Below are 124606 nucleotides of genomic sequence, written 5' to 3'. Positions count from 1 at the left end.
TCCCTTCCCTTCCCTTCCCTTCCCTTCCCTTCCCTTCCCTTCCCTTCCCTTCTATAGATAAAGTATAATGCTAATCCTGTAACATTTCTGGCAGCTGGAGACTGTGTGATTGCTATAAAGATGTAAACTCATCTTCACTGTATCTTGATCATTTCCCCTCCTTCTCTTTCTGCCATACCATTTTGATTGCTTAGCATAAGGTCTAATGTCAAGTAATAATAAAGCAATTACATGAAATACAATTCATTCTAAAGTGCATTAAGCAAGAACTAAATTAAGACACATAATTAACAACCAAAAAGAAAAAAAAAGGAAGATACATTAAGGACAAAATGTTTTAACCCCTGTATTTCTTCTAGCATTAACTACCTTGGCATTAACTCAAAAGTGGTAGAGAAAAAATATAGATTCTATGCAGACACAGTAGGGCTTTTACTGATTTATGAAGGGAGATTCACAGATCTGTCAGGCATGATCCTTTCTATATAGTAATAGACTCAGTTTAAACTGTCATGCTAATTTTTTTCCTTGTCCATCTGGTCCAATTATTAGAAAATTGTACTCAAGAAGGCTCCAATAACAAACATGAAACAGCTCAATATTTCAAGTTGCCAGTATTTTTCTCATATTTGTTCTTTTTAATTAGAGAGCATACCAAGTTCCAACCACAGGACCCAGGCATTTATTAAGTGATAGAGAAGCAGCACTATTTTATTGACTAATTCCCCAGGCTTTTATTATGTTTCCTAGCAAAATATGATTTATAGGAAAGTTAATAAAGGTATCCTCACCTACTGCACCTGGAGACAGGACATCTACAAGGGGCAGACATTCAGACTAATAAGTGAAATCACAAATCTGGAAGCTGAAATTGGATTTCATTTCTGTGAGTACAGCAAAGAACTGATGCAGGCTTGAGCATTCAACATCTCTATGCTTAACTGGCTTTGCCTATAAAATGAATGTAATAGTTTTCCTAGATTTTTAGAAACATTATGCTAACTAATTATAGTACTTAAATTTTTTAAAGTTTTAATGCCAAAAAAATCAATAAAGTTTTGATTACTTTATAACACAACCCATTTCTTCCTCACAAATGTTTGAGACTTTTTTTTTTAGTGACTGCATTCCTGAATTGAAAGTAACAACTTGAAAAGTGTTTTATTCCAAGGTTTGATTTTTTTCCCTTTTTATAGCATTTCCTGTATGATTTGTTCGCGAAGGGAGCATTGTGCCATGGGAGCATTCCGTGGGCTCTGCTGATGCCTGAAGGGTGGCATCAGGACAGAGGCACACTGGGAAGCTTGGCCCTGGTACATACATCCATTCCAAACCCAGCTACGAGAAAAAAATAATACAAATTGGACAAAGGCAATTTAAAATAAATGCATTGATTCTGATTCTTAATAAGGTTAGGCATGCAATTGTGTGATGACTAATTTGTGTGCCTAATTACCATGATTGTATGTGCAAATCAAGTAATTATGGAAGTAAATAACCATAATCATTTATTTTCATGGGTAATTATTCAATTTTATGCACAATGGCAATAATTGGGTGTGCAAATTAAGCATGCAATTGTGCATGCATATTCAACACACACTTGTGTGTCTAATCTTTCCATAAATCATTTTTTTTCTGATGATTTTTCTTGTTTCCTATCCTTTACTCTGGTGTAGCATTCCTGGGACACTCTTGCTTGAGGTAAGGATTTGAAAACTCTTCTATTCCAAGTCTTCCTGACTTTTTACTGGTTAATAGTTCTCCACTGCAAATGGACTGCTCTCTTGAAAGATGGCTTTTTATTCTTGGTCTTAGTGTACTCTTTTCCTAATTAGGCAGGGAATTTCTAAATGGGAGACTGAAATAGATACATTCTATAATTTCCCAAAATTTCAAATACATAATTTTGTAAGCTATTAAGGACATTTCATAGAAAAGGGTTTTTTTGCACACAAATACACAGTTACCTTGGGGGTTCAGATATAATAGTGCCTTTGTCCTGAAGGGGGATTTCATACTGCACTGCATTGGAGGAGATGTCCCAAAGCTGCCGTTAAAGGCAAGGAAAACATTGCACCTCTCTGCTTACCACACAGGTCTGATTTACAAAAGCACTTTGGCACTGACCTAATTCAGTTCCCACTTAAGACACGTAGAAAGAAATCCCATTGACCTCAATACAAGCGAAGTTTATCGCTGCTGAGCGCTTCTATAAATGTCACCCCACTTTTCTGCCTTCAGACCTGAATTTGTAGGCACATAATCATCTTTAAGCATATATGCTCAAATTCTTGTAGCTGCAGGAGCCCAAGGGACACTGCTGTCAGCAAGGTGCTGGTGCCCAGGCGTCAGGCTGGTTATTCCAGCGTGGTTATTCCTTCCAGGGAAGGTCTGTCCCAGACGGAGCTGCCGGGCTGTTCCCAAGTCGTGTCTGTGGCCAGGGTACAGCACATGCAGCTCAGCCCAGTCTGGGCAGCTGTGATGGGTCCTGCCTGTACAGTACCCCCTGCCACACGGGCTGTAGTTTGTCATTCTTTCCTCCCCACCTCTTCCTGCAGCAGAGAGGCAGGGGAAGCACCCTGGCTTCACTCTGCCTGGGGAGGAGTGGCTCATTGCTCTGTTTAACCAAGGGATTTCATTTCCATTGTTTGTCTTTTGTGTCCCTTTCCATTCAGATACATTTCCCCAGCCTCACTGATGCTAATCTCATTGTTCAGGAATCAGCAAAGGGTAATTAGTCTCTGCAATAATGATCTATCCATCACGAGATCATGGCCTTTCATCACACACCATCTCAGATGTTTCCTGACTAAGCCCAGGCAAAAAGGAGCAGAACTGTTCCATGATGTTCAGTGTCAGCTGGGGAGGTCTGCACGGTGCATGGGAGCAAGTCCCACCACCCAGACGGGGGCATCCAGCAAGCAAATCCTTCCAGCCCCAGCCCCACTTGTCAGCACACCAGAAAGGATTTCCTAATGGTCAGTACCTGACCTTCTGGATGGATTAAAAAAAAGTGAGAAGAACCAAACCTCCCATCCCCAACCCGTTTTGATAGTTCAGAGGAGAAATTAATTATCTTTTTAGCTATGAAGGTTTTTTCCTCAGTGTGGTATGGTTTCCTATGACAAGAGGTTATAAAGCTTGTTTTTATTGAGATAAACACCTTGCTCATGCTGCAAAGCATTTTTTCTCAGCTGTTTCATTTCATAGGGAATTTTTAAATTTTAGGGTTTAAAGCATTCTGAAGTGAAAAATATTAAAGATTCATAAGCAAAGCTTTGTATAAAACAAAGCTGTTTTTCTGGGTATTCTCCTGGCAGCAGTGTCAGACCTTTCTCACAACTGGGCTTCCCAGCTTGGGATGGGACCTGCAGAGGTGTCTCACATTGTGCCCCTGGCTCTGGGGCTGAGCCATCTCAGCTTGACAAGGTGTCACACTCTAACATACCTGTTTTTCCCAGAACCATGAGCACTCTCTGAGCTCCTTCTGGCTGCCAAAGAGGTCCAGATGTTTCATCATGTGTAGCCTTTATTTCCCAGACTAACTTGGCTTTCTACTGGAGCCCATCAGAAGGTTTCATGCTCAGTTCTGCATTTTACGTCACTGAGAAGCTATGTAATCTGTTCTTTAAAAATATAAAACACAAGAAACTTTTGTTCCAGGAAAAGTTTAGGTACACCTTTAGGAAATGGCTGTTATTGTTAAATTTTATATATCCTACTCTTAATATTGCCACCTTTAAGTATACATAGACACACATAAAGCCATTTTGAATTATAATGTCTAGGAGAAGATAGTTTTCAAAATATCCACAAATGAGGATAATTGAGCTGGTCTCCTACATAGTAATATGGCCACTGAAGTCGAAGTGGAGAGATAAGTCACTAATTATAAACAATAAACACTGAATGTTGTCGTGTTACAATTCTGCTGACTTCACAGGGCTGCAGCTGCCTTATGGAAAATCTCACTAAATGTTTCTTTGTGTAAGAACAATTGGGCTTATATAGCCTATATTTTCCATATTTCCCTATCCTTATTCTGAGTTACTGGAAACATTTGCATTAAAAAAGTATCTTTGTTTCTTAAGTGTTCATCTGCTTTCCTGCTTATCATGCACATGCCGAGAAAATGAGCTCAGCAACGACAAGAAATGCCTGTTTCCCCAGGTCAGAAATCCTTCTGCCATAATGAACGGGAGTCACTTGGACACAACACCTGATCTACTTTTTCAGACAGGTTCAGTGCCCTGCCTCCTCCTTTTTCAGACAGATTCAATCAGAGATACTGCTCCAACCTGACAGTATGTGACCTTGGAGAACTTTGGAGAATACAGGACAAACTGAAATTCCAGGTTATTTATCTGGAGTTAAAAAATTCCTCTGGCCATTCAAAGAAATATTCCTGGTGAAGAGGTATTGATGTCCAAAAATGGCAGAATAAACAGCTGAACAAGAATCCTAGAAAGCCAGTTGGTGGCTTGGCAGGGTTGAACACCAGAGCTCGAGGAACATCTGCAAAAAGGCTCAAAATAATGCAGTTGCATTAGTTATTTCCCTGTCTGGAACAAGTGCCTGAACAGAAGATGGCTTTGTGGTGAGCTGAACAGCAAAGGCAAGTGATTCCTCCTAGTGGGATTGGAACCTTTTGTTTCTTTGTAGCTTAACCAAGAGGAAACTAGGATTTGCTGGAGAATCAGGGATGTTTCCCTGCTTGTTTGGAAACAGAACACAAAATAGAACATTCACTAGGAAACAAAACTAATGTTAATGTAGTAAAAATATTTTTAAATGCTTTCTTATGAGAGGCAGCTAAATGCACTAACAGTCATTTGTCTTGAAAATTGCCACTAATCAAATCATGCCCTTCTCTTCCCCAGTAAAATGCTTTGTGCCCTGCTGTTTGTCACATTTGTCTTGTTACTCCTGATTATACCTGTTTGAAACTTATTCTTTGGCTTAAATAGAACAATGCTGTTGTCTCAGTGAGGCTGTTACTTGTTTCTTATGACCACTTAATGCCATCCTGCAGAGTAAAATCATTCCTTTGTTTGTACTTTGCTCATCTTGGCTTTTGTGGTAATGGAATTTAAATAATAAGTGATGATTTGGGCATCCTGTTTCATATCAGCCTTGTGCTGTGCTCCTGGCAACAGCAAGAGTATTCATAAGGTGAAGATAGGGCTTGTTTGATAACAGTATCAGGGGTATCAATGAGAAGGGTGACCACTGAGAGAACCCAGCTAAGATCAGAACCCAGCTACACTACAGACAAGTGGGTTTCTACTTCCATGTGCGTTTGAGAGGTTCCCCTCTGCCAGCAGCTAACTGTGTTACCTACTTCTTGTTTTGTGTAAATGAGCTCTCCTCTTGCAGCAGCTGTGTTTCAGTGTCTCCTGCACACTTGCAGTGATAGAGGCTGTGCAGCAGGGCTGCAGGGCTCACCAGGAGATGCCTCAAAAACAGCAATGAGAACAAGTACAGTGCAGGGGAGGACAGCTGCAGAATTCTGCTTCCCACTTTAGCAGACTCCTGTTTGTTTCCTCTGGGTACCTTGGAGAAGATCCTGGGTCTTTAGCAGGGAAAGCTAGAGCATCTTCCTCTTGTTTCTTACCTATACAATAAATTCAGAGCGCTGCTTGCACAGTAGTGTTGTGTTGGTGAGGCAGTGAGGAGACTGTGACCATTTGCTTGAGGGCAAGATTTGCATTTGTATTCGTCTTGCTATCATTTAGCTATAAAACACAGGAAGTAATCTTTTCCTATGTCATAGGCATGATATAGGCAGCTCAATTAAAGTTTATGAAGCATGATCTGAGATCTTTTTTAACTCAGAGCTTTACACATATGCAAACCAAGACTTTCACTTATTCATTACTGTTTACAATACTTTACACCTTATTTTTTTCAAGCAGAACAGTACCTTGATCAGGAAATAAGTGTGATTTCATGGACAAGAACATGATTGAGGAGGAGACAAATATGGTAATTATTAATTACATGTTATAGCTTCTCTAGCACATAATTTCATCCACATACATGGAATACACTACATGGACTGGATGTTAGGACTGGATGGCAGGACTTCATGCTACGATTTCTCTGCTTCAAAATAAATCATGTTCATGTATCCCAGACTGTGGAAATATGCTTTTAAGTATTTTGGGATGCAGCATCTGATTCTTCTGTTGATAGTGATCTGCTTGTGGTCATACAAAATATCTCCTAGCTTAGATCTGACAAGGAGCACTGAGGATTTGTTTGCAAATGGTTTAGAAAAGAAGATTTACTTTGCTTTGAGGGCAGCTGGGAAGACTCGTTTTATTGGATTACAGAAAGTGAGAGCAGTAAATAAAACCTGATCCCAAATATTTAATATACGACTGTCATGAAAGAAGTAAAGATTAACTGTCATGTCAAGATGCGGTAACTGTAAGTCTGCTGGTTAGCTATTTAACTGATAGAATTAAAGGAGGAGCAAACAGAACCCATCTGCCCACCCTTTGTTTTCAGAAGACTGAGAAATGGAAGCTTTGAATTTTAACAGGCAAAAGGTTTTCTGATCGTTTGCCAGCTCTTTCTCATCTCACTGATTTGAGTGATCCTGCCAAGTTACATGAAAACAGTATCTAAAATATCTCAAGACACTCTGTTAGATCATTGTAGCTCAAATATTTTAACAAAAGCATGTAATTTTCATCATCAGGGCACTGTTCTTCTTTATTTATGCTCACCATTAAACCAGGAAATCCTGATCTAACCAATTTGGTTGCATAGCACTCATGGCATTATTAGAAGCAGGTGAAATATCTCCAGTCCAACTCACACCCCCTAAATTGAATCTGAGGTTTTTTGTTCATACTTTGTACAGATTGAAATGCTAAAGCTTTTTTTCTAACTTCATTTAAGCCTCTATCACAGCTCTGAATCAGTCGTGGAGCTCCTGTATCAATGAATAAGGTAAATTATGTACTTGGACTAAAAATAACGGGGTGATACACTGTGACCTGCCACAGACTCTTTCTGCATTTATATGAACCAAAATACATTAGCAGTGAGTAACATCCTGCTATGGAATCCTTAGAAGTGATATAAAACCAGTTTTGTTGGCACATCACAATAAGAACTGGGGTCATGACAGCCTATTTGATGGAACAGCCGATACAGTGGAAAAGTTCAGCACTGTGTCTCAGAACCTGCTGTTGTTTTCCTGAGATAACCTAACAACTGTGGCTTGAAAAACCCTCAACACTTCAATCTGCCTTTGGCTTATATCAGTAAGTCCTGTCAATAAATGAATATTTGTTATTTTACTTAAATATCAGACATCTACAAAAAGCATGGGAGCACGGTCATAATTACATCATAACTACATTTTCTCTGTCATCTTTTCTTGGACTCTGTGTCAACAGTCTCCATACAAAAGAATTGCTAAAGGCACTTTGGTTGTAGGCTCAGTGCTGCCACTTCAGATTTCTGGCTTTTGAGCTAAGATTTAACCACAAAGCCTCAGCTGAACTTTGTGGCTATGTACTTAAAAGATGAGCTGGCACCTTTAAATCAGTTCAGCCCATGGGCCCAGAGGAGAGAAAAGTCAGCTCCAGAGTGCACACAGATGCACTGAAGCTTTTTCATCCACATGTGGGCAAACTTTTATGTTGAAGCTATATTAAATTGCTAAAGGCAAACAAAACTACTTTGCTAGGTAGTCTTAAAGTTTATTTTTACCTGATGATGACATTTGCATTGGGAGTGAGGTACAGCAGCAGAAAGCCCACAAGGGCAGCATCAATGGAACAGATATTGAAAAGAACAAAAAAAAACCCTGTTTCTTTTTAAGTCCTCCATACTTGTAAATGTGAGACCTATTGCTGTGATAAATGAAAGGGTCATGAGCCAATGCACTAGAGGAGGATGAAATAGCACAGCTGTATAGAATACAATACTGACTTTTCAAAGTTTCTTTAAAATCAAGGCAGCCGGTCCAGCCCAGTCTGGCTTTGCCCAGGGTTTGCCAAGGGGAAGGCGCACATCGCACTGCCCTGGGCAGCTCTGCAGGTTTTGCTGTCTGGGATGGTATTTTCATAATCAGCAATGTGTCACTAACCATGTATCTTCCAGCCTGCCCTTCCCTGGGGCCTGAAGCTCCCCATCCCTTCCCATCCTTTCCCACCAGGTCTGGCTGCCATGCAGATGGAGCAGGTTCACCTTCCCAGTCTGATGTTCCCAGCCCAGCGTGGAGCCCCAGAGTGGAGCCCAGTGCTCAGGGCTGCCCATGGGCTGAGCGGGTCTCTGCTGCTCCACTGCACTCCAGGGGCACCTCTGGACAGGGGGACTAGGAAAAAATGGGAGCAGCAATGGATGATTAGCTGCACCTACAGGGCTGCTGCCAAAGTATCTGAAAAGCTTGCTTTAAAAACCAATCTGATTGCAAGTAGGAGTAATTTCAGTGGTCTGCACTTCTTAGCTCTTATTTTGTGTATTGCGGTATGTGTCAGTGAGCAGAACTTAATAATACTTCACCCATGTGAACCTTGGTGATTGCATGCAGCTTCAGCAGAATAACAAAATTAATTCTCTGATGACTTCACAGTAGTTTTGGGGAATAATAAGCTGACCTTTTGCATTTATTTTGTACATAGAAAACACTACAAATTTGCTAAAACAGGGATCTGCAGATTAATGTTTTAAGTGTTATTGAAAACAACAAATTTTGTTATTTATAAAGATTTAAAATTCTACCTACTTGAATCTCTTTGAGCACATGATTTAAAACACAAGCATAAAAATGTCATATAAGATTCAAATATTATAGGCTTCTAAAATGTACATGCTCTGAATAGCAACTCCAAATAATGTCAGTGAAGAATACAGGTGAGGTAAACCTTCACTGGCTTCTATACTGACAATAAATCATACACCAGTCACTGTAGGTCTATTGCCTCATTTAAAAATCAGTTAGGTAGTTGAATCATGCTCACTTTCAGGTCATTCTTTTAATGAGTAATTTCACTGGTATATCACCATATGATGTCACAGTGTTACAATCAATTAAAATAAAAACAACTCAATTATTTAGTATCTAAACATTAAAAATGTGTATATCAAAACTTCATTTCCACCAGAACTACAGTAGAGCCTTAAGAGCCAGTATAATTTCTCATTTTCAATATTAAATAGTTGTTATAGCTTGAGAGAGAAATGTATAGAGATGTGAGTTCCATCACTTATTATAACCAATTGTACAGACTGATCCAGAGTGTTTTGGTCCTCAGAGTGGGGATTATGACCAATGCTTGTACTATGATCTACATTGCTTGAATTCTCTGGCCCACTCTTTCTCTTAGAAAAAGGTCTCAGTACACAAAAGAACAGTCTGTTTGTAACTCAGGAGTTACTCGTTGTCACGAGGTTTGCTGACAGCAAATTTCATTTAGCTAGTTTTACTATAAGCCACTTAGTCTACATGTGCATTTTGCATTCAAATTATTTTTTATCAAGATCTTTTCCTAATGATATTAAAATGTGTTTATAAAGCCTGTAAGTGGTTTATATAATAAGATTTTTAATGAGTTTGAATATTAAGTTGTGTAGAAGTGCTTCAGGTGGTGACATAACTAACTTACACACTGTACATCATTAACTTTATCATAAAGTTTAGCTTCTCTTCATGCAACAATATCCAGCTCTGCAGTAGTAACTAACAGCAAATTGTGTTTTGTTGACTGTTTAGCAGGATTTTCTGTGGCTAGGATACCTGAGCCCTGCTGCCAGAGCCATCCAGCTGCTCAGTCAGCAGGGTGGTCTCATTCTGGGCTGGTTCTCAGGCCCTTTGCTGCAAGACACAAATGAAAGCAGCCCAGTGGCACCACAGCCTGATGTGCTGAAGCCCAGCTGAGATCTGCTCTCTGGCCAGTGGAAGCTTGCAGAGTCACATTTTCATTCCTCTGCTCGTAGCTGAGATTCCTTGAAAGCAAAACTAGAAGTGAGCCCCCACTTTTTTGTGTGGATGGCCAGGGCACCATGCACCTTGTAAATCTTAACTTTGATTTCCCTTCTTTGTAAATCAGAATGAGATAGGGGATTACACAGAGAGCAGTAAGTCAGAGTTTTGCATTCTGTAGTTAATACTGAAGTGTCTGACATCACATGTGCACGTTAGATTGTCCTTTCATCGCCAAATACTGGTTTTATATGAAACTTATGCTCCTAACTTTTAAAAAGCAGGGGTTTCCCTGCTCAGGGGAAAGCTACCTCAGGGTTCTCCAGGGCAACTAAAATCTTCCTTGTGAGCCGCTGCTCTCTTTGCTGCTGGCAAAAAAGCCATGTGTTACTGCATGATGGTCTCACGCCTGGTCACATAACTAGGACTTTGAGTATGTCTTGTCGTATGACCAAATTATCTTCCCCATAATGGTGAAAATTTCTCTTTACCTGGTGGATGAGGGCAGAGGGAGTGCTCCAGTGTTCAGGTAACACTTGGATACACTTGGATAAGTAGATGAATGAAACAATCCTCATCATACTTAATTTGTCAGAAGTTGCCTAAAACAGATAAAACAGATACATAAGTATCTTTCTTAGAGGTCACCTAATTAATTTAAAAGTCTATGGTAGCATTCTCTTTGTTGTCTACATTTTGCTTCACTTTGTATACTCTTCATTTGCCTGCTTACATTTTGTTCTCCTGTTTGAGGTTTGTCATATCTCTAAGTGGCTGGTCACTGAAAAATCTCCCAGTGAGTTGGAAATATAACATGTTTTGTCTTGATTTTGACTTTGGCTTCGAGAAGCTTGAGATGGTATGAGAAGAGCTCCGTTTCTCCAACACCCTTTGCTGGGCCAGTCACAATAGTTTATCCTGTTTCAACTCCTTGAGCCACCAAATGATGTTAATGATATGTACCTCTATCAAGTGCTGGGAGAACAGTGGCATTATAAATAAAAACAAAGCAGTGTAGTGCTCCATTACACAGATTTAGCACCTGGCATTAGCTGAAGTTTCTTACCCTGGGGAACCGAGGAGCTGCTGGCTATGCAGGCTTGGAAGTGTAACATTATGTGTCAGTCACCCTGGCAAGATCTACATCCTACCCAGAGAATAAAATAGCTAGAAGGGATACTTTGTGCCATAGGGATGATAATGGCAATCTCACTCCAAACGAAAAAGAAAATAAAATATTTTTTTTTATTGATAATGTTTGGTTAAGGTATATGGTTATTGCCACTCACTCTTAATTAAAAGATATTAAATGGTGTCAGTGAATTGATAGTGCTGAGAAACACAGAGCCGCTGCTGAATACTCAGCAAGGTTAAGTGCAGCTATTGAGGCACCTACCATTGCAGCAAATGGGCTGCAACATCACATTTTAATATATAGGGCCAATGCTCTCAGTCTGTGGTGTAGCTCAGCTGTTCTGCCTCCCTTCATGAGATTGATGGGGATTCTGCTGTGCTTGCCACACTCCAGTGCAGAACACTGGAGGGCATTCAGCATGTTGAGAAAGGTCAAAACAAGACTACATCAGCTTCTGAACCTAAAAACTCTGAACTCTTTGCTACCTATTAGGATGAACGAACAAAAGCTGTGTTTTGATGTGTGACATCTCAAAGAATTGCTTCAGGCAGATGAGAAAGTTACTGCTACTTAAAGGACGGAGCAGTTGTCTGCAAGCTTCATCTCTCAATACAAGCACCGCAGCACAGCTCCAGCAAGCTTCAAACAAAGCTATGTCCTCAGTGAAATGGCTGTAGGTTTGGTAATGAAGTGCTCATCCCAACAGCCATTAAAATTTTAACATCCTTTAATTTGGTTAGCAGGAAAATATTAATTGGTTATTTTCTGGTATCATGGAAGCTGGGATAAACAATGCTTAAAGAAATGCACCATAGCCTGGCACGTGCTACCAGTAAATCACAGTTCCTGCATTTCCAAAACTTGTAATATGCCTTGTTCAAGCCTGTTGAGAAATATGGGAGTCTCTCTTGGCAGAACGCTGAAATAATCCTAAAAGAAGATGGCTCGGTGTGCAAACCCTCGGTGCCAGAGCAGGAACAGCAGCAGGAGGGAAGGCAGCGCCTCCCAGGCCCGGGCTGCCTCTCACAGCAGCTGCAGGGAGGTTCTTCTCTGTTTGGGGAAAATACTAATGAATGCTTGTTTACTCCTAGCCACACACCCTGTCCTCAGAGCCACCGCAGGGCTCCAGCCCGGCTGGTTCTGTCCTGAGGAGAGACTGAGCCCGGCTGCACACAGCACTGCCTCTGCAGGGTCAGCTCTGTCTCTGTGCAACGATGGCTGATATGCAGTCCTCACCTACGCTTATTTGTAAATATTTTAATTTTTTGCAGGTCACTAACTGCCCTGTTTGACTTTGAAATTTCTTCCTCAGATAAAAATTATGTTCTAGACCCTGACTTCTAGTATCCTGGCTACAGCACTGATGGATTTAAAACTCGGAATTAAAAAAGCAAAATAAATATTTAGCTTTTTGCCTATGTCCTCATCCATGCACACTTATAAATTCAAATATACAAGCTATTTTTTTCTATTTCTATTACAATAAATGAAGGTTGCTCAGATGAAAAGTAAGACCTGTGCTGGTCTGGGAGGAATGTGATGCACAACAAGCAAGGGACTGACCCTCTGAATGTCATGCTGCTATTGATGATGTGCTTAAGTACTGCTTCTTCCTTTATATGGATGTGGGCTGAGGCAGGGCAGGCAGGCCGTGTGACTCAGGGAGCAAGTATGTAACTAAAAGCTGCCTGCACCACTGTGGTCAGCATGACACCCGCCAGGAATTTCTTCTGGCAGCTCTACCACGTTGTGAAAGAAATACTGTGGAAAGTTTCTGTTCCTCAGCTCTTCCTCTCTTCAGATCAGAAATTCCATTGCATAAATGTAACAGATTCATAGAGAGGCTTCATAGCTGCTTTTCTTCTTGGTCTTTTCAAGAGTGCAGTTTTCTCATTTTCATTAAAATTTTAATCAAGGATGAATTAATATAGTGTTTAATGTTTTTCAGTTACAAGTTGTGTTAGAATTCCTCATCGATTAATTACATTTACATTAGGTAAAAACCTGGACGTAGGAGCAGCTCTCCCCATCTTCAGACTACATTTACTCTTGTGATGTTTAATAAAAGTCCTATAAATCCAGAATTAAAAACAGCTTACATTCTGCAGCCAGATCTGTGGAGTCAGTGCTGCTTTGCTGAAACTTCTACATCACTTCCAGCTCAATTAAAATCTGCCTGCTTTTATTAATTGACAATTGCAAATGTAGAGACTAGATGAGAGTATATTTTTTTTCTGGCACTCTTTCCTTTCTGCATGTTCTGCTGTCTACATAGTTCATTCAGGTCATCCCAGGGAACTTCTTGCATCACCATTGCCTAAATTGTGCAGCTAATACAATAGCAGATGCTTAATGCTTCCAATACCTAGAGAAATGGAGAGTGGGCATTCCAAAAGGGTTCCAGTAAACTGGATTTATGGATCATTACAGCTACAGACTTGGAATGGTGTGAATTTATCCACTAACCTTGAAATCTTGCCCTTAATGGAAACCATGTTCAAGTGAAGCATTTATTTATAAAATCCAAAATAGAACAAGTTATGACGGCAAATACAGAAAGAGAAGTACACTTGCCTGAAAATCAAATTTAATTGCTTATCCTTCCTCTCTGTATGCAGCTGACAGGCTGTGGGTGGCTAATGAATCCATGCTGTAAGGCAATGCCTTCCCTCAAACCTGGGGCTGCAGAGCCAGCAGCTGACACCCGCCAGCCAGCTTCCTTTCTGCCCTCTTCCCTCTCTGGTGGATTGCTCAGTGGGTCACTCACACCCACATCTTCTCTCTCTGCCTCATGTGTCATTGATTCTTAGCTAATTTAGGAGGCAATTTCAAAGTTGTTCTGGGTGATCAAAAGCCCCTACTTTTTTGGAGATGTCTACTTCCCTTTGGCAGACTTGGCACCAAAATCCCCTGTACTTAATGAGGCAACTTGAAACTCATTGGGCACTGAGAAGTGATTTACATTTGTGGTAAGACAGTGTCCAAATCTGCACTGAACCTATACATGTGTCGTACTTTATACAAACCTATAATGGAGATTAATGCTCGTGGCTTATTACTGACCCTTGATAAGCACCATGCATGATCAATTGATTTTTGTATCACTTTTGGATGATGATAGATTTGGGGTGTTTCATTTCATGTCCTCTGTTTTAGAGGTACTCTGATAGTCTCTAAATCAGTTAAAAATCTTGATACTTGTCTTGATCACTAAGTTGATGTTTGAGATCTGTTTAGTAAGCTGGCTCACACACCTTAGACAGCTTAATACATCAGACTGGCTGTACCTCCAGGACTGAAATGGTTTAAAAATTATCTTTCTGACCATGACCATTGAGATCATTATATTATTTACTGAAAACTGATCACATACTGATCACAAGGGAAGGAGCCTGTAGCTGATCAGAGTTTTCTTGAATACTTGGGAATTCAAAATGCAATCTTTTTAAGTCCCATAATTCATTTTTTGAATGGGGTATTTTATTGTTGCAGGCAAGAAATTCAAGTGCATGACTGTCCAGTTACCAAGGGCTTCCACTGTGTGTATTATGGTCTAGAAGGTAACATTGTGGTTATGTTGGCAGTTTTGGACTCAACCCTAAAGCTCTTTTTCTTCCTCAGCAACTGCACTGTTGTTCTCATGACTTGCAAGAATCAGTTTGTCCAACAATAAGAATATAAAATAATAATAATTATTATTATTATATGTCTTACAGAGGACAAGTTAAACTTAATTTATGCTGGTATGGTATTTGTGATCTTTGGATGAAAGGTTATGTGCTAATAAAACTTCACATCTTGTTGCAAACCTCTGCAAAATAGTGCTTCAGTCAAACCTGCTTGTTTGCTTGTGTCCTTAAAGGGAAAAATGGAGCAAAAAGAAAACAGGGACTGTGAAAATCAGTCCTGAAGTATTTGTTGGCTTTGCCTTTTTGTTAGTTTTAACCTGTACAATCTCAATGCACTGTCCAGCTGAGTATGGTTTCGACAGGGCACTGGGGAAATGATGCAAGTAGAAACAAGCTGAGGAGTAGACATATCTTGGATGCTATAATGACAGCTTGGTGCTTCATTTTTTACTGGTAATAAAAATATGTGGTGTCTGAATAAGGACTGTTGTGTACTACAATTTTTCCTTTAACTGAACAGGAGTGACTGCTGCCTCCCTACTATTAAGAACTTGCCTTTAGCAGTGTTAGACAATCAAAATCCAGAGTTTTTAGGGTTTAGGCCTGGTGGTCCCTGAGCTTGAAGTCTGAGATTATCTCAGCAACATTTTGAATGCAACTAGGGGTGAAAATCAGTGCAGGGCAATTCCTGCCTGAACTAAAATAATAAGACAGAGCTGAAGAAAGGAGTGTAGAAATAGGTAAGCAGAGTCTCTACAGCTTTTAGAACCATGTGTTGTGCAGAGACATGTTTTGTTCAGCAAGGCATGTCTTTAATCGAGTGAGCTGCATTGCCTCAGGTTGGGTTGGAGCTGGGAGATCTTTTGTGCCTCCAAATACCCCGTTCATCCTGACTAGCACTTGTATGTGTCAGTGGCCTTGATCCCTTCTCACTCCTGTCAGTGAGTTCCTGTGCCCTGAGGCCAAGGCTTAACTCTGCCTGCCCTTGTGCAGAAAACAGAAGGGATATGACTACCCTGACTCCAATCCCCTAGAAAACTTGCACCACCACTGCAGCAGTATTTTGATTACTTATCACAGTATGATGACTTTTACTTTACATACTCTGTACCTACAGCTGTTGTAAGCTATCAATTTTGCCCATCTAAAATAATATTTTACATTGCTAAGTCACTACATTAGACAGCAAGTACAATTTTGGACTGATAGTTGAACTAAGAAATGAGTAAAGAAATATAGACACGTAAATTTGACACAAAGATGATTGCTATAGTCCAAGCCATGAGGAATCAGTGTATCACTGGACTGCATCTCATACTGCTGATGGTATTTGTTAAAGTTGCTGCTATTCATGGTGGAAGTTGAGAAGATAGCTGCTGTTTATTCTGAAAATGCAGATATCTTTGTTGGGTTCAGATATTGCAAAAGGTTAATGAGATATTATGTCACAAGTGGCCAGAAATTCTCTGAAATTTGCAAGCAGACAGTTTGTAATGCAGTGTGACAAGCTGCTCTTGTTCTCCAGCTACATCAGCACTCCTAAAGGACAGTAGACTACACAGAAGATTACTCTCGAAATTATAAAGTAAATTAGTTTTGGGGATGAGAAACCAATTTTTTTATTTTTTTTTTAAATAATATCCATTCTGGATACATAATGAATGGAACAGAATTATTTCTGACTTCCATCTCATATCTGTTGCTCTTCTACTCAGCACCCATTTTCAAATTTACAGTGCGTTGATGTGCCTTTTACCACTTAATATTTCTGTAACTATTTATCCTACATATGAAAGAAAACTGTATCTGCTTCATATGGTTGATAGAGCAACTTACAATTTTTAAATGGAAAACATCATTTAATCTGGACAAAAATATTTGGAACCTCAGAAACATTGGGATTTTTCTATTCTTTCCAAATTAAAAAGACAAGAGTTAGGTTGACAAGGAAGATTACTGAGGTGCCTTGATCCGTTGCCCCTACTCCACAAGAGTCAGGTTTTTGTTTGCTGCAGCAGGTCAACTTTAAATTACAGCTAACATTTCATGAAGTTCCTGTGGAGCATGAGGAACAGAAAAAGAAACCTGCAAAACATTAATTTATGGATTGCTTTCTGGTACTTTTTCAACCTCTCAGCCTAAGGCATGACAGAAGTCACTAATTCTACTAGTGATAGTGATGTCTCAGTTTCTGATTATTCAGGCACTCATGTGCCACATCAGAGCTGCAGGGATATGCATCTCTCCAAAAATCTCATCTGGAGCATGGGAGTACATGTACCAGTCCCAGCTCGAGCAGAGCCTGGGAAGGGGCTGTGGTACTTTCTCAGGGATTGCTGTGAGGCTCTGGCTACACTGCTGGGAGAGTTTTAGCTGCAGAAAAGCTGACCAGTGCAGTTTAGGTGCCAGCCTAAGGCGGCTCTGGGGGCTGTGTGCTGGCTGCAGGGGTGGCAGAAGGCAGAACCCTGAGTGGCCCCAGCGTGGGCTGCTCTGCTTCAGTGCCCGCGGGGCTGGGCCCTGCGTCTGCTCCGCTTTGTGGCTGGCAGGGGATGCCTGCAGCCTGGCTCAGGACTTCTGGTTTTGAGAGGCAGTGCTACAGAAAGGTTTTTATGTCCAGCTCTTTGGGCAGATCGTGGTCTCACAAGGTATTTGTATCTTTTACTTAAATTCCCTGAGCAATGCCAGCTGCATTGACTGCTGTATTCAGTGAGTGAAAAGACTGTAATAGCAACTGAACATGGTAATTGGTCCTTGCAACCTGGATTTCTTTTCTGCTATAAGCAAAACCACTATTCACATCTATCTTTTAGCATGAAAGCAACTCCTACTTTTTGTGATCATCTTTTTATTTTTTTCTAAAATGCAAACCCACATCCCAGCTATAAGCTATTATTAAAGAACTTTGTTGTACAGGCTGTGTCAGTTGGGTCAAATTTGCCTCCTGTGTCACATATTGAACCTCCCAGTACTGCACACCACAGAAATCACAGGTCTGTGAAATTGATATGCTAAAAACTATTTCAGCTGAGTAGATCTGAGAGAGTAATGTTATCTCTAACATTTAATACAGAAAGATGCTTAAGTGATCTCAGTTAAATTTGCTGCTAGACAAACAGACCAGTGGGAAAAGTATGTACAGTAAAGCAATTAAAAAACAGTGTCACAATGCATCCCCTTAGCTACATTTTCCTAGGGGTGTTTATGGTACCCAAATCCTGAAGTGAGGAGTGTGTGAGGACAGCATGAAAAAATAATAAGGGAGAGTGGAGGAGACACTACGTTGTTGAGTGTTTTTGAGTGTAGGAACAGTATGAAGGTGGTGTTACTATTGTAGATTCATTCAACCAGGACTAGAAGATGACTAGAACATTGCTTCCATGAGTCTCGGGGGTAAGAGACAAAGTGGCCACTCAGGCAAGCAAATATGCATTTTATCTGCTAATTTCTGAATTTCTTAATTAAAAAAAGACTGTGTCACCCCAGGATGCTTTAAACTCCAGTGCCTTGCCCTGCAAATAATTCTGTCTTGCTGTTGGCTTTGGGTCAGCTGCAGCTCACTCACAGTCCGACAGCTTGTCTAGCGCCCCAGCAGTCAGCCTCTTTAAATGGCACTACAGATCCCCCTCCCTGACTGCTCAGGGAAACGCTTCAACAGCACTCATCTTCAAGGCTGTGACGTTCCAGTGTGGCAAAATGAACAAATTGTCTTTTCATTCTTTCCTTTCTAAGCTACATAGAGGCTACTTACTTCACTTGTCACAACTCTGCATCTATGGCACTTCCCTGTAAAGCTTTTGACCAGCAAGCACTCCATGGAATGTGCAAGTTGGGAAATATCTGAATATGGATTGCCGTCCAGTAGAAATAGTCCAGATTCCAAAAATCTTACAATTCTTAACTGGAAAAACATACTGCAAAGCTGCTACTTCTTGTCTTCTAAGAAAAAAAAGGGAATTCCATGGGAATATCATTCACAGAAATATTTCCAACAGGCTTCACTCCATGGACGTTCTTACATCTTCAAAAATGAAGAATTTATTTTTTAGCCAGCAACTGCCTGCCCAGTGATGAGAGTATGCTTCCACCAATACTATATATTTATTAAAATATTGTAATAATGTATTTTAATAACTTTGTGAATTTGATAAGGATTTTAAATAATACTTATTCCTCTTGTAAGAGAAGAAGCATTGATCACCTCTATAGTTAACAATGGTGCAGTTATTTCTCTCTTTGGGAACACCCCATACTCTCCCAAGGAAATACTGCTTTCAGTTTTAGGAATGTTTTATTGCTTTCAAAGTTTTCAGATAATTTAAGAGATTTCATTTTTCAAAGATTCTCACTCTGGAGGAATGTCCCTTTGAGGATTTCCTCACAGAAAGAGGTGTCTGCTTTGAAGATTTTCATTTCTTAAAAAACAGTCACATTTCTGGGGTGTCCTCTTTGAAGACATTTTCTGTATCACTTAAAAGGTTTCCATTTTAAATATCTTTTGCCACCACGGACAGCATCCACTTGAAAATTTTTTTCTTCTGCGATATTCTTTTTGATAATTTATACAGTCTTGTAGGAGTCCATAAAATAATCCCTATAAAAAAGCCCAGGAACATAATGCTGTTCCTACATAAGGTGCAAAAGCATGTGGAAGAACTTAGGATAGGATGTTATGAGAGCACAGTTTTGTAAAAATTGTACAAAAATAATTCCATTTTCTAACATCAAAGGGTAAAGTGGAAAGGTGAGCTCATCTGTCACTTATATGGCCTTTTAAAAATTACTGTGAGACACTTTTTACTCCTTTTAAATTATCTGAGTTCAGAGTTCAAGTTCTGGTATTCTTGAAATCAATAGCAAAAGTCCCATTTCAGTCCAGCTGTGCAAAGAATATTCTTTGAAATTGCTCTGAGTTTTAGTCCTTTGTTTGAGAAGGTATTGCTTTAATTTACTACCATATTATTGGAGAGTTGGAATATTTTCCTTGCTGGTGTTGATTTTTTTTTGAAAAAATGTGTTCTCAATTACTTTTTTGGTCACCATTTTAGTAATCTTAATTGTCATATCTGCAAAACTAAGCAACCTCAGAACTTGTAGAAGACTGGGCTCATTGTGTGTATTACATAAAGCCTTCTGTCCGATGCTGGTCTGTGAGTTAGAGGGCAAGTCAAACTTAATACACCCTTAAGTTTGCATCTAAGCCTAGTTTGGGGATATTTACTCAAGATGTGGCTGAAACCTCTGGCCTGTGCTTCTCCTGTCTGCAGGGCATAGAGCAGGAAAAGGTCCTGGGCTGCAAATGAGCAGCTGGAGGCAGGAGGGCTGAGGCCTTGGGGGTTTCCTCTGACAAAAATGACTCTGTGTCTGTCTAGATCTCTTCAAAGTCAAATCAGAAGAGTTTAGATCACCTGCAGCAGTGGATCTGCTTGATTTGGCAGAGGAGCAGAGGAAAGTTCCCCCCACCAAAGCAGGCTTATGGCATGCGTTAATGTTTAACCCACTGCTCAGACACCAGTCACCACATACTGGGACAGGCTGGGCTCCCATTTGCACAAAGCAACAGATTGCCAGGGCATCACTAGATTAAATACTTCAGCTCTGTTAAGTTAGTCATACCTTTATATGTGTATCAATAGCCAAAATTTAAGCAGCTTCACTTCAGAACAAAAGTAAAAATCATCCTGAAGTCTCTAAATTTATTGCTTGTCTGATCCTCCGATGGAGAACCTTTGTTACCTGAATACTGATTGGCAAAAGCTCTTGTAGTAATGAAGGACTCGCTAAGAACTAAAGCCAGGGTTTTTCTGATTGTGGGTCTTTTATGTAACCCACTCAGGAAAATAAACATTAAATATTGATTTTTGAAAGTACTGTGCTTAGAGATTTTTTCCTGGGCGTTGTGACTGCCTGGAAGGTGGGACAGTCCTGCTGCCTGCAATGTAAAGATCTAGGCTGGTAAAAGGACCACCATGAAGGGAGCAGTCCTCATCAGAACTGGGCAGCCACATTACACTCTGGGAAAAGCTAGGTTTCACTGCCCATTGACTAAATTACTTTACTAGTGTACTTGGAGAACAGTCATAGTTTTGGTGTTGGAATATTTCACCTGTGTTTTGTACAGGGCCAGGCCAGCACTTAGACAACTGCTTGTGACAATAGAACAATTATTACATTGTTTTAGATCAAGAAGAGAGAAGTTCTACCCTTTGTTTTACAAAATCAACAGACACTTCTGCATCAAAAAAAAAAAATAAAAAAGAGAAAAATATTCATTTCACTTCTTTTCCCTGACAGAAAAGAGCTGCAGCCATGGCTGTACATGACCCACAACATGATCTTTACTCCATCACTTCTCCAAGACAAAACCAAGGAAAGCCTATGGAATGAAAGACATTTGTAATCACCACTGGCATGTATTGTTTGTAGTAAAAGGTAAAACTCATCCCTAGTCCTGAAGCAAGTAAATGTACATGTTTTTAATCACAGTGATAGAAAAAATTTAAATTTGCTGTGGAAAATAAATTTCCAGGTGGATATACTAGAAGCAAGAGAGGGAGAATGGGCAGACAGATAATCTGGTTGTCATGAGCAGACTTTGGACCCATACATATGTTAAGTACAGAATGAGCTATGCCACATGTTTCAGTGTTTGAAATGGTAGAGAGCACACTGCCAGCCTACCCAGGAAAAGCTGTCTTTCTAGCTAGAAATAAAGTGCTGGAGAGCAGCCTGTGGGATTCAGGCCAGCAAGACAAGTTCTGACCTGAACTTGAGAAAAAAACATTTATTCAGGGCACTGTGCTTGTAAAAACTACACAATAGCTTTAAAACTTAGTTTAAGAAAACAAAGTAAATCAACATAGACTGCTGGGAAGAAATGTTGATTAAGGACATTGTTTACAGGAACACAAAAAGATGAATAGCTACTAATAAATGTTGGGACTTCGCTCAAAGGCACTGGGGAATTTATGAAGATGATAAGGACTGGCTTAAGATAGAATAATGCAGTTTAATATAACAAAGACTGGTAGACCAAATGATCAACCTTTCCCACAATATCCTGAGGATCTGTTGTTCTAAGCCACACCATTCAATGACATTACCATTAACAATTTGGGGAAACTGAAGGATGGGGCTGTTTGGAGATAAGGACAAACAAAGAGTTGTTACTGTGTAAGTGCCTTTAACATCAAGAAGCATCATATTCTTTGAAGAGTCACTGAATTTTAGCATAGTCTCATTGAAACAATATGATAAGGTTTTCTTAAAAAAACAAATTTGTTGAAATTCTCTGCCCGAAGCTCTTGAGAGAAACTAAGCTGACACAAGATTAACATGTACATTCTTTGATATATTAATAAATTGCTAATTATTAGTGATTAATACTTTATTAATAAAATATATTAAATGAAGGACAAAAAAATGCTCTATTTTGTTACAGTACAGGGAGGTCATTGGTAGTGTACCACAGGGACCTGTGTTGTTCAGCATATTCTTAAATGATCTGGAAAAAAGAGTGATTATCGAGGCGACCAAGTTTGCTGATGATGCTGAATTATTCATGGTAATAAAAACAAAAGCTGACCGTGAAGAATTGTGGAAAGCTCTCATGATACTGTGTGACTGAATGATAAAATGGAAAGTTAAATTCTGTGCTGAATAATGGAAGTAATATGTGAGAGAGAAAATAAGCCAAAATATACATGCAAAATACTGGAATCTAAATAAATGGCTTTCTCAAGCAAAGAGTGCTTGAGTTGTGGGGGGGTCTGTGAAAACACCAGCTCAAGGCTCAGTAGGATCCAAACATGCAAATGAGATTGCTGTTAGATGAAGGAAATATAATACAAAACCAGAAAGCATTTATTATGAACCTATATAAAGCCATTGAGTGTATAACTTGAATAATGAGAACCTTTATGGTCTTCTAGAATAGGATTATGAAAGGTATAAAAAAACCAAAACAAATCATTGAAAGCAGGGAATGACTTCTAATAGAGGAAACATGAAATTTGCTGGAACTCCAGAAAAAGAACTGAAGACAGTATAATGGAGGTATATACATTCAAGAACAGCAAGTATAGGTACACAGGAAAAATAATCCATCTATTTAAAAATAACCAACCCTGCACTAGTGGACATCAAAGGAAATTATCAGGCAGTGAGCTTGACACAATCAAAAGAAAATATTTTTCAGACAATGATTTCCTAAATCACAAGACCTGTTGCTCTACAATGCTGTGGTTGTCAAAAAGTGCTCAGGCAAATTCTTGGACAAGCTGTTCTCTGAGAGTGCAGATGCTGTTTTAGCTCCAGCAGCAGAGACTCGGTCTGGGACAATGTACAGCAGAAAATATCTTTGTGTGCTTTCTAATTCCTACAACTGTCCATGAAGCAAATGCTGGTAACTACTCATACTGCCACCGAACTACATAGATGGTTATTTATTAGCTGTTCTTGAAATAAAACAAAAACAACTAATCAAAGCAAAACATCTAATTGTATCAATGATCAAAAGAAATTGTTTAGGAAAACAAAATATTGTTGCAGCAGTAAGATTACTGTGATTTTAAGAGAATTTGAACAGCTGACAATAGTATCTGCACTTAAATTTTAAATAGAATAAAATGGATAGAGGATGTTAGCCTGTGTGCTTTATAATGCAACAGCTGAATATAGAGAGCTTTGCTCAAGGTATTTTGCTTAATGGTTGTCTCTTACTGGACGTTTCAGCTGCCTTCTGAAAAATCTGATGCAGGATTTCAGCAGAAAGTCGACAGTTCCCAAGGACAAGACTGTTTTTTCGGCAACAATTTTTTTTTCTGACTTTCTAAAACATAAGACAAAGCAAAACCACATTCTAGCAACAGAGAAAACAGATGACCAGATAAACAGATGATGCTATCACAGTATTCCAAATATGACAGACATTTTGCAAGGCATTCAAAAGTGTACTAAATAAGATCTAATAGTATAAAAAGGCAAAACTACATGAACAGGAAAGTGGAATACCACACTGTATGAACAACTGATCAAGAGGATACCATGGAATTTTATTAGAAATGCACTGAAAGCTCATACCTTTTTTATCCCTTCTGAAATTAAATGCTCTAGGTAAAATCTTGATTGATTATCACTTTTACTGCTGCTTTGTGGGAGATCAGAGTTTTGCTGTAAAATGTCACATCATTATTTCAACCAGATTTGCAGACTCAGTTCCAGTGTCTTTTCTGCTATACTCAACAGGTACTCCTCAGCCTCCTTTATATGGATGAGCTTCTAACTCAGAGGATAAACTGAATGAGTATTAGCTCACTTACTTAGATAGATTTTGGTAGGTGTCATGAAAGAAGGAGAAAAAAATAAATATTGCAGAACACAAAAATAGGTTTGAAGATGGCATTACTATAAAGGCAAAGAAGGTAAGCAAATTAGGCAGTTAGAGAAATGAGATGGAAAACAGATTTTCCACTGATTGCTAAGAAGTGGAAGGATTAGTATTTCTACCAATACAAAAATGCATAAGATGTATTTAGATTTATAAGGGGGAAGAAAAGACAAAAATATTCCCAGTACAATGTGGCAACAAACAGGACTGAAGGCAATGGAAAATGAGAGAAACCAGCTATTAACCCAACCTCCAGTGGTGCAAAGCCTACTAAGTATGCAAGAATATACAGGGATTATAGAGAGAGAGAGAGAGATAGAAAAAATATAAATATGCCCTGGAATTATGGAGATTGTTGTATGCACTTCTATGTCTCTGATGTCTTCAATGTTACTTTCAGTCATGGTTATAGTACTTTATTACGTGTAATCAGTAAAGAGTGCCACAACCACAGACTTAAAAAACAAACAAAGAAAATATAACAATGTAGAAGAAGGCAAAACCCTTAAAACATAGCATTTGGTATGATGAGCTTTATATACAATCTAAGCAAATCGAATATGTAAGGAGGATTTTCTAAGACAGTGAATAATAACTAACTTAGTCTAGTGGTCAGTGATGGGTACTGAAGACAATTTCTGCAAACATAAGTACTTGCAGGTATCCAAGTGATAATGGCATTTAGGAGAAGCATTATCAGTAAACTGCTTCAGAGAATCAAAGTGACTTTTCCAGAACAGAACAACAAAAAGTTGCAGAGTAGAACGAGAATTTCTACACAATCCCAATTGTTAATCCAGTTACTGAGCTATTTGTGGTGTCAGAGGACAAGGATAGTGAAGTATTAAAGCATACTGAAATTTTTTTAGTTATGGATGTAGGTGTAGTTTTATAGTTTTTTGGTTCCTAGATTCTTTATCAGGCTTCATTACAACAGTTTTGATGATGGACTCCAAGGAATTTACACTAACCTGAAAAAAATTAAAGTGCAATCAAGTAATTGTCTACCTGCTCTAACCATATTGTTACTAGATCAAAATACAGAAATTACAGAAGACTTTTTGAATACTTTTAAACATTCTTCTGGGTTTGGGATCTTCTGAAATTGGGATCTTTTGGATTGCAATATCAAATTTTCTTTAATAGGAATAAAATCTTTGGCTTGATTTTTTGTTTGAATGCAATCCAGGGTTTTCTCATGCACTGCTGAGTCTTCTAGAAAATTTTCTATCAAACATTTGAAGATTTGTGATGAAATACTGAGATCAGGCAAAAAATAATGAGATAATATATATTTCGTAATAGCCACGTACTTTGTACCCTGACGTGACAGTTTACAGAGAACCATGGTGTGAAAAACGAGGTTCACATAATTTTTATAGAATTTAAAAGTTTAATAAAAAAAACAATTAGGAGAGAAAAATAAAGTAAAGTATACAGATACGGCCGGGTGTTTCTGCATTCAGCTAAGAGAGCACACCTTACTAACAAAGGATTGTCCCTTAAAAACGGAAGTCTACTACATATCCATAAATTCTCATACATATTCATACATTCTTCTTAGGATCTTTGGTGTTCTTCTGTTTAGTTTTCTCTTGCCCCCTTCCCAATAGATCAATCCTCTTGGCGCCATTGAGATTTACATTCTCTGATACCAGGAACGCAATAAATTCCTCCCCCCCAGAGTTCTGGTCACTGATGTCTTCATCTGGATAAGATAGTTTACAAACGCAGGAGTTCTCCAGCTATTTTTTTTCCACAGTCTTTGGGTTATACAAACAAAGACAGTTTTTATTTTAATACTATGCCATAACCTAACATATATGTATTATACTACTATTTCTAAATTTCATCAATAACAACGGGGACACTGATTTCTGTGAAGAAACAACCCAATTCACTGCAGTAGTTCCTTTGTACGTTCCTCTTTACTATTTTTATGTAGCGTTAGCGATCATTTATACAGTCAACAGGTTATTTTCTGGGAAGTGATGCGCAGCGAGGGCAGCGAGCGCTGGGACACGGCTCCGTGCCGGGGCTGGATCCCGGGGCGGGCGGGGTGCGCAGGGGTGCCCGGGTCCCTTTGAACATCTCCCCAGAGAAGGGCCGGGCTGCCGGCGCCGGGACCAAGCGCGGAAACTCCCTCCCTTCAACAGGTGGGGTCTGGCGGCTCAGCCGCGGCCCGGGCGGGGCAACAGGGAATGCCCACGGGCTGAGGATGCCCCGCCGCCTCCAGCTGTCTCGGGCCTGTCCTGTGGCCGCCCCCAGCGTGCTTCCGAAGCGGCGCCGGGTCAGGAAGGTGCCGGGACCTGGGGTGGGGATGGCGCCGCCGCTCCCGGCTCCCGCCCCGGGCGGGGCAGCCTCGCACCGCCTCAGGGGCCGGCTCGGGCCGGGCAGCTGAGGGCAACCGCTTCACCGGGACTCACGGCGCATGCGCCTTCGGCCCGCGCCTGCGCGCTAGCGGAGGGGGACGCGGAGCGGAGCCCGGCACTCGGCAACGCTCGGCGGTTTCCGTGCAGGCCAGGCCGCCATTTTCTCTCAGCCTCCCCGTGCGCGGCTCCTGTCCCGCTGCCCGCGCTCTGTCCTGCTCGGCGATGGACGGGTGAGTGGGCACCGGGGCGCTGGGAGCGAGCGCACTGCCGCGCTTTGTGCTGCCGGTCGGTGGTGGGACCTGTCCCGGTGCCGGGTGCTCGCTGGCTGTCGGCGGGCGTCTCCGAGGGTGTGGGGAGCGATGAGCTTCCCGCCCCGGGACAGCTGAAGCCTGAGGCCCGACATAGGCTGGGAGCGGGGCAGGAAGGGGCTCAGTCTCTCCGTAACGCGGGCCCCTCTGTAGGGTCTCCTGTTTAAATTGCTGAGGGCCTTGGGCCGCCCCCTGTTTAAGTGTAGTGCCCGAGACGCCGCGTCTCGATGTAAAGAAGGAGCGCGATCTACTCCCATCCTTGTCCCCAGAGCCTCTCGCTCCCTCCATCTCCCCCGCCTTTGGCATCTCTCCCCTGGCCAGGGGGTGAGGAGGGGCCAGCTGCAGGGCTCGGGTTTGTTTTGGAGCTGGCTGGAGGGGAGGAGCGATGCCAGCAGGAGCCAGATGTCGAGCTCTTTTGTTTTCAGAAACTGCCTAATAAGCCCTTCGGCTTACCCCCCCTCCCCAGGTGGAAAGATTCCTTTGTATATGCAGTGGACTGGCTGTAAAAACCAAAGAAGGGAACATTGGAAGGAGTCGGCCGTATGTGACAGTAAGGGCTAGGATGGGCAGGCACTACACGCCAGGCCTGCTTTTTGTTGGTCCTGTAAAATGGGGCTGCTGGCTGTAGCCAGTGTAAATACAACAATTTTCAGCTTCCACATCTTCTATTGGATTGTTTACTCTGTTTCAAACAGAGAAGCCGTCTCTTTGGTATGCTTTAAGCATAGAACCTTTCAACTGTGCGAATTCCAAAGGCTTTTTATGGTTGTGATTATAATGGTAGGAGTTACAAATCCTGTCTGAGAACTACTGTCACTAATGAGTACTACACTGTGGAATGCTCTCCCATATTCTTTTGTGTGTGTGTGTGTGTGTGGACTAAGGTTTCTTTTAGGACTGTGGTATAGACTAAGTGACGATGTCACAACCTCTAAGGAAAAGATGCACCTTGACATACCTGTTGCAGCATTTTTCATAGGTGTACCTCATTAAATTTCATATAGGTGTAGCTGCCAATGCATTGAGGATTTTTTCCAAGCTAATTAAAAAAAAAAATAATTGCTTTCTTCTGTTCAAAGAGTAGGTCAAAGGTTCAGCTATTTTGCTGAACTAGCTGTTTAGTTAATAGAGGTGTGTGAGAAATTTTTTACTTTCCTTTGAATTACTCTCTTTCCACCCTATAATCTCAGTCCAGAAACATGAGTTTCATAAATAAATTGCCTGGTAGTGCTGCATTGTAGTGACATTTACTTGAAACTTTGTACTCTTTGGAAAGGCCTATAAGCTATGGGAGCTCAGTGGCTTTTTAGAGTTTATTTTGTATATCAAACCTCTATGTTCTTTGAACAAAGTTTCTTGCTTGGAGAAGTTGTTGCCTGCTAACTTTCTCATTATTTTGACGTTGCAATACATTGAAAATCTGGGTTTATGAGGATAAATTGGTTGACTTATGTTCTTACTTTTTTTTTTCTTTTTTTACAGCATTGTCACTGATGTTGCAGTTGGTGTGAAGGTAGGATGTACACTTAACAAATAAGGGGGTAGAATGCTGATAAAAAATGAGCTACTTTGCGCATCAGTAGTTGCATGTTGGAAGATTTTAACTGGTCATTGTGAGCTTATGTCTAGTCAGCCGTATATGCTTTATTAAACAAAAATCCCTAGAGGTAAATTGGAGCCTTTACACAAAAGACTTTCCTACACTGAACTCTAAACAGTGGTTCTGGATTAATGTAGTGGTGTCAGCTTCTTACTTTAAAACTTGATTTATCATACTTTTTTCGAAACAACACTCCTGCATTGTTGCATGGGGCCTGTAAAAGTCATACTTTCTTCTGTCCCTCCACCTCCTTTTTTCAAAGCAGTTCCCACTGAAGTTAGAAAAGGAGCGATTATCTGTAATAGGCCAAAATATGGGAGCTAGAATTTGTTATGTAGACACAGAAGTGGGTGTTTGCTTTGCTGTACTTTTTATTTCTCAAGTTCAGTTAAGAATTTATCATATTTTTATAACAAGGAAGGGCTTCCAAATAGATGTTAATTTACTATTTATTTTGCTTTTTTTATTCAAATCTGTCACAGGAATTAGATCGGTACCCTATAGCAGCAGAGTGGGAAATAATGTTAATGCAAAGGGATGTGGGACAAGAGAACTTTAATGAATGCGTGATTGCAATTGTATTTCAGTGGTAAAAACAGAAATTTTCTAGTGTGTACAGTTAACTCTTCACATTTGTTCAGGGACTTTGTAGCTTGTGCTATGTACCTGCTTTTTCACCTGAAGCTGATCAGTGTTAACTGCTAAGCCCAGCTGTGTCTAGTAAGGCCCAGTTGCTCATATTCAGTATTGGTCCTGCTGGATTTGGACTAGTTCTTATATAATACACCCAGCCTGTAGATACAGCAGCTGTTCTGTCAGATGTACCTGTATAATGTTTCTGGGTAAGCTTGCTTCTAGGGAGAGCTGTGAGAAGTCAGTCACATAGATTCTGGACCCATCCAGCTCCATATGTTCATGTAGTATTGGAGACAAGCTTAAAATCATTCTCTGAATCGTGAGTAAAGTGTAGTTATTAAGGTACTTTTGTGGGAGCAAATTACAATAGAAATGTGAACTGACATGATTATTTATCTGTTGCCTGGGAGGACAAAGTGTTAACTCATTAAAACTTAGCAATGTATTTAGTAGTTTGGAGGGATGCCTGACGACGTTCCAAGTCTTTCAGCAGCAAACTGTGCTCCATGTGCACAGCTTCAGGACAAAAAATATAAAATCACAAATTACCCTTAGTAATTTTTCTTCTTTCTAGTGAAGAAATAGTTACAGGTAGACCATGTTTTACCTGTATCTGAAATTCTGACATTTCTCACTTCAGAAGTAAATGGATTCAGAATCCCTTTCACTCTTTACTGTAAGCAACTTCAATCTATGAGAATTTGAGTGTTAAAAATATGTCCTTAGTGGGTAGTGCAGTTTTGGAACCAAATTTTAAGATACTAGCCAGACCATGAAATAGAGATGTGTCAGATGATGTAACTGCTTTCTTGTGTTGATTGTAGAAGTTATATTATAAATATAAGAAAGAAGACAAGACAGGTGTATTTGAGGCCGTGATTAAAAAATACAAGGAAAGGCTCAGAAGTATCAAAAAGTTGTGCTCCTTGCTTGTAAACATGGACTTGCTGTCTGGTTTTTAAAAGAAAACGGTCTGTGCATGGAAATAGTGCAAATAGATAAGGATGATGATGTCCTGAAGAAAGTTGTTAAATATGGGAGGAATAAACTGGATTGTATTCTGGAGATTCTTTAATTATCTCAATATACTGGTAAGAATGGAAAATGGGATTTCTGTCTAACTGAGGTATACAGTGCATAGTGATGTAATGCTAGCTTCACTCGTGTTTTGTGGAAGGGCATGTGAAACCTTTGTCCTTATGGTGACTGTTCATTGCTCTTGATGGACTGATGTTTTAAAGTTGAGGAATGCTTTGCCTATCCAGTATATATAAACAACTGGGATCAGTCATGTGGCCTTCCATTGGAAGTTTTCCTTTTCATGAGGTGCCATGGGAATGTGTAAGGAGTAAGTTTTGAATCCAAGGAGTTGCATTAGCAGTTTTAATACTCTTCCAACACTGCTTTTGTTGTGACTGGATAGTGGATATGGGCAGGGATTTACCTGTGAGAAGTCACCTTATCCAGGATATTTTTTTTACTTGATGCTTTCTGAGATTTTTCACTTAGAGTATATGTGCTGATCACCTGCAAAACATTTTTGTGATACATTCAATTAAACTTGGAGAAATAGATGATGACGTATGACTCTTCTGTTTGGAAAATTTGCTTCATTTTATCATCATCAGTCATGTCAATACAAATTTAAAGGTTATATTAACTGTTTTCTGACTGGTTGTTCTCTTAAACAGAAAAGTGGACATACTATATTTTTAAACCCATTCATAAAAAGAATAAGATAATTATTGTAGTCTGGGTGTTTTTCAATTAAAGGAGGGCTTTTTAGCTGTGGGGACTGCATGTGGTCAAGGAAAGTGTAAAGTAAAAGGAATCCTTCCTTATAATGCTTTATTAACAGTTTTATAATTGGAGTTCTCTACAAATGAGGGATACATTTGAAACTATTACCATTTATTTGTACTATATACTTGATTTAATTTAAAACATTTTTGTTCATCTGATGTTCAGTCATCATTTGATTTACATATTGAGTCACCAGAAATTAACACCAGAAGCCAATACAAAACATAAAACTTAAAATGGAGGTGGAAAAAAATTATGACTACAACTTGAAAACTTGGTTTACAAAGAGTAAATCTGGGGATTTGTACTACTCAAAATATGCAGTGGGAATATGCTTCCTAGCTCAAATCTGTCAGAAGAGCAGCATGCTTTAATTTCTGAAAGCATTAGAACATGTCACAACCCAGTCATCTTTTAAGTACAAATTAAATAACTCATACTTGATTTGGTCTGTAATGTCTTGTTTTGCTTATGTAGAACTCATGGAGGCAGGGAAATGTCACTGCACACAGTTCACCCCTTACATTACATTTTGCAAAATGCAAAAAGGAATTAGCTTTGGCTCTCTGCTGATTGGTGAACTTGGATTGTATATAAGCAGTTTGTGCAAAGTATACTTGAATAAAGGAGAGTTAAAGATTACAGTAATGGTAATATTTACATAGTTCATCGATGAAAAAAAACCAAAACAGTTCCTTGGAGAAAGTCTGTATATTTTATAGATTTCTTTGTGTGTAGTTTCAAAAAATTATCACGTTATATTAAATGTTCTCTTTTTCTTTTTAGAAAAGTACATTGGAGTTGCTCTGTTCTTACTACATCAGGTCCTTAGTTACTCTGTGGTTATATAGTTTTGAGTATCAGCATCTAATAACTGTACTTTGAATTGCTCTCTTGTGTTCTCTTTACATTATAATGCTTTAATCTTGACAACTAATTTGGCACTTGGTGTGAGAGCCTTTTTCAGCTCTTGGATGTATGAAGTATATAATGTGTCTTTCCTCTGGAGTAATGAAAAGGATCTTTGGAGGGATATAAAACATGGTGTAAGGAATATATGTCACACAGGTAGGTGTAGGGAGTAACTCAGGTGAACTTGGGTGCATATTGAGGGTGATCTGTTCTACTGTGTTGAATTCAGTGTGTGCCACTTCAGTCTAATGGATAATCTTTCTCCTAGATGGGATGGGTAGCTGTGCAGTAAATGGGGCTTGAACAATTGAGTGACTCATTTTGTGTATGTGCATTATGTGTTTCACAATGGCTGAGGTGTTCTTCTATCTGACAGGAGAAAGAACCAGTCATTTCTTTGGTACACAGCATTTGGGAATTTTTTGACCTTCTTGATGGTGCTTTGGATACTGGCCAAAAACCAAACTTCAGCTGCCAAGCATGGACAGCCCCAGTTATAGCTAGGAGGGAAAACTCATTCCTGTAAACAGTTTTGTAATGTTGAAAGATGTGGGGATGACCTCCTGCCCCCCAAAGTCAGCTTCAGCCTTTGCAGTGCACTTACGAGAAGAGGGAATTGGTGGTGTGTATTTAGTTGTTTATGTTTGGGATGGGTAGAAGATGCTAAGAAACACTGTCCTAGTACTTTCTAAGTTTCCCAAACAGGAAAGTATTGCCTAGTTCCCCTTTTTCCTGGTTGCTGAAACTTAACATGGAGGAATATAGTAGTATGGGAGGAGGACAATAGTTAAAAACTGACAGAGACAGGAGCTGGTGGAGAAAGGGGGGAGAGCACAAAGTAGCAATCTATAAGTACTCTTGAAGCATTGTCCCCTTTGGTTTTTTAACTCATGATCTGAAGTGTAGTCTTCTTTTACAAAATTATACTCTGAACCTTTTTTGCTAGTAATGACTGAGATTTTTTTCATGATGGAAACAAGTAGATACTGTAGATGTGATGTGACTTTTTGTTTCAACTGAACGCTGTATAATGAAAATAGGATTGAAAGAGTCTAGCAAGTTGTCAGAAGATAAATTTTCCCACTTCTAAAATTTAGTCTGAACTTATTTCACAAGCCTGTTCCTTTCTGTTTTTTACACTAATTTTTTTTTTGCCTTCACTGTTGTAATTCTGGCTACTTAAAAAGAAGGGAATAGTAGGATAAAAAATTTATTTTTTCGTACAGACAAATGCTGTGTGATGGTCTGTTGTATTTAAAATGTTAGAATTAGTTTTGGGCTAACCTTGTATGTCTAATACAATTGCTAGTAGATTAGACAAAGACAGTGATATGAGAAAAATGGGTTGTTTGTGAATTAGGTGTTTTAATCTTGTATTAGCTGTAATATTTTTAAACAACCTTTGTATTCAATAATACTTAGTTGTGCTAACAGCAGTAAGCAGCAAAAAAGATGTGTGGAGCATTATAGCAGTGAAGTAAGGCTGAAGTCTGACAATATGCAAAAGTTTAGAAATGGCATCTGGATTTGTCTTTCCAGCAGTGGTAAGGGGAACATGTCCATAGTTACAAAAAAAAATAAATCTTCTTAAGAATAAAAGATGTCTGTTAACAGTAAAGATATCTGATAACAGTAGCTTCTATAAATTGACCCTGTGTGAAATGCCTTTCATATTTATTCTCAGAACACCTGACTCCAGTTATTTTTTCTTTGTACTTTTGGATTTTTTTGTAACGCTCATTCTATCACTGTAATATATGTGAAAAAGCAAGGAAAGCTGAAAATGGAAAGAAAGGAAGCATGTTGAAACTTAATTTGTTCTCTGTAGTAAGTATGCAGCAGTATAAGGAAGCTTTGGTATACCTGTTTGATAGGTTTTGATATCTTTCACTAATTTGAAATCACATCGTTTTCATTGTAGCAGAACACTTAGGTTTGCATCTTCGTTGAGGGGGTTATACAAAGCGAAATGCAATCACCTGCACCATCTACGAAAACATGTATTAATACCAGTATGAAAATGCCCTTCCCATTTCCTAGAGCTTCTGGCCATGTTTTCACAAGCAAATCAAGCTGCATTCCATTTTTCTGTCACTGTAGTACTTGTGGTTTCACAAGCTGTTAATGGGACTGTGATGTTAGATTTAGGGGTTTGGGTGTTTTTTACAGCTGCGAGTGCACGTAGCCGTGTTTAGCTTTTCATAAAATCAGTTTTTCTGTGAATGCGTAACACAAGTATTGAATTCTAGACAAAATAGCGTTAACACTTTTAATTTATTAGTGAAAGGTAGGAGACAATTGAGTAGGAAATACCTTCCATGTGGATCACATTTTAAGGTGTTGAAACTGCTACTGAAGGACCATGTCTGTACATCCAGGTGCAGTGGTTATCTGTCTCAAAGGCAAAGGATGCATCCAGATGGCAGATCTAGTGAGTTGTTCTCACCTATTCTGATTTGCTACCAGTCATGTACAGCGATTTGAGAGTAGTACTTTCTTTCCTGCTAAAAGTGGAATTGAAAGTCTGAAATGCTGGAATATTTTTTGTTGGTGTACTTCTCTTGGATGTTTGAAGCATTGACTTATATTAGCAGAGATTCTTGCCTGCGGTCTTTCATTGCAATTGAGAGTTTGGAAGTTTCCGAATGAGGCTGTGTGACATGCTGTAAGTTGAGATTTAATTCTTTACCCTTTGGCTTTTTGGTTTAATAGTCCATCTTGATCTTCTGGTGCTTTGAGAAATTTGTTTCTTTTAGACACTGTGTTTTGGAAACCTCAAGGTTTTTCAAGGATGTTGAATTTTGTCTCCTGTCAATCTTAGACTTTTTTTAATTCCCTTGATTGCTCTCTCTCCATTTCTACAAAGTTTGTATTTTTATTAATGTTTTATTAATTTTCTCCTTGCTCCTTTCATATTGAAAAATTGAGAGTGTTAAAATTACATAGTTTTTAGGCTACAGAAACAATATATGCTTGGCTGAGGAGAATATGAAAATAATTGAAGGTAAAAAATAACATAGAGAGTAAGTCTGTTAAAATGGTCATATTGTATACAGTTAATACTGCATGAAAAGCAAGTGATGGTATAAGTGAGTTATCAAGCACCCATGGAGTTCACAACCTTAACTGATTTCATGCCAATATAGTTAAATGGTGTATTCTTTAAAATAATTCAAGTGGGTGAACTCCATGCATATAAGGTTCTGGTGAAGTAATAGCAAGATTATAGTTAAACTGTATGCTTTGTAAAATACTTACGAACCTGCATGAAGTTTCTTTTGAATATATAGACTTGGCTTGTCCTGTCCTGAATGGGCCTTCTGTGATCCTGTAGATATGAGAGGTGTAACAAATTCCTTAGGGTAGTTTGGATTATGTGTTTTGACAGTTGTGTGTGTAATCAGAGCATAAGGAAAATCAAGTGTTTTTTCTTCATGAAAGATTATGTGAGGGTATATTTATGCAGTGTTTCATATAAAGATTTATCATGTTAAAAATGAAGCATCCTTTGAATTCTAATCGATCACATGTAAACTAAACCAAATTTTATAAATACTATGTTTGGGGTTTAAAATGTGTTGTTCTGTTGTTTCAAACATCCAGTCCCCAAAGTTACTTCAGATATTGAAGCAGTGTATTTACAATGTGTAATTGTTAGAGGAGAGTAGTTTAATGTCTGTGTTCAAACTCATGTGGTTATTCCTGTCCCATACCATCAGGTTTCTGGCTCTTTTAAATTGTTCCCAGATGTTAGAAATAGTGTTTTACAATGCTGTTGGATTTCCTTAAATCATGAGATCTGTCTCCTGGCTTGTCATGCCCCTTGGGAAACTCATGCCTCTAGGCTGAGAATGACTGTGGTAAATGTGCAGTGCAGCTGAAGTTCTCTTACTCATCTTTCATTTGGGGGGGAGAGGGAAATGGGAAGGGCAGGAGCATCCTGTTTTTGAGAGACGTTTGTAATATCAACAAATATAAATACCACAAATTAGAGTATTAGTAAAAAATGTATTTTTCAATATCTTTGAGTGTCATCTTTGTTTTGTAGTGGGAGTTTGAGGGTTTTTTTTTTAGATGATACTGTTGACTTTTCAGCAAGTTAACTGTTTCTAGGACTCACCTGTTTACTGTTTCTAGGAGTACTGTAGTGCTTCTACACATGCTTCTAAAGAGCTCTCTGTAACACACTGTTAGGTTAGGTTTAGCCATAACTTCTGATCAGAATCTCCATAGCCCTGAATTATTGGGGAAAAAAGCTGATGTGTCTTTGATGTAAACAGTTGTCAAAAAGTATTTTGATGCATAAAAGACTAAACCCTTGGATGTAATAAAATCTGGGGAATGTGTGAAGTATTTAAAGCCTGATCTGGAATGTGAGGAAAATAGTAAACAAAGACTTCTAAATAGTATATTTTTGATTTCCTGAAATTACATAGCTACATAATATAACCTGTGATAGCATGAAGCTTTATAGCAGTCTTTTATGGAGGGAAAAATCTAAAATTCTGCTATGTAAATCCAGATTGTATGGTGAGGGATTTTGAGTTAGCTTTAACTTAAAGCAAGGACCTAGGACATTAATTTGCTGAGCTAGGGGCTTCTTTTTCTTTGTTTAATTGATTTTGTAAATTTTACAACTGGCAGTAGATGAAGTAAGTATTCACTTTAGGAAATTAGCTAAAATATCAAAATGTTGTCTTTACAGTATATAAAATAATTTTTGTATATATAATTTGAATTTTCACTTAAGTATTCACTAAAAGTCTGACTTGGTATATTTTTTGTCTTTTTTTTGGACAAAAATGTCAGGCCCTACATGTGAGTTTTACATAAATCCATTGATTGAAGCCATGCATTAAACATGATGTTTTCTGACCATGCATGGAAATGCTCTCATGGGGTCATGGGGGTGATAACATGGGCTTCAGTGAAAGGGCGGTATTGACCCTGACAAATTCAGGGTTCATTCATTGCACTATGTTAGCTTGGCAATTCACTTGTTTGTTTTGTATACTTGTATTTTGGTACATGTTGGTTTCATAAAGAAATGGTCTAGATAGCTATCTGAGCAGTTAATTTCTGTGGAAGATTAATGTAGATTAATGTCCTTGACATTGGTAGGAATACAAATATGGCATCGAAAACTTGTGCTGTTGAGGACTAGATGTCAGAAGATGACCTATTAATAGTAAAATAGCAGTTTGTACTTTCTTTGTTCTTAGTAATATCTCTGCCTCCTGCTAAATTGGATATTCAATTAGTCTCTACCATGTTGCTGTAACAGTAACTTTCTATGGTGAAATGTAGTAGTTGTTGTGGTTTTTTATTTGTTTGTTATTTTGACTTAGATGTAAACAGTTTTGCCATCTCTGTATTTGTGATCTTCAGTATTGTTATACAATCTCAAACTTGCTTTGATTCTTTAGAAGATAGCAGTTTGCACAGACAGGGAGGAGAGTTAAGTGAACGTTGCTCTTGGATCTTCCTTGAGTCTGGTTCTCTGTGCTTTTCAAAGATCTGAGTTTGGTTTCCTTAGCTCTGAAACACTTGACACAATTAGCCAATTTGGTTTAAAGGTTTTTATCTTTCAACTAGCAGAACTCGTGTGCTTGAGACTAATTAAATATTCAAGATGCTTGGAAAATTGGTTATGATTTTGAAATTCATGTGTGACATAGCAGAGTGATGAAGAGCTTTGCTTGTGGAGCATAGTGTTAGTCCTTTTTGGCTTAGCACCCTCTAAAAGAAAATGCACATAAGACCAAAACCAAGCATCCCAAACCACAAATTGAATAAAGCCTTATTTCTGCTGAATAAATATAAATAAAATAAATGTTTATGTCTATGTAATTCAGGAGGGATTGTGTTACACAGTAATGTCAGTCTAAGAGCACATACTGGCTTACTTGAGATGCTTACATGAAATTGTTTTAGTAGACAACCAAGATCTTCAGATAACCCTTTTGAAGTAAATCTCAATAACCAGGCAGGTACTGCTTTTGGTTTTGTAATTTAACCACTCGGTGTTCAAATCTATCAAGTCTGTTGCTGCAGAGCTGGTTTTAAAGTTATATATGGAATTGAAGTACAGAAGGGTCTAGGCTGCCTATGAACTAACTAGAAAAAATAACCATGTATATCTACTAAGATCACTACTCACACAGTAAGAGAGATCTTTGTCCTTGACCAGAAGCTTGGGAAATACGTATGGGAGTGAGTTAGCAGAGGTTTGCTATGCATTTGGGGTTTCATGGGGAAATTGGAAAAACGTTCCATGTATGAACCTGTACATCTGTGAATCAGACTTCTGAACACTAATTTATGCAGCTAAGGCAAATGTAGGCCTCATGATACAGGCCAGTGCAAGAAGTTCACATTTAATTGTTCTTCTGAAGCAAAAATGTTAAAACTTTCAAGTGCAATGACAAAATCTTGTGATCGACTGTGAAGATAATAATGAAATGTAAAATGATACGTTCGTAAATGAAGAGAGAACTGTTTATGAAACACAAGTACAGGAACTGAATATCCACTCTGTTGAGTAATTTGGTCTTCTTATGGATTTGTCTGCTGCGGATTAAGAAATTAACAGCTTTTATGAAAGCCTGATTTACGAGGAACCAGAAGTTTATATAATCATTCTTGCACTCTTTCATTCAGCAGTTTGTTGTGAGTAACTTCCTGAAGCTGAAGGCAACTCAAATTTGAGATATTTCAGAATTGTAAAGCTCCTACAGGTTTTGGGAAAAGCATTCGTTTGATACTGGGGTTGCTTCAGATATTTTTGAAGTAGTTGCTGTACCATTGCAAATTGATGCCTGTCATATTAAGGGGGGAAAAATGCTGGTGAATGATCTTAATCAGCTGAACTGTGAACAGAGTCAGTGTCTGCTGCTACTTCTGCCTATTCAACTGAGCTGGCCAGGCTGCAGACAGGGCTCCCAAGCAAAGCTAGATGGGTACTCCAAGTAGAGAAAACTGCACTTACCACTGAGTAACCTAATGCTGCTAGTAATCTTTGACTTTGCAGCATTCTACACTTGTCAATATTATGTTAGGAAAAATAGAACATGTAAGAGAAAGAATGGTTATGTTTCAAGTTATACCAAGTACCTCTGTATGACATCAGTAGAAAGCAATGTAGTTAGAATAACAGAGACTTTCTATAACTTAGCTATGCTGTTTCTCAGTTCTATCTAGCTAAATTTTTCTTAGTTATATCTGATTAGAAATGCTTCCTTACATTGAAAAGGATAAGACATGGTCCTTCTCATGGTTCTACCTGATCTTGGTATTAGGCATGATGCAATCTTAAGGGAACTCTTGCTGATTTGATAGACACAGCTTTATTGCCTGCTGTGTACCCTTACAAGCTTAGAGCATTCAGTAAACTGTACAGAGATTCTTCAGAACGGATGTTGAAAACCAAGTAAACTTTAATGGCTCTATTTGTGTGTACACGTATATGAATTTCAACATACTATTCTCTGTGTGGACACAGAGTGCAGTATGAGAAAAAGGTAAAGGTTTTTTTAAGTCTTTCAACTGTGCTGTCTGTGAAGATAATAGTCTCAGATTAGTTTATTATGAAGTGCCCTGTAAAACATATTCATTAACTATTCTTGATTTTCTTGTAGTGTCCACAACAGAATTAAACCTATTTATTTTAATAAGGATGAGTAGAAACTGTTTTTTTTTCCTCATTACCATTTTAGCAGTGACCTGGATTAGTCTTAAGAGTGCTGCAGAAATACTTTTGAAGTGGAAAAGAACCTATAAGAAATTGAAGATAGTATTCAAAGGACAGTTTAAATATTTTGTTTATTGAAAGAGCATATAAAGATTTTGTAGAGAAGAAGTCTTGAGGGTGAAGAGGGTTGGGGCATAAAAGAAAAAAAGAAAAAAGGTGTGAGAAGAAGCGCCTCTTCAGCTGTGTTAAATGCCCATCTTACAAACCATCTGTGGAAAGAGTTATCTTGTATGGTTTCAATATAAGCTCTCCTCTGATTTTTGCAGCCCACTTTTAAGTCATTCATTAATTGATATTTGTCATGTTTTAAGAACTACAATGAAGACATAATTCCCTGCCCTAAATTGTGTTTTGCTGAACAAATGGATGTCCCCAAAATTAAAACTGATTTCATTTCTTTCCTGTGAACATTAAATATTTTTTTTTTAAATAGGGGTGTTAAAATTGAGCTAAACTCATATTTCTATTTGCATAGATTTCCCTTGTAGTTTCAGCTAGATATAATAGTTTAATATATGTGTATTAAAATATTAAAACTTAAATTAATTTAAATGTTATTGAAGTAGAATAAATATACTTAATTATATTTTAATTTGAAATGCTGGACAAAATTATTGTTCAGCAGTTCTCATTGTTTCCAGATATGGCTTCATTTCAGTGGTGGGTTAAACAACTGTGCTTAAGCTGCTCTCATTTCAGATTGCCATGTAAATATTCCGCTTTACTTAGATTTCAAATTGTTGCACTTATCTGAAAAGAGGAAGTATCATCTTTAAAAATCACAAAATAGAGGAAAAAAATCTCTTACTGTCTCTTTCTTTTTAGAGAGGATCTGACGAACTTCTTTCAGGCAGTGTACTCAGTAGCCCGAACTCTAACATGAGCAGCATGGTAGTTACTGGTAAGTGATGCCCTTTCAAAGGAGAAACCTGTAATTTATACTTGGACTCATTTCCTGTTTACAAGGGGAGAACACCGAAACAAGAATCCGTTTTGCTATAGAGGGATAAACTGTTGGCTTGTATTAGAATATAGTGACTTTGTATTTCCTACAAATCTTGGGTGTCTGAGGAGAATAATCCCACAAAACGACAGGCAACTTTCAGATGTCTGCACACTAAATTGTTGGTGGGTGATGGGATGAAAAATTACAGTTGTCTTGTACAGCTACCTTTAAAGTAAGGAATCTCAACTGCCAGGCAAAGGTAAACAGCCCAATTCCCATGTGACTTCAGCTTCTTTACACATGGACATCTGTGAGTCTGGGCATTACAGGGAAGACCACAGTGCCAGTTTCATAATACAGTATGGATTAAAGAAAAGAGAGTTCTGATTCACTGCTAAAGCAGGAAGCTTCACTTTGCTCCTTCAGTTTGAGATCACCCTGGTAGAATCTCAGAATATCAGTGCAAAGTGGCTGTGTCTATTCTTGAATCAGTCTGGTGATGCTAGATAGAAAGGTTTTTTTCATTAATTGGCACACACTAAAATGCATTCTGTTGCAGTTGATGCTTCTGTATGTTGAATGTGCATTGAGTTCCCTTTGAAGGCTCATTTCAGAGGTGTTGCTTTTTCTCTTTTTTCTTTTCCTACCATACCATTAATTTTTTGTGGGTTTTTTTTTCTTTTTTTTTTTTTCTCTTTTGCCTTAGAGTTGTGAAGGAGTTGATTCATGGCATCAGAGGGTTGCTGCACTTTCCAGTCAGTTGCCTGGTTCACTGTTCTACTGTGCCTGATTTTCTGTATTCATGGGGTCAGCAGTGTAATCACTGATATTAATAGCAGACTCTTTCCATTGTAATTTATTAGTAAGAGATTGGGATTCAGGATACAATTTCATGTTACAATTAGGGTGCTGTGGTGACAGCTCTTGCCAGAATGGGTAGCTCTGTGCTTTCTTATCCTACATCTTTAGCACAAGAAGAAAAACCTCCAAATCCATGTTTCTACTACAGTCTCTTCTGTTGGAGTGCTCATTCACTTGCAGAATAACTTAATGCAGCATTAAAGTATTCTAACAAAATAGTTCTTCCTTGGAACAAATTACTGATCAGTCATGTGATTGCACAGTTGTATACAAGCGCAGTGTTGAGTGGAGGAGTGTGGCAGTAGAAGAAAACCACTTCCACTGGCAGTTCTGTAAACAGAAGTGAAGGGGTGGTCATACTTTGGAGTAAGTCAGAAATGCAGTGTAGTGCGTTCAGAGCCATTTTGGTCCCCCAGAACATTGGTCTCTCTTCCCTGTTTTTCTTACTTCCTTCTGGTTCTGAAAGAGGTCCCTCTTGTTTTCATTTTCTTGATGTCCTCTTTGATCCTGGAAATTAATTAGTGCTTCATCAGTTTACTTAAACAAGAAACTACTATGGAAAGGAGTTGTGTGCATGAGGGTTTGGGTGTGGGCAGTGGACATTAAGACAGGACCAAGTCCTAAATGTTACCAAATTTTCCATATATATTTTTAGATAAACTTCTAGTTCCAGGAAATTAAGTGCAAGTTAATTTATCGAAAAGAGGTAAAGAAAAAAAAATGAAATAAGAATTATAATTTTGAGGTTGCAGAAGATAAAGTACAGAACCTTGTCTAAGCAGTACTTACATAGAAATCCTTCCTGAAAAATTCTGAAAATGGAGAAGTGTGTTTTGATCCCATTAGGTTTATGTATGGGATGGAAGTTTGATGTATTTAACAGAATTGTTGCTTTCCATTTTGTTTTTATTTCCACCCTCTTAAAGCTTATTAGGGTTTGGGTTTTACTCTTGGGAGTTTTTTTGTTGTGTGTGGGAGGATTTTTAGTGTGGGTGGGGGTTTTCTGCTTGGTTTTTTTTGACATCCATAACCATAAATGACTGCTCAAGAAATGATCTCATTAGCAGCAGTAGTCAGACTAGTGGTTTGACTCCTGTAGTATCAGATGCCTGTTATCAAAAGTTTCACATAAATTCTGTAACATGTAAAGAAGGTTGGTGGAAAGATAATCCCAAGCAAACAAAAACATCCCAAAAACAATCTGCATCTGTAATTCAAGTCATTCTCTATAGAAGTCAGTGAAAAGGGAGCTAGTTTGTTTGGATATTCTATTTTTTAAACATTTTCTTGGTCTTGTATTCAAATTTCATTCTGCCTGCCTTGTTTAAGTAGCACAAAAACCGCCTGTAGAGTAGGATAAATCCACTGTTCAGCTTCTGAATATATCCTCCCATAGCTGTCTTGTTTACTGTGGACCCGGGATTATTTTTTCCAGACTTGCACAGTTCAAAAGTTTTGATTGTAAACTCAGAAGTAGTTACATGTGAAATGGAAACCTGTGTGTTAATTTTTCTGTAACCATCTCCTGAAGCCAGATGAGGTCAAGTTTTCTTTCTGTCTGATGTCCTTCTTTTGCTGCAGTTCTGCTATTACTTTTTCTCTCCAGAAGAATTTAAAAGTTTAGTAAATTAATTCTTCTTATTATTATTTTTTTATTATTTTGCTATAGCCAGGATTATGTAGTGATGAGTCTATCCCAAATTTTCTAGGGCTTCAGGGAACATGTGATCATTTATTAAGTCCCTTTTAAATGACACATGTTGTAAATATCTGCCTATGTAGAACTAATACTTGTTCTTGCCCTTTATTTAATCTTAGAGTTGGGAAGTGTCACGATATTATGAGACTTGGCCATTGTTTTCTGGACAATATAGAAACCTATTCTGGTTTTGACTGTGATATTTCCAGTATCTGCTTCTGTGATATTTTTCTGAGTAGATAGCTAGGAGAACAGAAGAATGAGATGGTTTGTTGTAATCCTCTGAGCCTTTTATTGGTGAAAGTGTACACAGTCAAAAAAACATTTGTCAATAGCAGTGCCTTAGCAGGCCGAAACTTTGAACAAAATCTTCTCAATCACAGCCTCATTTCTTTCTCTCCTATTGAAATAATAACCTAAACCAAAATGTGTAAGTGGTCAAAAAACCTGCCTTTTCTTGGAAGGGAGGGGTTTTGGTGGAACTAAGGGCTGTGTCATTATGGGTGAGACTGAACATGATTTTTTAAAAATGAACATCCTACCTTTTTATCATGAAAACTGTTCTATTAGTGGTTTGTGTTTTTTTTGTATTCAGCTGCCATTCAGTGAGAATACTGTAGTACTTTAATGCTTTTATGAATACTCTTGCTCTAATCTTCTCTCCTAGTGAAATGTATGAAAGAGGAATGGTTTCTCTGCCCTATAGGGCGTCTTGCAGATGAATCCTTTCCTATTCTTTTATTAAAGAAACTTGTGAAGTTGGTGAACAAATGTTTGATTTGCATTCTTACTGATAATTTTAGCCACTAGTAATTCTCTAAAAAAGACTACCATGTTGTTCATGGCTCAAAAGACAAGGCCTGATCCTTGGATTGTTTTCTAAACAGTTTTGTCATCTGTATCAATCCTCCAGACTGTGTGGATGATGGCATGTTACATTAACAGTCACTACAGCTGTAGTTATTGTTTTAGGTACTTTCTGTGTCTTTTGTAAAAGGGCAGTCTTAACAGAAATCTAGACTTGGATTACGATTTTTACCTCTTAATTCTGAACCATGTTTTGGAAAAAATTGATTACTGTCATTGTTGAGGAATTTAATTTCAGTTAAGCATTTAAATATGCAAGATTTACTTTTGTTCCTGAGCTAGGTTGGACAGTATGGCAGAACATTATTCTATATGCATTAAGGGAGGGATCCCATCCACTGGTTTAGAATTTGTAGCAAGGAAAAACAGCTTATAAAGTACATGATCAGCAAATATCTAAGTATCTAAAAGTATCAACTTTTTTAAGAAGTTGGTTTTTTATGTTACATGTGTAAGTTTCTGATGTTTTTAACACCAGCTGACATTAGTATATTGAAGTTGTGTTGTCAGGACCACAGGCCTTTTACTACTGCTTAAACTACTGGTAGTTTTCCTTTAGCTTTTTTGAAAATATTGTCCAAGTCTGTTCTTATTTTCTGCCATCATCTTGCTTGATTCCGATTTCTTTGGAGAGCATCTTCTCATTAGGGTCTGTGAGCTAATTTTTTTTTTTTTTTGTTGGTGCACAATGACTAGAAAGGCTCTTCAGGTAGGCTGAAATATGATTTGGTAACAAGATTCTGAGAAACCAGAGCTCAAACCAGGATCTTTAAATAAATATTGCTGATTCTGATATTGTTAATGTTTTTGAAGACATTAGAAAGGCAGATTGCAAATGATGATACATAAATATTTTTTTTACCTTTCAATGCTCTATGTTCAGTGAATATGTAGCTGCAATTGTTTATTCTGCAGATTTTAAATGCAAGAAAAAACTCCCTTATCTTTAAAAACTGGTACAAGTATTTCCTCTGTAAAGGGGTTACTCTGAACTTTGTGTGAAGCTTTTGCTGTTCAAGATGGAGGATTGCTTAATGGAAGTTATAGGACGAGTTGTCTGTATGGAGTTGCTCATGCTATGAACTCCATTGCTGAAATCCACACACAAAAAAGTAAAAGTTTTAAGGGATATAGATAAAAAGTGAAAGATGTTGATGAAAGTTTTATGAAAATTGGCTTGTCAAAGACAAGAAGAATTGGAAGGTTTTCTTGTTACAACTGCTGTCAATTTCATTATTCATATTTGTATGGTTAAAGTAGATCAGTAGAAGCATTCCAAAATCATTTTGCAGCTGAGCTCACCAAACTCCTGGAGCTTTGAATGATACTGTTGATCTTGTTTTTACTTAATTAGCAGGGAATGTTAGGAGTGACTTTGGTAGGTGATTCATTGTATTAACAGAGTAATTAGCACTGGCATGCAAGCTAGTAATATTTCAAGTGCTGTATTTAACTTGGGCAATAAATATATATGTGCCATAGATGTGCCATTTTTGCTAGTGCATTAAGTAAAATTGGTAATTAGTTAAAATTAATGATGCCTAACCATAGGTAATTTACTTCTGAAGTTTGAAAATTGATTACAATTAATAATAATTGGGAAGATTTTTAACAAGTACATTACATGTGATTGGAAAGTATAGTAATTTAATAATACTGTATACTTTACATACTTCTACAGATAGGCAGATTTAGAAACTTACAAAAATAAAAAAAATCTCGGGATGGGAGAAATATGTGGCTATTATTATACAGGTAAATTTTGTCTGCATTGCTATGCTGTGGTAACTCATTGTTCTGAAATCAGTTGGATTTCACTCTAGCCTGTGGTATTTTTACATATTTTTAAGGACTAAATTGAAGTACATTAGTTTTAGGATGCAGCACTGAAGAGGCACTATACCATACTGTAAATGTGTTACCACAGTTGATTAGAAAACTCAGTGCATTTTTAAACAGGTGCAGCCTATGTGCAGATAAACCTGTTAAAAGCTGTAGTTAAATTTTCTTTGCTTCACTGTGTTTTACCTATTTAAGGTCAAATTCCTCTTAAGCAATAGTCTTTGTATTGTATGGTAGTTTCAATATCGGTTGGTCAAGATTTTCATGTGCACCTGCCCATGTCTGGATAAACAGAAAAAAACCCTTATTAACAAAAATGTAATTAACACTGACCACATAATCCAACCTTCAAGGTTAACAAATGTGGGCTTCAGACAACTTCATATTCTATATATATATTGTATTTTTGAGTGTAGTATCTCCTTTCCTTGTTCCTTCAAACATTTTGAATTCCAGATTTTATCTTAAAATTGAACTTCTGAAGCTTTACATACTAAAGCAAATGTCCTGTTCATTTGCTTTCGGAAGCCTGGGAGAGGTCACTGGATCAGACAGCATCTCTCTTCCTGCGTTCCATCTTTTATCAGGGTAGGGTATATACAGGGAAACTTTCTCTAAGGTTAGAACTTTCCAGAAATGAAACCACAGTGGTCTCTGTTACACAATTTGTGATTGTCTGCAGTTTGTTGGTGGTTGGTTGAGGCAGCTGGTAGTGTTCAGTAGCCAGTGCAACATTTTAATATTTCTGTCTGGTCATAATCCACAACTGTAAACTAGATATCTTCAGTTGCATTGCCTTTCCCTTAGTCACTAATTTCCTGTCTGGATACACGTTCTACTAGCTGGTAGCATTAAATTACATATGTTTAGCCAAGGTAAAATGGTGGAAGTGCTTTCTGCATTGAACAGCGCTGAATACTGCAGCTCTCGAGCTTCTTGTCTTCAGTATGCACAAACTGAAAGTTGCCTTTTTTTTTTTTAGGTTGGTTGTTGGTATGTAGTGGCAGTTGTGAAACAGTGGTTTCTGCAGGAAGGATGTTTATTTATATATTATTTCACTACTGCAGATACGCAGGGATATATAGCTAGTGTCTTGTTGTCATTTTTACATTTTTCTTCCCTCTTCTTTTTAGGAACTAATGAGTGAAAGCAGTTTTATATTGTATCCAAAATTTTTTGCCTGTACCCACATATTTACATTTCTGTATTAAGCGATTGTGTGCTTATGAAAAAAGTTTATTGTACAGAAAAATTATGCATCTGAAATAAATGTCTCAGAACTCTTTGGTCATATTTATATATTTCTCAAAAAAAAAGTGCAGAAAAAAACTCCTCTAGGTTGAAATTTTATTAAAATATGTTTTCAAAACCATTTTTTATCAGGAAGTAAGCTGTTCATTCTTTGCTAGTAGTTATGCTGAACTTGAACAGTTTTTTTCTGCAAAAATTGCTTGGTTGCATTGAATATTCATAACTTGAATGATTGAATGGCTTGGACTTACAATATACCTTGTGTAAACAGCAGTTAATTTTGTTGCTTTTTTTGGTATATTTTTTTTCTATTTCTTTGTTTAATAAAATAGGAGTTTCTAACAGAAAATGCCAGGACTTGAGTTGTTCAGATTATGGCCATTTAAAGGCTTGGTCAACCTGTAAGCACTCAATTTCAACAAGTTGATTTATGCTGAATTGAAGGAATTCTGTGCAGCAGGGAAGTGGCTTATGTATCAATTATATTTAAATTGTAGTATCCTATTTGGATGTGAGAATAATGCTTTGAATAGCATTAATAAAGATGAGATCTCATTTAGAAATAGTTGCCTGATGTCACATGGAAACTGAATTTTTCATCTCCGTGGTGGAGAGATGCAGAGGACTTAGATCAGTGCTATGGGTTGCTATAGAACATGAGTTTTTATGGTAGTCTGAATTGAATATAACCATTCCTGTGTTCAGTGGAACTTGGAAGTGCAGGGTTAATGGTTGGACTCAGTCTTAAAGTTCTTCTCCAACTTAAATGTTTCTATGATTCAGGGCTAGGTTTCTAATTTTTGGGGGTTTATATATTTTTTTAAACTACATATTTGCAGCTATAACTTGATTTGCAAATGAACTAACACTGTGTTTTAGTCATTCTCCCAGTGATTTTTAAAATTTTTTCCCCCAAAGTAAATATTGTAGCCTGCTGTTTTCAGTGCATATTTCCATTTGTTAAAGCATTAGCAGCAAAATGTTTGAATTGCATCAGGATTTTCAAATCCAGTGAAGGTCAGCTCCCTCATGAAATAGTTACTTGCCAGTAAGTTTCAAGTTTAACAGGAGTTTCAGCAGTAGTTTATAGTCAGCTTGTGAGATCTCCTCCAACATCCCTTGGCCTCCCTGCCCCTCCAGTTTTCTGAAAAAAAAAAACCCTCAAAAATTTTAAGTGCTGTATAGGGAAGGATCTTTCAGGTTGTTGCTGCTTAGGCATAGACTCTATTTCTACCAAAAGACCTTGTTATTCCTCTAGTACTTTGCTTCCCTTGACTTAGCTTTTAACCTTTATGGACACTGATTCTGCTAATAAAATTGGTTAGAGAATGAGATTATTTTAACAGTAGTTAGATTCGCCTTTCAGTGGCTCTGGACAAGTTGTGTTCCTATGTTGTAAATGTGGTTTTCTATTCCCAAATGCAATTTAATGATGCGTCTTCAGCTGAGAAGTACCATATATAATGACAAATAAGAGACTGCAGTTAGAGGTTTCGTTCAGTGCTGGAATCTCTCAGTAACTCTCCTAAAAGCTAAATTTAATTTGTTCCACAAATGTCTCAAAGTTCACTTGTGTATGTGCATGCATATTTGGTGTATGAGGCACTGGAAGAGGAAATTACTGTTAGGCGATGCTGAATGGATAACCAAAAGTAGAAAAAGTACAAACTTTTTGCATTCAGCAGCTAATGTGTTCATTTCTTCTGTCTTCCAAAACCCATTTTTAAATCTTTGGGCAGAAATTTTACTTTAAGAAGCTGAGCTTCATTTTTTTAATGAATGGTACCAGTTCGGCTTTCCTTGTACAAGAGATGCTTTTGCCAATAACTAATAAACAGCTTTTGTTGTGGTTACTTGCTCTACTGATAAAAAATTCTTTTAGATAATTCCAGAGCATTGAGAATGCTTGTTGCCAGTCCCCCCATCCTTTCCCTCCACCTCCTCTTTTCTGATTGCCATATGTTCTTTCGTGCCTAATTCTTTATTTTTTGTATATATTACTGTAATATATTTATGTGATTTTTTACATAAATGTTTTTACATAGGCACTTGTCTATGTAGATTTTTTTACAGAAAGTAAGGTTGAAAATATAGTGTAGTTGAGGTTTTAAGACAGTGTAAAAAACAAAACTGTGTGTATATATGAATTAAGTTAAAGCTCTTAATTTCTGTATAGGTAAAGATACATGTATTTAGTACAGCAAAATACTTTTTTAAAGCTTGTTCTTTAAACTTACTGGAACAGAAGTTGAAAAACTGTAAAATGCCAGTATTAGGTAGCAGTGCTAATATATGCAAATCAACTGGGTTATACAGTAATTACTAAATTATTGTGTTAAATAATTATTAAAGGAAGATTTAAAATATACATATATATACACACACACACACGTATACTGGCCAGTGATACTTTTACTAGAAATGCTGGGATTACCTAAAGACTATTTTAAATAAGAGCTTTAGTGTAACAAAAAGTAAATTCTTGGACATTATGCTGTGGAAAGGTTAATATGTCAAAATCGTCTATTGAAAACCACACAAAATATAGAACAGCTCTGTCAGTACTGATCTGTGCAGTCATGTTGAATATTTTTCTGGTGATGTAAAATAACAAGAGGTTTCTTAATTTCAGAAAAACATTTAGTTTGAATACTTTTTCACATTCTCATTTTTGATTGGTAATGTTTCGTTTTTTTTGAAACTTGTAATGAATTGAAATGATTCAATTCATTGAATAATTGAAAAGTCAAAGTATGAAGGACAGTATGAAGAATTGAAAGTTGAAGGATTGGACATGTAGTTTCAGTATCACTGCAATTCTTTTGTCCTTTGCAAGTTTGTTTATAGCTTTTTGTTTGTAATGCATTGTCCAGCCTATCACACTTCATCTTGTTTCTTCTGGTTTTGGGGTTGTTTTTTTAAATTATTTTTGTAGAGATATAAATTGAGAGCTAGGGAAGACTGTTGTGCGATGAGCTGCAGGGGAAAAGTAAAAGTACTTTTTCACAAGCTTTGAGATAGTGTTATAATGTATAATTTTGAACAGGTGAAATCTGGCTACCTGGAAGCTCAATCTCACCATGTTTTCTGAAATGGTACAGGTTAGAGTCTTGTGTAGACTTCAGATGCTAGTTCAGTGTGTATTTTTCAAATTTTACTTTTCTGTGTTCCACCAAAATTTGTCTTTCTCTGCAGCAGACCAAAATAAAATACCTACTGTTGCATGGATTCTAGCATTGTCAGTTGGAGACAATGCTAGCTGAATTTTGACCAGTCTTGAATGTTGCTAGTTTTTTTGTTCTTCTGTTTGCTGTAGTAAGGTGGAAAACACTTAGTGTTCTTCAGCGCAAGAACTTTTTAAAAACGTAGTTGGGGAAATTTTTTTTAGAGGAGGGTTGATAGTGGTGGTACAGGGTGTGGGTATAGAGTTACTGCATGACGTGCCTCTAAGTCATCCTGATTTTAATTACTAGGTGATTTCAAATTTTATATTTAGATAAATCTATGTATCTTGCTTATTTGGTAGAAGAAAGGAAAGTCTTATCACTTATTTCACTAATATCTAAATGCATGCTGATTTCCATCACTGATTAATTCATTAATATCATATCTTATCACAGTGTTGTTCTTTAGCTCTTGACCCTGATGTTTACTCTACTGAAATATTTTTAACCAAAGTAAATAATTTTTTTCTGGCCTTCTTTCAAAGGCAAGATTTCTTCCATCCAACTGACTAGCTGCATATCAAGCAAAAGGAACTCAAGCTGGAATTTTGCTGTAATTCTTTACAAGAATTCTGGAGAATATTCTAAATAGTCTTTCTAGTGTTTTGTACAGTGATGCTAATGCTTCCCCAGTTCTATTAGGGAAGTTTATCTGGATCTTCCCCCAATCCCGGCTGTGTTGGCTACATTGTGTTTTAGTTGGTTTTTCCTTTTCTATGAGTGAGCTCATCATTCATACTGGACATTTTCCTACTTTCCTTTGTTGGTTTCAGCTTTTTGTGATGTCAGTCCCCTGGGTCCTCCCCTTTCTCTGCTCTGATCTTCCCCAATGTTAATGATGCTTCCTGTCTTGCTTTGTTACTTCTATATTTTTTGTGTCCAGTTCCTTGGTGCAAGCAGTTCTTAAAAAAAATTCAGGATCTGTTAATGGTTCACCACCATTTTATTTCTTTCAAAAAAATTCTTGGTAGCCACTAACTGTTTTTACTTTAATGTATGTTGGAGTTCTTATGTGAGCCCTTGCTAGACATAATTAATATGTTATTCCATGTTTTTATATGAGATGCTTCATTGAAAGTGAGGTGTAAAGGATTTTCTGTGGTCTTTGTCAGAGGACTAAGTCTTGAACACTGCTTTTCATGAAACTAGCGTTTGTCTGTGGAGAATTTGTTCTGAACTCTTGAATTTCACATAAACCAAATGAGGAGATGGATCACTTAAAATTAATTTCATGTTTATAATTAAAAGCATTTTTTAATAAAGCATTAATAATATCAGTAAACTTTTCAAATAGAGTCTGAATATGTCTTTCAGCCAATGGTAATGACAACAAGAAATTCAAAGGTGATGATAAAATGGATGGGGCTCCTTCTCGTGTTCTTCATATCAGGAAATTGCCTGGGGAAGTGACAGAAACAGAAGTTATTGCTTTAGGTTTACCTTTTGGTAAAGTAACCAACATCCTGATGCTGAAAGGGAAAAACCAGGTAATTAGTTGCTTTCCATTTTTTAATATACTTTGTCTGATTTCAAAATATATTGTTAAAATGCTATTGATGTAAGTCATAAAACAGTAAGTACTAAAGAAAAAAAGAGCTTACGTTCCTTTATTTTTTTTAATTAATTTAGGCAATCTTTTAGTAAATTTTTGGGGGAAATGGGAGAGGGTTGGCAGCTATGTAAAGCAAAAAGTTAGCTGGAAGATAAATATTTATTCCTGCATCTTCACAGATGAATTTTTGCAGCAGCTTAGCAAATAAGGTTGTGTAAAATGAAATTTTCTGAAGACTGTTATTTGTTAAAATGTGTTCTCAAATCCTTGGGTTTTTTATGTTCGGCTAATATGAAGTTTATCTGCTTTGTAAATACTGAAAATGACCTCTTATAATTACAGGCATTTTTGGAACTTGCCACAGAAGAAGCAGCTATCACTATGGTTAATTACTACTCTGCTGTGACACCTCATCTTCGTAACCAACCCATTTATATCCAGTATTCCAATCATAAAGAGCTAAAGACTGATAACACACTTAACCAGGTATATTTACTTTCAGTGGTATTACACATGCAGGTAGTAGAAGAGGCATGGCGTGTGTTCTTCACTCATTTGCTATATGTTTGAATCATTTGGTTTTGTCCACATTCTAATACTCCTGGAGTTTTACCTGTGATTCTTCCATTTTGTGACAAATAAAGGGATTTGCTTTCTGTGTCATCTTTCCTTTACGATAAATTTTCTTAATGTTTCCTTAACGTCAAAAGGCAAAGGTTCTGAAGTGTGTTTTTAATAGTTATTTAAAAGTTCTAAATAACTTTATGGTTTTTGTCGTAGTTTACAGACTGTAGGAGGGTAGAATTAATTTTCTTGTTCTGACACTGGAGATTCCAATGGCAGTTTGAATTCCCCTAGAGGTAATGGCTGATGCCAGTGCCCAAGTGTCAGCACTTTGGATGATCACTCCAGTAGCACTGGTAGCCTCAGCTTGTGATCTGCTTTTTCTGGAGAATAATACCATAATGATCACTCTAGAGACAAATGTATGTAATAACAAAACATCATTTTGCTCTCTATTTTGCTCCTGCCTCTCCAAGCAAGATTTATTTCACAATAAATACAGAACCATGTGTCTGTTTTAGTAGAATAGGAGAATTAGCAAAAGTTACGTGGTGATCAGTTCATAAAACTATAGAGATAAGAGACTCAAACCTACCAGAAGTCTGATGGTTATTTTAAGATTAATTTCGTAAGTTGCATTTTTGAATCTACAAAAACAGCATCAGTTCCAAATTAGTTACTATTAATTGTGTCCTCTGTTAGGACATGTAAATAATGAAGTTACAGCTGTCGCCTTTGAAAGCAATTTCAGGGTAATCTATTGAAACACATTTTGGTTTAGATCAAGTATAGTGTTGAATTTCCTGTTGGTCTTTCTAAATGGTCTTGTTCCTTAGAATATTTATTTTTTTTTTTTTTTTAAATAGAGATTTCCCACCCCCCCAAATATCAGTTACAAAGAAAAATAAATTCCTTAATTTACCTTTGATAGAGTAGGGGATGAATTCTGTCTTCACTTACAGTGGATGGACATACTTCCTTAAGAAATGTTGTCTTATGTTGTCCTCTGGTTTCTCTGCTGATATTCATCTGGTGTTTCATATGTCCATCTTTTCAATCTATAGGATGTGCTGACTTTTCAGCAGCTGTTATGCTACTGTGCATATTACTACCCCATCTTAGCCTATATTCCAAGTCTTCCAGAACTTAAGTTTTAATTAGAACTAAATAATAGAAATAGTTAGTTGGTAGTAAGCATTCTGGAACTACTATTTCATGAAGCATTCTATAAAATAAAGATGGTTGGATGTTATTTTTTCTGTAAGAAAAAATAAAGATAGTGCAAGGTATTGCTTGTAGTGTAGAATTTTTTTGGATACTCAATACTTAGTGTTCAAGTCAGATTAAAATATTTTCTCATTGACACAAATTCATTTGAAATTGTCTTCTTCTGGGTATTCAGGCAGGAAGATGTGAAGATGTTGGAATGTTAGTATGTGTAACTGGAAAGATAGAATAAAAAAAAGAAGAGAAATGTGCAATTATCGTAGTTAAAAAGAACACAGGAAAAAAGTTACTTAACAAAAGGCTACTTTAAGCACCCAGGCCTTGGCTGGAAAGTTCCATTAAGGTGTGTCACTGTGAACTGCTCAGTGATAGTAGCTTCAGAGGTTATTTTTGCTTATATGCTCAGAATGAGCTGGTTCTGAATAAACAGTTTGGAAAGGGACTATTTTTAATTTTCATTTCAGTTTTATAATTCTATGAAAATTCTTTTCCTTTGAGACATCAGAACATGGAGATGAGCATTTAAACTCTGATAGACAACAAGTATCTCTTACAACTACACTATCAAGACACAGGAGAATTGAGACTAGAATGACTTCTAACTGTGCTTCTTTTTAATCATTGGCCTGTCATAAATGCATGGGTTTAGTCTTTCTGCACAGATATTGCAACATTTAGAAATAAGTGTACTTTGGGTGGTGTATCTGATCTTTTGAAGTTAGTTTCAGTTTTTAAAAAATAAGAAAAAAGTGTTACAAACTACTTAAATATCTTCAAATTGGCTACTTACATATGATGCTAGATGTTATTTTGAACTTGTTTGACAAAATACTCTTGAGAATTTTAATATTTACCTTTGTTTAATCCTGTATTCCTTAATGTATCCACATTAATTTTAATGGAACGAAGTATGATGTATAAGTCTAGATAGTGCTGACAAGGGTCATACATTAAAATTGACTTCACAAGTTGTAGTTCATTGGGTTATACAGTTTAAACTTTTCCAGTCACTGTAAGGACTGATGTTTAGTTGATATGTGCTTATAGAAAGAGTAGGAAATGATTATGCAACTCAGCCAAGTATCTAGCCATCTTTGAAAGTTGTGTGTTTTATACATTAGGCAAAAGAAGTGTAATCAAAAGACATTTTTACACAATTACAGTAATTAATGTTAAATGTAGTGGTAAATTTTGTTTTCCCAACTGATGTTCACCAGGTCTTTCCTGCCCCGCCCCCGCCCCCCCTTGCTTGTGTTTAAAAACAACAAAAAAACTCCCCATATATGCAGAGGATTTTGTTTTTCTTTATGGAACAGAGGGTGGATAAGAGACACCAGTTTGTTTACCTCTCTGGATACTAGTTGCTGACATCTGTTAGTCTTGTGTATTATTTCATTGTGTTAAAACTGAGAAGTTTGGAGGTGTTTAAAATTTTCCCTTCCTATTAAAGTCTTCTACATAATTAAAGTAGCAGTGAAATATTAGCTGAGATAAAACCTTTTGAACATAGGATTAGTACCTCTGCTTTCTGTAGGATTGGGGCTTTTCCTTGGTGGTGGTTTGTGAGTTTTAGTTTTATTTCCTGTAAAGGAAAGAATCTTGAAACCTACAAAATCCTCACTTTCTTTATCCTTATTAGTAGAACAATAAGCTTTCTACTAGTAAGATTGATATTGAAGCCCCTCATTAATGTGACATAAGCATTGATATTTTCATTTTTGTTGGCTCTTCCACAGAGTCAGACTGCATTGCACTTAATGCTGTGTTATGTTTGTAGCTCTGAGTTTTAAATAAGTGGACTGTTCTGTGCTTTTGGAGTTTATTAATATTTCTAATTAATTTCAAGCTATTATTTTGAAATGTTAAGAAAATCTTTCCTGTGTCATATTTTTTTGAAGCGGGCCCAAGCTGTTCTTCAGGCAGTGACGGCTGTGCAGGCATCAAACGCTCCCATCAGTGGGACCACTGTTAGTGAGAGTGCAGTGACTCCAGCTCAGAGTCCAGTACTCAGAATAATTATTGACAACATGTACTATCCAGTAACCCTGGATGTTCTTCATCAGGTAAGTGAAATTTCACTTTAGCTTGTGCTATGATTGGGAGAAACAGCTGTGTAAAACTGTACCATGTTTTTGACAGATATTCTCTAAATTTGGTGCTGTATTGAAGATAATCACATTCACAAAGAATAACCAGTTTCAAGCTTTACTTCAGTTTGGTGATCCAGTAAACGCACAGCAAGCAAAACAAGTAAGTATAGTTCTTTTTTAATGCTAGAGATCTTCCTGTACTCTCAACATTTGTAAAATGCTGATCTGACAGAGTACTGCCATAATAATGCATCATACTCCTCCACCATGTGTGAATTTTTTGAGATCAAAAAAAATAAGTGGAAGTTAACTATATAGTATGTTTTTATACCATGTGAAACCAGTGTTTAATGATAGTACTTATGGATACTGTGTCTAAGCTATTTTAGACATTTGTACGAACAAATATTTTTAGTAAGACTGCACAGAGATGAAATAATATGCGAGACTTCAATAGTGAAAATGTCAACCAGAAGTGAGAATGTAGGATGTCAAGGTGATGCATAATTAATTCACTGTAAGCAGTAAATTTAGTAACCCCATTGGATTGTTGCTGGCAGGTTCTTTTAAGCATCCATACAAAGATGTGATTTGTGGATTAGTTACAGATTTGTGAAAGTATTTAGGTAAAATATCCTTAAAAAAGAAAATATAAACTTATTGGTAATCATAAATGCCCAGAAGAGAGAGTGCAATTTTCTCATGTGACCAGAAGCTTTACAGCAGCAGTGATGGGTGAGCAGGATTTTGCTTTTTTTTTATAGGAAACTCTCCTATCCTGGGTAGGAGAGGCAAGAGCAGGTAGCTGGTTTTATTCATTATAGCAGGAGAGAGCCTGTGGATAAATTATGGCAAAGATCAACAGCATGTCATCTAGACCAGATGGTTTGAATTAATTGAAAGGGATATGTTCACATTTGTGGCAGTAGAAAAGTTGAACCAAAGGGGAAGGTGAGATTTCTATTATTATTATTATTATAATTTTCAAGAGATTAATGGAATAAGTTTATATTTTCAAACCTTCACATGCAGTCTTGAGTCTGAGGAAGGCTGATTAAAATTGATGTGCTGGTTAAGTGTTGCTTGGCAGCATAGCAAGTGCTTATTGCCTGTAGATGACAGACTAGCTGAGAACTTCACAAAAGTGAAAAGCTCACACCTCAGGCTAAGTTGGAAAATTTTCCTCTTAGTAGAGGAAAGATAAAAATGGGCTTAATTTTCTGTTGTAAGGAATGAGGACTGTATTGAAATAAAGACTTTTTTAAATGGTGGAGGGTGATCATTTTTGTCCCTATCACCAAATGAAATACCGGGCATTGAGTAAAGAACTGCAAGATGGTCAAGACAGGGAATCACAAAAAATTAAGCATCTTTTCAAAAAGCAGAGTGTAAGCTTTTATGCTAATGAGAAAAACAAGAGAGAAGAGACTATTTGCAGCTTGATTTATGGTGGTCCACTTTAAGATAATCTACTCCTAAAAAGCAGTCTGGAAATATATGTAGATATGGAACACAATTTAAATTAAGGATGTCCTTTCCAGAGTTGAAACAGTATCAAATATTGGATTGTGCTTCAGACTAGAGAGAGATGCACATATATCACTGTACTACCTAAGAATTTGTGTGGATGGTATGGACCCTGCAAGTTTAAAACAGTGGTACAGAAACTAGATCTTAACCTACAAGTTCTGTAGAAATCAATTGTAGATATTTTGATTTATATTTGAACTATTTGATAAATAGTTGGATGCTATAAGTGTTTGTTACAGAAGGTTGTAATTGTTTGACCTGTCTATGGAAAGACATTTTTCAGTAGTAGATGTTACTGCTGCTTTCAAAGTGCTTTTCTGATGCAAAGTATGACATCAAGTGTTAAATCTTTTGACCTAGCTTTTTGAATCATGTATATTATCAGGCAATTTAATGGAAGAATGATGTCTGCAAAATGGGCTGTAGTGATATGAAAGTTATCAGTATAATTCTAGGAATATATTATAAAAAAGTTAAAAATGAAAGGATGAAGTATGTAGAAGTGTGAAAGAAGTCTAAGAATTTCTTGCTGTTATTAACTTCAGATAAACTTTTGGGATTCTATTGGTATTAAAAAAATCCCAGCATATATTTGTTTCTCTAGTTTCGCATGTTTTGAGTAGGGTACCTGTTCACTTGTAGTATCTTGTGTGTGAATGACTAAACTTCATTGAACAAGTGTCTCTTGTATGTACAGTCATTGTCAGAGTGTTGTTACGGCCTTATTGTCAAATTGAAATGGTCTTACGTTTATAGTTTCATATTTTAACCAATCTGTGTGTAAATACAGAAAATGTTAAGAGTGGTACCAACTGCAGTTGTTGAGGGACGCTAAATTGGGAGAAAGGTTTGATTTCCCCACTGCCCTCTTGAACTAGAGTAAAATACAGTTCTTATGGTTACGCCACTGTGATAAAAAGTGAAGTGCCACCAGAACAAAAACATTTGAAGAAGCAGTCAGGTGATAGGAAAAAAAAATCCCTTCAGTTTAAATATGTTTGGAAGTAGAAGCAGGATGATAGGTGGCTACAGTTAAGTTGCATTGGAGTCAAGATCAAACACATGGTAAAAGAGTAAAAGTTTTCAATTTGTTTTCCATCCAAGTTACTGTAGAAGATAATGGGGAAATTTAATTTTCTGGCCGCCCTCTTCACAGGAAATCAGAATGTGGCCTTAATAGAAATTGAAGACTTATTAAGGAAGTTAAAGAGCAATTTGAAAAACTCAAGTGATGTAAGTACCAAGGAGAGATGCTGTGCATTTCAGAGTTCTGAGAAAACAGTGACACTGACAAGAATGCGCAATATGAAGCCGCTATCCCTGTGGGATCTCTTGCAATTTGAATGAGCAACTAGTGAAAAACCCCATTTTTACTCCACTTGTTTTGTAAGAAATTAATTTCCTGTAAAAGTAGATAGTGGCTCCACCAATACTTTTTTCATCATCACCCTCAGGCTGGATGATTACAGGTTCTTTTGGTGAAGATTGGGAACTTCAGGTTCTGTATGGTGCAGCAGTCTAGTCAGGGGTGGAGACCATAACTGAGGCTGGGCAAGAGTAGAGCACATTGAAGTGCTGTGCTTCTGCTAATAAAGGTTTTGTCTGGAGATACCTGTATGCATATGGAGATCTTCTAAGCATTAAAAATAGCCCATTTTCATCATAAATGGTGAGTACTCTTAGCATAAGCAGCAGACTTAAATATTGGAACACCAGTGGTTTGGTGTACCATGGAGAGATTAGAGTGCTGGTGTTTCTGCCTGAGAAGATGGCCAATTCAGAGCATTGCCTTTGTGCAAATGTACTGAAAGTATTCTTGTCAAATCTTGGATATTAAAATTATTAATGACTCATCTATAGAAAATTAACTGAGGCTCATGTGTAGAGCATGCCAGTCATCTTGACCTAGCATGGGTTAAAAATATAACTAGAGGTTATGTTAACAGTTGGCCAATTGATCCTTCCTTGGCCCACAGGTGATTCAAGGATTCCAGTGAGGTTTGACTGTACATGTCAACTTTCCAGTTGTTTTCCTCGTAACTCCAGGGTAGCTCTGTGCTGGTAGCAGTCTGCAGTCTACTAATCTGCATTGCCCTAAAATATGTAATAGGAACTTCAGGGAGTCATTGCAGAATGGAAGAAAGGACATCTCCAGATAGGAGCTGCAGGGCTATTATCCACTATTACTGTATTAGGCTTTTTGGGACATATATAGTTCTAAGGAGCACAACTTATGCTCAGAAATGAAAAGTATTGCTCAGGTAAACAGGAGAGTGCTGGATTGCATTGTATCAGAAAGCCCAGGAAGTGCAGCAACAGTTCCTTTTCACATAAAATATGTTAATCTTCGAGAACAGAATGTATTTACATACACTTTTTAGCCACAGAAACTTCTTGTATCTAAGAAACTTGTCTCAAAAGAAATTACATTCATTCAGATGCCTATCTGTAGGATACATTTGGGACACATCTCTCCCAAGAGGTACTTACCATATGACCTTCAGTTACTTTGAGGTACTTATTTGAGCTGAAGTATGTTTTGTTAGTGTTGCTACCTCGGGTTTGGAGGTTTTTTATGCCTTTAGCTCTTATGTCCTTCTAAAAATCTTTGGGTTTGTTTTTTGGGTTTTCTGACACAGACAAGATGAAGAATGGTACTCACATTTATAGAAGGTCTCATGATTCTTGATCTCCTTGGTTTGACCTATGTGTGATGTGATATGGTATCACATGTGAAATAAATACTCAAAAGAGAAGTTTCTTAGCAGTAACTACAGTTCTTGGAGATGATGCTTGTATGTACATTAACTAGCAGTGAATGGCTGGTGTCTTTTATTTCAGGATGTCTGAGAGGAACAGTGTTTGAGGGTTTGTTACACATTCCTTTGCTATACAAGTAAGAACTCAGGACACACATTCACATTTGTGACTTCAGATCTGAGCAATTAATCTTGAAAAAAATGCTGGTTGGTGAGAATCTTATTTGCATTGTTAGAGATGGTTGGGGTGAGGGGTTTTTTTGGTTCTGGTGCTTGAATGCTTCCCTAAAGTTTGACTACAGTGCAGATTAACACTACATTTACTAAGAGTGCATCTCCTTCCTTTCTGGTTTGGGATGTTCTTTCAGGCCATCTGTGTCCCAGCTACAAGGAATTTCTCTTGTGCAGTACCTTTTGTATGTACTTTTGTTTGGCAGAAAGAGGAGATTTTGCTGTTTCAGTAGAAATTTTAGTTACTTATATAGCTCCCTTTAAACATTAACTACTCCAGAAACTACAAATACAGATATATCTTGGTTTGCTACATTTTAAGTCTAAAATATTTCTGTTAACTTAGCTACTTTCTGCCAACCACAAGTCAGTATTTCTGCAGATTCCACATAGAGGTGAAGTATGAATCTTGATGGGTGCTGTGATTCTGACAAAGCTAAAGAATACAGCCTTTCTGTCTTGTTCACATCTGTTTTCTTCGTTATGGGAATGGGTGTGCCCTTGCTGGGCAGTAGCATTGTATTTGACAGTAAGTAAACTCTGGTTAGATAATTTGGACCTTCCTCTAATCCATATTTTAATGGATTTTAGAAAGTAGGAAGTCTTCTAAAAGTGATGGCAGATTCTCAATATAAAAACTTTTTTAGGTGTGTTCAAGCGATATTCTTTTCCCAAGTACCAACAGAAGTCTTGGATTCTGTTTTGTCATCATGTATAAAAGAGCTACCAAATGGTGTATGCTGTAATGGTGGTGCCCACTACCACCCCAGCAATACAGAATTAATTAATTAAGCTTGTGTTCTATGAATAAGGACAGTAAATTTTGCTTCTGCAGTATTGTATAAAGCATTTTATAAGCTGAATTTCAAGCTTAGGAGTTTCTCTTTAATTGCTATTTGTTGATGCAATGCTTAGATTTTCTAGTTTCTGTAGGTTTCTTGTCCTATATGTTTTTAGCACTTCCAAGCTATGGCAAAATAATTATATTTATTTAAAAATTCTTTTACATTGACTGCTAATGGTGGTAGTTCTTTTAAGCGAGCCCTGGAGATGTCAGGTGTGATAATATTTTGTGGGGACAGCCTTGCTGGCCCAGGCCTAGCAGAGGGGTTTCTGCAGAATGTTCAGTTTCCAGATGCATGACTGTATGAAAATAGCAGGCACACGAGGTTTGTGCAGTGCTTAGCTCAGAATAGTAAGCCATGCCAGAAACCTGAATGTGTCGACAAGTTCACTGCAGCTAACCCAGCTAACTGCAAGAGCTAGCTCGGGTCCAGAGGTGGTACATTTCAGTCCAACATGGAGTCCAAACATTATTTGTTTTTTCTAGCATATATCTGTATCTATATCTAGTACCTTTATATTTAACATAATGATTTGATTGACTGCTAATTTTTAAGATGAGCTGCATCTTTACTTCCTAGCATTCCCTAAGAAGTTGACTTTGTAACAAAAGTTTCACTATTCTTAAGTCTCTCATATTTAACTGGTAGTGCTTCCAGTGAAAGGAAGATATGTCCGAAATGTAAGTGGACTCAAATCCAGGAATTGACTTGCCTGGTGGATAATGGAGATGGAGAAAACATATACATATATATATGTGTGTGTGTGTGTATGTATATGTTAGATTTTTTTAAAAGTGTTTCTGTGGAGTACTACATGTCATGTTAGTAGGCATTCTTTCAGAAGTACCAATTAATTGTGAAAATGGGATTTCTAAAAAAGAGTATTGGTAACATCAGGTTACCACTTAAAGTTGGTTTTCTCTCAGTTTTGGCACTAATTACCTTTAAGGGGAGAAGGAAAACATGCAGGAATAATGTATATATTATGCCTTAACAGATGGCTGTCTAACATAGTAGTTAAGTCTAGATTTTTCTTTTTTCCTCCGTCGATTTTCCATGTAAGAATCTTGATTTTTTTTTTTCTTTGAGAAATCCATTTGGCAGTATGTCTGAATTTAAGAATTTAAGCTGTGCTGTGGAATGCAGGTTAATTAGTTATATTCAACAGACAAAATTTAAGTTTGACAGTGTTAAAATGTCCCTTGCCACTTTGGTGCATAAAAACAGTTCTAGGTAAGAAGGGAACATTGAGCTTCCTGAAATCATGTTGAGAGATTAGTGCATTTTAATTGGTTTTAAGCTAGACAGTAAGGCAGATCTATACACTGACCTTGTAAAAAATAAAACAATCAAAAACCCCAACCTTGTGCAACCAACTGGTATTGTGTCTTTTAAATAAATTGTGATTTTTTTTATTTTTTTTTTTCAGGCCTTAGATGGTCAAAATATCTATAATGCTTGCTGTACCCTAAGAATTGATTTTTCCAAATTGGTGAATTTGAATGTCAAGTACAACAACGATAAGAGCAGGGACTACACTCGTCCTGACCTTCCATCTGGCGATGGACAGCCAACGCTGGACCCAGCTATTGCGGCAGCATTTGCAAAGGAGACCTCTCTTCTAGGTATGATGTTGACATTCTTCTGTATTGCAAAGGCACTTCATGAAAATACTCATTAATCCTGCTAACAACTTCAATTACAGTAGCGTCCAAAGGCCCATTAAGAGTTCATTCTATATTTTGGTCTGAATTGTAGTGACTTAATTATATTGTCTTTAGAAGTGCAAAAAAAGAATGAAAGCTTGCATGACAAAATGACAAATGCACGAAGTATTAGAAAAAGTCAAGTTAGTTCAGCTTGTATCCCAGAATCTGTCCTTCCCTCTTTCATGTGTTCCTGTCTGTGGCCACCTTGCCCACCTTCCCACCTAGTTTGTAGGAGAGATTTAACACGATTTGCAGGATTTCTTTATGCTAATGGTTATTTGTAATATCAGATTACGAAACTAATATTTTGCTGGTTTCCTTCAAAGAGGAAAGATTATGCTCTTTGCTTAAAATACCCAAACCCTGTGATGCTACCTGAAGTTTCTGTGGATAAAAGAAAAAAAATCTGTAGTTGTACTTCTAGTGCTATGTTATGAATTCTATATATCCTGAACTCAAGCCTTTGAGTTCATCAGAAGTTGATTAAATGCTCTGAGAAAGGTACAGATACATCTGTCTTCTGACTATTACCAAAATAATCAATGCATACTCCTACTCCTGTCAAATTGTTTTTTGGTGAGAACACCTTTCACTCTTTAAAATGTAATAGCACTCAGATATAGAATCATTACTTTTATAAAAGCTGATTTATTATGTTGTGATCATTGTTCTTTCCACTTAGTCTTTTTCTTATGTTTTTTTCTTTCATGATTTCCCATTTTTATTCTGAAGAAAACACAAGAACAACATAGATTTCATAGTTTCTTGTACAGTCTGGGTCAAACTGAAATAAGTTTGAGTTAATGTAGGAAAGAGAGGCCTCTGCTCAGTGTTACAAAAGATAGAAGGCACTTAGTGAATGATGTGAGCCCAGGAAGAGGTAAATATTGTAGCTAGGGCTACTGAATGTTGCACTGTATTTGCTCCTTTTCTGAAATCAGATTACTTGAAGGATACATTTCATATCTAGTTGTAAAGTACACACAAAGCCAATTCCCCCAAATTCCAGAGCACTTGACTTTATATTTCCATTATCATGTGCAGCTACAGCAAAAGTTTTGGGAAGTAAAAAATGCTGTAAGAATCTAAAATCTCAGAAAAAAACTAGCTGAAGTATATTTTCTTTTTTCTCCTTTAACTCCCCATAATTTAAAAATTGAAATCTCTCATTTCATGCTTCGATTGGGAAGGTGGATGAGTGTTCATGTAAAAGTTTGACACCACAGAGATGAGTGCTGTAGGAACACCCTTGAGGCAATTAGTAATTCTTTTGTCAGCCTGTAATGACTAGAAAGTAGACATTGGGGCTGCAGTATGAGTAGTAAGTAGACAAAAGCAAAGTAAAGCTGCTTATTAACGAGACCCACAATATTAGGCACTTAGGAGAGGAGAGAGTAAAGATTCATGAGTTATGAAACAGTGCCAAATGCAGTTACTTCAGTAACACTAGTTCTGACATTTTCCTGAATCCTGAGAAGTTGATTTCTAGTCTCAGGCTTACTAATGTATTTCCTTGTATATAATATTTACAGTGTGCATCAAATTAATAGGTTTAATTTGCTTGGCATGATGAAATCACACTCTGTGGATGCTTGGATGATTGCATTAGTGTGGATATATTTAACCGTGTTTACTGTACTTTCTGCAGTTATCCAAGTGACTTTAGTGGACTTTATGATCTGCTACTTTAGACCTGAAAGTCATTTAGATAATTTTGGTTTTTCTCTGCAAAACTACAGCTTTCTAGCATTTTGATTTTAATTACTCATTATTTCATGTATATTAAAAATAATTTCTAAAAAAACTTACGAATATGATGGTCACAATAACTAGTTAAATATTTTAATTTATACTCCTTGGGTGGACCTCCATATATGCACTTCTTTTCCAAGCCATAGGAAAATAAAAGGTACACAAGCCAAGTGACTTTCATTGCAGCTGTGAAACATTTTCAGAGCATCGGTGAAGTCAGTCATGTTTATTTTGATGAGCAGTGAAGATTTTATATCATGTTGGTTTTTCTTGTGTAAAAACAATCATTGTTTCAAAAGAGACTTAAGGGAGCTGGGTACATTTTCTAACTCTGCTCATGGTCAGTGGGGTGAGCTTGGTATATTGTTAACTCTTCATCCTCTGTCAAATGGGGAGAGTTAGTACAGGGATTTTTTTTTTTTGCTGTTATTGTTCATTTTTTTTCTAGTTGACTTTTTGATTTTTACAGAATTTGAGTTCTACAGCTGAAAAATTTTGCAAAAAGACCCCATGGTACTGTTGGTACCTTAGTCATTAGGATAATTGTCAGAATGGGAATGGTGGTTGTTAGAATATGGAAGAATAGGATTCTCATTCTGGGCTGCTGACTGTGTAAAAACACACAAAATATAAATGATGTAAATGAGATGACAAAGGATAGAAAAATACCAAAAACCAGAATGGATGCTTGTGCATACAATTTATAGCTGCATTTATTCAGGTACTCAAAAGGAGGAGTGTGGGAAGACTTAAAAGTTCAGAGAGTCATGGAGGTTGGCAAACTGATGTTGTTAAATATGGCAGAATGATAACAACAACTTCCTTCCTAATTTTTTCAGTCTTAATGTTTATTTCTTTCTGATTGATACAGAATTTCTTTTTGTAATGTTGATAAAGATGTCTTCATCATATGCTGAGTGTCTGCTGTGCCTAATTCACATGTGATTCTCAGAGGGCATATTTCCCCATGAAAGAGTGGAGCTCCCTTTTGAGTTTAGTGTGCTGTTCTTCCAGTTCTTTTGCATGCTCAAAAGAGTACCATGAGATGGACCATTGGCATTTTTGTAAAAATTCTTGCTGTAGCTGATCTTTTACGTGTATATCATGAGATTGCTGACAGAAAATGAAGTAAGGACTCACTTCTTCCTTTTGCTTAAGTTACACTTCTGTATGCTGCAAACTTGTACAAAACTTGGGTGCAATTTTTGTTGTTGGCTTTCTAAGAGTATCCTGTAATCCATATGTCAAAAGTGAGATTTAGGTTCAACACAATTTTGTGGTGTGAGTTTTAGTGACAGGATGTAAGTCTTTGTCAGTCTTGGCGGTTAAATCTGCACTAATTCTAAACCAGACATATCTCAGTTTCCTTTTGGATGAAGTTAACGCTCCACTTCAGTTGAGGTAACTTTATGATTTACCTCTTGTAGCTTTTTAAGCTGTTAAGCAGAGACGTTAAACTGCTGACTTCCCCAAAACTGTAGGAAGCAGGATGGGAACTAGTCAGTACAAGTAGATGGTGATTACTTGACACAGAGCCACGAAAAGGGTTCATAACGGGTTCATAAACCCAGTTCTCGGTCAGTTTTGCTTACCTGCGTTAAGATGATTATTAGTGCCTGTGGTTTTCATAGAAGTTCATAATATATTTTTAGTATTGCTTCAATTTGCCTACTAAGAAAATGGCATTAGCAATTTGTATTTTGGAAGTCACACAAAAGAATAAGCTGGGAAGAAATAAATAATGTGACATGTTGTATTATAACCTCATTGAGGGAAAGGCCTCAAAAGCCTAGAAAGAAGGTATATAATATTTGTATGTTTTTATTAATAAAAACAAGAACCTGTTATCTGTAGTTGTTGAAAGCTAGAATAAAGCTAGTGACAAAGACTTCTAATACTCGTTGATCATGTTGACAAAGTAGCTAACATTTCTAAATAGTTTCATACAAGTCCTAAACAGTGTGTTACATGGTAACTTATTTATAATAGAAGATCTTATTTTTGTTTATTAGAAAACTTTTAATTGCTTTAATTAGAATGGCAAATCAAAGTGCAGTGGAGACTGTAGACCAAGAGTTCTGTTCCACAGGTATTTGCTGTGGCTTTGTAATTGTCTGACCTTTCCAAAAAATAAGATCTGTGTGTGCTAAGTAATCAGTTAAAAACATATCAATCAAATAGATGATCTAGCCTGCATGCATTGTCAGTCATTCATCTATTACATCCTCACCTGTGATAAAATAAGGTTTTGGAAATCTTTGAGACTATAAACTGGGCAGTATTCAATGAGTGTTAATGTTTTTTGAAAGAAGGAGAAAATTACTAGTGTGTGAAATGAGCTGGTTTCAAATGAATTATTAGAGGCAATTTTTTTTTCTTGTTTTTTACCTCACATATGAAACAGTAGATATAATCTCCCTCCTCTTCCGACCCCAAAAAAGCTACAGATGTCACAGGAAAAAAAACTTTGGATAAGCAACAGCTGTATTTTTCTGAACCACAACAATCTTATGATTTTATATGATTTTATATGAAAACTACTTAAAATAGCAAACACTGATACATGTTACTCACAATTTAGATATTTGTTTAATGTTACAGCTGGAAATGCATTGTTCTGCTTAGGGCTTGCACAGCTTTATCCCTTGCTGTCATTGCTGGCATTCTTTGTTAGCACTTTCTGCTAATGCCCCTTTTTGAGACTCTTGCTGACAATTTAGAAGGATAATAATTGAAAAGACTTTATAGGAATGGTGTTAATTAATCATTGTTTTTTAACTTCTTCAGTGGGACCAATGAATGGCCCTGGGAGAGTCCGATGCTATGAAGAATTTTGCCTTTTAAAATATGAGTTTCTTGGCTGAGCTCTGCTTACTTATGGAAAGAACTATAAAAACTTCATTAGTCTACTTTAGATTCCCTTATTCCAAAGAATGCTGGACTGGCTTAAAGTTTCTAAGGTTAGGGAGAGATGTCTAGTGATACTAGAGGACTGTATATGCTCTAATAAGACCTGGTAGCTTGACATTTTCTAAAACTTAAGTGATTGCTGTTGACCTAGTATAAAATAAGTTGTATTTCATTCAGGTGGGGATCTGTCATGCTGTACTGCCCTTGAAAAGTATTTTGATGTATCAGTGCTCTTTTACTGAACCCTGCATGATGTGCAAATACAGTGTTGATCAAATAAAAAAAAATAAAGCTGTTCCTATATAAACTATGGATAGTGCATATGTATCACAAGAACCTTTCATGAATCCTGGGAGTAGCACACTCAACTCATACCCCACTGACCTGAGCAGACAAAACCAATGTTTCACTGCAGGGTCTGAGTTTCCTTCAAGAAGAAAACATGAAAGCACAGCTGAAGCTTTAGCTGAGGGTAACATGCTTCTTCAGAGAACTGGATTGCTAAAGCCACAGAGCATGTTGAATCTTGAATTTAGAGATTGCCTTCCCACCTCATGCTAAGGTGTGAGAGATGCGTAAACCTCTTCTCGTGGCCTGCTGCACTGTTGGGTATTTAGTCAAGCACCAAGTTGAAATGAGGAATATCTGAAATGATGATGGGAAATAACGATGTAATTATGCAGAGAGCACAATTAGTGTTTATTCTTACTGATTTAATCAACATTTACTTTAGACCATCTTGATAAGCTAGACACTTTTAAGCATTTTGGAGTGCAGTGGAAACAGTTCTACTGCACAATAATGGTTATTTGAATAGAAAGTACTTTTTACACCTCATAACTTTGCAGACTTGATCTGAAAAAAAAATTCCACGTTTCTTTTACTTTAATTTACCAACCCATTTCACAACCCTTTGGATGACTTTCCAGTGGGATTGTCTGCCGTGTAGAGTGGTGTATGCAGCACTAGTACTGATATAGGAACTTTTAAACGACTTGTGTGTGTTTCGTAAAATATGCTTTATTTTAAAATTAGGGCTTCCTGTTGCAGCTGTTCCAGGAGCTCTGAGTCCTTTGGCTATTCCAAATGCTGCTGCTGCAGCTGCAGCTGCTGCTGCTGGCCGTGTGGGAATGCCTGGAGTTTCAGCTGGTGGCAATACAGTCCTCCTGGTTAGCAATTTAAATGAAGAGGTAAGTGAAACAGTTTTACTTTTTTTCCCCCCCCCTCTTTAGTCACACTTCATTTGTTAGTATTTTATAATTTCTTTGCATTTGGCCTCTTATATTTGGATTTTAAGCTCAAAGTATTTTTGCTGTTTTTTTAATAATCCCCAAAGCTTATTTTAAAGCCATTGTTAAATACATTTTTTTTCCTAGGTAGCTAACAACTTAAAATATCCTTTGACAGTCAGCTACCTATTTTTTCTAAGAAAAATTTGGTAACTACTACATGTTTGAATACCAATTATTCTTTCATTTGTAACTGTACTCATGTAAGCTAGAATTTCTGTTTTGTTTCTAATTGTTTGCTGTTTCATTTCATGCTTGTATCTCACATTTTTGAGTCTTAATTTATGTGAACTACTCTAACACATTTTTCTTTGAAGGTTCTCCCAAAGATCTTGACGAGGCACTCTTCCAGTCTCTCTTAGTAATTTTTTTTCTTTGCAGTTACTCATTTGTCTTAAAAAAAAAGTGGTGGCAAAGCATTTTCACCTTAACTGTATCTTTCTTGCTAACTCTGAAATCTAAAGGGATTAATTTAGTTCTTCATTTTTACTGTCCTTTACATTTATTTTGATGGCTGTGAAAGCTGGTATGAAATGTGGGAAGTTTGTATCAGTCTAGCTGTTCCATTTTTAACTGGCCTCTGTCACTGTAAATCATTAAGCTTTTTTTTATCATCTAGTAGTATTTTGTTATCCACAGTCCTGCATGTTAAAATGTTTTAGACCAGAGTGCCATTTTGAAAGATATTTTGCCTGCATTTCATAACCAGCCATGCTTACGCAGTTAAAGTTTAAATTTTAAAATTTCTATTGCATGCTTTTTTTAATTTATTTTCATGTTGAGATGAAATTATGTAGTTTACTCTCGATATGAATGTACTTTACCCATATTTGTCTTGGGTGACTACATTTTACTCAGTTTTTCTCGTACAGTACATAAACCAACCATTTTCTGACCAAATTCCTGCATTTCCTATGTACTGACCTATATTTTATTTTTTTTTGTTCCCCACTTCCTTATTTTTTTTTTCTTCTGCATTGCTGTATTCCCTCCCCCATTTCATCCTTTTCCCTGTGTGTTCAACTTCCCTTTCCTTGTCTTTACCCAAATTCCCATGCCCTTCCCTGTCTTGCCCTTCTCCTCGTCTTTGTCTACGTTCCCTGTCTTCATTCCCTATGTTCATGCTTCTGTGCTTGAACAAAATGTTCCTCGGACCAACTTGCCCCAATTAACCGCCTTGAAACCATGATCCATGACCACCTCACCATTCTGCGGGAACCACCCTTCGTTATGGATGATCTGTTCATCTCCGCTCTTCCTCGACTCTTCTCTCTTCTTGTCTTACGCTGCTTGCTCTTCTCTCCTTCTAAAGATGGTTACGCCCCAAAGTCTGTTTACCCTCTTCGGTATGTTATTGTTAGCACTATACTTTTATTATTGATTTGATTTTGTTTTTATGGTTTTTGTTTGGTTGGTTTTTTTTATTGTTTCACCTTAATTCTTATTTGTAGCTAGCACTTTGGCTTAAAGTTGAATAGTAAATCTTTTGCTATTTTTCTTTTGCTGTTTAAATCTCTCCATGGACACAGATTTTCTTTTAATGCATGCTAATATATTTTGCATGATCTTTAATTTTATATCATTCACATAGCTTTGAGGGTTTATCAGAAATTATTCTTTTCAAAATTCACTATTCAAAATCTTTATCTCCTTTATTCATTTGTGAGTGTGTTGAGTTTGAGTGAGTGATCTTGTTGCTGTCTGAATGTTCCATTGATATGTCAAAATATTTCACTTAGGTGCCTGGCTTTAAAATGAACTTTTTCTTTTGGGTTACTTTTGACTTTAAAAAGGTGTTTATGGTGATGTGCAGCGTGTGAAGATTTTATACAATAAGAAAGATAGTGCTCTTATACAGATGGCTGATGGAAACCAGTCACAGCTGGGTAAGATTAGTTTTCTGTTTATATTCCCATTAGTCCAAGTACTTTGAAATTAGGCTGTGTAAGATCAGGTGAAATAAATGTCTTTTATTTGTCAGTCTGTCTCTTATCCCGGTTATCTACCACATCCAGAATCTTTTTGCACGCATTTGTGTTCCAGAAGGTCTGCACCTAAATGAATGCCCTAAATGAATTCAACAGCTGAATCAAACATGATGATCCCTAAATAAAATTAAATATTGACAAAGAGTCTGCAGACCTAGTTCTTGATTCCGGTCCTTTAGCACACTGCCCCTTTGATTTGCTGAGTGTTTTTCTTCCATGCCTGTGTGATGTACCACAAGCTATTGCAAAGTAGCACTCAATTGAGTAAACTTGTCTTTTTCAGCCATGAGCCATCTTAATGGACAAAAAATGTATGGAAAGATTATTCGGGTTACCCTTTCTAAACATCAGACAGTTCAACTACCTCGAGAGGGACTTGATGACCAAGGGCTGACTAAAGATTTTGGTAATTCACCTTTGCACCGCTTCAAGAAACCTGGTTCAAAAAACTTTCAAAATATATTCCCTCCTTCTGCAACACTTCATCTGTCCAATATTCCGTAAGTGTTCACTGCCAGTAAGCTGATAATAACTATGTGAGTCACAGCACACTGAACTGACTAATGATTTCCTGCTTATGCTTATTTTCTTCCTGTCTGTAGGCCATCAGTAGCAGAAGAGGATCTACGCACATTGTTTGCTAACACTGGAGGCACTGTGAAAGCATTTAAATTTTTTCAGTAAGTAGCTTTTCTGCACATAGCTCTAAACAAAGAGTTTTGCAGCACATGTTAAGAAAAAGTACATATCAGATAGCAAACATCAGGAGCAACCCCGTAGTGTTCAAGTTCCTAATTCCATTATTTTGTTTCAGAAGAGATCACAAGATGGCACTTCTTCAGATGTCAACAGTAGAAGAAGCTATTCAGGCTTTGATTGATCTTCACAATTACAATCTGGGAGAAAGTCACCATCTGAGAGTTTCTTTCTCTAAGTCAACTATTTAAAAAGGCAGATAGAGAATGAAGGTGTATTGCATTGTTTGGTGTTGTCACCTTTTGACTGATCAGGAAAGTGGGGACCAGAGTTTGTCTTCTGTTTTTTTTTTTATTTTTTTCATGCTGTTATCATTCCTTGATTGTTCTAAAAAAGAATAATAAAAAAAGGAAAAAAAAAAGAAAAATAAAAAAGGCAGTGATAATAACTGCTTTTCAACTGTTCAACCATTGTTTAGATAAACCATTGTTTTGTTTAAAAGATTTCAAGTTATTACCACATTTTTTCAACTTAGTTGACGTACGTGCCTTAAAAAGGAAAATTAGTACTGCTGGAATTGCATAAGTAGTAAAAAGCAAATTTGGTTGTCTGGGGCACATTGTTACATGATAATTTAAATATGTTTAGGCAGGGGTGTGTAAAAAGGTTAAGTTTTTGTTTTCTCCTGCTTGATAGATTTCTTTACCTGCTGGCTTGTCACTTATTTTTCTTTTTAATTGGATAAGATGCATTATGCTGAAAGAGTAAAATGATTTTATTTGATTTTTGCTACTTTTTTTGTGTTCTTTTCTAAAAAGGGCCTTTTGTTTTTCATTGTTCTGGTCTAGATTCAGTTATGAATGTAGGCATTAGTTAAAATTAACAAGGTACAGAATATTAATTTCTTAAAGGACAAAAAGTGACTTCTGTGACTTTGAGCCCTATGTGAAAAGCATTGTGGAATCTTAACCTTTTATACACACTCTTGTGGGATGTATCATATAAATGTCAGCACTAAGTAATGTCTTGTTTGTGGCTGAATATTTTTCGTAGATGTTTTTGAAGTTGACATGACTTACGTGCATTTCAATATATATTGCCATCTTTAGTTTGTAATTAAGATATGGAATATGGTTGTGGATTTCTGAGCATGTACAGACTGGTCAAGCTAGTTCAGGAAATGGTGCATGTATTTTTCAATGATGAAGAAAGTTTGCTGCAAATGCTTGCAGGAAATTTTGTGGCAGTTTTCTAAAACTGACAACCAGGTGGGACCAAAGTTTATGTGCCTTTAGTCTTAATTTACCTTGCATTGTAATATTCAGTTTTAATAAATCTCTTCAAAATATTTTGTATTTAAAAATTGATCTGACTTTACTATAAACATGGCTCAGAATCTGCAGATCCAGTTAATTTGAAAGCAGTTCATTGACAGTCTGAACTGTTACCTTGATTCTGTTTAAATGACCAATACTTTTTGAAATTGATGTACTTAGTTTCAAGATTCATAGATTCTGTTATCTATGTAGAAAAAAAAGGTCATGTATATTTTCTATTAGTTGAGTTTTTACATCTCTAGAATTGTAAAATTCAGTATAGTTTGGAAGTGGCACAATTAAAAATTAATTTTCTAACAAAGATGGGAGGTTTGATGGTTGTTTAATTTCATTTTGTGTGTACTCTGCTTACCTCTGTAGCATGCTCAATAAACACTTCTGTAGCTCTGTATTCACCTTTTCTGTCTTTCTCTGCTGCTTTCTATCTCTCCTCTTCTTTGTTTTTCACTTCTACTGTGCTTCCAAATTCATGTTTATTCTCTGCCAGGGTGGGAAAAGCATAATATTAAAAACTACTATGTATGGCTTTTTACCATAAATTTGATCCTGTGAAAAATACCAACTCTTATTTTCAGATAGAAACCCCTTTGCAGGCATATGTGCAAATTAAACATTTCCCACCCTGTTATAACTTACTGCTTTAAAGACATAACTTTTATTGTAGTTTGTTAGCTCTCTCTTTCTATCTTTTTAGTTTTTAAGCAGATTTATGCACTAATAGATCTCTCAGGTTTGCCATGCTCTCTTGCTGCAAGTTTCATCTTTCATTTTTTTGTGTCTGCTAAAGATTTTCTACTAATCATACAGTACACTCATGGGTGAAAGTAACAAAGGATTTCACATGAGATCCACGGACCAAACATGTTTGAGAACAGGATACTTCCCCTTTTCAGAGTCATGGGTTCAAATGAATATTAGAACAGTTTGGGCACTTCAGTAGTTTTCTTTTACATTACTTGGAACTGATTGTTGTGGGGTTTTTTTCCCTTTTGATTAGAAATAGTTGCCATTTAAGAGTAACTGAATGATACTGGAGAATGTGGTAGAAGCTGTCAGCATTCAAATCAAAGAATTTTTCAATGATGTTGAAAGTCAAGTACAGCCACTGTAGATACATTGATGTCAGAATACTTTGTGAACTGATGTCTTCCTTTGGGTGGCTTTCAAATCAGTAAATAGCTTATCAGCTTTTGGAGGTCATGGTATAATGTAGGGGCTTGCATTAGTCTCAATACATCAAGTAAAATGCATTTTATCAGAATTACACCCAATATACAATTTAAGTTATACTCCAGGTATTGCAGTGATCACCCAATCTGAAGTGCTGGTAGAATCCTATTCATCCATACTCAAAACTGGTGAATCAGCATCTTTTCACACCTCAAGCACCCAAACTCACAGATGTGACTATTTCCAATGATTTAAGCAGTAGTTAAGGGTCTGACTGAGCTGATCTGTTACGTTTTTCATCTGTACAATATGATGTCCCATATTTTTCTAAAATAAAAGTGTGTCAGATTTCCTTTTGTGTATCAGAATGTGCTTGTGTGTTTCAGCTAGAAATGTGACTTGAAATTTACCATTCTGTGTGTTCAGCTTGTGCTGAATTATTTCCACTCTAAAACGTGTATCAGATAGCATACAGTAACTGCCATATGTGTAATTTTGAAATAACTGTTAACATCTGCACTGTCTGATTGTGTACAAATATAGGGGTTTATAAAAGGGTAACTTAATTCTTGCCAGGCTTATTTCCTTAAAAAGAAGTTTCTATACTTTTCTCATTTTGAAAATTTCTGTGGCAAAAACCTCAAGGGAAAGAATATATATTGGGTTTGACTTGTTATAAGTTCAGCAGCTTTTATTATGAGGTTATATTTATATCAGCCAAAATTAAAAGTAATGACAGTCATAATTGTCATGAAAGCATTTTTTATTAATCTGAAGAAAATCTCCGTTCAGTTACAGATACTTAGTCTTTAAAGTGATTTAGTCATGTCCTAACTCCTAGAACTTTCAAAAAACTTGTTTTTCATGACATGGTACTGCATTTTGTATAGTAATTTGTACATTTTTGTTGTTATAAAATGTAAATAAGTTTCTGTATTTTTAGCTCTTCAGAATGTGAAAAGCATCACTTTTATTAAAATTTTACTAAAAATAAGATTCATGAATAACTTCTTACACTCCATGGAATGTGAGTTTTCAGATTGTTAGTAAAACTTTACCATGGGCACAGTGATTCTCCAAACTCAGTTTCAGATTTTTAAAATAATTCTGGTATTTTGTCAGAGGGCAGTTGCTGGGTTTTTTTTCTTTGTAAATTGTTACATTTTTCTCTGGTGGATCAGTGTTGGAGAAGTCTGGTTGGAGAAGCACAAAATGATTCTTTGATCAGATAATATCCAGTGGCAAATACAGTATCTAAATGAAATAAACCAAAGCCTTATAGCATTCTAACTTGAAATTGGGGGAAAATCTCAAAGCTAGGTGAATACACTTAGAAGTATTTCTGTATATTGTGATTTAACTTGTTACAAAAGGCTCCTTTGCCCTGCAGGAATTAGAATTCATACAACTATTTGTAGCTTGCCATTTTTAATGTTTTACATTCAGAATTAGTTTTATAAGCCATCTTACAAAAACAGTTTCTTCAATTCATAAGTTTCCTTATGTTTTCCAGTGTCAAGATTAATCAGATCCTACTATCTGCAGGATTTAAGGCACTGTGATTTCAAACTCTAGTTTACTCCAGATAATTGGCCTAATTCTGTGCTTCTGTCAAAACTCTAGAAAAAAGAATTGTGGTTTTTTTTCTGCCACCAGGAATATAAATCCACCAGTCCCATCTCAAGAAATGGTTTTCCCAGTATCAAGTGTGTTACAGTGAACAAAACTGCTCAAAAGGTTTGGTTGTGTTTGGTAGGGATAAGGCAGAAGTCCTTGTTCTGTTCCAGATGCTGAGACAACGTGAAATTCAGTTTTGCTGAGGTGAACAAATTTACTTTTAAATTATTAGGCAGAATGCCCCATGTCTTGTAGTCCAAGTATGTGTAGAAAAGGATATGCACACACATATATCTATATATTATGACATCTGCAATATTTTTTATCGTCCTGGTTTCTTCTTCTGGGGAGCTGAGCAGCTGCAGCCTGCTAGTGTGGTTCCAGCCACAGAGGATAAGAAAGAACTGTTTTTCTGAAACTATAGGATTTAGCATGATATTTTCTGATTAATGGACCTTGGTAAAGTTAGTCAGTCGGTAGACTGCAGTAATCTTAACTATAGAGAACGATAAACCATTAATTATTCTGTTAATGGATTGGCTTGCTAGAGCCAGTGACAAAGTTCCTGCCTTACGGTGCAATTACGGGCCATAATACTACAGCTTTAAAGAATTTCTTCACCTTGTTTTTTCCTTTAATGTATGAATTTGTGATACTAATATCACATAATCTGAGTATTTTGAGGTTTTTGAAATTTTCTGCTGTGCATGTGTTTGGTCTTCAGGATGAGATTGGTGAGTTCCTGCTTCACCTTAAAAAAATTTAGAGCTTGCTGTATCTGTTGCTGTTCTCAGAGTTGAGTGAATTTTCTTCTGATCAACAAACTAAATTTGGAAGAGCGTTGCATTGCTTTGTTTTCTTCCTTTTCAAAGTTTACAGCATGTGATGTTTAAAATCTATTCTTTCTTGATTAATTCTGCAGGCAGGCAGCAAAGGAAAAGTGAAGAACTTTTCTTCCTTGGGAAAAATGTGAATTAAATACAGATTGACTTGAATGTCTCAAAAAACTTAGCTGAAAATAGCACTCCTGTTATGGAAACGAGTTCTGCATGTTTTATGAGTTTTAGCCCAGTTTCATTAGGAAATGAGGCGTGTGTAATTGCAGCATCTCTGTGTGAATGTGCTGTTCCCGATAACTCCTGTCTGTTCCTTGTCACTCCTGTACCCTTTGGTTGGCTTCCTGTCAGGCAGAGGGGATGAAGGTCTCCAGAAGTAAGGCATTTCTGTTTCTATCCTCGTGATTAGTTGGCTTGGTAGGTCAAAGTCCTTACTTTCAGTGCTATGGGCAAAGGAAGGAGATGACCTGGTGCCTTGTCTTTTGCTGGGAGTTCTCAAGCAGGCACAGACACAGTTCTCTCAATGGGCAGCAGCTTGTGAGGTAGCAAATGTGGTGGGGCCTGGGGATACTGGCTACAGGACATGAGAAGTGAAAGGGAAGGGATATTTTGCAGGAGGAGCAGAGTATTGTTTTCAGTTGTTTCATGCATAAGCATGTGAAAAATTAACAAGGTGAGATATGTTCATGAGACATATTCATGGCTGAATAATTCTGTTAGGGGTATTTTACAAACTAGTCTGAAGAAAAATAGTGCAGCCTGTGAGGTAAATGTGATGTATTTTCAGCTCAACAGGTGCAGGGCTGTCAGAGCTTAGCACTTGCATGCAGACTGCTGTGGAAGCTGGTTTTCCTAGGATGAGTACTTACCATCCCTGGAAGTCAGCAAGACTGAGAGCCTGAAGCCTCTAGCCCTAGGTTAGGCTACATGTCAGCGTAGTTTAGGATGATTGACACTGATGGCTGGCCAAAGATCTAGCTAAGGGGAGCTAGTGGGATCCAGGAAGAGATTAGTTAGAGCAGTCATCAAGTGACACGGGAGACTGGCATTTTTTGATGAAAAATATAAACTGTGAAATTCCTGACTGTCTGTACTCCATGGCAGGGTACAGCAGTGTCCTTTGGGCTAACCCAGTTCCCCCTAGTTCTTAAAGCCTGGGGCTTATCTCTGACAGCATCACCACTCTTTGAAGGTCCAGTTCTGCAGCTGAAATCATACTGGACGAGTCTGTTCTTTTCTGAAGCAAGAAAGGTTTCTTGGCAGCTGCATCTGACAAGCACCAGTGATTTGTTTTGTGTGGTGGGACATTGGCCTTTCCACTTTAAAACACTGCCAATCCTCGGCTAGTAAAGGGTCCTGGCGCTATGTCAACAAAATACTCCTTTCATCGTGCTGTTCTTTGTTGTCTAAACATTAACCTTCAGGTATTAGATAATTGGAGTAAACTTTCTGTGAACAACATTTATCTTTCAAAATGAGGGAGCTTTTCCTTTTTTCCCTCTTTTTAGAGAGAGGGAGATTTTCCTGTTGATTATAGAAAATAAACTAGAGGTTGCCATTTTCCAGTTCTTAAACAAATTTTTGGTGGCCTTAAACCATTTTGATCAGAAGCGTGTCTAACTGGTTTAAAATGATGGCAGAAGTCCCACAACTTCCTTAGTCTGTATCCCTGCTTTGCCATGCTGACTCCTAGACTTCAGGGAAAAAATAATCTTGACCTAGATATTTTGCTGCGATTTAAAAGTCTGCTTTGGTTTTTAGAAAGTGGTCATTTTCAAGTTCCTCTTAGATGGAGCTAAACCTCATCTTCTTTCAAGTGTAGTTAGATCAAAATACATGGTTAATAGTACATAACCTTTTCCTATTGGCTCTTCACTCAAAATAATTCTTGTGTTTGTGGTGCCATCCTGTTACAATTGAAAAAGTTCTTTTAATTAGAGGATGGGAACACTAAGCACTTCTGCATTGCTGTAGGTGGACTCAGAATAGTTTTTTTTCCTGCAGGTGGCATATACCTTGTTTGAGTACGTTTACAGTAAGTTTTGGTGCAACAGGGGATGTGCTGTCAGTTGTGGCAATAGAAGAATTGCCACATCACCACCCATTATCATTGGCAAGTGACTGGAGTTGTTCAGCAAAACTGAAGTCTACAGAGTGCAAGTGATCTTGCTAACATATCAATATTAACATTTATTTGCAATTTTTTTAAGGATACCTGGAGATCTTTAAAAGTAGTTCACTTTTCAAAGCAAACAGGTAAAGTATGTGAACTTTTTTCAGAGGACTGCAGACTGTTGGTTTGTACATGCTATGATCTATAAATTTTACACAGATCTTCTGAATAAGTTGCCCTAAGGAAGGGATTCCACATTTCATTTCATTTCTAATTCCAGCTTTTGTAGGTTTTGAGCCAGTTGAAGACTTGGATTTTTGCTGATCTGAAATAATACACCCTTTCTTTTTCAGTCCACAGCAGCCTCCTCAATTTCTAAAGATGGGAATTCTGTAAAACATAGCTTTTTTCCAGGGTGATTTTAAACAATGTGCATAATGTATTCCTGCATAGCTAAACAAAGGTCCAAAGATTCTTCCTATGCTGGGAGCAGTTATCCAGATGCCTTCTGGGCTTAGAACTGCTTGATAAGCTTCCAGACATATTTACTATAAAGGAAATATGTTGTACTGGTGTACCAGGACAGTAGTACAAACCCTAAACTTCCCTCAGTGAACCATCACACTTGAAGCAAAACCTGGTTATCTGCTGCAGCTGTTAGGTTCCTGGGAATTCAGGCCTTGCAGATCCAGTGTTTGTAGGACTCTTCAGCACTTCTGAGATCTTTAGGTAACACTAGCAGGTTGCATCCATGATTTCAGAACTTTTGGGGTGAGTAGTGTAGAGTGAGATAAGGGCTATCTGCACTTCAGGCTCTTGGATTAAGACACAATATCCCTAGAAAAATCTGGAAACCCTTCATCTGTTTTGAGAAAATTCTGTCATAAGAAAGTTACATTAATTTCAACTTCACTTAGTATTTAGCAACCTGCTTGAACCCTGAGTAACCAACATCCTTGTAACACTCAGAGAGAAGCTCTTAAAATGCTTCATTTTTTCAAAAAATATTTTTTGAACTTAATGTTATGCTCTGAATAATGCTTTTGTAATTAAAAAGTTACATTTTTCAGACCCCTACTTTGTATTTCTGTAGTAAATGATACTTACATTTATGTTAGTAGAATTTAACAATAGTCAATGTAGCAGTTGTTGAACTTGCAGAAGGATTACCACTTGGAACAATAGGCATTAGTTTTCTGTGCTGGAAAAAACGAGTCCAGGCTTCTAGCATTTAGAAGGTGGTATCTAGGCAACTGCTACTGAATGCCAAGATCCTCTCTAGTGCAGACATCTGCCCTGCCAAAACCATGTTCCTTAGGGAGAAGAGAAAGTTCATCCAGATGTAGTGACTGAGTATGCAAAGAAAATGAAATTGAGAACAAATCCTGTAAATACTGAATTGCTACACAAGAACTTCAACTCCCTAGAGATGAGACAAGTAGCCAAAGCTTCCTCTGCACACCATGGGAAAGGTGGCTACTTAAAGGCATGTGGCCTGAAGTTGTACTCTCTCAGTTTCAGCCTATATCCTTGCACTCCTTTATATAAAACTGCTTTTTTCTTCCTTTTCCAATTCCAAAAATGAATTTGCAAGTTTTTGAGTTGCAATGTTTTAAGGTTATTTTGAATCTGTCAAGCAGCACTGTGCAGATGAGCTGTGTGTCACTGTGGCACCAGGTGTGATTCACTTAAAACTGGAAATCATGTAAGACACTGAAAGTAGTTGAGACTTCATTTTTATGGATTAATTGCCACAAATAGAGCTCTGATCTTTGGGCTGCCTTAATCTGTAGTACGAAACTTCCTGTTGAGTAAGTATGTTGCCTTTCTCTGTCAGGGAACAGAATATACCTGTTTGCCACCACTTTATTGTTCAGAGAGATTAACAACTCCTTCTACTGATAAAGAGCTGGTGTTTTAAACTGGTTGATTTATATGAGTTATCAGTTTTGTTACAGACTTCCTTACTCTTCTGTGTTTGGCAATTTTGGAAGTGTTAAAGTGTCAGAATATCTTACACTTGTTAGCATTTAAGCACCTTCTTTTGCAATCATTTCAAGCAGTAAGGAAGATGGAACAGTTACCAGTTTCAAATATTTTGGATGTCAGCTTTGTTCCAAGTTTGATTTTAAGATACTTAATGCTTGTAAAATTGCAGCTGGATTTTTAAAGTCTAACATGTACAGCTGCCTCATTCCTTGTACAGAATGCGATGAAAGATTTAACTACATACAATAGACACAAAAACTTTAAATATATTGCTACTAATAATGTAACCTATTTCTCTCTCCTATCCCTTTGTTAACATGGCTGTCAAGGATGGGAGTTGTTCCAAATGCTCCTCTTGCACTGCAAGAAGTAGCCAGGAATTGTTCAGGAGGTGCTTTCACTTTACAGTTGGGCTGTTCTTAAGGCTTGCTGCTATTCAAGAGATTAGTTCTGCTCCTGCCATTCTTGTTTGGGATCTTCTGCCAGCTCTGATGCCTGTCTTCTTGCCCTTCATCTGCGTGATTCAGCCTGCTAAACTGACAGCATCCCTACCAAAAAAGTCAAACTTCTGACTTGTCTTCTCCCTCTCCCCTTTTTGGTAATAGTTTTTGCCCTTTGGTGGACTGAACCTGGTCACTCAATGGTTACAGAAATACTGAAGGATATGGAGAATACTCTTGGAAGGAGGGAGGAAAAAAACCTCTGCCTGCTTCAACAGAAGTCAAATATCAGCTAAAATGTAACAAAATCTCATATTTAGAACGCTTTATGTTGATACAGTTAAAGTCCTAAAGGCTGGAACCATCACAGATTTTAGATAGAGGTGGAAATACTGAGTTACTCTAGGACTTACTAGGAATCTCACCATGCCCATATGAATCTCTTTAGTTTCTAGACATTAATAATTACTAAAATGCTCTATATTACACAGACTTGTAACATAAATTAACATAATAAACACATCACTTTAAAATGGCATCTTATGAAATGCTCTGCCACACACTGCCAAGTAAGTGGATTGCATCAGCTTCATGGGCTATGTGAAATGTTTTGCTTAAGTAATGTCATTTAACTTCTTAGTGTTTTTCCTTCAGTAAAAAAGTAAAAAAAATACTTGTGATTATGGATTTATGATCTCTGGGATGCTGCTTATTTTGCCTGGGGTTTTTGGGGGGTTGTGATTTTTTCCCCTACTTTTGCCTATCATGCCTCTTTTGTTGTGTTTCTGTCATTGCTGCTTTAGGTCCAAGCAAGATTCATTGGGTGTAGTGCTTTTGAAGTCTCTGGTTATTATCTGGGTGGGATTTTCCTGCTCTGTTTCTTCTCTTTTGAAACAGTGTGTTAGTTCCTTCTTAATCGTGCTAAGAATTATGTTAGCTTCTAAATGATGGAAGGGGACTGACATTTGTGCCCTAAGTTTCTTAAAGCAAAGCTTCTCTTTGACTTGGAGGTGTCAGAAATGTTGTAAGGGCTGTAAGAATTATCAAATAAACACTTCTGATTGTTGCCCCATCACTGTAGTGTAAGAGGAGAAAGACAAAAAAAAATGGTGCTTCATGAGCCAGGGTTTTACTGCTTTATGGTGACAGATAATGGTAATATTTACTACTTATGAGCCATGCACATAAATCTACATATTTATGTAGTAATGAATACAGTAAAATATTGTGGCATTTCTACTTAGAACATAATTGCCATGTATATTAACACAGATCTGGATGTCATAGAAAGTGAGCCAAAAATAAAGCTGTTTTACCAAATTGATTCAGTACTATAGGAATATTTTAAGAAGCTGTAATAAAGGAGGTACTTGAGAAATAGACTGAAATATTTCTGTTTATATGTAATGACAATGTAAAGGTGATAAGCAGTGTCATTCTTACAGCTGATTACATGCTGCAAAGGTAGCTGTAGATTAGTTCCTGTACTAAATTTCTGAAGTGTATTAATAGCTCTGTTCTTATAGTCAAAGCAGATTGAAAACTGAATTAAAAAAAGAAAAAGTTCTGCTAGACTTGGCTTACTATTTTCTAAAACTTTGCACCACTTTTCCCCCTTGCTCTATCCTGTCTTCTTTTCCACTTTCCACTTATCTCAGCCTAGACAGGTCTCAGACCAGACCTTAAATTAAATTAACAGTTTTCTGTTCTGTACCTTAACACCTGCCTGTCATCACACCACCTGCCCCATGTTTGGAGCATTTGCATTTTTACATTGATTGGTTATGAAAGCTGCTCTCCTGATCTGTTCTTCATCCAGTATTGCATGTTTGTACCTTATTCCTCTGATGTTGCTGCCTCTTTGTCCTCTGTGCACCACCTTTCCCCTGTGAATGATCCCCATGCTCTTGCTTTGGGCACCATTTGCTTGTTGGAGGTGTAATTGTGGCAAACCTAGCACCCAAATAAATGCTGTTGTTGGCCCTCTGCAGGTGTGAGCACGCTGGCAACTTGAGTCTGGGAGCAGTTTCAGGAACTCCTTGTCTTCTCCAGCCACAGCTGACCTTGGGAGGATTTAATGATTCTTAACCTGAGCAAGAGAGCACTGCCTTGGGATGTACCATCTTCATCTTTTACACCCTGTGTGTGGAGCATTGGCCCATGGGACCTCATCTGCAAGTGCATCAGGAACTGTGCAGTGGGGGGCTTGAGCAAGACCTGTTGTCTGTTCAGAACATCACAAGATTTACCAGCAAGATGTCCAGGTAATGGTGACAGTCTTCATGCTGAAATGAGCGGTGGGAATGTTGAGGATGTGTTTTCTATGGAGGTATATACAGGCTGAAATCAGACTTGAAATCTTGCTGGATAGTTACAATGGTGATAGCGGTGCTCCTAAACACATGCCAGAGTTTTCAATTTTATTAATGTGGAAAGCCAAATGAGGGGTTTTTTTAGGGTTCTGGCCCAGTCCCATCTGAATGGGCCTGTTTTTCAGGCAAGATATCTATGGGATGTGGCAGAATTGCTGGCTAGTTTGGGTTTTTTAGATCACAAAATCTACTGCTATACTAAAGCAAGGGCTAGTAATGAGAAAGGATCAATTGACAGGAGAAGGGGTGATTGCTAGTGTTGAGCAGGGAAAATGTTCGTGCTGCTCTTGGGGTTTTCTTAAAACAGTTTCTTTCAGCATGTTCTTTAATGACCTTGAAGGTGAGGTTAATTTGATATTGATCAGATTAACAAATGTAAAATCTGGTAAATAAAAGCAATTAATTGAAAATAGTGAAGAGGTTGAATAAAAGTAAGGAGAGCTTTAACATTTGGAAGAACAAGAAGCTACAGAACTGCTGATGTTCCTGAAGTTATGCACGAACTTGTGACCCCTTGTTACTTGCTAGAGAGAACTTTGATTTGAGGGGCACCTTGTGCTTCAGCATTTGATGCTGTTCACATGGAACCAACCACTGAAGCTTAGCAGAAAATAAGGTCTTGTCTCTGAAGATTTCTAGTCTGATTGCAAGCACCCAGACTTTCTTCAGAGGCTTATATTTAATTAGTCCTAATATGGCCCAGGGAAGATTTTAAGCTTGCTGTCCATGAAGTACTGCGCTACTGAGTCATGTTTATGTTATTGAAAGAGGTAGGAGGATGTTGAGATTTAACGTTTCTGAGCCTTGGCTATGGACTTGGGGGTCAGGCACATGAGTATCCCTGTATTTAGTATTAGTGTTGGTCCTTGTCTCTGACCTTCATGGCAAATATTCTGCCTTCTTGCTGAAGGTGTGCAGTGTGAGTACAAGATATGGGACACCTGCACATCCTCATTTCCTTGATTCATGCAAATCCTGATTCATTCCTGATGAGCACATCTTTCCACAGATGCTGACAGGTCGTGAGAGTACCTAGCAGCACACCCCGTGTGCTCAGAATTCATGATCCTCGTCTCTTCCAAAGCAAACCCTGCAGTCTGTTCTTTAGAGCACCTTGTGTTCCGGGAGGTGCTGGGCTTTATGGAAAGTTTCACAGTCCTGGCAGGGAGGCTCCAGTTTGCATTGTGCACTAATATCTTTTGTAGAGGCTTTAGGCAGATGCTTTTTCCTGCCGTTGCTACTTATTCTGTCCTCTACATATAAATGAGAAGACGTGAGAAAATCAGCAAATGAGCCCAGGCCGTTGCTTTCATGCAGTGGGCAGAGAGAGAAAATGAAGTATTGTTAACTGCCTACCTCACTGCCTCCTCCAGCCCATTCTCATCCCATGAGTCCACTGAAAAAGCCTTTCACATTTCTGTACTAGAAATAACATTAGCAGGGAAAAAAACCCAGCCACACTACACTCCACACACTGCAGCTGTATCATCTTTTCCCAGGTGCCCGTGTTGCTTTTAAGAAAAATAATAGAAACACTAGTGGGGAAAGACAGAGCACAAACAATTCCCACTCTTCCCCTTGAAGTGAGCAGTTTAAAAATGGGCTTGTTTTGTTAGAATTCAGGGTAAATGCTTTTCAATAGATGAGAGATACTTTTGCTCTGTTCCAATGGACTCCACCAAATCAACCTCCCACTCAATTCAATTAATTCCCTTCCCCCTGTGTGTAAGGAACAAGGTTTGGATATAAAAACGCTAAATGTAAGATTAAAACGTCTACAGAGATGATCAGAAGGGAGTCTATTTTAATAACCCTCTCAGATTGCTGTGCATGAGATGTGGAAGTAAGAGGCTTAATCTCAGTGCAGTGCCTTTACAATTATAATCAGAATTGAGCTGAGTATTGGTCAATAGGAAATTTGCTCCTCAGGGTAGGGAGAGGACTGTAACAAGAATTAAGTCTCAGGATGTTAGTGAAGGAAACCATCTGAAAAGAATAATCAACTGCAATGGTATGGATCTCAGGTTCACAGAAAGAATTGTTCAAAATTAAACAAAAACTCAAAGCAAGAAACAGCAGAAAATTCACAGAGGCTTAGATGATCATTGTGCAAGCAGGAAAGAAACACAGGTTCCAAGTGTTTGATGCTTTCCTTTGGTGATTTTTTGCTTTAAGATATTTACAGCTGGTGTCAGTGTAAAAAGGAAGAAGTTATTCACTCTTTCCTTATGCTTATGTCTAAGATTGGTTCCTATAAATCAGTGCAGAGTATATGAAAATTGTCATTCCTTTAGGCAGGTCATGAGCTGGGAAACATAAAAGATGCCACTTGAAAACACCATTCTGTGGGTGCCTACCTCTTTATTTACTAAGATGTAAATTTAATTTCTTGGGGTTTTTGCTGCCCTCTCAGTAGGCTCTATACCCAAAGAAAAGAAAATATGTTAATGATACAATTAGGAGTTTTACCAAAAGACATTTGGGTTTATTCTTTGTTCTTGGGGTTTCTCAGGACTCTTTTCTCAGCCCCATGCTCTTCAACCTCTCAATTTATGACTTGGACACAGGGCTGGAAGGCAGGGACAGAGAGCACACAGATGTGTTCACAGATACAAAACTGGGAGGAGCTGTTGACTCCCTGGAAGGCAGGAAGCCCTGCAGAGAGAGGGCTGGGCAATCACCAGCTCTAGGGAGTTCCACAAGGGAAAGTGCAGGGTTCGGCACCTGGGATGGGCCAACCCTGGATGTACAGACAGACTGGGGAATGAGAGGCTGGAGAGCAGTGCTGCAGAAAGGGACCTGGGCTCCTGGTCAGGGGAAAGGTGAAGGTGAGACAGCCCTGGCAGCCAGGAGGGACATCCCTGTCCTGGGGGCACCAGGCCCAGCATCGCCAGCTGGGCGAGGGAGGGGATGGTCCCGCTCTGCTCTGCACCGGGGCGGCCTCACCTCCAGGGCTGGGCCAGTTTTGGGTGCCACAATATAAAACTGACACTGAGCTGTTGGAGAGGGTCCAAAGGAGGGGAACAAGGATGGTGAAGGGTCTGGAAGGGAAGCTGTGTGAGGAGTGCCTGGAGGAGACTGAGGGGAGACCTCACTGCAGTTACAGCTTCCAGTGAGGGGAAGAGGAGGGGCAGGCACTGATCTCTGCTCTGGGGTGACAGTGACAGGACCCAGGGAATGGCCTGAAGTCATACCAGGGAAGGTTTCAGTTGGATATCAGGAAAAGGTTCTTCCCCCAGAGGGTGTTTGGGCACTGGAACAGGCTCCCCAGGGCAGTGGTCACTTCACCAGCCTGGCAGAGGTCAAGAAGCTGTTGGATAACACTCTCAGGCACTCTTGGGGATGGTGCTGTGCTGGGCCAGGAGTTGGACTTGATCTTGTGCATCCCTTCCAACTCAGCACATTCTATAATTCATACCATGGTTTTAGCAAAAGGCACTTGGCAAAAAAAAAGAAAATCTGAAATTACAGTATATTCATGAGAATGTTTGCATTTTTTCAGGTTCTGACCATCTATAGTAATTTAGCATTTCAAATTTTCTTGTCAGTGTGTAAATATTAACAAGTCAGGATGCTTTTTGTGCCAAGGCAGTTTTCTGTGAGGGTAAGCTATTGCCTCAATCCTTTTTAAATCTGAAGATTTTCTAATACCAGTCACTAATCACAATTGTTAGTCCTCTGTTATTTAAATAGTGCAGTAGAGGTGTCCATTTCTTATCCAGAAGAAGTAGAATGTACAGTGTGGAGTTTCCTTCAGTCAAATCTTAGTCACATGATATGATACTTGAAATTACCACTTCAATTTAAAAGTGAATCTTGTTTCAAAGAGCTGACAGTTATTATGTCTTTTCAATATATTTATCACTGCTTCTGAATAATGAAGTTACAGGACTCAAAGAAGTGGGATCAGGCCTCATCTTTGAAAACTGTCCCTGTTGGGGAGCAGTCTGGCAAGGCCAACAGCAGCCAGGTAACCCTGTCAGTCATACCACATCAGGCTGGGATTGCCTAGGAAAATATGTCAGAAATACCAGCCTGGGGCACAGAAATCAGCAAAACTGGCACCAATGGGGAAAAAAAGTCATTGGAGGCAGGTTGTTTATTTTGTGGGAGGGTAAGACAGACAAAACAGGTCAAATAATTGGTACAGGTATGGGGAGGTATGGCAAGGTATGCAAAACTGTCTATTTTACAGCAAACTGCAGGAATCACCTCCATATATAAGAGCTGCAAGTTATAGCAAAAAAACTTGTAAAGCTGAATATGAAATAAATATTCTGGAGTGAATGTAATCTAATTATTTGGGAGTTCAGATGAGGGTGATGCTAGTTCTTCTTAAAAATAGCACTGATGCTCTGGAAATCTTGAACACACTATTAAGGAATTACCAGATTACAGGCAAATATTTTTTAAAAAAATTTGCTTCCAGTGAAAAGGCATATGGTGCCACTATGTCTGAAGCCATAAATAAGCAGATGTCAGAAATGTAGCCTGTGTTTGACACTGCTTCAGCTGCCTCCCCAGAGCCTGAAGCTGCAGCACATTTCATGGTGCCTACCATATTCATATTTCACTTCATATTTCATGGTGCCTACCAGAGTCAGAGCACCAGCTTGAAATACCACTGAGAGTCTGGGGAGTGTCACTGTGCCATCAGCCTCGCCCATGTGTCCACCAGAGCTTATCTCCCTTCTTGGTAATCTCCCTTCTTCAGACAAGAGATCAGACCTGGGCAGTGCTCCTGAGAGGGAGGAAGGGCCTGAGCTATACTTTCAGTCATTCTGACTGTCCCAGGTGGATTATTTGGATGATTGCAGGATCATTTGGTGGCTTTCTCTCATAAGGCATCTTTGAACCTAGCCTGCCTTAATCTGGTCCTGAATAGAAGTTAATTTAGAGCTATACAGAAGCTAATTTAGGGAAGTTTACAGAGCTCTCTTCAAGAGAGCAGCCTTTTAGGATTCCATTTCTAAATCATGATTTTTCTTTTTACTGTGGTTTCCAGGCTCTGCATCAGGGGAAAATATCTTGGTTACTATTGCAGGACATGAGGTGGTGGTTAATGGTGGTTCCTCTAAGAAGTGCTGAATTCTTCTTGAAACACTGATTATACCTTTACACAGCACATGTGGCACATCTGTGTGGCTCTTAACCCCACTATTACAGACAGAGATACCAACAGCAGCTTGCAGTGACCCCTGGATTGCAGCAAACACTCAGTTTTCTGTATTTTTCCCCAGGAATCTCACTGTTGTCATTCTCATTACACACATCCTACCAACTGTTTGTTATCCTGCCACCAAACAAGCTCCTGAGGCTCAGTGATGCTGTCCAGATGAATTCCTGGCTACCTTGCAGCTGGTCCTGCCTTCTCCTGAAGGCTGGGTATGAAAACCTGTCCTAGGAGGATAGCAGGAGAGGGTTTACCTAGAGAGGTAACCACATACTGTTTAAAACCACAATATTTCCAATAACAAACCTAGAGCAGCTGGCGCTGGGTTTTCTGGAACACTTCCTATGCATTTTAATTACTAGGTGTCTGAAGACTTTGCATGAACCTCATTCTGAACTTCAGGCTCTTTTGTCTTGAGGCCATCAGATGTACCAGATGCTGAAGATTGAGCAGCGAACACATTTGAGGCCATGCAAGCACCACAGAGTGGCACCTGGTCTGTATGTTGTCCATCTGGCCTAGGATTTCTTTTGTGAGGTTAGGGCCTTTGGCCAAATTATTGTATCTCTGATGAGTTCAGAACAAGGACTGTACTGCATGAATTGTGGGGCAGTGTAGAAACAGGCAGAGATGAGTGTCTCCTGTTGCTAAATTATTACCAGAAAAACTCTTGGCACATTGGGAAGACTCCTGCTCTGGAGGATTAATTTTTTTCTTGGTGGTGCATCAGTGTTTTCTGACTGAAATGACTCTAAACAATAATTCTTTAGGTATTTCAGGGTAAGGATACAGGTGAACCTGGAGGAGGTGAGCTTTAGGGCTTCCTCCCTAAATCTGAAATGTGGCATCAAGGCACCCAGGTGAGCACTCACCAGGCTGTTTCACTTGCAAGAGAAACACACAGCTTAGCCCAGGGCAGCGCCCTTGCTCAGAGCTCTTTTCCACTTCAGCTGGATTGTATCCACTGCCTGATCCCACCCGTGCAAGTGTGGCATGACTTCTCGATGGCATGGTTTGCACTGACCTTAAACTGCAATGTTTTAATTCATAGTTAGTGTGAGGAAGACATAAGACCTTTAGTGTTCACATGAAACACCTTTCTGTGCCCACGCAACCCAGTCTAAGGTCTGCCCCTAAATTCCAGCTGATTGCAGGAGCTCAGGATTTTCCTGGAGTGTCAGGTTGGGAGTATGAGTCTTGTTTTCAGAGAGAACTTCTGAAAAAATTGTGGTTGGTGGAGAAGTGAACTCGGGCTGAGATGTTTTCTTTTTCTCTTACTCCTTCCAGTCAGATAACTAAATTGATTAAAAAGCTGTTTTTAAAACAGAGGATTACTCAGTCTTTTGTAGTTCCTTTTACAAGAAAAACGTGCTCAATAGAAAGGAGCCTAAGGTTTGCGGTAGAGAGAGGTAGCCCTGTAATCTTTGTGTCTGTGTGTGGGAAGTACTTGAAAATTGCCTCCTACGGACAGATTAGTGAATTGTTGGTGGAGGAAAGTTTCTTAAAAATTACGCTTTGCATAAACTTTAAATTGCAGAAAATATCTACTTTCTTGTTATCTCCATTACTTATGTACTATCTGAAACAAATGTCACGCTGACACCTCACAAATTGTTTGGTACTCATTCTGTTATTCCTTTACAGATGTTCCAAAAGTTTTCACACCAGCTTCTCATAAAATATCTAAAGAGGGCAGGTTTCATTCTGTAGCATCATTGTTTTGGCAGGTATGAAGAAAGTTGAGTGGGCTGATCACATGCTTCCCATCTGTCAGCTCATCACTGTTAATAGGTACTTGAAGGAAAATTGCAGTTATTTCACACAGCACTGGAAGCTGAAAGTTCATATGTCAAGAAAAGATGGACATGGAAATAACAGACTCTTTTATCTACAAAAGACATCCCTGTGCTGCCCTGTTGGGGGTAGTTATCTTGTGTGCACTTGTGATCTTGCTCTAATTTGGATTTGCTGATGCTCACTGAAAAGGACATTACCCTCAGTCTGGGCCTGTCTTCCTCCAGACATTGAAATGTAGAGCAGGATTTTTTCCAGTAGCGCTGAAGTCCCGCTAAAAGCTGGCAGAGAACTCCAGTGCACAGGTTTTGTGGTTCCTGGAACTGCAGCTCACTCCTGAGCAGCAGCTACTGACACCTCTGTCTCAGCTGCTGTGGGTATTGCTGGTTCTTAGCCACAGAGGTAAGGGTACAGCAGTTTCACAGGAGCAGGTCCATATATCCACCATGGATAAAAGTTCCTCCAAATGCATGTTGGACTTCAGTCACCTCTAGTGGTTTAGACACCTTTAGTGGTTTTAGTGACTAAACCATAAAATTTCCTTCTCTTGCTTATCTGAAACCCATTCTAACAACCCAGTCAAACTGCCACATCTGTGGCTTCCTGGGCTGCAATTTATCTCAGATGATAAATGCAGAAAGCTGTGCTTAACCCGGATTAGAGGCATCCTGCAGTGCTGGCAGCAGCTCAGTGCTTGCAGGTTTGGGTACAGCATGTTACAGCATGGCAGTGGCGTGGCTGAGTTGTTAAAATGGCCAGTTTGCCATTCGCAGTGCACCAGTCAAATAAAGCTTGTCTTGCTATTGATGGTTAGCAGCAGCTAAGCAATCTCTTCAGTGTGATTCATCACCCCTAAATTTGGCTGCCTAAACATTAGACATCTCATCTGAACCAGTCATCTACCGTAGCCTCAAAATTAGTCATCAGAGATAAGCAGCTCAACACTACCTGTGTCAAGAGAGGTTTCTGGCAGAGATAGGGGGTTAAATCATCTCTAAAGGTAACTGTTTTTCTCCACTCTTTCTGACTTAATTCAGTGACTTTTGACAGGAAGGCAAGGGAAGCTCTATTCTTTGCTCTGTTTTCCTAAAGTATTCTTTTCTATTTCAGATACCAATATCCTTCTTTTTAATTATGAAAAAATGTCTTTGTCTGTGAAGCACCACCTGGATTTTCTGCCCTGATTTTAAGTTATTGCCTCTTATTTTCTTATTGTTTCTTCTGATTGTGAATTAGAATAATTTCCAAGGTTGGGTGAAAAATAAATGTTCCTTATTCTTTATTTAAACGCATTTTTTTCCAGTGATCAATAGAATAACTGGAACTCTGGGTTTCATTGCTTTCTCTTTAAAAACATAGATCAGAGTATTGTGAAGCTATACATCTTCCCTGTCAAACATTTAATTTATTGCACTGTTCATTTATAGCTTGAGACTAGAAAACTATTGGTTGACAAAAGAGGATGGATGACTCTTTTATTGAGTCCTTATACAGCTGGCAGAAGATAGCAAATGGAGGAAGGGGATGTGCAACACTCATTTCCAAACTTCTAATAAATCGTGGATGGATCACAAGGAATTTATGCTAACTTAAATAACTTTCCAAAGGATCAGGAATTGACAGTCATTTGTCTCCTTCACTGTGGTTAAACTTTAGCATCAGCAGGCAGGTTAAGAAGAAACTTCTGTAGTGGTACACGGCAGTGAACGTGGATATAGACAAATAAACAGCATGATCCATTTCTAACTCAGTTATGGCTATTGCTCTATCTCTCTGAAGTTAAAGCAATACTAGCATTGGAACAGTTCTTATTTAGTGTTATTTATGTCAGTGCTCCTTTTCAAGTCAGGATTTCATGGTGGTGGCCGAGTGATTTGAGTTGCTCTCTGGGGCTCACTGTCGGTGTGTGCTCAGCACGCTCCTGCTGCGGGACTGCTTTGGAGCCCCAGCGCTGCTGCTGCCACCTCAGAACTTCTTGGTTATGAGGCACTGGGCATCCCTCAGCCTCCACTCCTGCAGTTCTCTTCCTTTGATCATTCTGATATACACAGAAATCTTACCAGGGTAGAAAAAATACAGAAGCTTATTGGTTTGAACTAATAATTTCCTGCGTTTAATATCTTTCTGGTTTTTTGCAGTATCGAGTTATAGGTTTTATCTTCGGCTTTGAGGACCTTTGTCACTCTGCTCCTTTTTATTTTCTTACCATATCTGAACCCATCTTTCTCTGGATCTCTAATGATGTTCCAGAAGAATTCTTTATTATTTCTTAACTGTGATATTTTCTTCTTGAGGGATGTTCTGCTATAACATTTAAAATGCATCTCCTTTTTTTTTTAATGATCTCTTGACTGCATATTATCAGGGGGTATGAGCCATACAATCTGAACTTCAATCTGCTTTGTTATCTAGTAGCAGTAGAAGTCTTATATCCTCCCTCTCAATCACTAGAGGGAAATGAATCCTATTTAGCCATAGCAATTATGGTTGTGATTGGTTTCAAGTTAGAAATCCTAATGGGTTGGTTGGAATAAAGAGCTGCATCCTACAATTCTCTAACTCTGTCAAATTCCTTGTGTTTGCTTTTCTTCAATTAATCTTTTATTTATGTGTTTTAAAGGTAGCATTACAGTTGATGCACATGTGTGTAGAGTGTGTAAACCACTGGGTAACTACTGACAAAGAGGATTGCAGAAGCCACTATGCTCATAGGAGCTAGACAGAGGTGGATGAGTGCATTCTATAATAATTCCCTTCAGAAGTTCAAGGGATGAAATATGAAGTAAATGTAAGGAAAGTGTTCTCTGAGCTTTTTAAAATGAAGGAGATTCCTTCTTGCAACATCTTAATAAACAGAAACAGGCTAAGACACATTTCTTTAAGCTGCACAAAAATGAATGGCATTTCAATCAATAAACACAATACCGAAGAGTAGCTGGTTGTAAGTATGTAGCTACAAATGTCAAATATAGTAAGTATTTAGAAATAAATTGAAAAACTGGGATTAATGCATTTTTTTCATTTTTTAGAAAATATACTTACATAGTTATCAACACTGACCATCAAATTAACATGCAAAATTAATAATGTGTGATTTATTTTTGAAATGAAGAATGCATTTATATCACAACCTCCTGATGAAAGAGTCAGCCTGGTAAAATCATACAAAAAGGCACATAAATGGGACAGCACAAATCAAAATCATTACCTCTACTCCTATTATATTCAGAAAGGTTCCTGTGTAGGATAGGTAGGAGAAAGGAAGAGGAATGCACGGATGTGATAAGATGTAACAGAACTCCCCAGACTTCCATTCTACCTGCACATCTGTCTGCCTTTCAGGAAAACTACAGGGCCAGACTTTGCTATTTAAAAGCTTTTAAATACCTTGTATTAAAAATATTATGCACAAAAGGAGAAAGCTGTGGCACTTTTAAGAATTAACACTTCAAAATTTCTGCCTGTATACATCCCTGTGTGGAACACTTTTTCCACCATAAAAAGGTAGAAAGCCTTCCGCTTTTTTACAGAAACGGTTTTCCAGCACAGATTTCTATCTTCCAAGCTTCATGAAACCTTACATATAAATACATTTGTGGAAACACAGTTCCACCCTATTATATCCAGAGATAACCTTTGAGTTTGTGGAAATGCTCTCTGAAAAATATTTTCACCCTTATTCCTGGGTCAGAAAACCTTACCCTGCTAGTCTGTTCTCCACAGCTTTCTCAACAAAACAGCTTATGAAGCCATTTACGTCCAGTAGTAATCCAGATCCAAACTAGCAGTTTTCAGCTTCCAGTGAAGCGAAGTTTGAGGTGTGGACTCAAACTGGCCCCTTCTGGGGCTGTGCTGTTTGTGCACCACACTTGTGGCAGCGTTGGCCGAATTGTCGGAGAGGGCTTTGCTGGTGTAGCCAAAGGGGAGTTCTGGCAGCCCTGGGCACACGGAGCGCTCAGCAGTGCCCAGTTCCACTCCTGCATGGCAACAGCCACCACTCCTTTATGGTTTGATTGTAGAATGTGGCCTGCCTTGAGCAAGTGCAGCAAAGAGCTGGTGCCCTGATTCTTCACCAGACCTTGGCCAACCCACGGAGCTGCCGGCAGCGCTTATCGCAGTGCTCATGAGCATTCCCGGTAATTAACGTGCCATTAATTAGTCCTGTAGGTAAGAAGTCTCTAAAGGGGTGGGATGGTCTGCACTAACTCCTTATGAGGACTAGGGTTGCACACTGTGAATTCATTGATAGGCATCATTGTAATAGATCGTCCTGGACCTACCAGGACAGTCTGAGGCTTGTACTATTCTGCATTTTATGAAACTTGGTGCATTCAATGTCTTCACAAGGAAATAAAAAAACCCAAAAAACAGGAAAGCAGACCCAGTTACTTCATAGAAACATGTTTGCACCTTTTTTTCCCATTTTTGAAGAACTGTGTTGAGATAAAAATATATGGTTGGGAGAAGATCCGTTAGAATTAAACTGCAATCATTGTAAACAACAGTAAAACTTCCAGTATTTCTACTTTCCCTTTTCTGTTCCTTTTATTTTCTCAATAAATAACAGACTTGTTCAATAAGTGAAATAGACTGTTTCAGTAGACCATCATGGATTTTATTTTGGTTGTGCTTTTTATATCATGCTACTTTAAAAAATCCATTTTGCCAGGCTGTTTTTCATTTAAGCTTATTGCAAATTATTTGTTTGTCCCAAGTACATCTTGCATTTAGTGCAATAGCTACCACCGAGTTCTTGATGGCATGGGGAGATAAAGCATAGGATGGCTAGATACTCAACATTAGTTCCTGAAATTCCTGTTACATCCTCCCCCACACTGCCTCCCTTTTAGCCAGGTTTACATGCATTCTCATACTTCTTTCCTTAAGGTAAAGTAAAAAAACACTTCCCCTCCTAAATTTCCAAGATGCATGCCAGGGAAAACACAGTAGGAGGTTTTGTTTAAAATAGCCTCAGCAGCATTGAAGCAACTGATGTTTTATTATGTTTCTTGGTGAACTCACTATTTATCAAATGTATCCTAACTGCAGAAATATGCCTAAAGAAATAAGTGTTCAGTGATTTACACAGAGAAAACTGATAAGGTGTTTATTACCTTTTCGTAGAGTTTCCTTGCTTGTCTTAACGAGGAGGGAAAAAACCTAATGCTATTTTTCTACCTATCTCAGTATTTCATAGGCACGCCTGCTGTACCCTTGCTGGTTTGATTTCCAGTCTCCAGTTAGCACACAGAGCCAGGTTTTTATGAGGTTTAAGAACTTACATGTAGCTCTGGTGTTACAGCTATTTCTCTGAGTGGGTGATAAAGCTTGTCCATACAGCAGATATTGCACCCAGCATTGGAATTTTAGAATGTTGTTCTATTGAGTCTCAAGTACAAGAAACAAAATAACTCCCCTTCAATACACTTTATCACCAGCCCTTATCACACAAAACAATCTTTTCATTATAACAGCTTTTTTTGTTATTAATGTCTTACTTTCCCACCAAATATCCACTGTGATCTTTTTTGATAAGTCAACGTATTTGTCCCACCCCCAGCAACACAAAATAGCAAGGAAATAATATTTTCTGAAGGTAAGAGAAGTACTGAAGTTTGCTACACGTGTTTTAAGCTTGACTTAAATTTAAAGGCTTTGTTGAATACATTTAGAATATTCACTTTTTGTTTAAATGGTTTTAAAGGGTGAGATGGATAGCGCTTTTTTCCATTGCTGTCTTTTTGGTGCATCTTCACATAGGGATGTATTTGCCTTTTGGGAAGTTGACAGTGTAAGTGGCTGACAAACTAGCTAATAAATCTGAGGTTAATAGGGTTGTAGACAGCCAAGTACATTGGCGTAGGAAGGATCACCAGCCACAGAATGCTGCACATCTAGAAGCTGTCAATACAGAGTATGAAAAATGCAAAGGACAAAGCAAAAGTAGAAGTTCCAGCTCATTTTTCTGCTTGCTGAAGCAATCTCTCACATCAGCATATCCTGGTCCTCTGGGGAAGGCATGTATTTAGGATTTGATCTCGCTTCTACTCATGCCAGAAAAAGGTATCTTTTTTAACCCTAAGTGGAGAGGATCAGATTGCTAATGACTGTCCCCCCAAAAAATAAAATCATAAAAAGTAAAAAGGCTTCAGGTTATACCAACATGGCATGTCTCTGTAAGAAACAGTACTCTCTACTGCTTGTGTGGAAATTAGTTTGAATTAATTTAGAGGTATTTAGAGATGGGTATTAGAGCTTTAAAGCTGATTATTCTAGTTCTCTTAATTAGTGGACCAAATGTTTGATACAGCTGCTGTGCACTCATGATATTGAGGGCATGTTTCCATCCAGAGCGAAAAAAAAATCTTTTGAAGAAATTTTCTGTGCAGTAAATGAAATCCCTTGAAGAAGCTTGTGGCCAGACATTTGAGTAAGTCAGCATGGGGCTCTTGGATTCAGCAGAGCCTCACTGATGGCTGTCACCTGTGATTGTCATTGAATTATGCAATGGAATTCTCATAATGCCTGAACACAAGTATAAAACAGGAAAGGGTGAAAAAATGTTACCTTTCCACCAAAACTCTTCAAAGAAATGGCAATTGCTAAAGCACTGCATCTTCAATATACTCTCCACTTGTCTGAAGCCACCATAAAAATAGCTGTCTGGAGACTCAAAGGTGTGCACATCACAGAACTGCCAGGGAAACCCTCCCTGCACGAGGCAGACTGCCAGGCTGCTCAGCTGGGTTCTTTGAAGGCATGATGCCTGAAGGCTCCGTTTTCCCCCTCTTCTTCCCTGTGAGATGTCTCAGATGTTTTTTGATCACGGAAAGACCTTGCCAAGGGGTTATCATTTCAAAGGGAGCCGGGATGCCACACACCAGCTGGTCTGGAGTAGCCGCCTGCCTCTGTTCTCAGAGGTGCTGTGGACACCATCCCATCTCACGGCCTCCCACCTGTGGCAGAGCGGCAGCAGATCTGCTGGCAGCTGCTTACAGCTGGGGAATGCTTCCCACATGGCACAGAGAAACAGGCAGTGGGATCTGAACTTGCCAGAAGGGGAGAGCTGGCTGGGAGCTGCAGCAGGGTGTTTCTCACGGTGTGGCCACCTGGCCGTGGCTGAGCCACCATGGAGCCCATCCTCTGTGACTTTGTGCTGCAAGGTCGAGCTAGTGCCCTGAGCTGGGATTTCAACTTTTTAAAGTAACTTTTTAAAAATACTTATTAGCCACATAAGACCACGAGTTCTTATACAAAAATCTTGGTCATTTAGAAGGGTGCTGTGCAGGAAGGTGCTGGTGGGAGGTGCCAGGGAAACACATGTAAGAACAAGTGTGGGGTTGGGGGGCACTGGGAATGACAGCAAATCTCAATTCACAGTGTTACCTGAAACAACACCCTTGCCCAAAGTGCTTGGATGTGCCATTGACTGTGGGAGGAGTTTTAGAAACCATCCAAGATCAACTTATAGATGAATAAAATCAGGTGAAATTAAAGTTGGGCAAACAGAAATGTGCTTGGAAGTGTTTCTCTCTGACCCACAGGAAAAGGCATGTTAATAAGCACAATGGTTGTATTTTCAATGAAACTTGGTTTGATGCATGAAGGGGAGATGGATAATTAAGACTTCATCTTCCAAAATATTAAATATTGATTTGTAGACATTTAGCAGCAGGCATAAAGCTCTTCTGAGAACTGGCTGTAACTGTCTAAAAGATTATAAAAGATTTTACTTCTCCATGTAGAATTTAGCTTTTTTTTATTATTATTTATTTAAAATTTATGAAATGAGAGTAAAATAAATCAGGAGATAAACTTCTAGCTCTCCAAGTGTGAGAGATTGCTTTATGTGGCCTTGCAGAGTCAAAATGGATATATGATTTTTTTTAAGGTTTGTATTGGCTTTTGGTTTATTGAAGTGTCAGGAGGTTTATAAGCTCCTCAACTCCAATTTTGATTGTTTTAGCCAACTACTGTCACTTCTTATCAGTATTAAAGGCAGAAATCAAAAGCATGGGACCCGTGGGAAGTAGTGCTTCAAATGTACACTGCTGCTCTTTTTTGTCACTGTTCTGAACTGTGCCCCTCTGCTCCCGACAGCAAACCCACAGTGAGATAAGGAGGTGATTTTCATACCTCATTAATTCATTTGTGAATTAAACAAAGGTGTTTTTAGCCCAAGTGTGTATATCTTTCTACCTGCCTTGTCCTTTCTTTATGACTCATGAAAATTGCTAAGTCCAGCATGTCACACAGGGCAGCTTTGCTCTAGGAGCCCATTTGTCTCCAGCCTTTCACTAACTGTACTCTGGGAATCAAGACAATGTGTTTAAACAGGTGAAAAAAGAGTATTCTAGCTCAGCTACGTCTTGCAGATGGTTCCCCTGAAGAGAAAGTAACCCAGATTCATTACCTGGGTTTGAGAGCTCAGCCCTGAGGGTGGCACTTGCTGCTCTGAGCAAAGTTAACCAGATGTTGAGCTCCCTGGAGGTGCTGGGCAAAAGGTTTTAGGGACCACAGGATGCTGCTGTAGTCCCAAGGAGGCAGGTGTAAGGTGGTTTGAAAAACCATCTCTCTGCAGAAAGAAAACACCCCCCAGGAAAGGGGAAGGAAGAGTTCATTCTAACTGGGCAGTGTCTGGGTGGGGCCATTCCTTTGTCACAGCTCCTCTACAAAAATATGTTCACAGAGTAAAACTGGAGTATTTTTTATATGCTCACAGCTCCACCTTCAATCTGTGTAGTAATAGGCAGTCTTGTAAATCAAGGGCTTTATTCATGGTAAAGCATTTGTATAGTAACTTCTCTCTCTCTGTCTCTCTTCTTTTTCTTTTTCTTTTTTTTTTCTTTGAAATGTGTGTGCATTCATTAGAAACTGACATGAATTTTCACAGTCATTTTGTTTGGGTTAACAAGTGTATTGAATTCAAGAAACTACATTTTCTATGCTTTATTTGCGGTAGTTTCAAGTTGATCAAATCTATTTCAGAATGTTCTCTATTTTATGCAAACTCACTTTAAATAAGTGTAAGCAAAATACCTTCATTTCACCACTGGATCAATTTATTAGGTTTTAAAAGTGCATTTCCACTCTACCATCGACAGCAGTAAAGGGAAAAAGGGAGGAGCAATGACAGAAAATCTATTTGACAGAATAAATAGTTTCTTTGCACATGTGTATATTTGGTGTGTGGGTTTATATGGGTAAAGTAACGGGGATGGCACTGATGAAGCAGACATGTTTTAGCATTACAATGACAAATTGTAAAAGATGACACGTGTTAAAAAAAAAGATGATGTTTATTGGAGACTTGATTATTTCCTACCTTCACCAAAGAGAAAATTGACTGAGACAATAGAATCCAGCAAGTTAGAGTCCAAATTGAAACACTAAGTCATGTCTACATGGCAAGTAAAAAGTAATTAAAAAAGAATCACCAGTTTTAGAAGAGGGAAAAGAGAAAAAACACAATTAGAAGTCAATACTTAAATCTTACTTAAACACTGCAATTACAAAAAGCGGGTATTTCATAAATAAGATTTTGCAGTGGCACAAGCCAGGGGAAAGACACTAGGGCAAAGCAGGCAAATTGTACATTTGCACATTTCTGAGTAAGCATGCAGACAGGATATTTTTGTGTCCTTGGGTGTTTATTACATTCCTTACCTTCTTTGACCATTCCAGCTGGGCTATAGACCCAGGAGGGACATACAATTTATGTTATTTTCATTTTGACATTTTTATGGTTAAATGTTGTGCAGACTTAAATTTTTTTTGTGCTTGACTTTATCTACTTGAATCCTGAAATCCTTTTATTTATCCTGTCATCTGTCATTGATGTAACTGACTTCTGTGACAGTGTTGACAGAATTTATCTAAGAGTTTGCTGGATGGCACATTTCACAGAATCAAATATAAATAAAAGGGTCCATCACCTGGGGGATATAGGATTGGAAGTCAATGGGTGTTGAAGGTGCTTAGTTTCACAAAGACCTATTCAAGCACACACAGTCCCATCTTACAGATTTATCTCTTTATATATGACCATGTTCCTATTCCCTTCAGGTCAGGTAGCAATATGTTGTTCTTTTTTTTTTTTTTTTTTGCTTTCCTAAGACCTGGCAGATAATCAAATATGTACCTGGATTTCTTTCTGACATTTCAGAAATGCTAAATATTGTATTCTGGCGATAATGCTTTCTGAAGAAGGAAGGAATGGCCCATTTAATAATGTATACTTCATTTACAGTTTGGAGTGTTATCCAACTACTTGTGATGATACTTCTTCCAGTCATAATACTGATATATGCAGAGTTCTAACTACATTTTTAAATAGAAAAACAACTGAATGATACATTCAAAATAATTCATGGAGAGGAAATAGATGTATTTCAGCATGGGAGAATATTTATGCATTATTTAACAGCAATAATGTTTGAATTCATACATTATGCAAATGCCATTATAATCAGGAAAATGAAAGAACTTGGACTGCTGCAACATCTTTAAATCTACCATTAGGTACTTATTTGTGCATATCATTTAATACTGCACAATGTTACAGTATGTCACTTGAAGAGAGAAGTTATCAGAGACTAACAGGTTATAAAAAAGTAAAGCTGATGAATCCTGATTGCTACCTTGATGCTAATGTCTATAAATTTATCAGCAAACAAGGTAAAGGCTTTAATGGTAATTTACATAAACTTCTCTTCTGGAGATGAGTTACTGTGGTTTTACACACGGTTCCCATTTTGTGTTGTGATCCTTATCCATCCCCACCCCCACATGACAGACCGGCACACAGCGTGGGCTGACACTGCCAAATTGTATTTTCTAAATGTATCAGCAGCTATGTTCCAAAACTATCAAAAGCAGCAAGCCTGACCATATAAAACCAAAGCTGCTTCTGCTTCCTTTTATCTTCAAGACAAAACAATAAAAAAAAAAGAGAACAGGAAAAAGAAAAAAAGAAAAGCATGTGATTTGGAGAAGAGTATTAGTAGACCTTTCCTCTTAGTATTTAGTTCTGTTTACACCTCTGCTTAACTAGATCCATAACCCCAGATGTTTGCTTATGTGTAAGTACCTGTGCACTCCTCTGCAGTGTTTTTGTGCCCCATTTCCAGGCAGTGGGAGCAGGAGCCATCCCCAGGCTGGGAGCAGCCCAGCCCTGCTGGACCTGCCCGGGCTCTGGCTGCCCCATGCCGGGGTGTGAGGGGTGCTCAGGGTGAGCTGCCCTGCCAGAACCAGCCTGGGCTGCCAGAGGAGCAGCTGTCTGCCCGGTGCTGGGTGTCTCCTGGTGTCCCCTAGCACTCCTGCTTTTGTTTCCTTAGTCTTTCTGCTCTCACCAGTGGTTTCTTTTCCTCCTGCTTTTAAATAGCTCCACCCTTTCTTTCTTTCTCTCTATTCGGACTGGCTTTCCCAGCCACATGGTCCTTACTGCCTGTCCTCTTCAGGACTTCACTGGTTAATGAATTCCTCCTCCAAATGATATGTCAAACACCTGTGGCACATAGTACTCCCGAAGCAGAAACACAGCTAGGCAGTCTTCTGTCCTCAAAAGTGTCTGGTGCATTTTCTGCCAGTCTGAGCCTAAGAAACTGAGGGTTCAGCTGTGTTCAAGTCACTCTTTGGAGCAGTAACCTCATGCTATGCTTGCAAGAATGTTCCCTCACAGTCAAAGGGGTGCACGGGGATGGAGGGAGAGCTAGACTTTCCTAGTTGATGATTGAACAACATTTCTTCAGAATTACTCATATTGCAAAACTCTTCATTTGTAATAACTAATATTTCTGTTAATCTTAAAAATGAGAGCAAATAGAACTACTGGGAGAGCGATCTATTTTCTTAACTCATTAAATAAAGCTGACCCATTACTTGTTCAGGAGATATTTACAGAAAGGGACAGCAGAGGGAAATTTTCATTCTGATCTCCATGTGTATTTGTTGTGTGGCAAGCAAAAAAGAATTTACATGCAGATGCCATCAATCTGGCATGTCTCATAAACACTGTATTCCCTTAATAGCTCAGGAATTCAGAGCACATCTCGCAACTGGGTGGCATTTGGGCACATTTTAGGTCCCCACCAGTTTGAATCCAGTCAACAGCCTGGAATTTTCACTGTGATAGTCTTCCAGAAATGATTACTTTTTATGTCAGAGTGGATGCAGTAGTGTTTGCTCCTCCATCATAAAGACTGCCAGGGCCTCTGCTATAAAATCTCTATTGCTAACAAGAAATCACAATTCAACCAATATATTGTGCTCCTGGCTAAGAAGTGCCTTGAAAGAATCCATCCTGGAAATGTTTATTTGGAGAGAATGATACTAATTTCTCAGAATGCAAAATAGTGCATGAACTTCCATTGAAGCATGAAGTTGAATGTTAACTGCTTTTTAATTTTGGGGGTTTTTGTTTTTTGTTTGTTTGTTTTTGTTTTGTGTTTTTTTTAATGGTACTGTAGCAGTCAGTTTCTGTAAAGCTGGTTGGGACAAGAAAGGGATGTAGGGTGCAGCAGTCACCATGGGTGCAATAGCATGTGCCCACTCCAGTGCCAAATGGAGATCACCAGCTGATGGGGAGGAAAAGAGGACTGCACAAGCTGGAGTCAATAGGTCATGCAGTGGCAAATCAGTTAATGAGATATTAACTGTGGAATGGTTAATGCAGACCTCCCTGTTGTACATGGTTTTGACAGTGCCAGCTGTCAAAATGCAAGAAGAGAGTGGGAGATGGTTAGCAGTGCAATTATTTTATGGCACTGTTGGGTGCTTGTTGTGTTTGTGGATAGGTGAACTGAAGTTTTAAGTTCACCTCAGGTGGATTTCTGTGTCCACAGTGCCTGAACACAGTGACAAAGCCCAGCCTTAGACAGGACAAGGTTTGCACCACTTCAGTGCTTCCTCCTGGCTGGTGTGCTGCCTTTGGCTAAGAAGATGGTGCAGCAGTTTGCAGAAGCTGTCCAGCGTGTCTGTGTCATTACAGTTCCTGAGATGAAATTTCAGAAATTGCCAAATCCAGCCAGACATCTGTATGAATAACAAGGATGCCATCCCCACCAAGAGGAGTGTAAGAACTGTGGCAACCCCTCAGCAGAGGAGCTTGGAGAGAGCAAGGCAGGCAGTGGCATGGTTAATCCTGAACCTGTCATGCCGTAGAAATCATCTCTTCTGCCTTAGGCTGCCCTGTTAGACAAACTGCAGCTGGAGGAAGTGCCTGCTTGGCTAAGACAATGCAGCCACCTGCTGCAAAGTTACCAGAAAGTAACATCAGAGCTTCACATTTCTGTAGACTTAGAAGAAGGTCTTCTAAATGATGACCATAAACTCCATCCTACCAAAAAAATTACAAAGTAACTTTTTTGGCATGTGGAAAAGCATCTCGGGGTTATCTCCTTTTCCCAGCATTTATTGTTGGAGTAGGATTATTGCTGCCATTACTTCTAATAGTTTCTGATTGCACTGAGGACATGCTCCAAACATCACTGAATTCAACAGAAAAATTTCCTGAGAGCCCAAATTACAAATTTATGTGGTTTTCTCAATTCAGGATCATCCACTGTCTGGCACCAGTGTGCCATTACAGGTCCAGAATACTTGTTCTTCAGAACAGAAAAATTAACTTCAACATGAAACTTGGCACTGACTTCAAAAGGATTATCCCAGTCATCTATGTTCTGGCAATCCTTGCTTACAGCACATATTTTAACATATGTTAAATTTTTTTCTGATAGTTTGCATATCCTTATACTAAATAAATATGTACATTTATATACACTGTGATGTAACAGTGATTTACATCTCATATGACCATCTGACATTGTTTCTCCTAGGAATGTCTGTAGCTCCTCAGCATGATGAGGAAAATGCTATTTCAACCTAACAGAATATTTTAATTTCAGATAGTCAAAATGGTGTATCTTTAACATAAGGTTGTCTGCAGCTTGTGGCATGGCTTTCATAACTTCTCTAATTCCTTTGAGTTTTAATTACAAATATCTACATTTCCCTAAAACATGAGAATGCTGGGACCCCATAAACAGTATTATTAAGATAGTTTCTTAATTGATTTTTCTTTGTGAGGAATTTGGTTCACTCCCATTTTATTGTGGCAAACACTGGCATTTGTCGCTTCTTCCAGTAAGGGATGCTTTCTACTTTAATAAATGCACATGTTAGATGCTGTTCTCTTTCTCTCTTTGATAGGTGTGTAGTGTCAGGAAGAAGAAGGTCACAATGATGTTAAGTTTTCTGCTAAGCAAAGGATCAGAGTGTAAATGAAATCTTGAAAGCTGGGAAATGAGAATGTGCAAGTGTAAATAATGTATTAATTATTGACAGCTAAGGGAGCGAAGAGTCCTGTTTAGTAGTGACATCTTCATTGTCACACTGCCTGACACTATCTCAGGTATTTTTTTTTAATAACAGGTTTTCCCCCCAAGATAGAAAGTATTTCAATTTACCAGTGTAACTATTTGTATTTTTCATTTTCTTTGGCTTCTCTTACTGCAGTCTAGGTGCTTGGTGCAGGAGTGGATGGGGGAGAAGCTAATCCTTGTCTTTTATCGTGGCAAATTATTATGGTACAAAATAGATTGTTGTTTTTTTCTGTAATGAAAGAACAAAATACTGAGGTTCAAAAGGAGATTCCACTTCATTGGTTATTTATGGAAGTTAAGATATAGGTTAGGAAAAGACATATGATAGCTAAGGGCTCAGTTTTGCCAACACACCTTCCCAGCAATGACTAGTGCTTAATATATGCCAGAAGCAGAATTGGTTTCACCATGGCTTTTTGAGTGAGACATTAGTTATATTAAGGAAAGGTGTTTCTGAGGTGAAAGGCTTTTAATACTCTGTACTTTCCAGGCATTGCATAAAGTCTAAGAGTGGTAGTGAATTCCTTAATATTTAAATTATTTTTGTTACAAATTAGAGCAGAAAAAATTCCCATGATCCCAAAAAGGTCTTCATATATTAGCTGTTTGCATAAGGCTGCTAGATGTAAATAGCTAGGAGCTTCCAAATACTGAGATTTAAACTGGAAAGGAAAAAACCCACCACAAGTCACCAAAAACACCAACAAAACATCACCACCACCACCACCAAAAATACCTCTTGATCCTTCTTTAGCAAATGACCCGTGAACTTTTCTCCCCTCAGCCCCCAGGCAAGGGGCTGCATTGCCCTCTGGCAACCCTGTGCCACCCCCACACCTCTGCTGATCCCTGACTCCTGCTTTAGCCCCCCTTAGCTTTGCCCATGATGGGATTTTCTTCCTTCTGGGGGTGGAACGCACACTGGACTGAGGAGCTTGCGGGGCTCGGGCAGGTGCTGAGGAAAGCCACGGATCCTGGCTGGATCCCCACCTGCAACATCCCTGGGGGGCACAAGGTGCTACTGAGGGCTGCGGGTTACAGAAAAAGAAGAGGCAACTACTGCAGGTGCTCTCCCCACCGTGATATTGTCTTTGCGTTCCCCTCACTGAAGGGAACTGGGAGGCAGCTCCCAGTCAAATCCTCCTGGAAAGTGCAGGTTCCAATCTATGGAATTGCTTAGCAAATTTCTGTCAGCCCTAGTGAATCGATAGGGTTGAGAAATCCTGGTATGCAGAGAACTGGAAAAAGTGGAAATATTTCACTGTTTTCAAAGCGCTGTTTTATCACAATGAAAAAGTCTTTTGTTTTAAAATGTTTGATTTCTTTGTTTAAGAAATATTAATATTTTTACATAAGTTAAAATTAACGAACCATTTCACCTGCAATTTCCCAGTTTTCAGCTGAATCAAGCCCCGCTGCTTTTGGCCATTGTCCATGTGGGCAGAGATGTCCGTGTGGGTCGGTGTGAGCTCGGGAGTGCCGCCCCCTGCCCCGGAGCTCTGTGTGCGGGGCAGTGCCGGGATGTGTGCAGGGATGTGCCCACCTGCACCTCCCGCTCCAACGGGATATCTCCAGCTGCTGGCAACAGGAGGGAAAATCCAATTCGCCCTTCAAGTCTGTTGTTGTTTACAGAACATGTGTCTCAAACATTAAAAAAATGCCATATGTGATGCTGAATATAGAGCCTTCTTCCTCTGCCCAAGAATAGAACTTTATCAAAATGAAATTTCCTGCTCATTTGAGCCTATCTCCATAGCAACAGTACTGTACACCTGTGATGTACAGGCAGGAGCTGTTACAACCTCTGAACCAGGCAGAATGAGCCGTGTGCTGCATCCATCCCCCCGTGGAAGGCAGAAGTACATCTCTGATGTATCCGTGGCACATTTTGCTATATGCCACCTATGTGTGGTCCCTATGTACAATCATTTTATTCAGGATTACCCTACTTACATTTGGTAAATAAATACAAATATGCTACTTACATGAAGTTGTACACTTGCAAAAATTCAATCTATTCTTGTCCCGAGGGAAGACTTTACAATGCAAACGTTACACAAAATGAAAGCTTGTGCTCACATTTGCTTCCGTAAGAATTTCCTAATTCAAAAATTCATAAAATGCCTCACTCTTGCAAATCTGCCCACCTGTTAATAGTACATCATTAAAAGAAAAAAGCTGCATGCTGAATTATTTAAATATTATTTTAATGGTAAACTGGAAATAATTATGCACCTTTGGCTATCCAATATTGCAAATTGCTGCTCACTCCATAACTTTTAGTGAAATTGAACTTACCAATAAGAAACAAATGGTTGCATTTTAAAGCAACCTGAAATTATTTCCCCAGGTCATTCATAAGGTAGATCATTACAGAGAAATGTTTTCTTATGCAAATAAAAAATAACCTGTTAATGCAATGTAAATTATATTTTAAGCTTCCTACATTTATTAGCTTATTTAAGATGAGGCAAACTTCAAAGAAGGATTTTATTTTAAATACATGCAGAGTGAAAATCTCCATAATGATGGCTATTGCTCTCAGATATACTGTATAACATATAGATGAGCTGTCTGTTTGTGTTTTATGACATTTGCATGTTCTTGTCTTTGCTTTCAGACCTGCCCTCTCTTCCCCTCTTAGCTCAGCATTTCCTATTACTGAGTGCAGGGCAAGCTGCAAGCAAAAGGAGTGAAATATGATAGATGATATGTGCATCTTGGCAAAGTTCATTGCATCAGGTTGCCTGAATTTTTAATGCCACTCCTCGATACAGTGGGCTTGACTTTTTCCCCTGTGTTATTATAACCCTCACTTCTGTGCTAGCAAAAATGGGGCTTCTGTTCTCAGAGCAAAATTTCTCATCCTTTTCCAGCAAATGGCTGGACAAGGTTTATCTTTTGCAGGGCACAGAGAAGCCAGGGCGTGGGGACTCCCCCTCGAGCAGGCTGCAGCCAGCACAGTGCTTTGGTGCAGCTGGTGACTGGATGAAAAGGGAACTGATCTTTTATCCACACCTTAAGGACAGGAGGCAATAATTCCAAATTTTTTGTGGTATTTGTAACAGCAATTTATTTTCTTTTTCTCAGCTGTGGTTGTTTTCAGATTTTCTACTAGGAAATATCTGTCTTATATAAGCTGCTAATACTCTGCTCTAGGCAGAACATGGTGCTTGGAGCTTATGTAGGCTGATTTCAGGGAAACTAGCAGCATTATTGATTTTCATTGGGCTTATTAGGATCAGTGTAACATGCACTTTTGCTATACTAGATTGTATTTGGCTTTCATCATGAAATCTCATTACACTAAAAAGAAATGGAAACAAGTTATGCAAATAAAAGATTTTGCAGGGTACTCTAATGAAATTACTCTGTATCTGCAAAAACACACTTTGTATGTAGGTCATTCAAACTCTGAATGCTGCTGGTCAGACTGTTCTCATTTGCTTTTAAAAATTAAGAATAGATTCTCCAGCCTTAGCAGAATTATTTCGGATTTATGCTAACATAACTGAAGTTATAGCTTGATCCTTGAAGTAGTTGTGCTGTCTGAATTCTGATGTTGAGTCAGTGATTTACTAGGAAAAGGAACTTCCAGCTTGTCTGCTTGCAGCCTGTATGGATGATGTTACCACACTATAAAGGTGTGAAATCCAGGTGGCTGTGGGCACACTCCTGAACCCCCAGCCAGGATGAGGAATGAGCAACGAGTTTCTTTTCACCCACTTTGCTCTGTGGGACATCATCTCCTGATTTGCCTGTTGACATCCGTGGAGGCAACACGAGCTGGCAGCACAGCAGATCTTCTCAGTGCAGCATCAGAGGCATAAAGTCCTCCCTCCTGAAGCTCAGAGGAGATTTGCTTACCACCTCAGCTGTGTTCTTCCAAGACCAATTCACTACCAAAGCTCATATGTCCAAACCCAGACTCTTCACCAGTATTCCCGTAGCTGCAGACAGTGCTTAGACTTTCTCATGTTCTGCTGGCAGGGAGAAGGTAAAGTTGTTTGTGTGGCTGCCACCCTGTGAGCACCTGGATGTTGGAGAGAGCAGAACTCCTCTGCTGTGGTGTCCTGATGTCCCTTCAATGGCTGCTCAGGGCTGTGCAGGCTGAGGATGGCAGCAATGCCCTCTTGCCCACAGTGGGGTGGCAGAAGCCTGGGCCATTGACCCCTCCATGGGGCCACACCTCCTCTGGTGGCTGGTCAGCCTGCAGGCTTGAGGAAGGGGGAGTGTGCTTTGGGTTTGTGTTTTACTGTCTCATTTTCTCATCGCTTACAATTGGCAGTCAGGAAAACATTCCTCCGAGGTCTCTACTTCACTCTGTGAGAATGGATCAAGACTTTTGAGCTGTCAGGAAAAAACACCCTCCTTTGACAAGTTCTGATGGTGGCTCTAAGAATAGCACATTTCCTAATGGTCAGGATGCTTTTCTTTTCATAGATGTTCTACCTCTGGAGAAAGCAACGTTCTTTTGAGAAAGAGAAAATTAATTTTGAAGAACTCTGAGAAGCGATTCTCTGGCTTCCTTTCCTAATTCATCAGTGTATTTCTGATCCAGGAGGGTGAGCTCTGTGAGGTACCAACATTAGCAGAAAGCACCCAGTTAAAAACCAACCTATAGGATAGATGCTAAGAAGAGCAAATTAAAGATACAAAGCTGCAATTGCAAAGTTACTTGGGGAGTACAGATTTTGCATTATTGACAGTCTGTGATTTAACAACATTGCACAGTCAGCTCTTTGGCAGTCCTGAGTCATTCCCCGCTGATCCAATGAAACTGTACTCTTCTGCTTGGAATTGCCTTTTGTTTTTGTGGGGTTTTATGGAGAAATTTTGGTATGGACTAGACATGAAGGGTTTTTTTCAGAATTTTTCAAACTCAGCAGCAAAATCTATACACATCTAGATGTGTGGTATGGACTAGACATGAAGGGTTTTTTTCAGAATTTTTCAAACTCAGCAGCAAAATCCTAAAGGGGAAGCTCTCCTTATATACATGTGACAGTCTTATTTATTTGTGAAAAGGAGTCTCAAACTGCTGAGCACACAGGTTTATGGAAAAGGGCTCTCCTGTGTTGCTGACAATTAGTATATTTTTCACTTGCAAAATGGTGCTTTCTGCTAATGCTACGGTATAGTAATCAAAAGCACCTAATCCAGCTGATTAAAAATTCCCTGTTGGGCTTTGCTTGACCAAATGAATACAATTAATAAGACATTTCAAGTAGGGAATTTCCTGCAAATACTGATATTTGTAGACCTTAAATTAAAACTATGCTATGTAAAATTACATATCAAATGAAGAGAGATTTTATTCCTTGGTGCATCTAACTGAGACCCATTGTTGATGTGTGGCAGGAGAGATTTTATTCTACAAGTACAGGTAAGCTTTTCACTCAGACCTCAGCTTTAGAATCAAATTAATTGTGTGATCAAAGCATTTCTCTTTTGCATCCTCCCAAAGAAACCTAGCTAAAAATAAGTCCCTTAAGTAAGTTAGCTCATGTAGGCAATGGTAACAGGTGCTATGGGTTGTTGTTGAGATGTTGTTTGTTTAATATTAATCTAAAATAATTTAAATGGCATCATAATAGCCTTATTTTATGTCTCTTATTTTGATTTTAAAAATCAGCGCATTCCCCTTAGTGCAGTTAATAGGGTCAGCCTGTGAGCCTGTGCTGGTTACCATGCCTTCAGTCATGTGGAATCCAAACAGCCATTATAATTTGTTTCTAAACAGATCAAGAGCTATTTACCATCTCAATGTTTTGTGCACAGCTGGGTGTCTGGCAAACATCCAATATCCATTAACATTTAAAAATTAGTCCCATAATGCATCTTTTCCGTGGCTTGAGGAGTATACACACTGACACATGTTGGGAACCAATTATATTTGCACGACCATTAGTCTGGCTGCATTCAACTTCCCAGTAAATGAGGGCTAATTTAGTTTCCAGAATGGTGTATCTTAAATTCATGCAATGACCTTAGCAAAAGCAGAGTATCTGAAGATATAAAGAGGAAGGAAATGTTGAGAAAGAATAATGCTTCCTTTTTTTCTGTCTAAACCATAAGAGTAGATTATTATATGACTGTTTCCAGTATCCATGCCTGGCCTTAAAGCCAGATTCCTTTAATTCAATACTGCTACAATTCATGAGCAGGCTTTGGTTTGGAAGAAATCACACTAATCTGGTAAGCTAGCACACCCTCCTTGCTCAGATCAAACCTGCTAATGGACTTTTTATAATAGCAATTTAGACCTGCCTGTAGCAGGTCTAACTCCTCAGGTTCCCAACTGATTTTAAGTGTTCTATTTTCCTACCAGCAGGAAAATAAGAAATACACATTTCACAGTAAGTGCTGTCTACACTGCTTGTGAAATATATTCTAACAATGCCATGGAAGTGAAATGACCCTCACAATTGGAAGTTTGGCATAGAATTTTAATGAAAATGGAGAAACACAAAAATATTTTGAGAAGTATATTTGCCAAACCTCTGCTGCCATGAGAAATTCCTTCCGTAACATCAGAGGTGAAATGGGATGTCTGGCTTGGGGGATGAGTGTGTAACACCCTTCCTTGCAGTGTGCCAGCTCAGCTCTCAGTAATCAGGTTCTAGACTGATTGACTTCTGCTGCTGTAGCACACTGCACAAAGCTCCTCTGAGCTCACCCAGTCCGTGGCAGGCTGCTTAATAAAGCTAAATTGCTCCTACAAACACAGTACTATTCAGCAGCCTTTTAGAATTAAGAGCTGGTTTTAAAATAGTGGTTTTTCTTAACACTTATGTGAACCAGTTAGAAACTCAAGAAGGCAGGAATTTTCTAAATGGCTGTGCAGCAATACAGTGCAGCCAGCCTCCAGGTGAGGGGTCTGTTTCCTCCTCCAGCTGTGCACATCTGCATTAACTCTGTCCTCTTGGCACTGTTGTTTGAATGGAGTTAGCTGTGGGAATCTGTCTGGAGTGAGGCTGCAGGTTTATAAACAGCTCTGAAGTTTAATGTATAGAAATAGTTATTTACGTATGTTTAAAATGCAGTATTTAATATATAAAACTTATTATTCTGTTACATCCATATAGTTCAGAGTTAGCCTTTGTCAAGTATTTATTTTTTGTATCAGCACTTTTTCCTTTTACTTTTTTGTGCAAGAAAGTATCTTTCAGTGAAAGAGCCTGTTCTTGAAACTGCCCTTTTGGAAAAGTTCATTGTACAGTCAATATTTACAGGTGCCGTTTCTACTGTCTTCCTCTCAGATGACATTGCTTTTTATTTTATTGCTTTCAGTGAAACCCATGCTTGTAGTCCCTCAAAATAATACATTTTCATGCATCATTGGCAATACAAGACTTCATTTAGACTATTGATTTACGTTCTTATTGTATTAGGACTTGTTAGTGTTTCATACCTTCTTATTGTTTGGTGATTGACCTTTGCAGATTTACAGTACATAAGCAATTAGCCAGTAATAGGTTAAATTACTAAAGAAGATTCCTATCAGATTTGGGGGATTCACAAATCTATCATGGTGTGGTACTGTCCATTTCTTTATTTATATTCCACACAGCTGTAGTTATAAGCTGAATTCCAAGCACAGTAAATCCTGCTGAAGACTCCTGAATTCCATGCGGGAAGAAGATGATGCGTGGCGTGGGTACAATTTGCTGGGTAAGTGCGTAGGGATGGGAACTGGCAGAAAGGTTGAACCTTTCTCCCTTTCTGTCTTGACAGTCTCTTGTTTTTCACCTGTGGATTTAACAAAACAAAACTAGAGCTAATTTTAATTTTTAATTAAAGTCAATAGCTTATGTTCATTCTGATGTATTTGGTATAAAGAAGAATAGAAGAAAATGCAGAAAGTTGAAAGAGAATTGCATTTCTTCGGCTTAATTATTTAGTTTCCAACTAAGAAACAGCTCTGCAGACGTCGATTATCCTTCAGGGATATCTCAGAAGAAGTGAGCAATTAGCTTGATTTTCTGTTGAATATGTAGCTTGTGACTCAGTATGTGATCTATTAAAAAGATGATCATTCCTTTTAAGCTGTGTCCTGATATACATGGAGCGTGTTGCTGAGGATAGAAGTCGGTGCAGTAATCCAGTCCATCACCATGTGAGACACAGCTTTTCTGTCTTGCTGCACAACAGACAGTGAAAATTTTAGGTGTTCTAAGGACTGTAAGAGAAGAGTGGAAGAGGAGGGTAATGCTCTCCTGTTAGAAGGTAACCTGGCATACTGCTTAACAGTTTTTACAGCTGTGAGCATGCTTTCCCCTAGAAGCAGAGTCTAAAAAAAGAGCAACATTTCTCTGGTGGAAAAAAAAGTCTCTTTGCACCCGTTTCTGTAGGAAAGCAGTGACTGTTCTGCCCCCACCAGCCCGGAGTCATGGATGGGGCTGTGAATGGAGATCAGCAGCTTGGGGAACTCAGGCAAGGCTGTGTGGGAAGGGCTGTGGAGAGGGGCAGCAGAGGGTGTGTTGCATCCTGCTGCCATCCAGCCTTCCCAGGGAGCTCAGGGCCTCACAGGCTCTGCTGGGTCACCACCCACACCCAGCACCATGGCCCTGCCACAGACTGCACCAGGCACTGGTAAGAGGAAAGCAGGAAGTGGAAGGGATATTTGAGAGTTGCATGATAAGCACATTTTCTAAATTCCATCAGTGGTGCAGACTTATCCGTGAGAGCATGGACTTTGCTGCCACTGCCCTGCTTCCAGATTGCTGCTGCTGGATTGAGAATGCCCAGACTGGAGCTGGGGGTTATATGTCTGTTGGCACTTCTGTTGCACAGCTGGCTGGAACATATAAACTCACAAAGTGCCCAGATTTCACACAGAGAGAGCAGAATGCACGTTTTTGCAGTTCATGTGTTCAGAGTTTTTTGGTTGTAGTTTTTTGTTTGTTTGTTTTGTTTGGTTTGGTTTATTTAGTTTGGTTTGTGTGTCTTTTATTATGACATTCAAATTTTACTACAGGGAGATACTGGAGGATTTGAGCTTAAAATGAACTTTAAGTGACTTGCACGAGGATGAAGTTTGTAGATGTAGTGGATGTACTGCCAGATTTCCTGTACACCTCAGTCCCACTTTGAGCACCTCCACCTGTCAAACTGTGCTCCTCCAAATGCACACTGAGCAGATGCTCAGCCCTTGATGGGCCTAAATTAGTAGGCACCTGTATTTCTGACATTGAAGCTTCCATGGTATCTGAAATCTTGCTTCTGGTCATGTTTAAAAGTGCCACAGTCCTGTCAGGACTGAGCAATGTGGTACCTAACTTGTACCTTCATCTGCAGCAGGAGCTCAATGCTTTAATGTTCCATGACAGGAAAACCTGTGTCTCATCCCTTCAAGGCCAGACCGCTCTGAATCCTTTCTGCATCTTCCCAGCATACTAATGGAAGGGAGGAGCAAACCTGAACTGTCCTCTCTTTCCCAGAATTGTGGAAGGATGTTGAATTTGCCTTTTGCCTTTCTGCAGCTAATATCAAGGTCAGATGAAAGAGGGCCCTGTGCACTGGTGTGACTGTCACTGGTGTGGGCACTGGTGACACACACTGTGGCACAGCCCCTGTGCTCCTGGCATGGGTTTCTCCAGCCTACACGTGGTACACAGCAGCCACCCTGGTCCTGAGGAGCATCCTGTGCTCCTCCACTCCAGCCTGGGATGGGCAGTCCAGCCTGGGGAGCCACGGCATGCAGCTGTTTGTCAGACTGGACACAGATCTTTTTGCATGGTTACAGTTCAAGTTACAGCTCATCTATGTAAGAATACATATAAGAAATGCCCACCTTTATTTATCTGCACTGATTATGCATCATGAAAGCTACTGGTGCAAAACAGCCTGTTCTGATTAAAGATATATGTGTGTGTATATATATATATATATATATATATATATATATAAATAAAAAACAGCAGATAATCAAGATGACACCTACTCACTGTTTATATGTTGCACAGCAAAAACCTCCTGTGTGGTTTCCAGGGCTAGCTGCAGTCCAGAAGCAAATTAGGTACTTTCTTTGTGGCCAGGAGCCCAGACTAATAAACTCTGCAGACCTAACTTTTCATGCAGATGGGTTGTGGCTTCCTGCATTATGTTTCCATTTGTATTGAAAATTACCCTGGATCTGGCATCACCGGATCCCTGCCAAGGCTAATGGGCCTATCCAGGCACACACTGACTCCTGAAGAGCTCCTTAACTCCTTCTTGCATTGCCATCCCAGTGCTGAGGAGCAGCCCAACCCAGCAACCTGAGCTTTTTTTTTAATAGTTTTATTTGTTTTTGGTTTTTTATTTTAGAACCTTTGTGGCTCTGCTGGCTTTGGGAAGGTGCTGTGCTCCACCAATGCAGTGAATGTGGGGTGATGCAAACATGATAGCTTTAACCAGCTGAGCAGAGACTCAGGGAAAAGGCTGTGCACTGCCCAGGAAGTCTTTCCATCCAGCCATCCTGGTAACAGAGAAAGCTGAAGGGATTACCTGTGTCCTTGCTTCCCTGATATTGGGAATACAAGGCATCTCTCAGGCAGTGTCTGACCAGAGAATGTGGTTCCTGGGTAAGGTGTGGTGAGGAGTCAGAGAGCAGCACAGATCTTTTGTGAGTGCCAAGCTCCAGGCTCTGAGCTGGCTGCTCTGGCAGAGGGTGTCATGGCTGGAGTGGGAGCTTCAGAAAAAGTGGATTTAGAGAAGCCCTCCTGTTGAGCCACAAGGTGCAGGAATGACTCCCTTGCTTTCTAATCTCCTTCTCACAGAGGAGACTGGGAGTGGCTGGATCCAATCTTAGCCCAAGACTTTGCCAACAGTCTAAGGAATTAGAGAGGTATGATTCTTCTACAACTTTTTCCCACAGGATTAAGGATGGTAAACCAGATATATTTATATAAAAATTAATTACTTATTATGATTAATGGTTAGACAAAAAGATCTTAATCTGAATTATTTACTACACAGAATTGAAGATAAATTTACCAGTATAGATATTGTGTAGTATGCTATATCAAAGCAATTATATTTAAGCTAGCAAACCCCAATTATTGAGTGCTGTTACTCACCCACACCAATGACTGTGGGCAAATCTCTTCCTCTCATCCTGTAGGACTAACCTTGAAGGGCAAACGCACCCAAGGGAGGAATCTCCACACACAGCCCAAGAGGGGGTGTGTTAGAAGAGCCTGCTGATAAAAGTGGGACTGGACTTGTATAGTATAAAAGTGATTGACTGTCAGTCATATGTCTCCAGGCAAGCTATGGCAGCTTAGAATTTTTAGATAAGGATACTTTACCATACGTGCCACATCTTCACCTCACTATCAGGATGTCCAGCATTGAAGCTGATGAAGTTCTACCAAAAAGCCACCCCCTCTCAGTTCACCACTGACAGCTTTGTGAAGTAGGGCACTATTGGAGTTGTGTTACCCCATTCCAGGCAGAACATGCTGCTACAGAGGACAGGACAGCCCAGAGCCATGTGGGCAAGGGCTGGCCACAATCAGGAAAATGCCAGGAGACAGCTGGGTGCATGAGATGTCTGTGAAAGGCAGACACTGCAAAAAGCCCCACTGAGCAGAGGCAGGGTCTGCCACAGCAGTGGGTTGCTGGCAGGGCAGGAAGAGCCAGTTGGGAGCGTCCAGCCCTGGGCAGCAGCAGGGAGAGGCCTTCCCATGGAGAACACACCAAAGAGCCATGGCCAAGGCAGGCAGTGCCGGGCTTCACTGGGGGTTTGAAGCTCTCTAAGTGCACTGCTTCTGCAAGTCTTGCTTTTACATCTTAAACAAGGAACTAAATTAGTATGTAAGCCATTACTCTGTGTTTATGCTGAAGTGTTACAGTGGAAATGTTCTGACCCAGAGAACCTAGACTATTCATTTTTCTTGAATGCTTTTGTAGGGAAATAAAACTATAGGTTATTTCTTATTGTATGTCTGAGAGGCTATACAAGAGAGTTAAAATTGAAGGGCAGGAAGAATTTAAAGCAATAGGACATCTGTCTGTTCAGAATGATTGCAGCTTAAAGATAGGACACTACATTTTTACTTCAAGCATCACTTCATTGGTATTTCTGACATTTTGGAGGAAAAACCCCAGAGATCTTTTCAATCCATTGGAAAATATCTTCCTGCTGTTTTACCACTGTGCTGAAAGACATTTCATAGAAATATGTATATGTGCAAACACATAAATAAATATTAATCTTTATTAATGACAAAATGGGCAAAACAATATGGCAAACACAACTACTGTAAATGGTACAAATCCATTTGAGACAGTGAATACCAGGGGGCTGCTTTTGTGTTGAATGGAAGTTCACCCAGCTTAAAGTTGCCTCCAAATACATAACTAACCCAAGAGTTTGGATTTAACACTGACTGGACAAATCATATTTCTCCTTAATGAGGCTCAGCTGTGAAGAAGAGGAAAAGAAAAGGGTCAGTGTGATAAGCTGTGCAATGCAGTAATTGGATCAAGCCAAGACAGTGGTGGCCTTTAGGAGCAGCAGAAGAGACATGTAAGCAGGTTGGCATCTGCAAATTTTTTTCTGTATAGAATTGCCTCAAAACAGTTTTTAGTTTTTTTCAAAATAGGACAGGCAGAAAAACTGGTTAGTGGCTTCTGAAAAATTGTCATATTTTACTTCTCAGCCTAGTAGGATGTGGGAAGATTTTTACTCAGACAGAATTTTCATGCTTAAAAATTTATCATGAAATTTTGGGAGCCATCTTCAGTGTTACTTAGTAGCTTAAGGAGGTTTGGAGGCTCTAAGTTTTGAAGTTAAATACCTACAAGAAGAGCCAGGTGACAGCTGCACAGGTTAGGTAAATCCAGAGCAGATGATGGGGTCAGTGCAATATTTGAAACACAAATATCCTCTGTGGGTCTTTTCCAGCTCTTATCCAGAATTTGTGGAGAATATCTTCAGGTGTGACAGAAGTCTATAATCCTTGTGGAAATATGAATTTTTTTTTAGTGGTAGTGGGGCACAGGGGTGGCTTCTGTGAGAAGTTTCTAGAACCTTCCTCCATGTCCGACAGAGCCAGTCTCTGATGGCTCTGAAGATGGACATGCTGCTGGCCCAATTAGAGAGGTTGGTAATGCCTCTGTGATGACATATTTAGGAAGAAATTCAAAGCAGCACACACGCAGGGTTTTTTCAGGGGTGGCAAAGTGTCTCTGCTGGGGCCATCCCCGGTGCAGCGCGTGGCAATGCACCACTGCCACCATCTCGGCATTGCCTTCCCTGCCTGGCCACCCCAGCCAGCCTCACTGCAGGTGACAGGGACACGTGGCAGCTTCTCCTCCCCTGTGCCCTGCAGGAGGAGAGGTGTTAAACAGCACCTGCACCGCGGTGGCGGCAGCAGAAACATGGCAAACGCTTCCCCAACAAAGAACCTGGACGGGATCGACCTCCAGGCACTGCAGAATCCTGCGGGAATCCTTGGATTGGTGGAAATCATTGGCAATGGTGCTTACAAGAAGCAGTTTCTCTTCTAGTCAGAGAAGAGGATGAAGTGAGGACGTGATGTAAAACAACGTGACGACACCAAGGTCAGTGGAAAAGAAAGAGAGGGAAGAGCTGCTTCAAGTGTTGGAGCCGAGATTCCTCTGCAGGCTGTGGTGAAATCATGGTGAATGAGGGATGCAGAGATCCACTCACAGCCCACGGGAGAAGTGCTCATGCTGGAGCAGGAGGTGTTAGAGAGAGCTCTGATCCAGTAGGAAACCCAAATAAAGAGAGATCTCTGCTTCCAGAGATAGAGAGGGGCCTTGTTTCCAAACTAGAGCAGCCTGTGCACGACTGACCCACACCACAACAGTTTTGGGAGGACTTTGTGTGTGGGAGGGACCCCATGGCATAGCAGAGAAAAAACTCCTTTTTTGCTGGCCCTGAGTGAACAGAAGATCTTGAATGATGAAGTGACCAAAACCCTGCACACTGTCTTCCTGCACTGTCAGTGAGGAGGAGGGGTGGAAAAAGGCTTATTTTTACTTCTCAGTATCCTCCTCTGACTCTGTTAATAATAAATTTACTTTATACCTTTAAATTTGAACCTGTTTTGCCCTCAGAGTGTTTTTTCCTCCAAATCCTTATCTCACTCATGAGCCCTTTGTTAATCATTTTTTCCATCTCCTCCTGTAGCAGGAGAGAGTAAGCAAAGAACTCTCGTGGGTGCCTGGTGTTTGGGCAGTGTCAAACCATGACACTGATGGTCTTTTTTCCCCCCCCTTGATTACATATCAATTGGATTTCAGTAATAAACTTCATTGTGAAAACAGGATAAATTTAGTTTATAAACAAAAGTGTTTGGGATAGACAGCTCTAATGCAGGTGAGATAGTGCAACTCTTTCCTATGTTAACTTCAGTTCAGACCAGATACAAACCAGTAAAAGTTTGGAATATAAGTGTCCCATCCTGTTCATTTCATGTTATAGATGAAAAACCTTGACACCCATTTTTCTACTTGCAGTATACTTCTAAAACTATATCCTGCCTCTTGACCATTCTTTTATAGCTCAGCCCCCAAAAGGCTAGAACTGGCCAAGGCAGAGTAACTTCTAACAACGTTGGAAAATCAAAAAAGTGATCAGATTTTAGATTGGCAATTATTGGCAATTATTTACATTGGCAATATTTTATAGGTTTGTGGGGTTTTTTTTGTCTTTTATAAAGAAAAGCAGGTTTAGTAATAAAATCAGTATTATACTTGTTTAGCATGCCTGTGATACTATGGAAGGAATTTTGGCACTGGTCAAACTGCAGCTATGCAGAAAATACATCACAGGCACATTGCTGGGCACTGTAATACTTGCAGCTCTGAGTAAGAAATAGTAAGAGAGACCTCACCAACTGTCTGTGGCAGAATCAATCAAGTCAGCTCTGTCAGAAGGCTCTGCATCTACCAGGACTGGCCATTTCATCCGCTGTTTCTCACTGGTTGTTTATAGATTGTAAGGTTGCATCAGGTTTCTTGGCTTTCCATGCTCTAAGTACTTTAAACATATCACAGAAAAATTTCTCAAAGTGCTGACAGTGTCATTCTCTTTTTTTTTTTTTTTTTTTTTCATTCACCAACTAAATATAATATTATCCACTGGATAAAAATGACTGACATTTCTCAGATTGCCACCAGCAAAATTCTTGAATCCCCAAATACCTTAACATAATTAAGTTATCTTCCTACAGTTTCTTCAGGGATCATAGTGGTACTACTGCTGAGTTTCCCAAGGAAACTCAATCTAGATACTCATGCTACAGATGTGTTAACTCACAGCTTTTCCTCCTTTTGGACTTTTCCAACCTATACCAACCAATTTCAAACAAATCTGACAGTAAAAATACCTCAAAGATATCAAATTACCACAGGCTCTGTGGCAATCTTCGATGCCATCACTCAGGGACAGCACATTTTACAGTGTCCCTGCAGCAGCAGGCCATGTGGAAAGGGAAAAGGCCATGCAGCTGCTCCAGCTCTGGGATAGGCTTATTTATTATTGAGAAATAGCCAGATTGGCCCAAAGCAAGATATCTCAATAGAACTGTTGTGACACCAGCTATACTTGTGTGTATCAACCTTGCCTAGATGTGGCTAGCTGTTCTTGTATACAGAGTTCATGTTATACATATATGCAGAAGTGTTTGTGGTGTAAACCAAGTGTGGATGCAAATCTCCCCATTCTACTATAAATACCAAACAATGTATAAAAAAAAGGTTTTCCCAATTACCCCCCCCCCCCCAAGAATCTATTTTATTATTATTTTTAATCTTACAGTGGGTATCATCTTTGACAGAACACCTGGGATAGGGCTGCTTTAGCTTCCATTGTGATCCCCAGCCCAGATATGCAGGACTCTGGATGGGAGGGATGGCTCTGCCCCCCTCACAAGCTTCATGTTGCTCCTGCCTCTTGGCTTTTTCAGAAAAGCATGTTTCCTATGTAGGTAGGGCCGATGTGCCATCTGTTGGGGGGATCAGCATCCCCAAGCCACAGCCCTGCAATGCTCCTAGACAATGTAGGAAATGTATGACTGGAATGTAGCGGCTTGCATTTGCATTTCACACATTCAGCTTTGCTTCACACATTCCCCTCTCTCAGACATGATAAAGGCAGGGAACGCTCTATTTCTTGTCAGCATGGATGGATGGCACCCCTAGAAGAGTATGCATTTGAAGCAATATGTTCTGCATCACTGACGTAAGCCGAGATGCTGTTAAGGCCGGGCAGGTTTGTTTTCCTATTCAGTGCTAGTGAGAGGGGCACTCGGGGACTTGGTGTCCTTGAATTTAAAGAAGATTGAAGTGTTGCATTGTTCAGAATGAAGGGGAAGAGGATGGGAGCAGAATGATGCTGCAGCAGACGGTAAACACTTGATTGCAAGAGCTGAATAGGCTTGGCCTACATTTTGAATCTCATCATGGTCTCTTTTATTTCACTCATTTGTACCCCCGACTCTGCAGTCGGTCCCAGGTTTATTCCTGCTGTTTTTCAGATCTGCAGTGCTGAGTGGGAACCTTGGCAGAAGAGCAGCACATGCCCAAGCATTGTTTATGAATGAGGGATGCCAAGGTAGTAATGTACACAAGATAATTTCTCCCTATGTAAGTTTAGTCCTTTTTAAGACTGAAAGCTGTCCTCATGAGATTCACCTAGTAATCTCTAAACCTTCATTTCAGATCGTGTGGCAGGGCTGTAATGGTCAGTGTGCAGAAATGTTTCTGAATTCCTAAAAGAAAAATTTTATCTGTAGCAAGCCCTGTCCTTTGTCCTGTTCCTTGCCCTACCCACCAAACAAATCCATCACTCTCTCTTCATTTCCCATTTCACCTGGGGAAGGCATCAATGTAGTGAATGCTAAGTACTGAACTCATTTGCAACTTGCCAGAGCCACTTCTGTCTTTGTTTATTTTCTGCTTACCTTGGAATAGCTAGAAGCAGGGAATGCATGGGGAGGGATGTGGAGGGGTAACACTTGCAGAGAAAAGCCATAGTAGTTCCCAGAGTAATTCCTTTAAATATACAGGTTTTTTATAAAATCAGTCAGTGGAGACCAAGACATATGTAAAATTAAAATTAAGATGGGAAAAGAAAAATACTGGTGTTTTATATTTAGCTGATACTTGACAGGAATGACCAGTTCTGGTTCTATGCAAATCTGAGTTCCTTGCTGGAGATGAAGAAAAGAAATGGAGACAAATTTGGTGCATTGCATTTGTAATAGAGAAAACAACTTTTTGATATATTCACAGGCCTTGTTATATTTTTCTCTTGCAAAAAAGTCTCTAGAACTTCAAATTGTAGCTGGATTTACAGATGCTTTGAGGGACTTTTGAACCTTGTCTCCTTGTCTCCCGTCTCCACTGCATGGAGGATTAGAACAGTAGCAAACAATCCTGACTTACTCATCTTTTCACCCTTTATTTACAAACCAAAACATTTTTTGTCAATTTATTCAATACCTTACAATTGATTCCCCAGGTATCTGGTAGATATATCCTTGATTATCATTATCCTTTAGAATGTCATCTTAAAACTATATAAACTAAGATGTGTTACTGTTTGATGCATAAAAATGCATGAAATAGACTATAAAGAATGATGTCTCCACTGTTAGAAAACAACAGCATTTGTCAAACTATTTCTAAATTGTAATCCACAGGTTCTGTAGGATGGGTTTACATTACAGAACTTCCAACACTAATTCCTATAAATATTTCCGTGGTAATCACTGCCCCAATCACCCTTGCCATTTGTTTGTGTTTTATGCAGAATTTTGGAAAAAATTAAAAGTAGCTCGGTATAGAGGTTAATAATTCAACTGCTCTCTGATCTTAATTTCATATGTTGCTCAGGGACTGAAGGCACTGCAGTATTTGCATTTAGCAAAGCTGGAGAAACTCCGAGATATGATTGTGTCCCTGTTAGTGCATTAAAAAACAAGAGGCTTCAGGCAGTGGATGGGTGGGTTTGGTCTGTGGATGTGGTCCCTGGCTCTCCTTGCACCCTGGGCATGTCCTGCTTATGGCTGTTTGGAGAAATGTTCAAGTCTGCATCAAACAGCACAAAACTGAGCAGGCCTGAAGGATGGACCCATGTGTGAGACCTTCCTCCCTGTAACGTGCACACTGAGATCAGAGGCTGCAGTCTACCCTGTGACATTTCCTTCTGTGCCCTTTAATGCCACCTGTAACTTTGATCAGGGAGGGGAGGGCTTGAGGAAGGTGGTATGAGACCCAAGTGGTCCCTGAGTCTCTCACTAATCAAACAGCTAGAGAAACAAGGGGAGCTGGTGGGTTATAATTGGGATTGCTTCCCTTGGGACTAACCCTGGACCAAACATCCAAACGTGGGAAAAGGAGGGTAGAGGGTTGTCCTGAGGAGACATCTAGTGAGGTGGCACTAGTGTGTGGCACTGTGTGAGTGACCACTGCCCCAGCTCTGGGCATTAGCCCCATGCACAGATTGCTCAGCTGTGCTTCTTGCTGCCCTGGATTATTTGTGTCCTTCCAGCTCCTGCTGCTGCAGTGGGTAAGATCTGGCATTAAATCTGGTGGTGATCCCCACTGCAGAGAGCATGTACGTGCTGTGCAGTGCTCAGGGACCAGCAGCAGAGCAGGCTGCGGTAGGGAGAGACAGGGTTGAAACACTTCTTCATAGGTGATGTGAGCAATACCAAATCTATAGCTAAAGATCAGACCTTGTCCCAGAGAGACAAGACCTTCCCCTCCTCCCATTGCTCTGCAAGGCAGCCTTCCAAAGGCCTCAACTTGCTTCACTCTATGTGTTCATTACTACTTTTTAATGACTGAATTCTCACTCAACCATAAAATAATTTAGAAAAAATGCATTAACAAGCAGACTTGTTAAATTCTTAATTAAGGTATTTTCAAATATTATGGAATATTTGGTGGAAATTAAGTTACTGTGCTGTCTGTGGAAACAGTGCAGAAGGCAGCAGGCTGTCTTGTGGAATATTTATGAAATACTAGCTGGTATTGGCAGAACACCTGGAGAAATCCACGGCAACTGAGCACTGAGGGGTTTGGTATTGGTGGAGAGGCGGCTGGAGCCGATGTCACTCACACAGTGGTGGTGATGACACCTCCTGAACTGATGGCTTTGTCATTTTCCTATTTAATCATGTTTCCCCTTAGTTGTGTGACTTTTAAGAGGAAAGAAGATGTCTTTTTAAGAGGGAAACTGGTGGCAGGTGTGCTAGAAGGTCCCTCAGCATTAATACCAGTCTTGTTCCTCTGCAGCCTAAACTTTGGGCAACTCACTTTCTCTATTCCCTCTGCCAGGAGAACAGAGTGGGGCTGGTCAGGACATGGCTGAGGAAAATGTCTGGGCAAGAAAAAAGGTGTTTTGATGAAACTAAACTGTTTAACAGAAACGGCAGGCTTTTGGTACATTGATGTTGGATAAACCCATGAAAAACTGAACTTAATGTTTTGTTTGGGTTATTTTTGTTTCGGAAGAGGAGATGAAAATTACACTTCTGAATGCTTATTTAAAATGACTTCTCAATTCAATATTGACTACTGTAATTTTAGGAATGGGAAATAATTTAAACATTCACAAAGAAAACAATACATATATTTTTTTTTAAAAAATAGACTAACAAACTGTATTGGTTTTGCACTGTCTGGTTTTTGGTAGAGGACCAGGGTGGCTCCTGTGGGAAGCTGCTGGAAGCTTCCACCATGTCCAGCAGAGCCAATCCCTGGTGGCTCTGAAGATGGACATGCTGCTGGCCAAAACTGGGACAATGAGAGAGGTAATGTCTCTGTGATGACTTCTTTTAAAGTAAATCAAAACAAAGTCACATGGTTTTTCTTCTAATCAGAAAAGAGGAGAAGGTGAGAACATGTGAGGGAAACAATGTGCAGACACCAAGGTCAGTGCAGAAGGAGGGAGAGGAGATGCTCCAGGTGCCAGAGCTGAGCTTCCTCTGGAGGCCGTGGTGCTGACCATGGTGAAGCAGCTGTGCCCCTCCAGCCCATTGGGATCTACAGGGACACAGAGATCCACTCCCAGCCCATGGGGATTTACAGGGACACAGAGATCCACTC

The 124606-nt window shown here is 38.7% G+C and overlaps 1 protein-coding gene and 1 long non-coding RNA gene across 6 annotated transcripts; both read left to right on the top strand.

Moving 5' to 3' along the window:
* Positions 1-26546: 26546 nt before the first annotated feature.
* On the top strand, positions 26547-74175 carry PTBP2 (polypyrimidine tract binding protein 2). 5 transcript variants are annotated; one of them, XM_015635817.3, is made up of 14 exons: positions 26552-26697; positions 28258-28288; positions 40302-40377; positions 51481-51653; positions 52061-52204; positions 55408-55572; positions 55649-55759; positions 62394-62589; positions 68386-68525; positions 69937-69970; positions 70418-70510; positions 70896-71112; positions 71215-71292; positions 71427-74175. In XM_015635817.3, exons 1-14 carry the CDS (start codon positions 26690-26692, stop codon positions 71557-71559), a joined length of 1599 nt encoding a protein of 532 aa, XP_015491303.1. In that variant the 5' UTR covers positions 26552-26689; the 3' UTR covers positions 71560-74175. The 5 variants fall into 5 exon arrangements, with proteins under 5 accessions (XP_015491304.1, XP_015491303.1, XP_015491300.1 ...); XM_015635814.3 differs by having other exon boundaries at positions 68371-68525; XM_015635818.3 differs by lacking the exon at positions 40302-40377 and having other exon boundaries at positions 26547-26697; positions 68371-68525.
* Positions 74176-109452: 35277 nt separating this feature from the next.
* Positions 109453-118587, top strand: LOC117244798. The gene is made up of 2 exons (XR_004498562.1): positions 109453-112204; positions 118031-118587. It is a non-coding gene; the product is annotated as an uncharacterized LOC117244798 (long non-coding RNA).
* The last annotated feature ends 6019 nt before the right edge of the window (positions 118588-124606 follow it).

The sequence above is a fragment of the Parus major genome, chromosome 8 (assembly GCF_001522545.3).
Source record: "Parus major isolate Abel chromosome 8, Parus_major1.1, whole genome shotgun sequence".
NCBI lineage: Eukaryota > Metazoa > Chordata > Aves > Passeriformes > Paridae > Parus > Parus major.
Note: the sequence above shows the minus strand (reverse complement) of the source record. Positions and strands in the feature narration are given on the sequence as shown.

What these genes read in the sequence shown, in the direction of transcription:
- PTBP2 (XM_015635814.3), top strand. An exon ending in ACGCACAGCAAGCAAAACAA is followed by an intron (nt 55,760 to 62,393) that starts GTAAGTATAGTT and finishes TTTTTTTTTCAG; the next exon opens with GCCTTAGATGGTCAAAATAT. An exon ending in AAAGCATTTAAATTTTTTCA is followed by an intron (nt 71,293 to 71,426) that starts GTAAGTAGCTTT and finishes ATTTTGTTTCAG; the next exon opens with AAGAGATCACAAGATGGCAC.